The following is a 144,179-nucleotide window of genomic DNA, read 5'->3' on the forward strand; positions in this document are numbered from 1 at the left end:
AATAGGCTAATATATGGAGTAAGGATAAATGTTAGAGGGTAAGGATTTGCTGAATTTAATATTTGAATTGGAATACAAAATGGGAGGTGTGAGGAGGTCAAGAAACTAGTGAAGGAAATATAAGATTTGAAAATATTAATCTATTTTCTGTTTTGATTTTTGGTTTTTCTCTTTGTTTTTATTTTTTATTTTTTCCTTTTTCTTCTGTTAACTGTTTTTTATTGTGCATTTTTTATGTGTTCTGTTTTTGTAGTTTAATTTTTGGAATTTGTTTTTATTGTTTGTGAAACATTAATAAATATTATTATAAAAAAAACAAAAAACTAGCAGCTCCAGTTACAGGACAATGGAGGTAACCATGAGTTGTCCTATCTTTACTTGTCCAGCTATTTTCTGTCATTTTAATTATTTGTTTTATTTTTCAAGCAAAATGGACCCATGAATACACTGATGAAGGGGACTTAGTCACCAGGAAGTTTGTACATGTGGCAGCAGAAGCATATTGCTATGCATTGTCTCTGAACTTGGCCTAGCCTGCCATTTCCATTCTGACCACCACTCAGAGCTGGCTCTACAATTAGGCAAAGTGACTTGGCCACCTCAGGCAGCAGATGCTGACAACAACAACCCCTGACCATTCCCCTCTATTAGAGGTCAGAGCTATTTGTGTTACATGGCATGTCCTACCCACCCTTAAACTAGCCTGCTGCCTCGGGTGCTGTGGGAAATGCCACCGTATTACCAGTGGAATAGGGAAGGGATACCATCATCCTTCACCTCAAGTAGCAAAATGTCTTAAGCCAGCCCTGGCTCACTTTGGTAGCACTGTGGTAGTGTTAAGCCAAAGAGGGGTGTCTCCACACCATCGTTCTGCCCGGACACTGAGGTCCAGCGCCGAGGGCCTTCTGGTGGTTCCCTCGCTGTGAGAAGCCAAGTTATAGGGAACCAGGCAGAGGGCCTTCTTGATAGTGGCACCCGCCCCGTGGAACACCCTCCCACCAGATGTCAACGAGAAAAACAACTACCGGACTTTTAGAAGACATCTGAAGGCAGCCCTCTTTAGGGAAGCTTTTAATGTTTGACAGACTATTGTATTTTAATATTTTGTTGGAAGCCGCCCAGAGTGGCTGGAGAAACCCAGCCAGGTGGGCGGGGTATACATAATTTTAAAAATTATTATTATTATTATTATTATTATTATTATTATTATTATTAAAGACATCTTCCTGGGCTCTGTACTGAAGCATAGATTCTGAACAGGTCGGTACAAGCTGGTCATGGGGTCACTGCCCAGTAATGTGGATCATTGAAGTTATTGATATAAAATCTCTATTGTGACAAATGTTTGATTCTCCCCACCCCTCTTTTCTTTCTTGAGCTACTCCTTGGGCTGGAGAATGTCAGTCTTTCCCTAGAGAATATCCACTGTGGATCCAACCCAAAATATTTTAGTACTGTTTAAGGAATCAATGGGCTTAGTCTCTATTCCAGTCTCTTAGCCTTTATTTTCCTTCAACACCAATATGAACTAACAACAGAATTTCATTTAGCATAAAGTATGCTGAAATTTCTCCAAAGACGGGAAAAAAATGTTGGAGAATTTTACTTTCCCCTTTCAGAATATGCAGGAACATGCCCCCTACCCCCACAATTTCACCACATACAAATAATGGGGAGACTTTTGAGGGGTCATTTTCATTATGTCTTACCTGCCTTACCAGGCTCTCTGCAAAGCTAGAAGGGCAGCCAGTATAGAGTAGAATTTGGTGGTGGTCTGTCATCAGGACCTGGGACAGCTCACTGTGGTTGCTAGAGGCAACACCTAGAGATCATTCAACATTTAGTATGTGTGATGCAGCAGCACTAGCATATTTTATAATCACAGGTAGTGGTGGTGGGATGACAATTATTTGGGTCACAGCAGTCGGGAAAGGGAAATTAGCTTTTCCCTCCCCAGCTGTGGTCCTGATGAACATGGTTTCTTTGAAGCTTTCTCAAAGTAGCGTTTCTTTTGCTCTGTTGCTAAGGAAGATTGTCACCAAGTGGGAATGTTGGCAGTAGAAGCTGGTCTGTTGGGGTGAATGGGGCACTGCCCCACCAATCTCAGTCTTACAACCAGTCAATGGGTGGCTGTGCCTCTCGTTGGCTCTGGCTCCACCTACTGGTGGTCTCCTCGCCTTCCTCACCAGTCCCAAGGGTCACCAGTTACCACTGGTTGCTGAGCTTGCTGGGCACCACTGGGAATGACAATCAGTGAAGCAATACTTCTTTATTCTTTTCAATCCTCCACTTGTTCTCCAGTCCAGGCAATGAAATGAAGTCATAAGAGGTCTTCAGAGAACTCTAAGCAGGACAGAGAAGAAATAGCCCAGTCACCTACCTATAAACTCTTCTGAAGCATCCCTTGTTCTGGACCTAAGAAAAAGGACGAGAAAGAAATTCTGAGTGGAAGCAGAGTGAGTGTGTGCATTCATTCTTCCTGACATCTCCCAAAATTTGAAAAACAGGATCAGGAATGCATTTCCTTTCATTCTTCAATGGACAAACCCACCCCACAAGTCATTTTTTCCCCTTTCGTCTTCCAAATGGACTCTCTTGCTATTTCATAGCATCCTTTTTACATTTCCTGTTTTAGCCCTCTTTGCTCTTTTGCTAAAAATAAAATGAATTATGTTGGTGTTGCTGTAGTCATTTAGCAATATCCATTAATTGACTAACTCCTTCCCTCCTTCCCACTCTCCCGCTCCTGCTCCCTCTCTCCCTTTCTACAGGAACCTTTTTATCCTTCTAACAAACTCATGAGACACCTGAACTCAATACATTGCTAGTTGGCACTCTCACAATGCTTGCTTTGAATACTCACTTGTCCCAAAGTTCTAGCCTGGTCTAATTAAATAATAGCAATTATATTAATGATATGAGTTCTGAGCAAGATTTGATTTATTCTTTGTTCTTTCACTGCTGTTGACACAGTATGATTATCATCCAAGATTCACCTGTACCAGCTTTCCTTGCAATCAGACATTCCATATAATATACTAATCATGGGACCTTTCCACTCAGGATGCACCAATCTATTAGTTTCCTTTTCTAGCAATCTCTCATGTTTCTGGTCTTAAGGTATGTTTACCACATTTCTGCATCAGTTGGAGATTTTTTTCTTTCTTTCTAAAAAACCCCATGAAAGTTTGCCAGGATTCTAGTGCACATTTCTGTATGTAATGTGCCCTAATATGTTTGCAAGCAATTTTCCCTTCAATAATGCAATAATGCATTTTTACATATAATTTCTCCTTAATATATGTATTACTGTATGCATTTTATGGTTGGCGAACTGCATCACAAAATTTGGAGTACAGATTTTGCAGGATAGATGTGTTTCAGTCCATGTATTGGTTTGGGGAAGTGGAAATTAGGTTGGTTAAAATGCAACTGAATTGAATTTATCCCTATTCCGACTTTCTACTCACTGGTTGATGGCATATATTAAAGGATAAAGCTTTTGCAAATGTGAAGGTGTGTGTGTTTTCAGCAGCTAGGATCTGACACCCTACCACATCCACGGGCATAGGTGCCAACTCCCTGTGGCCCTGGTCACCTGAGCACCTACAAAATTCCCCATAAAGGGGCTGGGCACCCACAAATTTCAGTGCCAGGGCCATGCACGCTGAATGGCACCCATTGCCCTGGGCACCCATGGTCACAGGGCCAATTTGGCACTCCTGTCGACAGCTGCATTTCTATAATACACCTTGCAGACTGTCCATCAAGGATGACACATAGTCTGCAAGACAAGCTAACTTGTCCACTGACCACTTTGAACCAGTCTGGCTCAACAGAGCCTTAGAATAGCCCAGCTACATCTTCAGCCTAACACTTCTCATTGGAAAGGACCCTTCCTGGAGCAGACTATTCCATTTCCACAGTGGCCAGCTAGATGCCTGCTGTTTTCCTCCCTCCCTCCACATTGTTTGATAGACCCTGACAGACCCTGACAGTTGCAAATGTGATCCTTTCCTTATATTTTCACTTTACAGCAATCATGTTAAACCTTTCTTCAGGTGCCCATCAAAAATCTCACACCCTAATGTGCCACTGGTCAGGTAGATAAGCTTCCATGAGGATTCGGCTGAGTCTAGAACCAAATCGGGTTGATTCAGAAGAATCCAGGCATCAGTTGGGCTGAGGCAGCCACAGATTGCAATGGGTCAGGTTGCATGATCCAGGGCTGTTGAGGAGTGGAGTATAGGAAGGAGAGACAGGTGTGTGCAGGAAAAAGAGTAAAACATGGGTAGTGTCACCTCTTTTATTACACTCTCACCCATACTCTCTCACTTTGTGCCACCCTTTCTTTCTTTCTTTCTTTCTTTCTTTCTTTCTTTCTTTCTTTCTCTCTCTCTCTCTCTCTCTCTCTCTCTCTCTCTCTCTCTCTCTCCTCTGTTCTGTTAACAAGTCCTTAACTTAAGGATTATTTCTCATGAGAAACGGCAGCCGCCTATGACTGAGTACCAGTTTAATCTTTCGTGGTTGGCTGTCGCTTAACAATGATGTTACCAGAATGTCACAAACTCTTTTTTTAGTCACAGTTTTGTTGCACTTTGCATATTAACTGATTAAATATAGTTTTGCTTCACAATATGAATTTGTACATGCCAGAACTATATCTGTCATAAAACAGACAAAGCAGCTGAGAAACTGCAAATGGGTGGCAGCAGACAGGGGTGGCAAAAGCTGGCTTTCATTTTTCTGTATATCCACATTTTTGTTTTTGTTTTTCATGGTTGGTGTTGGGTCCTTTATGTTTTCAAATATTTATACAGGAAAAGATTATATTGTAAAACATCTTGTCCTTCTAGAAAGTTGGTGCCTATTATTGGAATGATTATATAAATGGATAAATATTGTGCATTATTCCTCCTCCCTTTTTCTGCATGGATGTGAAATATCTATGTTATGTTGTTGAACTGTGTCAGAAGAAAACCTTGGCTGCCTTCTGTTGGAGAAACCCCCTCAAATGCCTTTGAAGTGACAACTAAACTGGGAAATATAACTGAACTCACAGCCTTTAAGCGATCAAGAAGTGATCAAAGCTGTAACTCTGGAACTCAAAAAGAAAAACCCCAATGTACATGCTTAGGGAAATGAGCAAAGCTTACTGCCAGCTGATATTCAAGGAAACAGAGAACAGGAATTGTAATTATTATGGAACACATCTTTTTATGCAGTGGTCATAAAAGAAGGTGAACAACAGCCTCTCTCCCAACTTTTGTTTGGCAAAAACCACCATCAGATTCCATTCCCTGAATCACAAAATAGCTATGACTGTAGAACATCATTTGGGCAACCTTAATTTGTGATTAGCTTTTCTACACAGAGTGCACCACTCTGGTCTTGTGCGATTGGTGCTTTCTCTGCAAACCTACACAGAGAATTATGTTTAGATGATCCTGGACTTAATGGAAAACATGGATGGCAAACAGCATTGTCACAGTCACTGCGATGATTGATCTTTTCCAGATGTTGGTGAATTACTGAGCTGATGCTAAACAAAGACAGGAAACTGTCTCATGTTCAAATTCTAAAAAAGCAATTTTTCTATCATTAGACAATCCACTGCAGCTACATCCACAACCCATTCCAAATATTCATCTTCCTAATGTTTTGGAAGAACCATTGCTACAACTGCTGCTTTCTGATGCTATTATGCTTTTGTGCAAGTGGTTATTGTAATCATAGCTGATATTCGTAATATTGCTCTTACTGCGCATATTGAAAAATATAGATGGGACACCCGCACCACCTCTTTCTCTTATGTCCTTCAGCATATTGACCACAGCTGACATTTCCTAAGAATTAAATCCTTCCTCAATAATGAGCTGAATATGTCGCTTTGAAGTGGTGCTTACTAGACCAGTACTGTGCCATATTGTGCCAGAAAAGTAGCTGTGTATCTTCCAGAAAAGTTCACATTGCCCTGATGGTCACAATAACTCTATGCAAAAGCTCCTTGCTTTCAATGCAAGCTCAGAGGAATTAGCTTTGAACTGGTTTTCAACTGCAGACCTAAACTCTAGAATATGTGCAATAATAACTGAAGAGAGTGCTTCTGAGTATCTGCAGAGTGGCCTTTCCCTCGTACCACTAGGTAACTTCAACCATATTCCCACATTCACATTTGAGTTTTCAGGGTATGAAGTTCTAGGCCAGCATCACATCCTCCACAAACACACACTCTCACTCTGGAAGAAACAAAGCAGTGCTTAGGCTCAAAGTGCGCTCACACTAATCTTATGCGTGTACATGACATAGCACAAACCACTTTAGAAAGGGTTTTGTATGCAAAATTGCAGCTTGTCCTGATGATGAACCACACATATAAAGTGGTCACCCTACTCCCCCTCCCACCCTTACTTCTTACAAGGATGTTGTACTTTAAAGAGCTACGTGGCAGGTAATGAATTGGCAGGAATGGCTTTTGTCAGCATGGAGATGGTAGTGATAGTAAAAGTGACTTGTTGCAGGTTAAATTTCTCTTTAGCTGTTAAAAACAAAAGGCTGGGGTGGACGTTTTTAGCCCGGATTTAAGGCAACGGATTTGCCAGGGTTCTTCCTGAAGGCAGGTATGCACTGGCTTCTCCCCTGACAAATTAAATGTTTTATTGATGCTACAGGAGGATAAACCAGCAATATATTTATGGTCAGTGTTTTAGACACACACACAAACAAACACCCAAGATGATGCAAATGCAATCCTTATTATAACTTTGGTATCACACTCTAAGTTTTTAACACTCTTTCATTATGGGAAAAGCATACACGCGATAGCAAAGGAGAAGTGCACATTATTAAGGGAAGGAAGGATGAGCTTTACTGACAGACATCAACTTGCTATCTGCCACGGATATATACTACAGCATTAAAGTAAAAAGGCTTCAGGGCAGCAAAAGGATTTATCTAATCATGTGTTTTCTAGCGCTGTGCATTCTTTTTGCCAACATCGACTCTTGTGTACAGCCTAAGGGCCTAATCCTGTTCTCCTTGAAGTCAATAAGAAATTTGCTATTCACACTGATGAGTGAAGCAGCAGGCCCTGAAATACTGCTAACAGGCTGCATTCTTTCAACAGTGATCCAGGTTTGCTTGTATGATGAGGTTTTTCTTTAACCTACAATTAGCTCAGGTTATTTCCTATAGTATTAAATATATAAAAAGCACATGCACACAGTCTATGTTTCTCTTTATTGTTTAGTCCAAAAATATATGCCTTTTCAGCCTCTATAGGGAGCTGAGTAATGAGGAAAATCAGGGTGATTTGGTGGTTCCCCCCCTCCCCAAGTCAAAGCACACTCCTTCCACTCTCTTTTTCTGTCCTTTAAATACCAAATAGCTAACTTTTCTTAATCTCTGTGTTTCTCTGGGTCCACGGGCTTTAAAGAGAGACTGTACAATATGTTGTCTGTAAAGCACTGAAGAGCTCTGTTTTTTGTTGTTGTTAAGCAAAGTCTCACTTCTTTACTTAGCCACTGTCCGGCAGTGGCATATCTCTCCTCCCTTGAATGAATATATCATCCTAGCAGCTACAACCAAAATTCACCCCAGGCCCCAAACATTTTCCCATCATTTATCCAGCCTGTCACACAGCTATGCTCCAAGTCTATCCACATGAAGTTTCTGTAGTCAGCTGACCACCAGGCTGAGTCACATGATACTCCAGGTGTTCACCTAATAAAATGACAATCAAAACATAGCCTATTGTTTAAAAAAAATAAAATCTGATTTTAAGCAATCTTTTTATTTTTATTTTTTAAAAAATCTCTTACCAAATTGTATATACATCTACAACTATATATAGAACCAGACCTTTGAGTCTTGTGACATTTATGGAACTAGTAGAAAACTTATAATGCTTTTGTGAGCAGAACTATAAGATCATGCAAAAGAAAAACATGGGGGGGTATGAGCAATATTCATATAAGCAGGACCACATCTAGACAAGTATAAGCCACCGCAACATCAGAAGCAGAAACTGAACAGAAAAGAAGAGTAACGACCTATAATAAAGAACATCATAAAATCCTTTTATGATCACCACTATTCCCCTCTTTAAAAAGCAAGCAACAGTAAAACATATTTTCATATATGAAAGTATATATATTATTCTCTCTGTGTTAAGTGCCATGTTCCATTAATTCAGTAGCAGGTGCAACTCAGAATCATTCTGAATATCAATCAAAACTAATGCCCATGTGATCAGTGAGAAGTAAGTACCATCTGATTCTGAAGCTAAAACATTTGAATCTTTCTCTTAAAGTTATAAAAGAAATGTTATAACTGGGGGTTTTCTCCTCCCCCTCCCCACCCTACCCATCAGGGTTCCTGCAAATCCAGGTATTTCAAAGTGACAAGTAAACTGGAGTTATTTTACTATTTAATTTATGCTGTGAAAGACTTGCATTCATGGGGATACAAGTCCCATTTTATAAGCATCTGAAGGTTATGGGTCAGTGAGCATTCTTGGGCTGTGCTGTTTCTCAGATGAAGTTTCAAGACAACCCCTATCTCTAATGATGGGTCAGGAGCAGGGAGGGGAGGAGGGGAGAGAATATTCCAAGGTTGTCCTGGATTCATGCCAGAAAGAAAAGAAAGGGGCCTTTGTGAATGGACATCTCAAGGCCAGGGGTAAACATGTTAGCTGATACTTAACACCCAAAGCCACTGCCAAAACCGTTAGACACTGAGTAATCCATGCCAGTTCCTCTGGCCTTCAACTGCCCATGACAATAGGGACAATCTCCTCCCTCCACCTATGACACGCATTTCTCCAAAAACATCATCCCAGGAACTCCCAAATTAGCAGCTGCCTCAGAGTATAGAGACTCTGTTTTCATCAACAAAGGTGAACCGTTCAGCCTTTTCCTGCAGACAAGTTGTATCTTTTTGTTGTTGTTCACCTTTACAAGACTATTTATTCGTTTTTGATCATTTGCTTGTATCTATCGCTCCTTCAGGAATTTAGCAAAGGAAGACAATACAAACCCGTACAATTCTAAAGAAAACTTGGCAGCTTGGCTTTCGCATGAAGCACATCTAATTTATGTCATGCATTTTGATGTGGCTTTCCCTCTTCCCTCCTGATTCTCTTCCCTGCTGTCCTCACCTGCTTTCTTCTCCTCAGCTTTGAAAAGAGACATATGCGCCTGGAGCAACATCCACACAGGGCATGTGTGTAGTAATGCCAATCCAGGCTTCCCTACGGTGGAGTGCAGCAACGTGTCTGCTGCTTCAGCAGTACTCACTCACTTATAATGTCCCCTAGGAGTTGACTTACCCCAGGGTCCTATCTAATCACATACCTTCAGCCTCATCTTGGACTCTTCTTGCTACCTTACTAGACAGTCCTTCCCGTTATATGCATTCTGCATGGACAAGCAGGTATTTTTCACTCTACCTAGGGATTTTATTTTATTTTATTTTCCTGCAGGGTCAAGACTAAGGTTATTATATCCCAAACCAGTGAGACACACACACACACACACTGATAGCTGTTATGAGAATGGGTAAAGGCCATTCAACTGCATAAAGTTAATGACTTGGGCAAATTGGAATGACAATTTTATACCAGCTATGACAATCCTAGCCACATTACATTACGAGGATGGAGATGTATTCCAGTGTTTTGACGTAATGTCTATAACTGCCAGCATAAGTCCTGTTTCTCAGAAACACCGCTTTTGGGTTTTGTACCTGCGTTGTGAGGTTTGTGTGGCATTCACAGGAGAGGCCTACTCAGCCCTTATTTGCTGCGTTTCACTCAAAGAGTTGCCGCGAATCTTGTTAATTTCCATCACATTCTTGTAGAGATCATATCCTGGCATCCTCTTTCTAAGCTAACCAGGACTAATTCCTTTAATCACTGCTCATCAGTTTCCTAGTCCTGTTTTTGTTCTATTTGCTCATTGAATTCATTAATCCCCAATGTGCTGACGAAAATAGGTATTCCATATATGCAATAGGTATTCCATATAAACAATAGGTATTCCATGGGTCATGGTACCACCAAAACCCTGAGGCTCCATGTAGAGGAACAGCAGAGGGGGACCCCCTTCAGAGGGTCATCTGCCTCCAATATGCTGTCACATTTCAGTCAATTTGTGATTATTTCTCTGAAGTCCCTAACATTCCCACTGGTTCTACACACTTAATCCATCAAGGGAGATCCACCCATATAAGCAGACAGTTTCATATATATTGGGAAAGGGCCCAGCTCACTTAAAATATAATACTGGTGCCTTTGGCATGCATTGGCAACTTAGGTGTGCATCTGGATGCTGTAAAACAGGCAACTGCTTATTTAAAAAAAGGTGTGTCTCTTTGAGTTGTGTGGAATAAATTATGCTATGAAGTATTTAAAAAGTAACCAGAGCAAAAGCTCTTAATATACGGGCATTTATCCACAATCTAATTGTGAATGTATCCAAGAGCAGGCCTTGAACTCTATATACATCTCATGTCTCCTACTGAAGTAAATGGGATGTGAAAGCACTCGGCTCCCTTTGGATCATGCCTAGTATCTGCAGAGTTGAAAATTGGTTTCAGGGAAAGCCCTGAGAGAAACCTGCATAGCAAGTTTACTGGATGTATTTGTTGTACCTTCCTGTTTCTGAAAAACTGGCATAGAGAGAGAGGAAACGGAGAAGTAGTTCTAAACTCAGCTGGTGAGTGCCAACAGGATTTGGAGCTATAGCAGAGCTACTAAGAGACAAAAATAAGGTAGTAGCCTGCTCATGGGAACCCTGATGTTTGAAATACAAAAAACAAAACGTACAAAGAAAACCTAAAGCAGCATTCCCTACAGAAAAAATATAGCTCAGAATAAGAAAATATGAAGAGCTCTGTTAGATCAGACCAAAGAACTATCTATTTTTTTTTTATAAAATTTTTATTGGTTTTACAAAATTTTTAAAGAACAAACAAACAAACACTTAAAAAGACAAACATACACATATAATTTCATAACATATTTTCATAAACCTCTTTTCTTGGACTTCCCCATACCCCCCCTTTCTGCATCCCAATGTCCATAATTTTATAGCAACTCCCAATTATTACTTTCCAACCTCTGTCATCTTAGTCCTCTTTATATTCTGACCTTATATCACTGTATCCCTTTGTTTCTAAAAACCAACACTTTAACATTCATTAAGTTTATAATAGTCCTTAAGATAACTTTTAAATTTTCTCCATTCTTCTTCCACCGTCTCTTTTCGTTGGTCACGGATTCTGCCTGTCATCTCGGCCAATGTCATATAGTCCATCACTTTCATCTGCCATTCTTCCAGAGTGGGTAGATCTTGTGTCTTCCAATACTTCGCGATAAGTATTCTTGCTGCTGTTGTAGCATACATAAAAAAAGTTCTATCCCTTTTTAACACCAATTGGCCGACAATGCCCAAGAGAAAGGCCTCTGGCTTTTTAGAAAAAGTACATTTAAGTACCTTTTTCATTTCATTATAGATCATTTCCCAGAAAGCCTTAATCTTCGGGCACGTCCACCAAAGGTGGTAGAAGGTACCTTCAGTCTCTCTACATTTCCAACATTTGTTATCGGGCAAATGATAAATTTTTGCCAGCTTGACTGGGGTCATGTACCACCTGTAAACCATTTTCATAATATTTTCCTTTAAGGCATTACATGCCGTAAATTTAATACCAGTGTTCCATAACCATTCCCAGTCAGCTGACATGATGTTATGCCCAACATCCTGTGCCCACTTAATCATAGCCGATTTGACTGTTTCATCCTGTGTACTCCATTTCAGCAACAAGTTATACATTCTAGATAAATTCTTAGTATTGGGTTCTAACAATTCAGTTTCTAGTTTTGATTTTTCCACCTGGAAGCCAATTTTCCTGTCCTGTTTGAAAAACTCCATTATTTGACGATATTGAAACCAATTTTGTACTTTATGTTTCAATTTCTCATGACTTTGTAATTTGAACTTATCTCCATCCTGTTCCAAAATTTCCCAATACTTCGGCCATCCGACCTCCATATTGAGTTTCTTCACTGCTTTAGCCTCCACTGGTGACACCCATCTAGGGGTTTTATTTTCCAACAGATCTTTATATCTTATCCAAACATTAAATAGTGCTTTTCTAACAATGTGGTTTTTGAAGGCACTATTAGCTTTGTCATACCATAGATATGCATGCCAACCAAAAGCATTGTTAAAACCTTCCAGATCCAAAATGTCTGTGTTCTCGAGGAGCATCCATTCTTTCAGCCAGCAAAAAGCTGCTGCCTCATAGTACAATTTTAAGTCCGGCAGGGCAAAAACCCCTCTTTCTTTAGCGTCTGTCAATATTTTAAATTTAATTCTGGGCTTTTTGCCCTGCCAGACAAATTTCGAAATGTCTTTCTGCCACCTCTTAAAACATTCCATCTTGTCAAGAATCTGCAAGGTCTGAAACAAAAATAACATTCTAGGCAATACATTCATTTTGATCACAGCAATTCGGCCTAACATTGACAATTTCAAATTTGACCATATTTCTAGATCTTTTTTAATTTCTAACCAACATTTTTCATAATTGTCCTTGTACAAATTCACATTTTTAGATGTCAAATAAACCCCTAGGTATTTCACCTTCTTGACCACTGTCAACCCTGTCTCCTCTTGGAATTTCTCCTTTTCCATATCTGTTAAATTTTTTCCTAAAACTTTGGTTTTTTGTTTATTCAACTTAAATCCAGCTACCTGGCCAAACTGTTGTATTATTTCTAAAACCTTTTTCGTACTAGTGTTTGGCTCTTGCAAAGTCAATACTAGGTCATCTGCAAACGCTCTTAGCTTGTAATGTTTAGCTCCGACCTGCACTCCTTTAACCTGCTGGTCATTCCTAATCATATTCAGCAACACCTCCAGAACCGAAATGAAGAGTAATGGGGAAATTGGGCACCCCTGTCGTGTTCCTTTTTCTATCTTAAGATCCTCAGTTACTACATTATTTACAATCAATTTAGCTTTTTGTTCAGAATATATTGCAGCCATATCATTCTCAAAACCTTGGCCTACCCCCATCCCATGAAGATTCTTTATCATAAAGCTCCAAGAAATATTGTCAAAGGCTTTCTCCGCGTCCACAAAAATCAGTACTGCTTTAGTGTTTATATTCACCTCTAGCTTTTCCAGAATGTCTATTATATTCCTTACATTGTCTGCTAGGTGTCTTTTGGGGAGAAAGCCTGCTTGGTTCCTATGAATCTTTTCCATCAGCACTCTTTTGAATCTTTTTGCCAAGATGTCTGCAAAAATTTTGTAATCCACATTGAGTAGTGATATTGGGCGGTAGTTTTTCAGTTGAGTCTTTTCAGTCTCTGTCTTTGGTATGAGTGAAATATATGCTTCTTTCCACGATTCAGGTGCCTTTTTTCCCTCAAGGATCTCATTACAAACTTCTTTTAGTGGTTGAATCAACCATTCCTTCAGCGATTTGTAGTATCTGGAAGTCAGTCCATCTGGTCCTGGAGATTTGCCCAGTTGCATATTCTGAATGGCAGCCTCTATCTCTTGTTCTGTTATTCTCTGGTTCAGATCCATCTTACTTTGATGAGAGATTTTTTGTAATCCATATTTATCAAGGAATTTGTCTATATCTTCTTCATTTTGCGGGCCTTGAGTATAAAGCTTTTTAAAATAACTCAAAAAGCAATTTCTAATTTCATTGGGTTTAGATATATTCTTTCCATCCACTTCTAGGCTTGTAACCGTATTTAATTTCTGCCTTTTCTTCAATTGCCATGCCAGAAGTTTGCCACATTTATTTGCTGATTCAAATGTCTTTTGTTTCATTTGCTTTATCTTCCATTCAATCTCTTGGTTCATCAATTCCATATATTGTGTTTGATATAACTTAATCTCTCTTAAGATCTCCTGGGACTTTGGTTTTGTTCTTAATTTTTTCTCTCCTTCCTTTATCTTTTCCAAAATCTTTTCTTTTTTCTCATTTTGTTTTTTCCTCTTTATTGAGTTTTGTTGAATCAAAAAGCCTCTCATCACCGCTTTGCTTGCGTCCCAGATCACTCTTTTCTCCACATCGGCCCTCAAATTTATTTCGAAGTAGTCTTTTAAAGTTTTTTGGGCCTTCATAAGGATCTCCTTATCTCGAAAGAGGGTGTCATTCATTCTCCATCTAAATTGACCAGTTGTTGTAAGTTTCATCTCCATCCTCACGGCATTATGGTCGGAGCAAGTTTTTGGGCAGATTTCCACCTTCTTAATCTTTGGAGCCATACCACTAGTAATCCAAATTTGGTCGATTCTGGTCCAGGTCATCATTGCTTGAGAGAAAAAGGTTCCCTCTCTCTCCAGAGGGTCAGACCAAAGAACTATCTAGTCCAGCACTCTTTCTTTACAGTGGCCAACTTGTCACACTGGGATAATATAGGCATCATGGCAAGCAGCCACAGAAAGCCTTATCCTCCATGAATCTGTCTAATCACCTTTCAAAGATGTCCAAATTGGCAGCCATCACTGCATCTCATGGTAGTGAACTCTAGCTATACATTTTGTGAAAAAGTAATTCCTTTGTCTGTCCACAATCTCCCACTATTCAGTTTCTCCGAGTGACCCTAGATTCTAGTATTATGCATAATTTTATATATCTCTATCACATCCCCCTTACTTGTCTAGAAAAAGCCCCCTGCTTCAGAGCCTACTTGTATTTCTGATGACTGAACAAAATCATGCAGCACTTGAAATTTGGACAGCGTAGAACTCAAACAAATGGGATCAAGACTGAATCACAAGAAATTAACTGCCTATAACCCAGCTGTCATGAACAACTGAATACGTATTGTACATACCGTAATATGTACATAAGTAAATATTGGCCCTATCTCCAAGAACATTTACTCCTAGGCACTGGCGGAGGAAGAGGAGTGCGGGGGGGAGCGCACCACCCCTGGCAGCGCGATCCCGGTAGGGTGCCATCACAGCTACCCCCCCCGGCTGGGCGCCATGCCCCAGGATGCATGCCACGCCCCTGCGGGCGCCATGCCACCCCCCACCCCCAGTGCCAGAGCATGAAGCTCCACCACTGCTCCTAGGTAAAGACTTCTTACATCAATGGCATTTTCTTTCCAGCAAATGTCCTGCTAATTGGGTTATCAGCATAGCTGTCAACTTTTTCCTTTTCTTGTGAGGAATCCTATTCAGAATAAGGGAATTTCCCTTAAAAAGGGGGAAACGTTGACAGCTATGGTTATCAGGCAACAGTAGAGATTGTATGTACATCTTTTGCCAAATTAGTACTCAAATGAGAATTGTCTTGATAGGTCACTGATAAAAAATCAGGCCAGCTAGAAGTGATACAGTCCAAACAGGTCAGTTAGAAAATAAATTACTTAAGGTTTGTATCAAGGGTAGAAACAACCTTGGGTGTACAATAGGCGTCTAGAGTCATTTCAGTGATTTTCAGATAGCTATTCATAGTGATTCTGCACTACTTAGAGCAGAATTACTGTGGGAAAAGTGACTTTCACAGAAGAAGATTACACTAGCATAATAGTAGCAATTCAGACCAAGAAGTTTATTCACTCTTGTAATTGTAGTTGGAATGTTTATGAAGGCACTCACTTTCAGAAGAAATAAAGCAATTCTGTTTCACTAAAAAAAATTACAAGTAGTGTTTAATTTATTTTAAAAGAGAAAGGGGGTTGGGGCTAAGGCATCGCATCATCTGTCCTATAAGCCAAGCTTTCTGGGTCTACAGAGTATGGTTACTCAGTGGTGATTGACTGACCCTACACAAGGTCTTCCTGGTTTGAGTAATTATTTTACATTTTCCATGGCTGAACTCAGCCATTAAAGTCTTGTGGCTGAACCCCAGTATACTGTCTCAGGGCTGAGCTCTTCCTAAAACAACCTAAACATAACTGATGCAAGCAGTCGCATATGATTTTATAGTACACTCCCCATTGTGTGCACATCGTTTCATTGTCTGATACATGACAGTGTGATATATACTCTGAGTTAAATCAGGTCTTGGATAGGCGTGACCGATAAATGAACAGCATGCTCAGCCCACATAAGATCACAAACATTAAACAGTGGCAGAATGCTGTCCCCAATTGTCACTCTTTTCTGCTGCTACTATTATTGTTTGTTTGTTTGTTTGTTTGTCTGTCTGTCTGTCTGTTTTTACGAAACCACAACTTATTTATTGATTTTATAAATGTATGTGCTGCCTTTTAGGGCAAGAAACCCTCCCAAGGTGGCTTACAACAATTTTAAAAGCAAAGCAATCATTTAAATACCATTAAAATCAATCAAAATATTCAATTAAAATAATATCAAGAAGGCAGAGTAAGGGCAGAAAGCAATACCTTCTGTGGCAATCACACAGGGTCACTGTCTATTGATCCCTGTGCCACCACTTTATTTCTCGCTGCCACCACCCAGGCCCTACATGGTACAATACTGAGTCCAGTCAGGGTTGAATTGGAACATAAACTTTTGTTTATTTATGGCAGTTTAACAAGTGTGTGGTTTCATAAACGGTATTGGTCAGTTACAATCATGGGGTGCCTATCCAGACCTATAACTTCTGCTACCTGCTCTTACTCACTAAACCACCTCTCAGATATTTACTTGTCTTCCTAGCCCCTAACTATTCCTGACTCAGCTTATTTCGCTACACTAACTCAGCCTACCCACAAACTCTATCCCAGTTCACTCCCACTCCAACCAACTACCCAACTGCCACCCAACTCAATGAACTCCTCCCTTTGCCCCTCCCAGAGCTGGTTTTATAGTCCCTCTGACTCCACCCCCTGGGTCCTGATTGGGTAACCTGTTTAACTATTTCACCTCCAGCACTCTCATATGTTAACGTCGCACCTTCACTCTGATTTTGCTTTAGATGTCATCATGTATTGCTGGGCTATTATTCCTGTCGCTCCTAACCATTGGCTAAGCTCCTAACCATTGGGAGGTGTAGTCCAAAAACATATGGAGAGTGAAGACTGACGAACACCGATGGGTATACTCAGAAGTGTAACTAATGATTCCAAAACAGAATAATTGAATATCTGTTCAGGATGTAGAGGAAAAGTTTATAATCTCTGGCTTTTATGCTTAATGATAGCAGTAGGCCAATTAGAATGGCATCGCAACAGAGTCTCCATAGTTCAAGGCCTTCATCCTAATTCAATAAACCTCATACAACATAGTGCTGAAGCTACCAGCAGGACTTCATACACATACACACACCAGCCTGTTTGAGCAGCGAGGACTTGCAATTGCAGCTGAAGTACTTTTAGGCCCACAATCATTTTTCACTTTATCCTAGCAATTCTCAGACAGAAGGGAGAAAGAGAAGCATAAAACTGGGAGTCTGCCATGCCTATAAAACTAATTAGTCATAGCTATTTTGTGGGATGCCAAAAGCAGGATAGTGCATCAGTGACTGTGATAACTGTTTCCCACCCTCCCAATTTCCTGACCACCTAGACCCAGTGTCCATGGAGGTCTGCCTTTGCTCTCTTCATTTCAGTCTACCAAAAAACCCCAACTCTGGATACTCTTAAACTTAAAGCTTCAAAACTGGTTCCATTTTTATGTAAATCAAACACCAGTAAATATGGAGCATCCATTCTGAATTCAAAGTTTGCAAGGTGGGCAAAAACATATGCAGAGGACACCTAACTCTGCCTTTATAATTATACCCTATATCTATATCTATATCTATATCTATATCTATATCTATATCTATATCCTTCATTTTCATGTTGTTTACTGTATGAAAAGAACTGCAAAATGACAGGCTTTTTGTTTGGAATCACCCACAATTATTGTAAAGGTGAAAGCAGATACTGCACATTTAACAAGGCTTTCCGTGTGAACTAATCACATTAGAATACATTAGTAAGAGTACACATTGTAGGTTTTCCGTTCCCCTGGAAAGGTCATCGTAGATTCTGGTTACATAGCTAAAGAGAGGAAATCATATTAGCAGAGTTATCCGGTGAGCAATTGCATGATAAGTTTCCTTTGATTTGCATTATCTGATTGTAACAGTCATTCTCCTTTTGCTAAATGGGTAGGAAAAGACCTCCAGTGACAATAGAAGGAAGTTCAAAGCCTTTGAGTTTTATTACAATGCACTCATTTTCTACAACTAGGCTAACGACTGTACAGTCCTGATGGGATGCTGGCATGCTTTCTATAAAATACTGAACACTCAGTGAAAGTTTCTCTTATTTTTGGCAAAAGTCAACAGGGTTTCTGCTTCTTCAAAGATATATCAACCCCCTGATGTGCCACAAAAAGAATGAGCTCACTTTCTCTATCCTCTCTCTGGAAATGATTCCTAACTGGAAGCCGCAATTGTAAGTTGTGTTTTCCTGTATAAAGAGGCGACTGGCCTATATCAGAGACTCAAAGAAATGCATTATGCCAGCCAAAAAATCCAGTCTTTTTTAAAGATAGATTTTCAGTGAATTTTAATATATATCATATAATAACTTCCCTTTAAAAAAAAAATCCATTCGCAACTCTCTGGCTTGTCATCCTTTCCTTGGTGGCGAATCCCATGCCAAGGATCTGTGGACAAAATGATCCAAAACTCACTGGTCAGTAAGGTGTCAATCAGTTCCTCCACACAGAGTGTCTTATGACTCGGGGCATATATATTCCAGTCATATTTATCAAGTAGTCATTATTCCTGTGCAAAGCAGTCCAGGGAACTGTGGTTCTCAGAGAGGCAAGAGATACCTAACAGACAATCTTCAGCATGCCCAAATTACAATACTCTGGATTCATTAGAAGAAACCATGATGGTTGCAATGCTATAAAACCAACCCAGATTTAAAACGAGGGTGCTAATCTGTAGCTAAGGAAGGGGGAGAAACTCAATACAGATCTCATTTTGAGGGGAACCTAATTTCTGAAACAACACAAAAACCAAACCATATCCATATCCATGTTCCAAATGTCATACTTCTCCAAGTTTTGCAAAGCAATTCCCAGCCAAGTCATATGTACAAAAATGCATATACTGGGGTAAACATCATCCCCAAAAGAATCATATATCATGCATTATTTTAGGGGACATTGCTTTGTACAAATGTGTTTTTTTAGGCAATACTGCATACAAACATATGTATAGGATAAAGCTGCACTAACATGTTGATGAGTTTTCATGGGGAATTTTTAAAATTAAAAATTTCACTTAGCTGTGGCCCTCCAGACCTTGTGAGACTTCATCAGCCCCAGTCAGCATGGATAAGGGTCAAGGATTATTGGAGCTATGGTCCAATAACATATGGATGGCCACAAATTAGCCATCTCACCTTAAAGGGAGACCAGTGTGAACATTTCAGTTTATAAAAATGGATGTTGGATAGAGTGTGCAAATTACAGATCAAACAACACAGAATATTGATATATTTATAAAGCATTTCTATTCAAATTAACTTATCATTGAGCCTCAACATTCTCTCTCTCTCTCTCTCTCTCACACACACACACACACACACAGAGAGAGAGAGAGAGAGAGAGAGAGAGAGAGAGAGAGACCATTTCAAAGTTATAGGCTGACAGTTTTCAGGACTAGCAATAACCATGTATTTTAAAAATCCTTTATGGGGTTCAACTTAATAAAATTACTGTCAGGCTTATTTTATGCTCAGCTGTAAATCTTGAACACTGAGACAAAATCAGAATTATCCACACATAGCAATAGTTTCCCCTTTCCTGCTAATTCCACATAAAACTAATTACTGCCACTTTCTGCTATTACTCTGGCGCAGTTCAACACCTCCTTTAATAAAGAATAGCCCTTCAACTGAACTTATAACATACACATAGAATATAATCAGACTTATTTCACCAGAGTTGTAAGTAAGGCAGTCTAAAGCAAAGGTTCCCAAACTTGGATCTGCAGACCACAAATGATCCAAGACCTTCCTTCAGGTGGGCCACGGTGTGTCCACATTAAAGATTCACGTTGTTTTTTAAATTGCAAATTTAATTGTTTCTTTTATTTCTTATATTGTATTTTATTGCATTGCAATTTGAATTCTAAGGTGAGGGTCCAGTTTTAATTGTTTCTTTTATTTCTTATATTGTATTTTATTGCATTGCAATTTGAATTCTAAGGTTAGGGTCCACCAGAATTCCAGTATTTCCAAAACCTCAGAAGTTTTCCCAAGAGATGATGATAACTATGATTTTCATTATTGAAGGATTGTCTTGTCACCTTGTAGGACAAAGGCTTTGTGCTTTAGCCAGCTGTATAAGGAGAGGGGGAAAGGCTGGAGTTTGTGAAATCATTCTATTTCATTTGTTATTTGCAGGGCTTTTCTTCATCCAGAACTCACCAGAACTCAGTTCCAGCACCTCTTGAGTGGGTGCCATTGCTATTCTAAGAGAGGGAGGGAAGTGTTCATGGTGAATTCCGGCACCTCTTTTCATAGAAAAATAGCACTGGTTATTTGTATATCCCACCTACTCTCCAAGGAGCTTGAAGAAGTATACAGTATTATTTCACCACCCATTGCTATCTGTTTTAGCCTCACAATAATCCTGTGAAGTTCAGGTTCAGGTTCCTGAATCCTGTTCAGGTTCAGTTGAGAAATAATGACTGAGCCAGGGTCACCCAGTGAGCTGCATGGCTATGTGGGGTTTTGAAACAGTCTCCCTGGTCCTAGCATAACGCTCTAACCATCACACAATATTGCACTATAACTATACGTCTGTGCCAGGAAAATGTCTCCAGTCATTCAATCTGTTCGACTAACTTTAGGAGAGACAACAATATCCTGGTAGTGTATTACATATATGAGCTTCCTGGGGGTGCTCTTTGACCTGCAATGGTAAACACACACACAAATTGACCTGCAATGCTTTTTTTAAAAAAAACCATTAAAAAAATAAATATCATAAAAATAAACAGTGGAGATTGTAAGTTCTGGCACTGTTGCCTCCCTTTGTCAATATTTTTAAGCAGGGGTGTAGAATCTGCAGTCCTCCAGATGTTGTTGGACACCAACTCCTATCACCTCCGTCAGTTTGGTCAATGGAACTGATGACTGGAACTGTAGTCCAGCAACATCTGGAGATCCACAAGGTCCCTGTCTCTGTAAGAATATATGACTGGTTTATATGACTTTTCTGCATGCCCACAGGCCCATGTGGCAACCATCGTGTTTAACAACTGCTCAAATGTAGGAAGAGCTTCATTTGACCATAGGAAGAGTACCACACCATCAGCAGATGGACAGAAGTACGCGTTACATGTAGTTTTGTGGTTCTTTTTGCAAACTTATTTTGTCTTTTACATTCCACAGCTGTTGAGGCTTCAACTTTACAGGGAAGAAGTCATGGGGCTTCTTAACCTTTTCCCTTCGCACCAATTTTCCACCCCAAATCCCCCCTCTCAGCTCGAGTTCCAAGTCTGTGGAGAAAAAAACCGACAAGGAGCCAAGTGCAGGGGCTTAAGGAGAAGGATTAAGTGCTAATGCAATGTTTCCTGCTTTCTGCTTTGTAAGCTGCCTAGAGAATTTTATTGATAGGCGGCTATATATATGTATAAAATTCCTCTGAAATTGAAGCATTCTCCTGTAATACAATAGTGTAGTCTTGATGACAATCAGTGCACTACACATCAGATTGGAATTTCATCCATGCATATTATTGTGTCCCTCTCATTCCTTCATTGGAAGCTGCCTTATGCAGAATCAGACTTTTGGTCTATTTAGTACAGTATTGTCTACAATGACTGACAGCATCTCTTATGGGCTTTTAGGCTGATGTTTTTCCCAACCCTACCTGAACATGCAAGGAATTCAACCTAGGACCTTCTACATGCCAACCATATGCTCAGCCATGGAGCTATAGGTCCCTTCCCGTTAAACAGGAAGTTCAGGGCAGTGTTCTAGTCTCATGACAACCCTGTTGAGAGTGACTTACTGTGTCTTGAGAGAGAATTTGAATGTGGGTTTCCCATCCACACACAACATTCTTGAAAGAGGGAGATTTAAGGAGCAGGTCACGGGAGCCAGTGTGGTATAGCAATCAGACTATGAAGCTATGGTTAGGGAGGCCTGCACACAAAAGCCCTCTCAGCCTAAGCAGACGAAGCTCACTTGGTGCTCTTGGGGCAATCCCTATCTCTCTGCCTTACCTACCTCACTGGGTACTACATCACTGGAATAAAAACAGGGTCAGCTCCTTCAGTTGCTTGGAGGAAGGGAAGAATACAAGCCTAATAAACAAACAAACAAACAAACAAACAAACAAACAAACTTGATTCCGAGATGAGCAAGTCCAGACGGGAGAAAAAGGAAAATAGAGGAAACATAATTATCATACCCTCCAACATTTCTCCGATGAAAATAGGAATGTCCTAATGGAAAGTGGGACATTCCAGGATCAAATCAGAAACCAGGATGGCACCTGGAAAACAGGGGCACTTGGAAGGTCTGTACTATTACACTTACACCTGTCATATTAGATGGCCATTCTGTTTAAATAAATAAAAAGTTCCACTTAATCTAACTCTACATTGTTAGAGTATATTCAATGGACCCAAAGAATGCTGAATAACTCAAGAAGAATGAATGCTTTAACTGGTGCTTGCAGCATATCATAAGGGGCCAGAACCAACAAAGCAAATAAAAGAACCCTTGCATTTAATATTGTTTTAAATGTCATTATATGTGTGGCAGTCTCCCTGTTCTGTGACTTCCAACAGCTTGAAACATTTTGACTGACACTATGAAAATAGTTTTCATTTCAGTATCATGTCAGGAGATAATGAAAATATTTTGCCATACTGATAATATACTGATTGCTATCTAATATCAAGCTAATGGAATTAGCTTTATTGATACAGAAGTATTGATTTGTTAAAATCTTACACGAGTGCATTTTCAAGACTGAAGCAGTATGGCAACTGAAGTGTTGGAGATAAATGGCTGGATGGCGGCTTTCATCAGATGAAGGATGCAAAACTGAATCCTTAGAGGAGATGTCTAAATCTGGGTAAATTGATAGATATTTAACTATGTTTCCATGTTACATATATTTGTTATAGCTGATTTGGCATGATTTATGTGATATGACACGTGTCACTGTCACAATACAGTCATACCTTGGGTTACAGACGCTTTGGCTTGCGCGATTTCGGGTTGCGTGCAGGGGTTCCAGAACGGGTTACTTCTGGGTTTCGGCACTTGTGCATGCGCAGAAGCACCGAATCGCAACCCACGCATGCACAGACGCAGCGCTGCAAGTTGCGAACGCTGCAGGTTGCGAACGCTGCAGGTTGCGAACGTGCTTCCCACATGGATCACATTCGCAACCTGAGCATCCACTGTACACTTTTGGTTAATTATCAGCTCTAAAATGAATTGCAGTCAAATGTTCTATATACTCTGCCAGTCTTGAACCAAAGACAAAGAATGGACCAGGATTTGAAGAAGCAAGGTAGATCTTCATTTCTGTTTGCCTGTATTAGTGTCATTGGCTCTCGCTTTCCAAACTATTTTTCTGCCGACTGGTCTTCTACCTGAGGATAGGTAGGTATTAATATAAGTCTACTAATAGACTTCTGGATGAGTTGCAGTACATCTGCAAAGATTTCTGACTCCCCTTTAACAACGAGAAGATTCTATATTAAACTGTTGAAACAAAGAAAGTGGAAGAGAGGCAGGAATCAGGAGTTGTTTCTTTGTGAACTCAGTTCTGCCACTGAAAGCATTGTTATAGTACAATCTCTAATCTGTAGTAACTCAATTTGTCTGTGTGCGCAGGTTATCCCAGCTCATGGGGTGCAGTGAGTTCTTGACTCTGTCTCCCAAGTCACTGTTTTGCATCTGGTTCCAATGGGTAGACCTTGTGGTTCCAGGAAAAAAATTCTCACAAGTCTAAAGTCTGTCTACCCCTCCTCTAAGCAGACAGAAATGTGCTGCTTCATGTTTTGCCCTCCTGCCATATTTTATCAACTTGCTTTCTTCCCTCCATTCTGCTTTGCAGCCTTGGCTGGTGTCTAGACTCTGACCCCATACTTCCCATTCCTTGCCTGCTATTGATCTGCTCATACTCCTGCAGAGAAAGCTAATATTTTGCCTGTGATCATTTTATTGCAGTGAACTCCTTAGGTGATTATTATGGATAGAGCCTTTTGGATGATGCCTTGACAGAACTCAAATGATGTCCACCATTTATGTTAAAAGAAAGGAAGGTATTTGCACCACATTGTTGCAAGGAACAGACACTTCGGGAGTTGTTATCTACTGATGGATTTGTGAATCTACTGGCAGACACATTGAGGCTGCTTCCAGGTGACCCATTTATTGAAGATTCATCCTGACTTGTTTGCACAAAATTGGTGGAGAGGTTAGACATCTTTAGCTATTTACTGAGCATGCATCCTGATTCATTTCCAGGGAAGTTAATCAACAAGCACATGCTGTCCTACACATTCCTGTGCATTTCCCCACCACTTTTCTTACTGCAAAAAGCCCAGCTTGGGGAAGGAAGTAGGTTTGTCACACAAGAGCTCCAAATCATCTTTAACTGCATGATTGCAAACTGAATTTGCCAGTATGTGATTGAATCCAACCCCCAAACAGCAACCCCCAAAAAGCATTTGTGTCTTCCAGGCCTTTTCATTATCAGGGTACTTTCTTCTCCATCACAGCCTTCTCACTAGCAACTCAAGTTCCTTCCCAAAAAATATGCTGCAAACTTGCTTCACTGAAGCACCCTGGGCTGCAGCAAAATATTCCTACATCTATACGATTTGTCATTTTGCATTCTCTATTCCAGTGGCAAAACCTTAATATTCCTGTTTCAGAACTTCTTCTTTTTTTAAAGCTCAAAATTCTGAAACCTTGGTAGTAACAGTCATTTTAAAATCACCATACATTTTGTTATTCTATGTCACGTTTTCATCACTCTGAAATAATAGGAAATTCCTCAGTGCTGTATTTTGCTAAACCAGTGTGAATATAAGAATCTTCCAGTGCTTTCAGTGTTAATGATGTATGCTCCAGTCATAAAGGGCAACTGAAATGCTGGTGGAAGAGATGAATTTCCTTCCTCTAGACAGACATTTCAAGCAGCGAACCCCCCCCCCCCCACTGTGATGCAGAAATATCCATGCAAAAGAACAGGCTGGCTTACGAGAGCATGATTACTATTCATCTTTATCCTGATTAGTTTTATATCAAAGGGTTGATTTAAAATCAAGAAAAGCAAGCTCAAATGTGGGGTTAATAATGAACATCTATTTCACGGTTTCAGTTATATGCAGAGATTTCAAATGGTTAAAAAGTTCCACTCAAATATGGAAATGCCATTTTGAACATAAAAGGGGGTGGTTAATATAAAAACAAACTGAAACCAGTGGAGAGGAAGTGTCACAAACACCCACCTTGCTAGCACTTCAGATAATATGCTGATTAATGGCCCTGATGGTATTAAGCCAAACCTCCTGCCATATTGTCTATAAAATAAGCTCAAGACAAAACTACAGATGCAAGCAGCCATCAGCAGCTGGTGCCTACTAGATGGGGGTGGGCGCTACTAAGATGTCACGAGTGTGTGGCCAAGTTTTCTCTCAGTCCTCCTCCTTTGCACTTAAGCACTTAAGCACTGGGCTTTTGGACACTTAAGCACTTGGCTTTTGCAAACTTCACCTAACTAAACTTAATAACGTCTTGCTTTGGTTCACAAGGGGTCATTGATGTCACAATTGCTCCTCCACTGAGAGAAAAATTGTGTGGCTTCCACCGGCAGCTGCTGAAACTAATAACCACTCCATTCTTCCCTTCTGCTGTCTGCCTGCAAAGAGTGTGCTTTGGTCTGTTTGGAGATATGGTCTTAAAAGGAAAGAACTCTGAGCATGCTCAGAACAGCTCCCGGGTCTTATCCAAAAGGCATTAGACCAGTTAGCATTAGATACATTTCGCTGCATTGAGATATTGACAACAGGAGGGAAGGAAAAGAGTGACGGGAGAGCATCTAAGACTCTTTCTACACTGAAAGGGATTGTGGAAGGATATGTGGACAGAAAATAGTGCAGCTTTAAGGTTTTAAGTCCCACTCATTTCAGTGGAAGAGATTACTGTGCAACCTATATATGTGTATTCAGGAGTAAGCCCCATTGGGTTTAATGGGGCTTACTCCAAGGTAAGCATGTAAGATTGCAGCCATGACTCACCCTTCAAATTGATGAGACTTAAAAATGCTTAAGTGCGGCTGTTTCATGTCCTATATTTTCAGAGAGTCGAGTTGAATTTTTGGAGTTAAACCAAATAAATATATGTGTGCATTATGGTTATTTTTACCACATGCATATCTTTATGCTAATTAACACTGCATTTCATCTGTCAATTTTTGCCCTCTTGCCTAGCATTCTAGAATCCTTCTGTAGTTTTAACACTCCATTATAGACTTGGCAATATGGGATTGTTTTATATAATCGACACTAACAAATAGGATTTAATGGGCAATTTTAATCATCTTAAATTTTGTATTTTTTAAAAAAATAAGGCCTAGAGAAATAAATAATTCACTTGCAAGAATGAAATATTGCCCTTAGTTAATGCAACCTATACCACACTTCATCTATTGGACTTACTGGCAGTAACACTATTCCATGTAAGAGATGGATAATGTAAGCCAGGGAGAGCCAATGTGGTATCTTCCAGATGTTGTGGACAACTCCCATCAGCCTCAACCAGCATGACTTGTAGTCCAAAACATCTGAGGCTCCATGTTGGCTACCCCTGATGTAAGCAGTAGCCTGGAACTCCAAGCACACAGATGTGCATAGTTGTGAAGTCATGCATAATGACTTGCTCTGATGCAGCTCTGGGCCTGTCGCAACCTTGGCAAGTAGACAAAAATCTGTCCATGTAGGCTGTACTGCTTGACATGACTTTTGCAAAGCCATTTAAATGGATTATTACTACATAGCATGCTCATATTATTGTGCCAGTGGAAAGGGTTTGGCTGGCCAGAATACTTCATGCTTCATCTAGTACTTGTCCCACCTTATTCCACATTCTGGCTGGAGCTAATAAGGAGTTGTAGATCAAAACACCTGGTGAAAGAGGTTAACAACGCCAAACCAGAGTGCCAGGGTGGTGCATGCTCTAGTTATCTCCCGCTTGGGCTACTGCAATGCGTTCTACGTGGGGCTACCTTTGAAGGTGACTCAGAAACTGCAATTAATCCAGAATGTGGCAGCTACACTGGTGACTGGGAGTGGCTGCCGAGACCATATAACACCGGTCCTGAAAGATCTTCATTGGCTCCCAGTACATTTCTGAGCACAATTCAAAGTGTTGGTGCTGACCTTTGAAGCCCTAAATGGCCTCAGCCCAGTATACCTGAAGAAGCATCTCCACCCCCATCGTTCAGCCTCCCGGACACTGAGGTCCAGTGCCAAAGGCCTTTTGGTGGTTCCCTCACTGTGAGAAGTGAGGTTACAGGGAACCAGGCAGAGGGCCTTCTCGGTAGTAGCGCCTGCCCTGTGGAATGCCCTCCCAGCAGATGTCAAGGCAATAAGCAACTATTTTACTTTTAAAAGACAACTGAAGGTGGCCCTGTTTAGGGAAGCTTTTAATGTTTGATTTTATATATATATATATATATATATATATATATATATATATATATATCCATCACTTTACTTCCCTACCCTATTTATTTGGGCACATTGTCCAATAACAACTTAGTTTTCAACAGGATTTTATTCTTAATGGTTGTGTTTTGCTTTTGTATGCTGCCTAGAAGGCTTGATAGTAAAAGTAGGAAAATAAATATTTTAAATTTTAAAAAAATGTATTTTGTTAAACTTGTGCTTTTAAAAAAATCACATGATGTGGCTCAAAAATAACACATGCAAACAACACAAGGATAAAAAATGGCAATTATCCAGATTTCCTCTCTTGGGGAAAGATTTCACAAACATGAATTGAAAGACAAAGTTTGTATGTACAATTTTTCTCTTCAGAATCCACCTGGGAGTAGATGGTAGCTCCAGAAGCGTGAAGTTTATCAGAAGACTTATAAAAGATCCCATGCTCGGTAATACTCAAAGAAAAGAGAGTCCAAGGTGGATGGGAGTTTCATAAAGGTGAAATATTAAAGGCACAAATGCAGACAATTCCAGCAAGAAAGGAAAGTGGGAGGCATCTAAAGAAACCAGTGTGGCTGCATAGGGAGCTTACAGGTGAGCTGAGATTTTAAAAGGACATTTATAAGGGAAAAAAAAGAAAGGGGAAATCATGAAGGAAGAGTATACACAAGTAGCCAACGATTGCAGGGAGAAGGTCAGGTGGACCAAAGCTCAGAATAAATTCAGGCTTTCAAAAGAAGTTAAAAATACAGTAGTACCTCGGGTTACAGACACTTCAGGTTACAGACTCCGCTAACCCAGAAATAGTACCTCAGGTTAAGAACTTTACCTCAGGATGAGAACAGAAATCGTGCACCAATGGCGTGGTGGCAGAGGGAGGCCCCATTAGCTAAAATGGTACCTCAGGTTAAGAACAGTTTCAGGTTAAGAATAGACCTCCAGAACGAATTAAGTTCTTAACCCGAGGTACCACTGTAATTTTTAAAAGGTTTATTTGACTATATTTGAAGCAAGAAGAAGAACAAGCAAGTAGTAGGTCCTCTGCATGCAGAAGACGGAGAAATGCTATTGGGTGACAGAGGAGGTGGAACTACTCAACTCCTACTTTGCCTCCGTCTTCACCCAACAGGAGTGTAGGACTTGAACAAATGGCTTCAAGTTACAATAAAGGAGATTCCAGCTAAACATCAGTAGACCTTCCTGACGGTAAGAGCTGTTCAACTGTGGAACGGATTCCCTCAGATGGTGGTGGGCTCTTCTTCACTGGAGGTTTTTAACCAAGGTTTGGATGACCATCTGTCATGAATGCGTTAGTTGAGATTCCTGCATTGCAGAGGGTTGGACTTGATGGCCCTCAGGGCCTCTCCCAACTCTACAGTTCTATGATTCTATTAAAAAGGATATATAGAGATATCAGGTATATACAACATAGAAGAATATAAAGGAGTGGAACTAAACAACGTAAGCCTTCTAAGTTTACACTTACTTGGGAGAAAGAACCACTGGACTCAACAGGGCTTACTTCTGAGAGGACATGCCTAAGTTTCTACAGTGTGCCTTATTTGGCATCATATTCTCTGTAGTCTGCTTTGGTCATTAAAAACATGATGCCATTTTGTTTTTAAGGGGCTTGGCAAACCCAGTATATATGCTCCTTTCCAATTCTAGTCCTTTTTAACATGTAGGAAAGTTCAACTGACTTTAGAAGAATTACATCCAAGGAACTGTGCTTAGGATCACAACCTAATACTCAGACACAGAAGGTTGGCAGGTCAGGTCCCTGAACTGCTATGATGCAAAAACTAGCCCTGTGATAGATTTTCAGTAATGTGCCTGTTAAGTTTTAAGCTGATTCTCACTGTATTTATATGCTTTTTCCCTTGAGTATGATAAACAGGTTAGCAATTAACTTTAGCTTTATGACCTCTAACAGGATAACTAGTTTTCTAATTGTATTTAGTGACAGTGGATATTAGAGGGTAATGTGGTATGGAAATTATAATCACTACAGATTACTCTAGCCTTATAGAAAACCAGATGCTTTCTGCAGAAACTTAAGCAGCAAGTATCTCCAACTACTGTGATTTTTGTTCCTTATACAGATGGCTTTCAGTATCTCTTGCCACTCTAGATTATGTTTATTCAAGCAACTTGCTACTGTAGGATGAACAAAGAGAGACTATAACAGGAGACCTCAGCAAACCAAAGTTGTGGTCCTTTTTCTATTTATATATGATCCAAATATGTTGCCCATACAACTTGCTAACAGATGATCTCATGAGTTTTCAGACAGATGTAGCTCTTGGGTGTATATGCAAGGTGCATGGACAGCTATTTAAAAATATGTATTTTCACATGTATGATCAAACACTCCAAGACCAATATATTGTTACAAAATATTATATTAAAAAATCCAGGTGTCTGGGGTCCTGGTAAGCTATGGCAACAAAAATCCCCTGACTCCATAAAAGCAAATCCTTTTTTATTGTGGCAACGTATCAGAAAATGCATGAAAGCTGTGGATGTAGGCATCAGAAATACAGAAAAAGAACAGCAATGTTAAAGAAAAGAGATCAAAATTACAATAGAAATGATGGTGGAACCACAGAGGTATTAGACTATTATTGAAGAAAAGGATTATTTGGAATAGATTTAAAGTTGGGCTGTGCACCGACAACAAGATTTTGTTTGGAACCTAATCTGGAGATTTATATAATAGCCAGTTCTTTTCAGACCAATTCACAGGCTTTCAGTTCAGCACAGGGGTCCAAGTCAGCTTCATTTCTCCATGTTCATTCATTACTAACAAATAAAAAATGACTATATCTTTCCTTTTAACAAAAGTGGATGAAATTTGCAGGCATAATAAACCCTCCAGAGAGGATAAAACCTGCCTAATTACAGGCAAATAACTGTAAGGGCTTTGTGTTAGATACCATTCCTACTACTACTACTACTACTACTACTACTACTACTACTATTGAATTGCCTTTTTTAGATTTTTGACTGGAATTGGATAAATTGTTCAGTTGAAAGCTGTTTTCCTGCAAGATTTTGGGAGGGGTGAAAAAGGAATAATGTAATTGCTCCTAATGCAGGGTGTGTGGGCAATTGGTCTTGAAATTGCACACAATGAAGAGTCACCCCTGGTCTGTACAAATAGGTCTAAGGGCTTTGGGCTATCCATCTTTAAAGTTGCTGTTGCGGTGGGAAGAGAGACCTAAAAGGTGTTTACTTTCTGAGTAAAAGCATTCCTTATTATTGCAGAACTACTCCTTCTGAAAAGAGCTGGTGAAATAATTCCCTCTGATTACAAGCTAGACCAATCAATCGCAACAGTCCCTCTCCCCACTCTGAAGTTTGCTCTCCTTTCACCACCATCCTATTCTGAATTTATAGTGATATGGTAAGCTTAGAGGCATTACTTTCACTTTCAGCGGATGCTGTCTGCAGCATTTTTTGATATCTGAATCACTAAGGTTGCTACAAAGTATTTAACTTTGTATTCAACTCGTGCCACATATTAGAAACCCCACTTCACCTCTGACAAACCAAAATACCTCTGAGAACTCCTGATTTGCTTTGGGATTCAGGACTTGTCTGACTCTGATGTATACCTCTAAAGTAAAGCTCATTCAACTAGATCTTCTTTGTTGTCCACAGCAAATAAATTAAGAATCTGGCCCAACATTTGTCGCAATTCTGATTCACAAAATTTGACATTACATGAATATTACAAAGGGGTTCAGTAGATGGCTCTTCAGAAAGATAAATAACAGAAATGCTCCTTGTTAATAGATAGCAGGTTGGATTCCCATACTCCCTAAACTGCTTCTTCAGAGGCCTGGAGGTGGGTGGACTTCTGAACAATGTGTGATGTAGCACAGAGGGGCTCTCAAGGAATTCTTAAGAATCACTCGTGAGCTTCCATCAATTGACTTCTCATAAGATACATGTCACTGATTTCAGTTAGACCCAAGCACAACTAACTTCCAGCATGAATCCAACGCTATGTGTTCTACTCAAGCATAAGATGAATTATTACACCATTACTGGACCCATAAATGACTCCTGGTTCTTAGGGGGTGCTGGGGCAACAGCTGTCCACAGTTTCCTTCTTCCTCATTCAAGCTACTTCAATATTTATAATATATTCAGCCTTTCTTGGCGCAATATTAATTGTTGCCTTGCTACAGAGTTTTGTTTAGTTTTGTTTTTGCTTTTGAAAATGCAGGGTATATAGAGCCCAGAAAAAGTATAGAGAAATGTGGGTCTGTGGTGTTTAGCCCTTAGCCATGTGGAAACTTTTTCTTTCTCAAGAAGAAAACACATATGACAATTTATTATCTCCTGAAAAAGTAAAATGTAATGAAAATCCGAATGATATGAGCACTGGTCTCCTACAGGTTTTAAAGAGTTTAAGGTAGTGCCTTCTTTATGTCCTGCATCTGGGGATACTGACATGTCAATGCATGGCAGCCTGATAATGGGTTCCATCCAGTTTGTGAATAATCCACAAAACCTTGCTGTTGTTTCCGTCCCACCTGAGCTAATTTGTAGCATGGTACATCTTGGTTGGCCTACCTCAAATGGAAGTCAAGCGTGTCATGCACTTTTCACTTCACTTCACCAACATAATTGCAAGAAATTTGCCACTATCTACTTTTTACTTTTGCGACCTGAATTATTTAAGCCAAGTGGAGCAAGACACTGTTGAAAAGAGATAACCTCCACGTCATACCATAATTCCTTCTTGGTGGTTGTCCTAACTGGAACAGTGTGTGTGTGTGTGTGTGTGTGTGTGTGTTCTGGGACAGCTTTTTTCCTACCATTATCTACGAAATGTGAAAATCTGATCTTACCGGTTTTAGTGATAAGATTGGTATGATGATGCTTTGTTATTTTTTTATGTTATTTATTGTAAACCCCTCAGATAACTATGCTAATGAGCAGCCCATAAATTGAATGAATAAGAGCTCCAAATTTCCACTGGCTTCATAATGAGAAATATCATTTCCTTGCCACTGAAAGACATTGTTCCTGCTATTTCCTGAAATGCTGATTTTTTGATTAATTTTGAGCATAGGAACGATGGTTTTATACAACTGTGTATTTGATGCTTTGCATACTTTGTATGCCTTGCATACAATTTATAACACTGTACACTGCATTCTTCCAAACCACCGAAATAACTGGAAATTTAACAAATGTATATTTCTTTGAATGAATTGGAGCACGTTCAAATAATGACATGCCAAGCAATCTAGAGTCAGAGAGCCTTCTGCATAACTGGAATGCAGAGGTGCTCTATTCATGCTTCCCCCACCCCCACCAGCACACACAAACACTGTGGTCCTCATGGAGTGAAACAGCTGTTTCAGTTGCTTTACATCATCTAGATCAGATTCCATTATACCACAGAATCTCAGAGTAATTTTTGTAGAACCACGTTGCAGTTAAGTTGCATTTAATGGATCTGGGTAGTTAAGTTGCATTTAATGGATCTGGGTAGATCTGTGACAGCTTCACCATGCAACCAGCTTGCAATTCTACCCCACACTACTTTACAGCACTGTTGTAAATGTGAGTGGCAATCTGAGCTGGACACATGGTGAAGCAACCACACAGCTGCTCTCATCACAATGACGAACTCTGGGCCAGGAACAAAAGAGTGGCTGGAAGAGACCAACATGCTTAAAAGTGTTCCCAAGCATATTTTTAAGTAATAGGGTGCCTATCATACACACCAACTCTAGGGTGCTGAGGAGTACCGGTAATTAATTAGCAGAAATCTAAGGGTCTGAAGGACAGAAGGAGCCAGCTTGGTGTTAAAGAGGAATCATGTGCTGATTTGAAACTTAACCCCCAGGCATACATAAACAATGTGTTGTTTATTGCAGAAATTGGAGGATTTCTAATTGATTTCTACCGCCCTACTCACATGCACGTAGTTCCAGTGCTATAAATGGGGAGAGGTGATTAATTTATCAAAATCAGCACTTTCACAAAGGACGCAAATATCCTCAACAACATCTTTGAATGAATGCTATTTAGAGCTATTTTATTCACTTTTGTATTTTGGATGCTTTGCTTTAGCAATTTCCATTTTATGGACCAACAAAAGCAGAGGACAAAGGCAGGATTCCACAGCATAACTCCTATGAGTCTCATGGACCTCAGTGACAAACTTCTTAGTAAATATGGTCAGGATTTCTGTGTATATTCTGTTATCTACGGTGTGTGGTCCCAAATACTACTTGGAACTAAAGATCCACTGAAGTCAATAGGGTTGAACCCCAATCTAAAACTGGAAACCTGGAAATTTTAAAGGGGAACCAGCTCATCCCTGTGAATGAGAGTTTCCCTAATGCCCTCTGTTAATTTCATTAATTTTCTTGCCCTGCAGGAACTGCTTATACATTACATTATAGCTGCTCCTGCTCTGTGCTTGATCCTGACTGGATGGTGGGTCTCGTTTTAGCAGACCGTAAAAAGACACATGACCCTTCTTACAACAATGCTTCCTTGACTGAGGTACTTTAATATCCTGATGTCCCACAATGGACGATCACTGCCTCTCACCTTAGCTTTCAATGTTAAAATAGCCCTCTGTGGTATTAAGAATCCATTCCTTTTGTATTTTTTACTTGGGAATAAGCCTGACAGAACAAAATTGAATTTCTCCTGCATAATGATGCATAGGGTTATACTTGAAACAAATGCCTTGAGCATGCAGTTTTATATGTGGCAAGGAGTTCAATGCACACCAAAAGAAAAAGAAAAAAACAAGGACTTTGCCATGGTTGGTGTTTTACACTTGAAGTCAAGGGCTGTTTTTCTAGACTAAGGCAGAAGTTGGATATTAACAGTGCAACCTTGTGCATGGTTACTCAGAACTATGTTAATAAGGCGTACTTCCCAGCAAGAGTCCATAGAACTGCAGCCAAAGGTTGGGCAGGTAGGTAGAGTTAAATTTTAGTATTGATATAAGAGAACTTTATGGGATATAGTTATCATGCCTATTTGCTTAGTGGTAGTTTATCCATACCTGCTTACCTTCTGAACAGCTTCTTCCTTACATAAAGACCACTACAGCAGTGTGTTGTTAGATATAAAGGGAAGAAGTAGCAGGCAGTTTTGAGAAATCAATGGAAAGTGCAGTTCATAACACTCACAGCTCAGTCCTCTATGTGTCTGCTCAGAAGTACCACCCTCTGAGCTCAATGGGGCTCATTCGCAGTTGAGCGGGTATACAATTGCAGCCTGGTTGAGTGACAGCAGGGGTTGGAAAGCTGTGGCCATCCAGATAGTTTGCAACCCCCATCAGCCCTAGCGAGCAGAGTCAATATTCAGGGGTGATGGGAGCTGTAGTCCATCAACATGTAGAGGGTCACACGTTTCCTATCCATGAACTACAGCTCCAGAACTGAGCCTGGTCTTCTTTGCTCCAGAGGAATCTTAGTAGTAGTAGTAGTGGGACTGCCTTGAAGTAAGAGGATTGTGAGTAATATGCTCTACCTCTGGGACTCATTTTGAGACATGAGGTCTCAAATGGGGTACAGCAGGGACCTGTGGCCCTCCAGATGTTTCTGGAGTCCAGTCCCCATCAACATAGTCAACAGGATAATGAGAGCTGGAGCAACAGCATGGCAGGAGCATAAGTTTCCCACCCCTGAAGACAGTGTACATGGAGTGAGACTAGGTGTTCCTTTAAACATGTGGCAGTGCTCATGTCTCAAAGATGGCTTGTGCAATAGCATCATGCTAATGCGCTTGCTTATTTCATATTTTCAACTACAATATTCCAGAGTTTCTGTACAAATGGAAACTGAAGAGGAACCAACCAATCCTACAAAATGTTATTCACCTGAGAAATCCCTACCCTCCTGGGAGCGCTTTTCACCTTCGAGGCAAATTACTCCAGCGAGCATCAAACCAAAAGGCTGGAGAGTTATCAATGCAGATCAGATGAAACCTAAGACGTGGCAGAAATACCAGCAAGTGTTATATGCGTCTTTGAAAATAAATTATAGTGAAGATTTATGGGTGGAATCAGGTGATTGGAGAATGGCACTTTAGAAGGGGGGGGGGGAGACACACAGCTGTCCTTCACATGCGATGATGAGCTTTACCTTAGCAGTTATTTTGTCTAAGGGACATCCAAACCTTTGTTGATTACCTAACAATGTGATCCTATGGACTCTTACCTGGGACAAAGCCCTATTGAATACAATGGGTTATCATTTCCAATAAATTTGCATAGGATTGCACGGTCTGCGTGGTTAGTGTTTTATGAATAGGATACTTTCGGTACAATGCTCAGCATAACTACAGTGGTACCTCGGGTTACATATGCTTCAGGTTACATACGCGTCAGGTTACACACTCCACTAACCCAGAAATAGTGCTTCAGATTAAGAACTTTGCTTCAGGATAAGAACAGAAATCGGGCTCCGGCGGTGTGGCAGCAGCAGGAGGCCCCATTAGCTAAAGTGGTGCTTCAGGTTAAGAACAGTTTCAGGTTAAGTACGGACCTCTGGAACGAATTACGTTCTTAACCCGAGGTACCACTGTACTAGGAAGTCAGGCCCACAATGGTGCTTACTCCCAGGAAAATGGGTACAAGATTGCACTCTCGTTGTCAGTAAGCGACGTAAAGATCGATATATGAAGAGTCTCTGACGCGGACTGGGGGAGGGGAATGGGGGCGGGGCAGTCTACCTTATGCGTGAAAGCAGTTATCTGCCTCCCCGCCCCTCCATGATGCCTATAGCTAAAGCTGCGGTCCTGTATCTCACCATGAACACACTAACTGGCATTTACTCCAGAGAAAGCATTTCTAAGATCGGGCTTAACCGCCGGCGAAAAGTTTGGTTTCTCGTTTGCATTTCGATGCTCAAACCACAAGTACGACAGGGAAGTAAACTTTACAGCGGATGCGCACAGGAAACGCGCTCTTAAGCCTCGAGTGTCTCCGACTTCACGGCAAGGTTCCCTGTAATAAATCAAAGCAGCAGCGCTAGCTAGCGGGAGGCGCCATAACCCGCTGCACACAATGGGTGCCTGCCTCGCCTGGGAAGACGAGCTGAACCGCGCAGGCAGAAGAGGAGAAATGGCCTCTTGGAAACCCGGGGTGCCCTTGTGCATCTCCATTCTACGCGCGCCTAGACATCAGCAAGTTATGACCGTGCGCGACGCACTTAATTGACCAGCAGCGCAGAGTCTGCGCAGCGCCCGAAGCCACGTGGGTGAAGAAAACGACGACCCGCCCAGAGAAGCTGCTTTCGAGGAAGCCTGAAGTCCATTGGCTGGAAGGGCACATGGCGCGGGGGCGTCCAAATGGAGCTGCCGTAGGAACTCCTTCCTGTGGCGATCAAACCTCGGCAGTGTCCGCAAACTAGGCAGCCGCGTCTCCAACATGCGCCCTGCTGCCTGTGCTTTCTATGCAGCACCTCGCGCTCTGTAACGTAGGTCGCCTAGGCCACTTTTGGGATGGGGGGTGGGAATGGACCGCACCACTGTTTACTCCGAGTGGAGGAAGGAATCACATTTTTGAATGTTCTCCTAGTTGAGACCCCAGCCAGGAAAGGACTAGGCTAGAATCTTTCCTCCTGATAAGGCTATGCTGTTACTTCCAGGGCGCTTATTTTTCCACCTGAGAGGTGTTCAAAAGTGTGGTTTCCCACCTGCTGTCCACTTCACCTATCTGCTGCACGTGTAGACCCAACCTCAAATGTTTTCTAAGCCGCTGACTTAGCCTTCCTTGTTTTGGGGCTCCCCCGCCCACCGTGCCAGTAGGTCTTAGTGAAGAAGACAGCTACAGCCAAATTCATTCAGAGGGCATCTTTTTGTACCAGACTGTCCCATGCTTGGAAAAGTTCACGCCATCATTAACAGCACAGTCCTTGCCCTCGCTTCCTCAAAAGTAAACTCCTCTGAAGGAGGGGTTCCTAGGCAAATACCTAGCGGGTTGCGCTGTTTAACTTTCTTTTTTAGACAAAACGTGGTTGCCCATTCTCCGGAAGTCTTAAAAGCTAGGGAAAAAAACCTATGCAGTCTTTCTTGTGAGTAAGTCCCGTGGTTTAAATGCGTGTTGAACAGCAAGGAATAAGTAGGTTTTCCTAAGGAGGAATGCCACTTAAATCACAGCTTTTCCGGAGAGACCAGCTTGGACTGATTTATGCTTGCAGTGCAGATCTACGACGGTGGCAACATACTCCGTGTTTCCCAGCAAGCATTGCAGCTACACTGTTGTTTCTCGAGCTTCCTTCTGCTTTCCCCAGCATCTGCCTAGTACCGGTATCTCTGTGCACGTGTGTCCTTAGGTCCTGACCTGAGTCCACCTCACTCCTTTTCTCTGTTTCTCATTGTTATCACCCAAAGTACATGCTGAAACTATTCACTTCGTCCACACACTCATGCCCCCCGCCCCGCATTTATGATCTTTTAATTATTTTTATTTGTTATTTGTTTCATATCTTGCTGCTGCTGCAGGAATCAAATTCTCACGAAGGAGGCATAACAAAATATTTTCAATAAAATGCTCTTCCCCTGCAAACATTGCTCTCTCATCACGCCTTTCCCTTCACATCCATTGCATAGCCTGGAAGTATTCGATCTTTGTGTGGTGGTAAATCCCAGTTGGAGTCCCCAGAGGGAAGAGAGGCAAGTCCTTCCTCAGCCAAGTAGCTGACCACCTGCCCACTCCACTCCACATGCTGGACCCTTGTCCACTTTTTTGAAAAAGTGCTTTTCAGAGAGGTTGTCCTCCAAGAAATACACTTTGTCGCCCCCCAATATTTTTGTGCTGCCCCCACTGAGACCCACAGACTTCAGTTATGCTTACACCAGCCCAAATTATGCATGTATAGGATGATCATCTCTTACTCTGTCTACCTATTCACCGAGGAATTCAAACAGCGAAATACTCATGCATAGTAACTGTATATGTTGCCCTGTGCATTGTAAAAACCTGTAACTGTGATGCTTACCACAATCTGGTGTTCTCCATATGTTTTTTGGCTACAACATGTTTCAGGCCCAGGCAGTTTGGCCAAAGATCAGGAATGGTGACCCAAACCATCTGGTGGGTACCAGGTTAGGTAAGGCACCATTACCCTGTTTACAACTAGTTTAGCTATCACAACCGATTCCTCCAAGAAATCCTGGAATCTGTTGTGTGACCAGAGTGCAAAACTCTAGACATCTCATGGACAGAAGACCTTCACAGAAGAAGAGTGGGAAACCTTTAGCAGTGTATATGCATAGGGCAAAGTCCAGACATCAAGCACATCCAGGTACCCCCAAGTGTTGGAATGTGAATAGATGCTAGCAGGTGATACATTTATTAGATATTATCCTTCCTTTCCCACATTTGTGACTTCAACAGAGTGCCACCCATTTGCAACTTAAAAGGAAGCTCAGATAGGCTAGTTTTAACCTTTTCATTTAAGTAATCCAGGATGCTTTAAGGTAGACTGGATTCTCCTAGTATTTCCCCCCTTTCTCCCCCTTAAAACAACAATTACACAAACAGTCATATAAAAGGTACAAATGACATTTACCCACTAAGAATACTTGTTGAAGAGTAACAGATACAGCAGGTTTGCTGTATTTTGTTACAAAGACATACTTAGGTCTAGCTTAACAGGAAGTTTGAGCGTGGGAGCTCAGACTTAGCAAATGTTCTCACATTGCTGGCAGAGTGAAAGAGATGGGAAGAGGAAGAGAGTGTGCCCAGGCAGGTAGGAGAATTTATATGGCTACTCCCTCCCCTGTCAAAGTACAGTGGGAATGTCTCTTAGAGAGTTCTCTCTTTACAGGAAAGCTGTGAGCTTCAGCTCCTATCATGTGCCTACCTAGCAAAATTGTTGGTTTGACTGCACTTTATTTTCCCATACGAAGTAGAGGGGGGCCGGCTGAAACAAACCAAAGGCCAACCAGATGTCCCCACAGGCAGGGCAAGAAGACAACAGCCCTGTGCCCTTGTTGCTCCCCAATAACTGGCGTCATTCAGTAGCATACCACCTCTGAACCTGGATGGTATTTTTGTTTTATTGCATTTCTATTCCGCCTCTCCTCCAAGCAGCGCAAGGTGGTCTTCCTCCCCGTGTTGTTTTCCTCACAACAACCTTGTGGGGTAGGTTAGGCTGAGAGACTGCGACTGGCCCAAGGTCACCCAAGTGAGTTTCACCGCAGAAGTGGGGGTTTCAACCCTGGCCGGGTCCTAATCCAGCACTCTATATAATCCAGCACCCTATAACCACAATGGCTCCCGCGATTAAGAGCAAGTGGTAGGCTTCTTCTCCATGGATTTACTGAGCCTCTTTTCAAGCCGTCTGAACTCGTGGCCATATTCACGGCATTTCCCGCCCGCCCGCCCCCCCAAAAAAACGGTGTGGAGAGAGGGAACGTGGAATCGGAGAAGGGGCTGAGGTATAAACTTCCGACCAGCCCCTATCACTCAGCTAAGCTACCCTAGGCAGGTTGTTGTGGAAATAATACGACGGGGCTAAATTAAGCTCCTGTTCCTTGCGCTCTCTGGAGGCGCAGTCACTGGGAAGCGGGGCTGACTCTGGCCTGCGCAAACCCCTCTTCGCTGTCCGCGGAGCCCACGTGGCAGGGCAGCCCCCCCCCCCCAGCAACGACGCCCTGGGAAACTCCGCACCTGTTGTCCTGCGCGAGCGCGCGAACCCACGTGGTCTTTCCCGCCTTCCCTGAGGACGAGGCTGCTGTCCAAAGCTGAAGGCAGTCACAGCGCGGTCCCTAAAACTCGTCAATGACAGCCTGCGTGCCGAAGCTTTGTTAGAAAGGTTTGGGTTAAAAAACATGTATAAGTAGCATATAATGCTCTCAGGACGTAGCCTGAAGGAGCGTTAGGCAGCAACCTCGCTAAAGGCGAGAGATAGATATAAAGTATGTTTTCTAGAGGAGAACTGGGTCAAAGGGTCAAATATCGGTCCATTGAACGCTGAGTGTGGAGTAACCCGAACGAAAGTCTTGCTGCGTTTTCCCCGGAGTTACCCTGGTGTTGTTTCGTCTGGAGTGAAGGAGTCACGAACTTAGGAGAGCGGGCTGGGCCATGAGGACTAGAAACCTTCACCCGAACTGAAGGAGTTAAAAACACAAGAGGGCGAGTCGCTTTGAGTTGGGTGTGTGTGAGAGAGTCCCGTCATTCAATCCCCCCCCCCACAAGCGCCTTCTCCTTCCTGCCCCCAAATCTTTGTCTCCCCAAAGTTGAGGGCATCGCCATTCAAAGAGTGCGCGCGCGCTTTGTCACGTGATCGATTATGCGGGGCGGGGCTTATCTCCCCACCACCACCACCAATATTTTATTCAATATTCCCAATATAATCGCGTCGCCACAGCGCTTGGCAAAATCAGTGGTCGCCTGTGCCTCCGAGACTTTGGCGACTGACTGGAGGGGAAACTCCCGTCTGGAGGAGCTGAGAGTTCTGCGCGCGTTGTTCAAACCGCCTGAGGGCAGAGAGAGAGAGAGAGATGGGCCGAGGCTCCTCTAGCAGGCGGGGCGGTGCAGGGCAAGGAGCGTGTCTCAATCGCCACCGCTGCGAAAGGCCGGCGGGTTTTATGAGCGGGCTGGCAGAGGGGTGGTCGCCGTCCTGCCAGATTCTTTGAAGTGTCATTGTAAATAAACTGTTTGCCGAGCAGCCCGGGAGGGATGGGGTTTGCTCCGCGTCTCTGCCCCCGTAGACAGTTTGTGTGTCCCTGAGGAGTAGAATGGAGCTGAGGAGGGGAGGGAAAGAGGAGGAGGGCCCGAGATATTCGGCTGCCCGGTAAGCCTGAACCTGACAACTTGCTCCCTGCGAGAGCCGTTTCTTAAAGAAGGGGAGAGACTCTCGGCACCTAGTGGAGTGATTTGGTACTGGGAAGAGAGCCTTCTGCGTTTTGATTATTACCTTGGGCTGGCAGCTTGCATCTGCTAATTTGCCAGGCACTTGCAGTGGAATTGCTTAAAGAAATCCAGCTGTAGGAACAGGTTGACCCGAGAGTATTCCCTGGACTCCCGTTCCCTGCCGCGCGCCCACTCCCCGCCCCCACCGCCCACCACCACAAACTCCGGAAGAAGCAAAGGAAGGCAGCCTGGGGACTGCTAGATCTTGCCAAGGCTCAGAGGAAAGAACAGCATGCCCACACCCCTCCCTGATTCATTCTGCCTGCTTGTTTCTTTTGGGTGGGGTGTCTTTTTTCCCTAACACCAAAATCTGGGAAAGGAAATTGTTTGATGTACTAGAAGATGTTATCTAATTAGGGCGTAAGAAATTTAATCTTTCCAGCAAGCAGGTCATATAATTAATGTTAATTTAACGCTCAGATTCTCAGTCATTAATTTTTATTCTCTTAAATGTAGTTTGGCAAGGCCCCCTGATCCATAGCAATGGATTTTACTGGATGTAAGAGCACAACTTGGTCTTTGGAGTGTATTACCGCAGACCTCCCTATCCCAATAACAAGATCACATCATGTATGCATTATTAAGCCATGTAATTGAATGGTCCATAGTTTGCATATCAGACTATTAAAATAATGTGCTTTGCTTTTCTCCCAACACGTAATGATACAGCCTCTGCGAATATTGGGTGATTCTGATAATTATCACCAAATTACTACAAATGTTCTCTTCATTAAGATGATTTCTTTCAAGCGTTTTTATTAAAATGTGAATAATGCATTAAATGACGGCCTGTAAAAATCCCCCCCCCCTCTGTACCAATAACATTCGTCAACTGCCGTTGGAAAACTACACAGACTAGATGCATGCGCGCGCCCGCATACACGTGTACACACACACACACCGCATTGGATAAGATAATGACTGTCCAGTATAATTAATTAAGAGTTCTTTATTTCTCGTTTCAAGTGCTTCGGGTTTCTAGCTATAAAGTTTCACATCTACAGAATTCTAAACCTTGTCGGGTTTAGATCACACAGAGCAGATGAAGGGGAGGGGGGAGCAAGTTATGACAGACCCATCCTCCTTTTTCGGGGGAGGATAGACAGACAGACAGATAGATCCATTTGAAAACATACTGACCTCTTTTCTTTAATTCTCCTGGGGAGGGGGTGACATATAGGGAGAGGGAAGCTACCAAAACAAAAAACGCACGCCATTAAAACAAACTGCTGGAAGGACCAGAACAGATTCTCAGTGAACTAATTCCCAATTAACTAAGTAACTAACTTTCTTGTCACCTCGAACCACGCGCTTCACTAAAAAATCTTGAGCCAAGAACCTTCATTATATTGCCTTCTCCCTCCTCGCTATTTTTCGAAGCTGAATAGCAAGGCAAGAACTACAGAAAGGGAAAAAGGAAAGAAAAGAACCCACCTCTGCAAAATAAGAGTCTCTTATTTAAAAAAAAAAACTGTAAAGAGCTCTGCTGCTCTCCCGCTCTCATCCTTACCCCAGAAGAAAAGGATTGCTGGGTTGTGTTATTGTTGTTTTCCTTAATTAGATAATAAAAAGACAAAGAGGTATGCCTCTGGAACAGAGACAGTACAAGTTCGGGAGAGGAAGAGGAAGTTTCTATGGCATCTACTGTTGTCTGCCCAGAAGTAGCGCTCTCTACCTTGCATCTGGCAACACAATCCCTAGTATGTTTTCAAAGAAGTAAGTCTCGCTGAGTTCCACGGAACTCAGAAAGGATCGATATAGTAATATTGCTTCCAAGTAGACAGTTAATAGTGCGTTTCGTTTGGTGGCTTGGAGTAAGAATGAAGGTTGAAACAAGGCTTTATTTATTTGTTGCAGAGGACAACGCTAGTCCACTTTGATATATATTTGACGCAAAGCGGATGATAGCCTCGACCTCTAAAACTAGTCGGTGGTGATGCTGCAATCCTATGCCCATTTTATTGGGAATAAGCCCCCTGGGTCTTCCTTCTGAGTTGACATGCATAGGATTGCGTTGGCGTGACCAGCTTTAACCAGGTTGTGGGTTTATTTAGCCGGTTTAGACTGAAAACATCTTGGGAGGGTGACTTATCCTCCCCGCTGGCCGGGTTCCTGCTTCTCCCTAAATCCTGACCTGCGCCCTCTCCTCCATCTCTAGTTTGAGGACACGGACCCCTCTTGGGTCAGTGCTGGCGCTTTTATTTTGGTTGGGACTATGTTGTGGGGGGCGGGTGGACTCCCTCTCACAGAAGCTGGGGAGAGCTGAGCGAGGCGAACTGTGTGTGCTCTTCTGTTTGGTTTTGCGTCCTCACTATAGCAACCAACAGTGGGCTGACAAAAATGCACCCTCTCTGGACAATGGGCCGGCCTCCGTGTTTGCCTCCCTTCCCTTCGTCGGCGTCCTCCTCCTCCTCCTCTTCCAAATCCTAGCAAAGAAGAAACACACTCCCCCCCCCCCGCCTCCGCTCAGTCCCCAAGCCATTTTAACAATCTTCACAGCGCTCCTGAAACAGAGCAGGGGAGGAAGGGGGGTGTTCCTAATTTAACAGGCTGTCTCTCTCTCTCATCATCATCTTCAACACACCCACTACCTGAGATGCACACCCGTGGCAAAGTACCCGCGAGTAACACACTCAGGCAATGTACAGTTGGCTTTTGCGGCGATTTGCAACCTCGACCCTTCGTTACATTGAACGGGCTCCAAACGTGCTTAAGGCTGCAATCCTAATCAGTACTGAAAAGTAACTTCGAGAAGCCACGCTTAGAATCGCAGTGCGCAGACCAGATGAGGCTGGTTCCTCCTGTAATACCAGCAGGGTAAAGTCAGTTTAACCGGTTCTAGTTAGCTGTACTTGACAACTTTGTGCATCTCTCCCAGTCTTCTACGTGCACAATATGACTTCAAGTAGGCCACTGGCCCAGTCACTGAGTTTTGCGTTTATATGGAAAGCACAAGGGCCGCAGTCCTGTTTGCATTTAAAAACTTGGGCGCTGCAAGAGGCTCAGAGCCGTCCCCTCCTTTTAACGTGACATGATTTACGCATCGGTCTCTGTTTTGTTTGGTTCACAAAGGAGATCGAGGGGGCACATGCCATAAAAAAAAGCCAGAGAAAGCGCGAGAGGAGAAATAAATGACGCCCACCACCGAGTTCATTGGAACTGTCTTCGCCGTGAGCGTGTTTAGGGCTGTCTGGGCTGCCACTGTCCACTAAAAGCTTTGAGTGAGGTAGTCCTGTCTTGGCTTTTGCATTTAACTTCTGCTGCACTATCACAGTAGTGCGGTGGGTTGCATTTCTGTTCAAGATTTTGCCCCACTCCCAAGAAAAGAGTAGCCAGCATCTTCTTTTTGAATTCCTAACATCATCATTATCGTTATTATACGGCCAAATACAGTATGCTTATTATACGGCCAAATATGTGTAAGTTTCAGTGTCGCTGGCTTTGGGCCTTCCTCGTCCTTCCCCTTCCAAGCATAACCTGACCAAGCCCCGGTTCTTTTCTGGGGAGGAATCCTATCACCACTAGCATGGAATCCACTGCTTTTTCCTTTCCCCTTGGATAAAGTGAAGCACAGGAAGACAGAACAAGTCACTTGAGTGCTGCTTTATTTTGTCTCTCTGTGCGTCTTCGTCCTTCCCCCAACTCGCCATTCACAGAAACATAAGAACATGTAACCTGTTCGAGGAAGAATAATTTCCCTGAGTCATGCAGAATAAGAAAGAAATCCTTTCTGAGCTGCATGTATTCCTCCCCCTCCTCCTTTAATCCTCTCTTAGGAAAATAACAACTTCTTTAGTTGTCAGGGGGAAGCCGGCATGATGGAATAGTCTCCCCCACACCCACCCACCCACACCACCACACATCGCACACGATCAGGAGTGGAAAGGAGGATGTCCTAAATACAATACATAAAGTTTTTATACTATAACCTTTTAAAAGTGCATGTGCAGCGGGGTAGATTTCACAAATGCCTTGGGTAGACTCTGCTAATGGCAGAATATACTGAGATCTGCTTTGGTCAGAAGTATTTGGGATACATCCAGTAATTTTAGGGACAGACGCAATCTATAACATTCCAAATTTTAGGGAAAGTTTCCACGGGTAATTTAAGGGCCACAGGTAATTTGAAATAAGATTCATGAAACCCGAAGATGGATGTGTGAGGCATACATCTTCAAACAGTCTGTTAAAAAAGAATAAGGTTTCTCGTGAAAATCTTCCTACACCAGCTTAAACAGAAGCTTTGAGTGATCCTTGCAGTCCCTCTATAGCTTATTCACCTACTTGCCTGCCAAAAGAAATCCCCTTTAACTCACATTGTTAAAGGGGAGAGGGAAGAGTCACTTTAACAACAAAGCCTTTGGAAACGACATCGCATACAAATAAACTCTTCTCCACCAATAAATAGCATCTTGTCTTCTGTCTGAAATTTCAGTACAAACAAGCGACATTAGTTCTGAGTAAAGGATTCGCCTCCCAGCCTGATGGAAATTGTCCCCCTTTATTTCCCCCCTTCCCTTCGCTCCCCCCCCCCCAAGGCCTCATATTCACCACTCCAAATTTAGCAGCATTCCTTTGATAAATTACTCAAAGTAATCCCTGAAACAGCTAAAGTCTGACTGGTTGACGTTCTGTTAGAAGTGTTCGTAGTGGTATCTGCCTATAAAATATTCACTTGCGGACTACAAAGGGTGGATCATTTTTAATGACAAGATTCAGAACCGGAGGATGAAGCAGGGATGGGGTGAGGAGGGTGGGGAAAAGAGACTAATATCCTGGAATTCAAATCACTAATTTCGAGTACTGAACGCAGAACATTCTATCCTGCTTGTTTGAAACAGCGAGGCAGATAAAATTTGGCAGTCAGCTTAGGAGTTGTCAGCGGAATACTAGTTGGAGGAGGGAAAGTGATAAATCTTCAGCGTTCCCCCTCTCAAACTTTTCATGGGCTGGGTGGGAGGGGAAGAATCCTTCTCTTTTCTGTCTTATGGGGATATCGATACTGTGGCAAGTAAGTTGGCCTTTTTGTCTGAGGGAGGGAGAAGCCTGTTCAAATGGTGAGCGTGGGAAGTGTGACCGCGCGCAATCAGAGTTATCAATTTCTGTCCATTCTGTTTAGGCTTCTTAGTTAAATCATGTGTTTGTTACAGCCACCCGAAGGAGCCCCGACTTGAAAGTGTAGCTTTTCAGTCATCTTATAAATGCATCCCTGAGGCTGCAGCTCTTGCGGCTTGAAGGCAGATTTCATTAAAACAGCCCAGCTGCCTCTTTGTGCCAGATCGGATTCTTCAAGCGATCACTTGTGAAGCCCCGGCTTCGGAGAGGGGCGCTTTTTTCCCCCTTCCCCCTTCCTTCCTCCTCTTCACCCCCCCTCCGCCCCCCGCGTTTCTTTTTCTGGTCCTTCTGCGTAGGCCCTTAAAAGTTGAAGTTTCATTCATGTGTTGTTGGGGTCTCTCGCTCTCCACTAAATCAGGCTCATTCGAGCCCCAGTGGAAAAAGCTCCGCCAAAGCGCAGGATTGAATGGTTCCTCGTATCGAAAGGTTAAAAGGGAACAAGATCAAAACAGCCCAGGCTCACAATAGTTACATTAAATGTGTCCTAGGCTAGCACATGTGCGTGCACACATCTCTAGGCTCGGCCTTTGAATTGGAGGGGGGAGGGGAGAAGGGAGGGGAGAGAAGGGAGGAGCAGCAGCAGCAGTGCCTGTGTGCGTCCATCCGTACTGGGCTGTATTACAGCTTCTTCACACCTTAAGCCCATGGTATGGGTGCTATGTCCATGTATTTTAGGATCAAGGGGTAAAAGCGGCAGGACAAGGGGCGTGGGAGAGTGGGGAGGTCGCACGATCCTATGCAGGTTCGAATGGGCGCTAGTCCTACGGAGTTCAGTGGGGCTTAGTCGCCAAGCAAGTAGGCACAGAATTTCATACATTTCCCCCTAAGAGGCATGTGTCAGCTGCAAAGTTTTCATTTCTATGCATTAGTGGAAGGAAAGGGCTGTGAGAAGGGGGGAAGGGTTGAGGGGGCAGCCTGCCTCAATATGGAAGACTTTTTAAGATGGTAAGGTCTAAATGGATCAATTCAATCTGTGTGTTGCTTAGGAAATTGCACTGCCTGAACCCAAGTGGATTGCTGTTTTTGTTTTCTGTTAGTCCAGAAGTACAATTAAAGTTTTCATGGCATTTATCTGTGACCAGCAGATGAATCGATAAAGCTTAACAAACTCATTGTCGGTGTCCTGTTGGGATGGTTGACAAGTGAGCAGGGGAACCGTGTTGGATCCCAATCTGTTCGTGGGTGCCTATACCACCACAAAATCTTGCTCGAAATGTCTCGAGTGTTTTCTGTTTGTTTGTTTGTTTGTTTGTTTGGTAGGTTGGTTGGTTGTTTTAAATCATTTTGTATCCTGTGTCTTCCTTCTCCCTGCAAGAGAAATCTAGGGTTTGCTGTGAGAGATTCAGTGTTTGCCCACTTAACCAATGGGAGATTTCACAGCCCCAGCTGACAACAGGAGCCTGAAATCCACACAAGGTCCACCTCTGGAACTGCTTTGATTTTGATCCTGCGCTCCCGGTAGGATCAGCCCCTGGAGCCCACCTTTGAACGGGACCTTCTACGCGCGCAGACACACACATAGCATTCGACGTCGTCCCCCTCTCTATCTTTCTGTGTATATCCTTTTTTCCCCCTCCTATGGAGAATATTCTCAGGGAGCTATACTGGAATGAAGGAGATATCAAGGAGGCCTGTCAGTTCAAAGCTTTTTAAGGTTTGTTTGAAAATCCTCTTCCCGACAAAGTAAGCAGCCCTAGTATTTGAACAGCTGCTTTGAACAGTGATGGGCGGGAAGGAGAAGAAGGACTGAGCTGAATGAAGAAAGAAAGAAAGAGAGAGAGAAAGAAAGAGGGGGGAAAGGGAGAGAGACAGAGAGAGAGAGAGAAACCCATTGCAGCGTCTCTGCCCAAGACATCGCCTCACCTTCAACCTGCTTTTCTGTGGGCAGAGAAAAGGAAAGAAAGGCTCCGGGGACCTCTAATCCATCCAGGGTCAGCGCAGAGACAAAAGGGACAGGCACGTGAATATCTCTTTCACACTCCCAGCGCGTGGACCCAAACTGCTTCCAAGGACCCGCTTGGCCCGTTCCGAACTGAACGACGGAGTCTCCGGTTCTTGAAACCGCCCCCTCCCCGCCTGCCCGCCGCCCGCGCTCTGTGCTCCCTCGGCTGCTGCGCCCTCCCCCGCCCTGCAGTCAGACAACCGAAGCTCCTTTGCTGCTTCCAGCGGCGGCGGCGGCTTCTTCCTCCGCGGACACAGAGAGAGGGAGGGAGGGAGAGGAAGAAGCGAGAGAAGGATGCTTATAAGAAACAATATTCATGACCGGGATAAGCAGAATGATGGAGACGGGGAGGCGGGACTTCTGCTTCTGGCGCCTCCCGAATTTCACCCACTTGCGCTCTGAGCACTTCCCCGCTGGGGAAATTCATAGAAGATGTTGATTTCGTCGGTGTACTGTAGGGTGGGGGGAGGCAGGAAGGGGCTAAGAGGGGATAACGATGCATGAAGGAAAAGGAAACTAACCTTTTTGTTCCCCCGCCCCCTTTTTTTAGGGCAACATACTCTTGTTTTATTTATTTATTTTTACCATTCCGTGTTAAGCTGCTCTTTCTAACGTGTGTATGTGTGTGTGTGGCACGCAGTGGCCTCGTCCAAGGATTTGCAGCACCTGCGCTGTTCCAGGAGCGGGGGGGGGGGGAGTTAAGCCTGACAATTTAGTCATCCTGTCCTGGGACGAAAACAGGATCCTGTTGCCTGGGCATCCCAGCTTGCCCGGCTTCCTAACAGCAACAGCTGCCTCTTTGCTTCCAACGCAGACAAATGTGCACACGCACGCACACGACTGACTTCCCTCCTCCTCAGCGGGAAGAGGAGGACTAATTTCACGTGGCTAGTTAAAGTGTTGACCGGGAATAGAGGGGGGAAAGGAGGGGTGCCGCTGGCCGCTTTCCACTAATGCCAGGGGTGGGTTGGCCTGTTGGGAGATCTCTCTATTCAAGTAGACTGTCAGAGAACTCGGTGGGAGATGCGCCTAATAAGAGGCCATGGAAGGAGAAACTCACCCCCCACACCTTCTTGGCTTTCAACCCTGAAAGAAATCCTTGCAAACACCAGGAAGAACTGAGAAGAGTGCTTCCCTATTCCAAAACTCCTTTAATTGTGCAAACACCCTTTGCTTGTTTCCACTGACTTTCAGTGGTTCAAGACTGCACATCGTGTTCACTTAAAAGCACTTCAGTATGGTGTTTGGGAGGGATACTAGCCCAATTGCATTGTTCTTGTATGTTGTTCACAGCGTCCAGCTGCTTTGGGCTGATGAGAAACAGTACATAAGTGTTAACAAAGTAAACTGGGGCGAGCTGTGGGAGGGGGAGAACTTCGGTGTATTCTTGTTAAACCCCCCTAAACTATACGGTCAAATTCTACCGCAGCTCCGAACTATTGCTCCTGAAACAGCAAGGAGCGTTAAGGTTGCCTAAAAGGCTATGGCATAAACTTTCCTGTGCTAGATTCCACTTCATCAGATGCATAGAGTACAACCCTAAATTGGCAGGCAGCTATACACACACTGGAGTGGGGCGAGATATGCCCCCGATCCAGGATGAAAGTGGTCCAGGAAACCTTATGCTATAATAAATCTGCTGCAGCGTAATCCTATACATGTCCAGTCTGAATGCCCTTCAGTTCAGTTGGACTTAATCTCAGGTGAGCGTGTAGAGGACAGCAGCCTAGTTAATCTGGTTGTTGATGTAACACAGACTGCTATTCTGTGGAAAGGCTGCGGTGAAAGTTATGGCATTGTATAGATATGATTGTATTAAATTTGTTCGAAGAAAACCAAACGTTTGCAATCCTGAAAAGTCTCGAGTAAAGACTTTCCCCCATATAACTTGCATATAAAGACGCCAACCTTCGTAAGTTCTTTTCCTCCCCTTTCTTAGAATCTAGCAAAGTGGCCAGGCCAGGCCACAGCCGCGATGTGCACCCCTTACAACATGGGTAGGCAGACTAAGGCCCGGGGGGCAGATCCGGTCCAATCGCCTACTAAATCCGGCCCGCAGACGGTCCGGGAATCAGCATGAGTAGAATGAGTAGAATCAACATGAGTAGTATTTAAAATGCATCTCTGGGTTATTTGTGGGGCCTGCCTGGTGTTACATGAGTAGAATGTGTGCTTTTATTTAAAATGCATTTCTGGGTTATTTGTGGGGCATAGGAATTCGTTCATTTCCCCCCAAAAAATATAGTCCGCCCCCCCACAAGGTCTGAGGGACAGTGGACTGGCCCCCTGCTGAAAAAGTTTGCTCACTCCTGCAACAAGCTAACCCCTTGAGTAATTTATGTACGTTGACTTGTATAAGGTGACTTACCTAAGACATACATAAATTGAAGGAGACTTGCACACTTCCTCGATAGTGTGAGACGTTCCACAGTGGAACAGACTCTCAGGAGAGGTGGCGGGCTCTCCTTCCTTGAAGGTTTTTAAGCAAAGGTTGGATGGCCATCCCGTCATTTATGTTCAAGCTGAGATTCTTGCATTAAAGGAGGTTGGACTAGATGACACTTGGGGTCCCTTCCCACTCTACAATTTTATGATTCAATGTGCCATTGACACAAAGTATGACTGACTGGCTTCCAAGTGAACTGGCAGCTAGTTGGTCTGAAAGTACTGAAGCCTTCCTACAACCCTTGCTGTGTCCAGAACCTCTCTCTTCCTGTCCGTGTGCATCCTGTTTGTGGAACCTCTTGCTTGCGTGTGCAGACGCCTCTCTCACGCAGAGAAATGTTTCCAGCCAAAGAGCCTTCGCTAGGATAATGAATCATGAAAAGAAAAACCTTATGAGAAAAGCTACTTCTCGCTAGTGATGCTAGTAAATCTCCTCCCCTTCCTGCCCTGGTGTGGTATTTCGGGTAAGAGTGTACATTGAGTCCATTCTCTGACCTGGCTGAGTTTGGTCGTAGCACAGCAAAGCTCTGGCTTCTCAAATTGGGGCTCTAACTTGGAGTTCCAGCGAAGTCTGGTGCCAAGTGCCCCTTATTTTAAGGAGAAACCCAGCGTGGTCACAGAACACCACGTATGGTTCTGTCCTTGCTAAACATTCCGGCCCCTTAGACCTCAGCTCAGAAGCAGCAGCATAGCTTTAGCAAAATGCTTTTGCAAATGTTGGCAAGGATGTTATTTACTCTTAAGAGAACCACACTGGAGGATGGGCCAATCAGCATCACGGTGCATCTAAAGTTGTGGGGCGACACATGGGCTTAAGACCTACATCGATGGACTTATGGGATTTTGTTTTGTTTCCATAAATGTGCTTAACTGGGGAGGGGGCGGTAGCGGGGCGGGGGTTGTCCCATTCCCTCTCGCCTTTTCGTAAGCTCCTGCCCGAACAACAGAAAGAAAGAAAGGAAAGAGAAAAGTTGCAGGTCTGTAAACATACTGCTGATCCCCAGGGAGTGAGAGCCTCGGCGATTCTGCGAACAATAGCAGTTGGCCTTGCCTCCGCGATTTGCAAAGTGTTAAGCCTTGAAATTCTTAGCGAATCCTAGTTTTGTTCTCAGGCAGCACCTGCTACTGGGACAGTTTGGGGACTTGACAGAGCCTCTCTCCCGAGGAGGAAGCAGCAGCAGCATACAGCCCTCCCCTCCTCGCCCCTTTCGCCATGCAGTCATCTTTCTTTTCCAGCCATTGTGGAGAAGGGAGCAGCAGGTTTATCTCGGATTACTGAGCGCAAACACAAGGAGAAGCGCAAGCGGGGCGGGGGGGAGAGAGAGACACGTTTGGGAGAGAAGAGATATTGAAAACTTGAAGCCCCTTCACTGGCTGCAATTCTATAAATGCACTTCTTTAGGACCAGGTCCCACTGATACCAGTGGGGCTTACTGTAAACATGTAAACATGCGCGCATGGAGGGAGCGAGGCCGTCCCTCTCCTTCTGATGATGTAGACTGAGTAACTGGAAAGCAAGAGTCCCTGCAAAGTTGGCAGGCTGATATTTTCAAGTTTAATATATAAAGTTGCCCTTTCCTGCTAAACAGTATCTGGGAAATGTTGGGAGTCGGTCTACGGACGTGACGAAGCGGTGCGTACGCGCGTGTGTGTGGATGCACCCGGTCCGCCTGCCAGCCAAGTCAAGGAAGGCATTGGACGGGAGTTTACAGGGGAGGCTCCCGCAACGAAGCCTGTGATTCTGGCAGGGCGTGATTCGGCCGATCCCGTCCAGTCTGCTGCTTGCCGCTTCCTTCAAAGAATACCTTCCCCTGAAAGGACGAGTCCTCCTTTGTAGCCTGGCAGACGGGGGCGGAGTGAGGGGGAAGGGAGGGCGCGGGTTGGGATGCGGAACGAAAGAGCGAAGCCGTCCTGCGCCTGAAAAGAACCCAACCAAGTTTCGGAAACAATGCGAGCAACAGGAGAGCATCCCCACCAGTAGCCTTAACCACGGCGCGCCTAGGGTCAGTTTGTGACCTACTTGCTTTTCCAGTAAACATAGACAAAGGTGGTTTTCCTATGTGTCTTCTTCTTGTTGCAGTTGTTCTTGCTGTTTTACAGAGGAGGTGAGCATCATCGGGTCTCACATACAGCCCCCGTTATCCGGACTCAGCCCATGTGGCTACAAGCAGAGGAGCTACACTTTTCATCATCATCATCATCATCATTATTATTCCCTTTCTTCCGTGTGTGTGTTTGTGTCTCTTCCCCGCCCCCGCCGCCACTTCTTTTCTGTTCCTTCCCCCTTCCTTCTTTCCCTCTCTCCCTGCTCCGAGTTTGATTACAAAGCGAGCGAGAGGGAGGCTGTGCGGGGGGCGTGGTGTCAGCGCCAGGGCCGGGGCCAATGGGAGGCTCCCCCTGCGCCGGTTGCTAGAGGTCTCCACGTAAATCAAAGCGCAGGGAGCCAATGGGGGCCGGAGGGAGGGAGGAGCGGGGACGCGTGCCTTTGCAGTGGGCTCTGCCAAGCGGACTTGCGGGGGAAGCGAGCGGCGAGAGGAGCCCGAGGCGAAAAAGTAGCTGTCAAATGCGCGGCTCCTTTAAGCGGAGCCCTCAGTCCGGCTCGGAGAGTCATGGCGACCACAGCGTCTAACCACTACAGCCTGCTCACCTCCAGCTCGCCCATGGTGCACGCCGAGCCGCCGGGGAGCATGCAGCCGGGCGCCGGCTACAGGGACGCCCAGGCGCTGGTGCAGGCGGACTACGCGCTGCAGAGCAACGGGCACCCGCTCAGCCACGCTCACCAGTGGATCACGGCGCTGTCCCACGGCGGCGGCGGAGGGGGAGGCGGCGGAGGAGGAGGCGGCGGCGGTGGCGGCGGCGGAGGGGACTCGCCCTGGTCCACCAGCCCGCTGGGCCAGCAGGACATCAAGCCCTCGGTGGTGCAGGCCAGCGGCCGGGGGGACGAGCTGCAGCAGCAGCATCACCAGCAGCAGCAGCAGCAGCAGCAAGGCAGACCGCCGCACCTGGTGCACCACGCCGGGAGCCACCACGCCGCCGTGGCCGCGGCCGTGGCGTGGAGGACTGGCGGCGCGGCTCACCTGCCGCCCGGCATGGCCGCGTCCAACGGCGGCGGCCAGGGCGGGCTCCTGTACTCGCAGCCGCCGGGCTTCACGGTCAACGGCATGCTGGGCTCCGGGCAGCCGGGCATGCACCACCACGGCCTGCGGGACGCCCACGAGGAGCCGCCGCCGCAGCAGCAGCAGCCCCCTCACCATCCCGACCACCTCTCCCAGCAGCAGCCGCAGCAGCAGCACCCGCACGGGCAGCAGCAGCAACAGCAGCACCACCACCCGCACCACCACCACGAGGCGCACTCGGACGAGGACACGCCGACCTCGGACGACCTGGAGCAGTTCGCCAAGCAGTTCAAGCAGCGGCGGATCAAACTGGGATTTACCCAAGCGGACGTGGGCTTGGCCTTGGGCACGCTCTACGGCAACGTCTTCTCGCAGACGACGATCTGCAGGTTCGAGGCCCTGCAGCTGAGCTTCAAGAACATGTGCAAGTTGAAGCCTTTGTTGAACAAGTGGCTGGAGGAGGCGGACTCGTCGTCGGGCAGCCCCACCAGCATAGACAAGATCGCGGCGCAGGGGCGCAAGCGGAAAAAGCGCACCTCCATCGAGGTGAGCGTCAAGGGCGCCCTCGAGAGCCATTTCCTCAAGTGCCCCAAGCCTTCCGCCCAGGAGATCACCTCGCTGGCGGACAGCCTCCAGCTCGAGAAAGAGGTGGTCCGCGTGTGGTTTTGTAACAGGAGACAGAAAGAGAAACGCATGACTCCCCCGGGAGGGACTCTGCCGGGAGCCGAGGACGTGTATGGGGCCAGCAGGGACACGCCGCCGCCACACCACGGGGTACAGACTCCTGTGCAGTGAACTCCGCCGTCGGCGGGGGAGGAGGAGCAGGGGGGAACTGGGGGGGCCGAGCCTGGCCCCTTCCCTCGAACCCCTTACTCCTCCAACTCTTTCGATTGTTTTCTCCCTATTCCCCTTTAAAAAAAAAGCAGACAAAACAAAAAAAGGAAGGAAGGCGAATGCACTGAACTATCCTTGAAACGGTAGCAAAGTGTGTAATGAATGGTGTGTTTCTGACCTTTACAGGCGAATAACCAGGCAATGAAGTGCAGTGAGTATATGGATGTGTGTGTCAGAGAAGCGAGTGCATGTTTGCCCCTTCCACCTCTCCCCCGCTCTCTCTTTCTCTCTCTCTCTCTCTTCCTTGCATCCAGGCGCAGGCAGATAAGAGAGACGCCCCATTGCAAATGTCAAGGCGCTGCACAAAACCTTCCCCCCTCTGGGTATAGGCGAAAGCCGGCCGGCCTTTTGTAGCAGGGGGCCTTGCCCGTTAAATACTTGGTGGGGTCTTCGCCAAAGGCGCCTAGAAGGAAAGCAGGGAAGATGATGCTTCGATGCTCTGCAGCGCGCTTTAGGTTGGGTTGCTTTGGCTGGGGGTGGGGGGCGCGGATACAAAGGCAAATGTGGTAGGCAGGTGTCATTAGAAGGGTTATGCCGTTCTTGTAAAGAGAGAGAGAGAGAGAGAGGAAACCGTCTGAATTTGCACTGCAAGGAAACAGAAGTTTACAGATCTCTCCCTTTCCTGCCTCTGTCTGGAGGTGACTTGCATTTTGCTCTCTGTGTGTATGTGTTTGCTGGCCAGCGGTGGGACAATGTACAAAAATCCGTGTAAGCCTTTGCCTTTCCTCTTTGTGTTGTTGGACGCGAAGTTTTGGAGTCAGCCTTCGGCGGAGGTCATGTTTAATTTGCTTTTTCTGCCATCATTAACCTCCGGAGTGGGGGACGCTGGGCTCTCCTTAGGGTTAAGTAGATCTTGAGGGGAAGCGTTAAGAAAAGGACAGAGACGAGAAGGAGGTGGGGGAAGAAACAACTGCCACTTCCCACACAGAGAAATGTGGCTGTGGGTATGTATCCCACCCCCACCCCCCCAGCTGCAAGGCAAGGTAGGTGTTTGTGTGAATGAGTGAGTGAAACGGAGAAGGGGGCAGGACTGGGGGAAGGGACGTGAAGAATTAGAAACTCGCAGAAATAAGATTATAAGTGTGTGTGTGTGTGTGAGAGAGAGAGAGAGAGAGAGAGAGAGAGAGAGAGAGAGAGAGAGAGGGGGGGACCCATTCTTGCTTTTCCAGCAGAAAGTGGCACTTTGAAAGAAACTAACAAGTTTTTTTTGGGGGGGTGGAGTGTCAGATGGGAGAAAGAGAGAGAAAGAGAGACTAATGCTTAGCTTCACAGATCCTGTACAGAAAGTTCTCTGTATGTCTTGTCCAGCGCTGCTCTGCCCTATGCTGACATCTGCTTTTAAATTTGGGATGGGGTGGGGGTAGAAATTCAGCTCAAGAACATTCATTCTGATCCTTAAGATCGTCACTTGGAAGTAAGTTCCACTGATCTAAGAAAGGTGCTCAAGGTTGCAGCTCTGGGCTGTGATCTTGAGATGCATCATTTCCATTTGGGAGAAGATAACACTCAGTTCCAAGAGTGACACCCACTTTAGGTGGGACTTGCTTTCACATCATGTGCTGAAAAAAATCAGGATTGAATGTAAGCGGTCTAAGAACTGCAGTCCCATTCATCTCAATGGGAGGTTTCCAACTTACTTCAGCAAAGATGTGGGATTGTATGAAGTACGCTCTGGACAAGAGAGTGGAGGAATTTTAAGCAATGATTAAACCCATTGAAATCAGTGAGGTTAAGACTAAGAAGGTAGCCAGGATTTCCCCCATTGTAATCAATGGGACTTATTTCCAAGTAAATGTTTCTATGGGGATTGCTTTAAAAATCCAAGTACTGTACTTGGTTTTCAGTGGTCAGTATGTGGGAGTTGTGGCCACATGCAGCTGGGTGAATTTCTCTTTAAGGTTTATTCTCACATTTTAGATGCATCCCACGTCCTTTCTTGAGACTTCAGCATAACATGTGGCATGAAAAGGACCGGTTTAACTTTGTCGGCCTTTTCTCTTTTCTCCAAAGGGAGCCAAATGAAGGGAAAACAAAGCAACCAAAATGCCATTTTTCAATTTGTCTTTTTCCTGTCCCCTTTGTGTTAGTCATTTAATAGCTGCATTTTGCTTGGTAGAAAATGGTTAACTTTCCAAAAAGCAAAAGGCTCTAGAGAGGGAAGACAGGAAGGGGAAGTTGAAATTGTATATTATATTCTATATTGGGGCAAAGGGGGAGGGGGTAACCCATGAAACTGTGAGAGTGACATATTCATATTTTGAAACATCTACTCAGCACAAAAAGGGGGTGGTCTGTATAACTTTTTAAAAAATAATATTTACAAAGTTTGCCTAGTGGAGTGTTTGAGAATTCTGAGGCCAATGAAATATTCTCTCAGAGAAACTTGCAGATAAACATTGGAGGAAGTAGGTGGGATTTAATAATACTATATTCTTCAACTGTTTTTCTAAGCGCCAGTGTCTGGCATCAGATTTTTTGCCCCTCCCCACTTCCCCTTGAGAAGACAAATACAGCTTTCTGAGAAGCCTATTCATTGGGCCTTTATTCTATTTTTGCAACAGTGCCCCCCCCTTTAAAAAACTATATGGACACTGGTTTCTCTTTAATGGTATTGAGCTGCTGTCGATTACTGTATGGGGACAAACTTCTTTAAAAATATTCAGGTTGGGGCAGTGGAAGTGGCAAAATGGGGGGGGGCAGTGACACTTATTAATATTTGGGTAAGGTCAAAAGAAGCAGATCCTCTAAACCCTCCAATAAGTTTACTTAAAATTTTAAAACAAAGTTACCACACAAACCTTACCACTCTGTATATATGTTTAATATTTGTCCTTTGAAATGCAGAAATAGTTTAAATGTTTTCTTTGTCTATTTTTCTTTTTTCTTTTTTTTAATGCTACCCAGGGAAATATTTTCATATCATTTTTAAGTGGGCTGCCTCAATGTATATTTATTTCTTTTAAAGCAAACAGGTTCTGGAAACTGTTTTTTCTGTAGCTTTAAATGAGTAGGTGAACAAACAAACAAAATCTATATGGGATGTAATATTTTTTTTTTTGGTTCAGTCTCTTTAAAGAAATACTTTGTTTTTTGGTACATTTGGATGTGCTTGTGGGGAAAAATAAAAGCGCAGAGATCCTTATATATTTATGTTAAAGTAATATTTTATTATCTACATAAAACAGAAATACACAAGACCTTTATAGTTTGTTCGAGTTATTGGCATATCTTTTATTTCCCTTTTTTAAAAAAAACAAAAAAGAAATAGTACTGAGAGTGGCGACATAGTTCTTTGGAAATGGGAAATATGTGGGAAGAAATAGAATCTAGCCTTTCTATTGCCTTGCATTCTCTGTCCTTCCTTCTTACTCCATGACATTTTGGAATAAAATGTATGCCTAATCTATTGACAGATTTCGCTGGTATAATTCCGGCAGCTGGTAGAGTGCAGGAGGAATGTGGGCCGGGAAGGAACACTGTTAGGTAGGCACAATTGTCTTTCCAAGGTTCGGCCTTTAATGCTGGAAGCCACCGCAGTGTGTATATTTTGATGCTCTGGGAACCAGTTTCTATTGGAACGCGTGTGCGAAGACGTATATAGCTGGTTGGAGGCTACACAAAATCTAAGCATCTACATGTTCTCATTGTCAGTCGCTGGGCTGGGGTTTTCGATGTAGCGTGTGCCGCTTTGGGCTGCGATCATAAGCTCTCACACTTACTTGGCAGTAAAAAGTTCCATTCAAACCACCAAGACTATATTAAGTTGAAGGGCAAACCACTTTCTCTAGAGTAGGCTCGTTGATATCCCATTGCAGTCCATGGGATTCACTGCAGCACTATCGCCACGGGATAACCGGTGGATGGATAACTGTAGCCCAAACGCCTAAGTGTTTTGTTTTTAAAGGAACAGGGCATTATTACTATTTTTAATCAAGCTCTTTTAACGCTAAACATGCGGTTGTTTATCTTGGACTTCCTTAGTCAGTCTTGCTTAGCCATGTGCATTTTGTCTCCTTCCAAATCAAAGTTTTGTCAGGTAGATTGCCAGTTCTTCTTTAGACATTTGAAAGGCTTCCGTGGGCTATGCGACGCTTTCGTTCTTTCAAGTAACAAATAAACTATTCTTTGGAGTAATTTCTACGCTGCAGTGTAGGTTCTACAATAGAGATGCAGCCAGATCCCCAACTGAGGAACAGCTCAGCTGAAGTACTATAATCTAACTGGACCCGCGGCCCTAAAGGTTGTCTCTTGGAGGTGAGTTCCTTTGAAATCAATGGAACTTTACCCTCAGGAAAGCGAATACAGGAACTGGAAGTTTAGTTCCAATGGAACCTGGGCTTTCCAACTAAGACTGGATAGACTGCACGCCAGCTCAGATCAAATTGCTTTCGCCCAAGCTGGGTGTGGTTCAGATTGCTAATGTGTGTGCACACGAACAACATTATAGGGGGCGGCTATAATCCCGCTATACATTTCTGTGGAGCTTCTGTTTAGGTCCTTGTGGACATGACTAGGTTATTGGGTGCTATGCCCGTCAATAGCCCATTTCCTATTTTTCCCATAGATGTGGGGTGGCATCTTCAGCGTTAGCATGTTTTGGATACTAACACCTTCTTGCCTAGTTTCTTGGCTTTTTAGAAGAAAACTCCACCAACGCCACAGCCACTCCGCCCTAAGTCTTCCCACCACCGCCTTTCCCCTTTTAACGATAGTTTCCAGGCTTATTAGATTTAATCATCTTTTCTAACTCCTAGTCAATATTACACGCGTCCCAAACAGATTCAGCTAAATGATCTTATCAATAGTCTGGAAACGAAGTGACAGAAAGAAGGAGTGTTCTGTGACCGCAGATATGCTGATGGGTAAAATGTTTAAGCTGGGTATAGATTGAATGTCCCTTGGTCAATAGCTCGCTGAATTGTCTGTATTTTTTTTTAATAGTGGAGGGGGGTGGGTTGTTTGAGGAGTGGAAAGCTGGGCAGCATCTGCCCTCTGCAGGACATTTCAATGGTCTTGGAAATGGAATCTTTTGCTTCTTCCCCCTGCGCGCGCGCGCGCGCCACCCGAGTTGGTGTGTGCGTTTGGAGTGGTGGTGGGATCACGTGCGCGACGCTTGGTTGGGCCAGGTGAGATTTTTAGTTGAGCGCCTGGCTTTCATATCTGAAAGGATTAGTTTGGAAAGAAGCCTTTCCCTTCCTCCCCCGCTAAAGAATTTGAGCCTCCTGCCTATATTGATAGAACTGCTGGGTGATGGTTACAGCGTTGGGACAGAGAGAAACTACTTTGGGAGAGGAGCTCACCCAGGGCGCTTCAACCAAGGATTTAGCATTAGGGATATTGAGGAGCATATCTTTAATCGAGGAGGAGGAAACTGGTCAGGTACCGTCGAGGTTCCCTTTCACCGTCACCTTGTATTAACTGTCAACAAGGGAAGTCCTGTTGTTCCTTTCTGCTTTTGTGCTCCCCCCTCCCCTCTTAAAAGACTGTCACCAAGGTTTTGTGGAAAGAGGAGCTGGTGTCCCAATAATAGCAAGAAATACCAGGAGAGCGGTGGGAAGTATTGGGTGCTAGTCAAGGTGTGAGCGACGCTTCTGAACAGCTTCTGAGCGTCTCTAGACAATAGCAAAATAAGGGCATGCCCTCATCTCTTGCAGGAATTGACAGAGATGCGAGGAAGTTAGATCTGGTATCAAACTGTGGACGAGAAGGCCCAGTGCTTGGGATTGAAATCCTAATTTCAAAAGTGGCTTGAGAGAGAGGAAGAGAGTTTATCTGAATAAAGAGAGGCATGGGGAAGTTGCAGTGATAACAATCTTTTCTACAAACAATAATAGTTGGAAATCGATTCATTCTTCGACGGAGCTTCAGTTTGGCTTCAATGCCTTGCCTAATAAGGAGGTACTAGGAGTAGAGGCGAACAGGAGATGTATTTACAGTATATTTTGCTTTCTTTTCTTTTGGATAGCAGAAAAGAGGGGATGTTTTCCCAGTGTTTCTTTTATTCTAGTGTTTTTAGTTGTTCAAATCAGAAACTTTTCCGTCAGGATGGTCTTTCTTTCTTTTCTTTCCTTCTTTCTTTCCTTCTTTCCTTTTCTCTTTCTCTAAGTTCCACGGTTGATGTTTACATTTTCTGGCCCATGTGATAAATGCATATGTAAACGTTGCTGATTTTAATTTTTTTTAAAAAAGAGGTTTTTTCCCACGAGGCCTTTGTATGGAGGCAGCCTGTTTCTGACTACTGACCACCTCGATCCACAAACTAATTAAGTCAATTTCCTTGCTTGTCATTCCATGCGGATTTCAGCTTCCTTGCCGTCAAAAATACTCCCACTTCATTTGCTTGCGATCCGGAGTCGAAAGCAACGCTGGCGCTTACCGCTGCTTGCCTCCTGCCCCCTCTCCCATTTGCTGGTTCTGACTTACCTATAAATCCTGGAAGGCAAGAATATTGGCAATAATTTGGCACAACTTGAGAATAATAATAATAATAATAATAATAATACCAACAAAAAAGGCTCACCGTTTCTAAACTTCCTAGCCTGACTTGAATTTTTCAACTAAATCCTATTGGATTTGCTCTGACCTCTCTGAATGTACAAGAGAACAGAAAGGCCGTCTCACAGACAAATAGAAACCCGCCTCTTTTCTTAAACTTTACTCAGTGTCTTTCAATACAATGCCCCACCCCGCTCGGATCTTAGACTTGCTTCTTTGGAAGTACGAGCCACAGAGCTCCAGGGTTTTACTTCCTGGTAGGTATGCTTAGGATTTCAGCCTTTTACCCACCTGGTAAAAGTAGAAAGGTTACGCGGTATAGATACGGATCTTGAAACTGGGAAAGATTGCAGGAAGTGAACGAGGGGATTTTGGAGCGAGGGTGTAACTTTCACTTGTCAAATGTGGCAGACACCAAAGCGTTAACGAAAGTGATAACTGAGAGTTAGCAGGTGTGTATGCTACATTATGTGTACCATACAACAGTAAGTTAACTGCATATTACTGGAGAAAACAACTTCCTTGTAAAATATCCTTTATGAATACAGAATTTTATATTTTTATTTTAAAGTTTTAAACAGGATACTGTAATTATGTCTCAAGCGATGGCAAATCACCCAGGCAAGGAGAATGCCATGGCATTTCAGTATAAAGGCTGCAGTCAAATCCATATTTTTCTGGATATAAGTCCCATTGAGATCAATAGGTCCTACTTTGTGTGAAGCGCCCTGAGATCTTGGATGAAGGGCGGTATATAAATCTAATAATTAAATAAAAAATAAAACCCTTAGGATTGCCCTGAAATGAACATAATTTGCAATTAAATGCAGGCTTGAGGAAGATAGAGGCTTCCCATTCCTGGGCAGGTAACAATGGCCGCATTTTAGTTTGTTTCTCAATCCCTAGATTGTGTTCGAATTTTTAAGACTACACTCCTTACTTGAGTGTAAGCCCCATTGAACGCAGTAGGGCTTTACTTCTAGGGAAAATGCATAGTATCGGGCAGAAATACTACAACCACATGCAAATTCTATGAAATTCAGGTTTAAGATGCAGGATTTAAAATCCCATGAATGAAATAAATCTCACTGAACTCAGTAGGAGTCATTTACAAATAAACATGCGTAGGATCGTGCTGCAAAGCACATTTTTATTGGAAACAAAGTTCTGTGGTGAGAGTTGATACAGTTGAGAGAATAATATGCTTCAGACAGAATTAAGCAGCTGGATCAAACGCCAGCAGAATAGCACTCGGCTGCTTGTGAACCAGCTTGAAGGTCGAATACACACACACATACACACACACGTGTGCAGATGTTTATGTTTAAAAACCCACAATCACCCTGTCTGTAGCACACTTTAAAAAAAATACTTTAGCTTGACAGCTTATTCTTTATATGATTTTTAAAAATATGCTTGATACTTAAGTATCAAGAAACCGTTAAAAAAATTAAATTCCTATTAATGTAACTGGCGATTCAACCCACTTTTTCAGGGAAAATCCCATTACAGTAAACAGGGCTTGGATCGAAGCCACAGCTGGAAAAGAAAGGGTTTTTTAAATCATTGGAATTTCTGTCTAATTTAGAACTGGAATATTAGTGTAAATAACATTAAAGTCTATTGGCCGTTTATTTGTTATGTTACATTCCAGCTCAGTGCTGGCTCGGCCACAAATCAGCAAACCATGGTGATTTCCATACACTCTGGGTATCTTAGAACGATAAAGGTCGATTTGCAACAGCTTCTTTTGCTTATATTGGCATCCTTGCAGGATTCACCTATCCTTACGGAACTCCTAGGTCTTTCAGAATGGTTATATTTTATCATCTGACACCCTGTTCTCCACTTGCAATGGGGGGGGGGGGAAGCAACAACAAACCATTGAATTGCAAAGGGAATTTCTTTCAGCAAATGCGTGTCTGATATCTGGAGTTTTAGCTAGCTTCATATGGTGCCACAATTGAGTAATGTGTTTCGCCAAAGCGAAAAGCTGAAACATAAAACCATAGGGAGAAATAAGTGAGCAAAGAAATTATGCTTTAAAAAAAGAAAAGAAAAGCGGAATAGCTGAAAGGACCGTGAAGGAGATCTCTAAAGGGGACCTCTTAAAATGTCATGGCCTCCTTTCTTTCTCCCGAGTGGGAATAGTTTTTGAACACTGTCTCTAAACTAGTTCCTCATCGTAGGCTAACTAGCAGTTCTGAACAGGGAAGACGTTGTTGAGCTCCCAACGAGTTTATTAATGGCATCGCCAACAAACAAAACACCTCTGCTCTTGTGTATGACACCACCATAGGCACCTTAATGTCTCTAGTTAGTAGTACTATGCAAACATATTTCGAATTTAACTTGAATGTCAGTCAATGAAGACTTGACGAGTGGAAATGGGTCTTTCAAAAAGACTTTCAGAACACTTTTCTGCAAAGCTGTTAAAACTCAAGAGCGGGCATTCAGACAACTGACGACCCATAAACTTACTGGGAAGTAAAATTATTAACGTAATAAACGTATTGCTCTAATATGGGATTTGGAATTCTACTAGAAAGCGAGTCTCGTGGATTCTTACGGACATGACTGCTAAGTAAATACTCTTTGAATTGCTACTCCTCTGAATCCATTTTTGGGTGGTAGACATCCAAATATTTTGCCTTGACTGCTGGATTTAGCAGGATACCAGCAAAAGGGGTGGGAGTTATAGGTCCTCCCACAGATCTCGGTAGGTGAATACAGAGGACCAACTTAAAAATCACGCCATGTTTTAATTTTGGCGTTTTGGACCCCTGGTCCTTACTGTCGAGTAGGCATGCTTAGGACTGCAGTCTTGAGCGCCAAGAATGTGCACGATAACCGTGTTGTCGTCCTTATCACTGCTTTTGCGCCAACCCCGAGGAACTGGCTAGATCTAAAACTGCACTGAATCATGCGAAGGATGGTTGCCAGGATCTAGGACCAAGGGAGAGACAAGTGTAGGCATCGCTGGGCTTTTGTTGCCGGAAAGAAATTGTCTCCTAAATTCCTAATGCAACGTCCGCCTGCCAGGGACTCGACGATCGAGTCTGGTCTTGTTGCCAGTTTACTGCGAAGCCAGTCCCATGTTATTCAGTGGCATTTACTCCCCAGAAAGTGTGCACCCGATTGCAGATCTTTCTTTTATCCCCCTCGCGCCCCTGCCAAGAGAACAGACCCATTCTGGCCCAGCCTCTCCCCACCCTCCAGGCTTGGTTTCCAAGTCTAGCCGGCCCAAGGAACTTCTAAGCGAAAGTTTTCGGCAGCCCGTCTCATTCATTAATTGCCCGTCCCTGCTCGCTTCATTCATGGCTCCTCCAGTCATTCATTGCCAAGTCCACGGAGGCACCAGCTCCTTGGTCAGTAGGGGAGACGCACAAACAAGGATGGTGCTATTTATTTCCCTCCGCCTGTGGATTTCGAAGACATTCAAGCAGGCACAATCATTAAACTAATTTGTATTTGATTGTTTGGGCGGACGAGGGTGAGTTTTATTACACTAAAGCATTCAAGCACGCACGCACCGCTGATTAGCAGTATACATTAAATAAAGTTGTTTGTACACATTGTCTTACCACATATAGGCAGCCTTATTATTCTAATTACTCTAATTAGGGCATTGCAATGGTTTCGATTTGATTTGAGGAGGCATGGATTCGTGCTAGTCCTTTTGGAAAAAAGGAAAACGCTCTCTGTGAGCAGGTTCTCTCACTACTTCCATTCACGCCTTCAAAATGCATCACATTATGGGCCAAATTCATAAAGAACCTTGGGAGACATCAGAATACAGTAGAATGTTTAAGGATACGGAGTCTAGACTCAAGAGAGATAGTATGTGCGTGTCCCATCCCTCTGTATTATTATTATTATTATTATTATTATTATTATTATTATTATTATTATTATTATTTCAACCAACCTCCAGACCAACAATCTGCAGCTTCTCCTACCTGCTCCCCTCCCCAAGGTCTCTCCTCTCCTCTCAGCTATTGTAACGCTCACTTTAGAAAGAGCTATCTTAAGTATATATATTTCTGGAAATCTGTTTCATAAGCTTGAAATGAATGTGATTATTATCTGATATCAGTTCATCAAACGTGTTACATCTATAGGGGACTTATAATTAATTTCTTAATCCTGTTTGAGACTTCTCCCTGCCCATGCATGCATCTCTCTCTCCCTCCCCCCCCCCCCACAAAAAAAAGCCAACAGCCGAGTCTGGGGAAGAGATTTTACATTTTTTAAATATATTTCTTCTTTCCCTGTTTTTCGTTTTTTAAATGAGCAGCGTTGAAAAATGTCTTTGCGGAAGAGGCATGAATTTGTTGTCTAACTAACCAGCCGAATACAGGGTTCTCTTAAAACAGGACTGTTGCGAAGCTTATACTTCTCATTCAGCAGAAACATTCTTTCCTTCTGTGTTCGTCTGTCTTTTTCCCTGGGAAATCCGGCTGATTCTTACATCCACCTCCACCTTGGGGGAACTTGACTGAAAGAAGCGCTTGCGGTTAGGCGAGTAAAACTGTTCTCCTTAGCTCGCCTGTGCTTCCAACAGCTCTTAAAACTGTGGATTTGGAAGGATCCTGTAGATGTGTTTTTCATACCCAGACTTTAGCTAACTCTCTGTCCCTTAATACATCGCCTCTCTACAGTGGAGCAAAGGGAGAGAGTTCCTGATTGACTTTTGCAGATCACCCAGTTGCTCATGTGTCTTACAAGCGGGCCCACCCCCCTCACCCCCATCCCTTCTTCCATCAGCTAGGAAGCCTAATGAAAAACTGACACCCCCCCCCCCACTTTCGCTGATTGTACCTAAAGGTGAGGGATAAACGGCCGTGAGTGTGAGTGTGTGTGTTTAATGCACACCAGGAAAAACCACCCTCCTAAGCTCCTTTGTGAGGCTTTGGCTGAGGAGGAGAAGGCGTGTGGAGGCGGCTGGAGGCTTGAGTTCTCTGAGAACTCCCTTTCAAGCTTGCTCGGGCCTGCTCTGGGTTTACTCTGCAGCTCTTGGTTGCTTTGAAAACCAGGTGGACCCTCCACGGTTTGAGAAGCTCAAGCCACATGCTCTCAGCTTCTCGTCCACCCCCCACCCTCCCCATTCATCCCACCGGGCCCACAAAGAGGGAGCGGAGGGAGACAGAGGGGAGGGTTTGAGCTGAAAGGGATCCAGAGGCTTCCAGCGCCAGGAAAAAAAGGAGTGGGGGGCGGGATGGCCTTGTAGAAGTCGCTGCAGCCCAGCCGAGGGGAAGAGGACGGCCAAGGCGAGGCCCCGGGTTGCAGGGAAGGGAGAATTCGGCTGGGGTGGCTTGCCCGTCTGGCGGCTACTTTCCAGAGGAGATCAAATATTCCTCCAGCAGACTCGCGAGCGGGAGAGCGCCTGGAAAGGATGAGGGCGGGAGGAAGGGGCGGGTGGGAGGCTTTGAGCCAGCCAAATGCCCCTCTCTGCCATAACCATTCTCTGCGTCCCTGGATTTATCCTTCCCTGGGGAGTTCATTGTACAACACAGCCCGCCTGCCCTTCTCGCATGAATCTGTTTTGTAACAAAGTCTCCCCAGCGAGTGTATTAGAGAATAAAGCCTCTCTTCCCTCCCCCCCACCACCCCGTCCCTGCCCTCTTTCTCCCCACCCCCCTCCCCATCCTTTTGATTCACGCCCCCCTCCCCTCTTTCCCTTCACTACAGCATCTGTTCTGGGAGCGCTCTTCTAGTCCTTAACTGCAGGGAAATAAAAGAGTGGAACTCGGGCGCCCCACAGCGGACACGAGCGTAACTTGCTGTAACAAACAGAGGCAGCGGCCGAGAGGGCGGGGGGAGAGAATATATACAGTATATATAAAAAAAATCTAGGCGTCTAACCTCCCGCGCCTTGTCCAGTTCGGAAATAAACTTGCCGATTAGGATATGTCGGTTTGAATAATCGCTTTTCAAGACAAACCCGCTCATGTCTGAAGCCAGCCTGTAGCAGAAAGGTTAAAAGGAGAAGAAACATGAGGTGGTTTTAAAAAAGAAGAGGGGGGGGGGAGGGGGAGAGCGTCTCCCTCCCGTCATCACCTCCTCTTGTTTATTTCTTGCTTCTCTCCACAGATCTGGAACAGATCAGGGATTTCTGTTGTTGTTTTAAGGCCATATGCATCCTCCATAGTTCACATTGCAACGGGGCAGGATATTGGTTCAGTCCCCTGGTTTCATTTGAATTGCCTATAAATCTGGTATAATTTTAAAATACAGCCAGCAAGGTCAAAGGTTGCTTTTGTTTTGTTTTTAAGTCCAGATTCAAAATGCTTTCATAGATGTAGTAGTTCTTAGCTTCTTTTTGTTTTCGACTTTGCATTCCCACACATTTGTAATTCAAAATCGTGACACTGGCTGGAAGGTATATTCATTTTCAAAACAGATCTCTTCTGATTTTCATCCCTATAGCTTTCTGCAGTGGGTGTTAGAATCTGGGCCAAAGTCTTTCAGTGGAAGCCTTCGCAATGCAGTGCCTTTTCCTTCTTCTTTCTTTCAAACTGGGTCTCATTTGTATCTAGAAATACTCTCAAATCTGAAAGCTCCCCGCCCCCTTAACAACAAGAGAAAAACCTGTGCTGGATTGGACCAAGGATTCAGCACGGCAAGCATCCTCTTTGCAGCATGGATCAGACAGATACTTCCAGAATTGCCATCCCCCCACCACCACCCCAAAACCTAAACTATTACTGTTGCTGGGTGCCTGTAAATGGTATTATTCAGCGGTATACTGGCTCCAAACAGGAATGTTCTCTTTACTTATCCTAACTAATAGCTGTTGAAACTGTTGACAGTCTTATCCTGGATAGGAAAGCTACCTAAGCCAGAGGTCATCACTACATATTGTGACAGCAGATTCCATAAGTTAATTATGCATTTGTTCAAGGTAGATATAGAAATTGTCTGCAGTTATTCAGTGGTGAGGGCAATGTACCTCAACTCATATTCTGGATCACTTTTATACACTTTTTATTTTATTTTATTTTATTTTATTTTATTACTTAATATGTCCCAGCATCGAGCCCTGCCACACATTGGTGGGCCGTGCAATGTATTTGTGCCTGCAACAGAAAACAATCATTTCCCCAACAGCTGTTAAGGTTTCAATCCTACATATGCTGACCATTTAATACAACAGGACTTGTTTTGAAATAATTTATTATAGACCACTTAGAGTTTTCACCTACAGTCAAGCGGTAGATCAATTTTGTTAAATACAACATACCAAAAACCAAAAACAGAGTAAGGATAGATAAGATTGCCCAGCTCTTTGTTTAATGGCTGCATGTGTTAATGACTCAAGACAACCTTTGTCAGCTGGGCTCTTTCCAGATGTTTTGGACCACGAATCCAATCAGTCCCTGCCAGCATAGTCATGCTGGCAGGGGCTGGTGGAAGTTGTATAAAACATTTGGAGGGCACCAGACTGGCTACTTTAAGAGGCAATATAGGAAAATGTGCAAAAGCCTTTATAGTAATGTTCAGGCTTTCATGGGACCATTTTACACATCACCAAATGCCCACATAGAAGTCTAATTCAGATCCTATTTCTGAAGTATGATGCATGATCCTATGTGCCCTAAGGAGCCATAGCTGGCAGTCAGTTGTGCTTCAGCTTGTACACACAATGCCTGCATGCAGTTATTTCTACATGTGCTATGATTCACCTATCAGGGTTGTACAATTTCCTGTATGGATGCTGATTCCATGTAGGGATTTTGTAGTTTACTTAAATAATTTATATCCCATTTTTTTAATGCTGAAGTTTAACCAAGGCAGCTATGTCTGAACCTGACAGCAGATATGCCCTACGAAAGCACAATGTGCTCACAATGTAAGGCAGAAACATACACAGCAGATGTGTGTCTATTTCTAAAGAGAGCGCACTTGCAGATAGCTTTTTTACAGGTAGTCAGACAGACCAACCCTTGAAATCACACATACATTAAGCACCGAAAGCTGTGCGGTGCAGGCAGGTGTGGGAATTCTCCTATGCCTTGTGTTACCTGTTAGGCAGTTTGTCCCAATCTTCTAAACCAGCAGTGGGAGAAGTTACTATTCATCCAAGTTTGCATATCACATAGTGTGCACAGTAGATAGGTGAGTTTGCTGTTCCACTGTCTGCAGCGGAGTCAGGAAGAGTATTGGTGTTGGGTCATTCCGCAATCAGTGTTCCTGATGCATGAATCAGAGCTCAAGCCACTTTCCCAGCATGTGTTTCCCATTCTTCTTAGCCTCTGCATACCTCCACAAAGCAGCTTCTGGTATTCTAGCCGCCACAGCCTCACTCACCTGCTCTGCAATGATAAAAAAGGTAAAGGGACCCCTGACCATTAAGTCCAGTTGCCGATGACTCTGGGGTTGCAGCGCTCATCTCGCTTTACAGGCCGAGGGAGCCGGCGTTTGTCCGCTTCCGCAAACAGTTTTTCCGGGTCATGTGGCCAGCATGACTAAGCCGCTTCTGGCACAATGGAGCACAGACACCAGAGCAGTGCACAGAAATGCCGTTTACCTTCCTGCCAGAGCGGTACCTATTAATCTACTTGCACTTTTGGCATGCTTTCAAACTGCTAGGTTGGCAGGAGCTGGGACCGAGCAACGGGAGCTCACCATGTCGCGGAGATTTGAACCGCCGACCTTTTGATCTGCAGGCCCAAGGCTCAGTGGTATAGACCACAGCACCACCCGCATCTCTGCAATGATACCTGTCCACAAAGTTGATACCTGGGGATCAGCAGAGGCTGAAACAATCAAGTCCCCAAAATAGGAGCTGTGTGTGCCTGTCCCACAGTAGCTATTTCTATCATTTTACAGCTCCCAAAAATCCTGCCCTGATCCTCATCCAGCAAAAGAACTGTTGTAGTGACTTTCCAGTTGGTGTAGCTTAAAAGGAATATTGTAGCCTTTGAGATATGTTGATGCTCCTTTGGCATATGAGACTGAGTTGTCGCCTTAGGGAGGTTGATGTAGTATATGAACAGCAGCAGTCTAGGTTTCAACTTAAATAAGAATTTTCAAGTGGCATGTCCCTATGTTGATATTTATAGTCTAATCTATTTTTTAAATCCAAGTTTGCTCTCATTTCCATGATGAGGCATTTGCTGCACTGATATTCACTTATCTTGGATCGTGCATGCTTTGTTCCACTACTTCTTTTCGGAGGGATATTCTAATTCCACCATCCTTGAAAATTGCTACAATCTCTATCAAGATTCAGTACAGTTCAAATGAGAGCTGTAGTAATCAGAATCCAAGGCTGCAATCCTGCGCACACTTACTTTAAAGAAAACCCCACTAGACATACTGGAACTTTCTTCAGAATAAATATGCCTAGGATTGCACAGCAAGCCTCCCAGATTCAACAAAGATCACAAATGGTTGCATCAGAAACAGCTCCAGGTTCTTGAAAAAGACTTCACACATAAATTGTGTGTGTTCTCCATATCACTGATGATTTTCCTGTTCTCCATATCACTGATGATGACTTCACTGTGTTATGCAATCTGTGTTTAGAAATACATTAAGAATGGAAGAGTTCACAGGATGAAAAGGTGGGGATGTTACCCAGATAATTTAGGATTCAGAATTGGCGTGAAACAGATTTTCTAAGCACAGAAACACCCGTTTCAAGTTGTGATGCTTATCCTTCTTGTCTTGATAATCAGGAATGTGCCCAGAAATGTTGTCTTTGTTTTCAGGACTGGCAAAATGTAGCTCTTTTATCACCTATGCTGTCTTCTTCATATGCGTATGAACACGCTCAGACACAAACTTGGGGCCAGGAGAAATCTTTTTTTAAAAAAACAAACAAAAAACAGTGTTTTTTACACAATGTCTGTTATATCTGAGATACAGTACGACAGCAGTAGATTGGAACCCTACCCAGCTCACCAAATAGCACACACTATGTGTATGTCTGTCTGCACCCTTCAAAGTAATGGGCACGTTCTTCACCTGTGCCATTTTTTTCTTTAGAGAATCTTTACGGAAACCATATATGGTCTAAGGAGAACCAAGCCTTTTCTGACTTTAGCCATTTTCTCTGGGTAGTTCCCATTTTATCCCAGTAATGTACACATTATGCACATATTGGATGTTACTTATTCACATTCATCTAGCAGCTGCAGCATGATGGATAAGAGCATAAACGATAAGCAAAGATGCCTTCTGTTCAAGACACAGCTTCAGAGTTGTCTTAGGCAAATTGCTGTGATTCAGACTCAGCTCGCCATCAGTAAAACAGAGATGAAAATGCTGGCCCGAGTATTTTCATCTTATGGTGGCGATTATTTAAATAATTTATCTTTTATTATTTTTATTTTTATTAATAAATTATATCCCGCTCTACACTTTTTTCAACACGGCTTACACAACACAATATGAAGTACATTCAGCATTTTGGGTATAAGCATAGAAGTATAATGCATGTGTGTATCAGTGTGCACACACATATACACACACACAAGTGTTTCCAATACAGGCACATGCTCAAATCTACATGACTAAACATGCACCTAATTGCTGCTGTTCTTATATCATTCGTCCTAGGCTAGGAATGGGCTCACGGATTTCAGAGGGATACTTTGGTGTAAGTGGTTTGATGATTGCGTACCTAGCCAGCCAGTATGTCTGTCTTTCTCTTGATGGGGTACATGTTTTGGTTTTCTTTTAAAAAAACAAACCTCTCACAAACATGCTCTTTGTTGGAAATCTTTGGCAGCATATGAAGGTTCAGAGGCAGCCTGTGTTTCTTCCTTCTTGTTACAGGAAGAAGACTGGGGAGATGCTCTTCCCCTCCCTTCCAACCACCCCCTGACAACGTTGCTTCAAAGCTGCCTTTAATTACGGAACAACTTGCTTGATAGTCGGATAGAAGAATGCGGCCTTCCCTTCACAAGGCATCCAAATTCCACATGCTCCCCTATCTATTCAACTAGCCCTAATGGGCTTTAGCTTTCTCATAATATTATTATTATTATTATTATTATCTCTGGGGTGGTTCTGGATTATGTGGGGTTTTTGCTCACCACATCATGTCTTTATCTCTCTCTCTCTCTTTCTCTTTCATTGTTGTTACTGCTGGTAGTGGTGGTGTACAGTTTTCTCCATGGAGTGAATCATTCCTGTTTAAGACACAGTAGGGGGAAATGCTGCTCATAAAGCAGGATCGCTATCATTTCTGGCTCCTCTTTCCTAAAGCTCTTATAACAAGAACTTGGCAGGAATGCACTTTCAGCTAAGAACTATTAAACAGTTAAGCAGCCAACACCTAACGAAATCTTCCACAAAGAAGACAAACTACCAGCAGACATCTAAACAATTTTTAATACTTTAAAATACATTTCCTTGAACAATCGCAAGTTGGTGACACCTAGAAAACACATGGGCTCCTCCAATCCAAGAATCCAATTGAATTATGTGGAGCTGCCCTAAAGTAATTGCTCAAAGGGCTATGACCCATTCAATTCTCAAAGTGTTTCCTATGTTCACTGAGCTTATGTGTACAAATCACCTTCTCTTTTCTTTTTTTGCCTGGTTGCTGCAGAAAGAGGCAAGGGCACATCTGCCACCATGTAGCTGCAAGCCTGTTTCTAAAGCAGGGTCAGTAGGCAAAGGTGATTCGCTAGAGGCTAACTGTGGCCGGCCTCTGAAGTTGGGGACAACTTTTTTGAGATAATAAATTTCCATGGAAATGTATGGTGTGCTCTGAAACTGCTCTGGATTAACCAGTATAAGTGTTCAAGGTGATGCCATCTGTCCTGAAGGAGGCATCGGGAAATGTGAAATGTATAATGGCCAAAAAGATGCCGACTCTTCTTCTTCTTTTTAATGGGACCCTCTTGAACTTCAGAAATTTGTCCAATAAAAAGATATCACCTTTCTTTATGGTATCACTTATTCTTGATATGGATCAACATGCTATCTTACACACACATGAAAGACTGTTCTAGAATCCATATAAGCCTTGGGTGGCAAAGAAATGTTACAGGCGGGCCTAATCATGTGCTAAGACCAGCGCAAATATTAACATCAACTGCGCCATATGGAAGAGTTTGATGATTGCTTCACCGTAGGGTAAGTAGAGTCCTTAGGTTTGTACTACACAGCAATTTACATCTCAGTTTAGTTGTGCCAAATGTTTCTATAACACATTTAGCCTTAATCCTCCCACAAAGGGGAGGACATGCAAACTAGGTAGATGAAACAACCACCTTTCAGTTAGCGAACATTGTCCCTCGACCTGTTAGGAATGTTCCTCCTGAAATGTAGTTCTTCTATCCATTGTCAACAGCAGGTATGTTCACCCTTTTCAGACCTCGAACCCACTTTCAACCAGGACATGTATTTAGGAACCCATTTCTTAATCTTTTACCACATACTTGCATGACAATACCCTTCCTGCTGCTGTGACCCACCAGTTGAAGACCAGTGCTCTACGGCATCCTATGATATGAGCTGTAATAGTGCTATATTAGTTACACTCTCTCTTTTCCCTTAACAACATGAGAAACTGACACTTGAAGTAACCAATGACCTAATTGATGTCTAGGTTCTTTTACATCACTCCTATAATCAAGCAAGCAGTTTCTGCCCCAAGTGCAGTACGACTACAGCTACAGCATCTCCTAGCATTCCACCTAGGAGGTGGAAACAGATTTGTCTCATATCCCCACTATGGTCTTTGTTTCCCAGCAAGGACTTAGTCTTTCGGAAGCACCTAAGGATGTGTGTGTGTGTGTGCGCACACACAAGTCAATAAAAAGTTAAATGCCAAGTGTTGTGTACTTACTATTAGACACAGTACATTCACACTCGCAAAGGGGGAAGATACAAATTTCTGCATTAAGGATAGTCAACTTCAGAGTACTGTAATAATAAATTGTGGTCATTAGGAAAATGCACAGATACAGTATTCTTTTTTTTTCCTTTTTTTTTTTTTTTTTGCTTACGTTGTTCTGTAAGAGGCCATGTACTTGAATTGTACGATACAAATAATATTTTTTGACATCTCTGATATTTAAAACCTTCAAACTCTGCAACCAGAAACTGAAATGATAAATCATGATTAATTGCACTGATCACATCATTATTATTTGGTGGTATTCAACCAAGTTTTACTCAGAGCAGATGCTCTCCTGTGGTACACACCCACTGAAACATCACTGTGGTGGGGAACTATCCCTGCAAGAATGTAATATTCACACCTTTCATTTGTGCAAATTTATTCAGTTTTAAGATACTTTTTTGCATCAAAAGAGGCTTGTGGAAAATATAGATTAACTAATTGAAAGAAACAGTACGCCTGAATCAGGGCTGACATTGTATGTACAATGCTAAAACAAACAAACAAATAAACAAATAAACAAACAAAAACAGCACATGGAGCACACTGAACACACACTAAACTGTAGTGTGTACACAAATGATGCCATGGACATATACATAGATTGCTAGGTTCCCTTCATTTTTGTGGGCTAGATTCAATCACCCTGTACTTGGGTATTTTCTAACTATAATCAATGTAACTGCATCAGTTTAAATGACTTTTGTTCCTGCTATTCATGCAGTATTAAACACTGGACAGAAATGTTTTATTCTTCTCAGTTCCATTTGTATCTTTCCCTTTTGGCAGAATCATACCCACACCCCAAAAAACCCCATAGTAAATATAAATTTGTTTTCTTCCCAACACAGAAAAGGAACATACAAATATACCTCCAAATATTCCCCCCCCCCCAAGATACAATTCATTATATTGTATAATTTGCATTGCAGAAACACTAATTGTCCTTACCATTCTACTATGATTTTAAGGACATGATCTTGCCTGAGTAACACACTCAGAGACATAGGTTGATATTGCATAAAAACTACCCCCATTGGAAACAATAGAAACAGGACAATACATTTTAGATGATCTTTGAAAAGATGTTGGCCTGAGGCCAAATACTGAGAAAAAAGCACACAAGCCAAGCTCAACATGATTGTAGCACATTAGCAATTAAAATTTTGTTTTAAAATGCCTCCTTTGAGATAAAACAAAACAATGCAAAGCTTAACTTTAAACTGCTCTTGAAATTCTTTGAATAACTAATGGAAGCAGGTGCATTAAGGTGCATTAAGTCTTATTGTGGACTTGCAAGCTATGATGGATTCACCATTTCTTTCTAGTTAATAAGTAACTTGGTTTGTTTTGCTGTCTGGGAAAGTGCATAAGAAACTGACTGTTAACCACAGGTTGAATGCAAGTGTCTGGCTACCTAGGTAAAAGTATGCACCAACTATAAGATTTGGTTCAGATCCAGATTTGATGCTTTGTAAAACCACCTGATTTGGCCCAGAACAAATCAGAGGCTCCTCAGTTTCCCCTAGGTGTCCAAGTCCGTTTCATCCACGTTTTTTGTTTCTTTATTTTTTCTTTATTTGTTTTAGCATTGTACATACAATGTCAGCCCTGATTCAGACGTACTGTTTCTTTCAATTAGTTAATCTATATTTTTCACAAGCCTCTTTTGATGCAAAAGAGTATCTTAAAACTGAATAACGTCCATGCCGATGCTGCTCCCTCTTCACAGGCTCTGGACCTAGTGACTTCCATGGCAACACTAGGGCTCTCCCAGTTTGTTTTGGGCCCCACTCATCAAGCAGGCCACACGCTGGATCTGATCTTTGGGGCTGGCATAGATGTGATCATGCTCCCCCCTGTGGAAGTGCCATGGTCTGATCACTACGCTCTGAAAGCCAAGATTGACTTCCCGCTCCTCCCCTGCTCGGGTGGCGAACCTATTTGGGCTCGTCCGCAAAAACAGATGGATCCTGATAGATTCCGACAAGTCTTGCGGGACCCTGCTCCTCCTGGCGACTCATTAGATGACCTTGTTGAGGACTGGAATAACCGGCTCTTGGCAGCCATTGATGAGATCGCGCCTAAGCGCCCTCTGCAACCCCATCGAAACCGGGCCCCTTGGGTTACTGAGGAGCTCCGGAAAATGAAGCGGGATCTCAGACAGCTAGAGCGAGTATGGCGACGGACTCACGACGGAGCCTCAAGAACATCTTATAGGACGCTTATGAAAGCCTATGAGATGGCTATGAAAGCTGCTAAGAAATCTTACTTTGCAGCTTCCATTGCATCCGCTAGCTCTCGCCCGGCACAACTTTTTAGAATAATTAGGTCAATAACGTCCTTAGGAGGACAACCAAATTTAAGCACAAATTCGACCCACAGCTGTGAGGCATTCGCGAGCTTTTTTGCGGAGAAAGTCCTGTTGCTCCGCCGTGACCTCCCTGCCAATTTAGATACAGTGTCTGAACTGGAGGCCCCTCGACTGACATCAGGTCCAGTGTTGGACCATTTTGATCGGATACTCCCTGCTGATGTGGATAGATTCCTCCAAGTTAGTAGGCCCACCACCTGTCTCCTTGATCCATGCCCATCTTGGCTGATTAGGGAGTGTCCAGATGTTGCGCGGACCCCCCTGGTTGAAATTTTCAATTTGTCCCTTGACACAGGGACATTTCCAGGGGAACGGAAGGAAGCAGTAGTGTGTCCACTCTTAAAGAAAACTTCATTAGATCCCTTAGACCTATCCAATTACCGCCCAGTTTCAAATCTTCCATATCTGGGTAAGGTAATTGAGAGAGCGGTTGCTGAACAGCTTGGTAGGTTTCTGGAGGAAACATCGGCTTTAGATCCATTTCAGTCCGGTTTCCGTCCTGGTTTTGGGGCCGAGACGGCTCTGGTTGCCCTAACAGATGATCTCCGTAGACAACTGGATCGAGGCGGGTCAGGACTGCTGATCCTTTCAGATTTGTCAGCAGCCTTTGACATGGTTGATCATGATCTTCTGGACCACTGCCTCACAGACGTGGGGATACAGGGCATAGCCCGTAACTGGCTGTGCTCTTTTATCTCTGGTCGGGGACAGAGGGTGGCACTAGGGAGGGAAATGTCGTCGTGCCATTCCTTGGTGTGTGGAGTACCACAGGGCGCAATTCTCTCCCCGATGCTTTTTAACATCTTTATGCGCTCCCTTGCCCAGATTATCCGGAGCTTTGGGCTGGGCTGTCACCAATATGCTGATGACACTCAGCTCTGTCTGCTGATGGATGGCCACACCGACTCGGCCCTGAACACACTGACCAGATGCTTGGAAGCTGTGGCTGGATGGTTTCGTGGGAGCCGATTGAAACTAAATCCTTCGAAGACAGAGGTCCTATGGCTGGGTCGGGATGGCATGGGGATGAGGGACCAACTCCCTTCTCTTGCGGGGGCCCAATTAGTGCCATTGCCTTCCGTTAAGAGTTTGGGTGTAATCCTTGACGCCTCCCTTTCCATGGAGGCGCAAGCTACTGCAACAGCCAAGGCGACATTTTCCCACCTTTGCCGCATCAAGCAGTTGGTCCCTTACCTTTCCCGCCCCAACCTGGCCACAGTGATCCATGCAACGGTCATCTCCAGGCTTGACTACTGTAATTCGCTCTACGCGGAGCTGCCCTTGAAGCTGACCCAGAAACTCCAGAGAGTGCAGAATGCTGCAGCGAGGCTCCTCACGGGGTCTCTGCCATGGGAGCATATTCACCCAGTGCTTTTCAAACTGCACTGGCTCCCGGTAGCGTACAGGGTCAGATTTAAGGTGCTGCTTTTGACCTTTAAAGCCCTTCACAGCCTAGCACCCTCGTACCTACGGGACCGCCTCTCCCAGTATGCCCCATGGAAAGCCTCAATGTCCATAAATAGCAACACCCTAGTGGTCCTACTGGTGTTTGCTTGCCCTTCTCCCATCAACCCCCCCCCCGCCTTGTCCAGTAGTGTTATGGCCAGATTAGAGATACTCTCTTTGCTTTCAGAATACACTTGTATTCTGCATTAAATAAAATGCCTGAATTGCCAAGGGGTCCTGAAATACTTCAGGGGTCCCTACTTCAATTCAGTACATACCTAATTTTCTCACAAAGCATCTGACTTTTTAATTTTTTAAAAAGAAAGCCTTAGTTCAATATTTCATTTTCTTCTCTCATACCCAGCAAATCACCCAGGGGTAGAAAAGGTATTACCAATGGATATAAGAGTCTTGGACAGGCTCTTTGCATAGGGAGAGAGGGCTGTGTTGAGCATCACTCTAGAGACCTCATTTCCAGGCCTCCCTCATTGTTAGGATATGACCTAACAATAATAATAAAATGGAGTTGTTTGAGTTTTCTCATCATCTTTAACAAAATAAAATTGCCTACCCCCTTAATTTTTTAAAGAATATATTAGTAATAATGATTTTATAGGCTGTGTGCAAACTACAACAGCCATTACATCTAACTTTTGCAAGTACTTCACCACTGGCTTTTTCTTCAAAGGAATCCTTAAGCTATCTTGGCTATTTCCATATTCTGCTTCACAAACTCTCTTTGAAGGAGTGTGTGTGCGTGTGTGTGTGTGTGCGCGCGCGCATAACACAAACCAGCAACTAATAAAAAGGCATTATGTAATAGCAATTAAGTTCAAACCATTCTGTAATCACAATTCTACACCACAGTTTGGCTTTATTAAGTGTTTCTAAAAACATGTAAGAGGGGCTAGTGAACAGAGGCACACCATTTATTCTGATCTGCACACTAAGTACTTCACAATAAATCCAGTCAAAGAGAAAGATGAATTAATTTAGCAAAAAAAACCCACCCCAAACCAGCCAGTCAGAATAATATTTCAATAGCTATCTTATACAAGCAGCAGAGAGACCAAAATGGTGAAACAATTAGTAATGAAACTGAAACATTTACAATATTATCTGAGATACCTATAATTTCCTAGGGAATATGAAAAAAAAATGTTCTTAGTGCTGCATTTACAGGCACTTTCCCATGTTACTTATCTCAATAAAAAAAATGGAAACCCACAATCAAATAAAAATATAGATTTTAATCATTTCCCCCCAAGCTGGTCAGCAGGCAGGAAAACTAATACTGCTTTAAAACTTGAACACTGAAATACATTCTTGCTTAGAAACTATTCCAAAATAAATTTTATTTTCTTCAGTCTTTCCATAAAAATGACCACATCCCAACTCAGAAGTAAACATATTTTAAGCCTCTCAAATTAAACGGCTCAAGAGTGCTTAACTTTGAATTTAATTGTGGCTATCAATTGCATGAAACAAAATTTCAGTTCAATTTCACTTTTCCACTCATTGATATCAACTCTGCTTTTTAGCCCTTAAATGTGCACTTAACATGTTTTTTGTTATTACTGTTCTTTTGTGTTTTATGTAATACAAGCCCTTGCAATGCTAATGATTCTGATGATAGTTTTAACATTTTCCAGCTTCTAATATGCAAAAAAATTGCCACAAATAGAATCATACAACATAAAGAACCCAACCTTTACCTGAAGAACAAATACTCTATCCAAACTTTTGTTGTTGTTGAAAACTCCTTTGTTGCTCTCTCCCCCAAACTTCAGTAATGACCAAAGGTCCTAGGAAAGTGATGCAGAAACCCACACTTTAAGATTGAAGACACATTGGAATGAGTTCACAGGAGAGCAGCAAGATGGTACCAGTGTTTCTGTTAAGCGCACTTCAAAACAAAGTGTGCTCCAACATTGCCATTTTTATTTTGAAGGAAAAGCTGCCAATTAATAGCTGCTGCTGGTGAGTTGTGATCACGCAGTAAGCCATAAATAGTAATTTCTCTGCCTTTCTCCTGCCTTGCAGCTGAGGCTGGAAAAGTGGGTGGCAGAGGGACACCCAAGCTGCATGGCAGTTAATTCCATTTTCATGATATTTCCCTGTTAATTTCTGCATTGTATTTGATCTTTCTTTCTCTCCCATCTCCCATCCATCTTGGGATATACGCCTCTTCAAGTTCTCTCCATTGCTTTCTGTTGTGTTAGTTTGAGCTTCCACATGATATAAAAGTCACTTCCGGAACTATAGTGAGCTTTAGTGGGCCTGTAGTGAAATACAGCACAAGTTTAGCACTCATTTCAATTATTATTTGCAAACGGATTTGTTTTTTGTTTTCTGGAAGCAAAGAACACAAAAATGAGCACTAAACATCCACTGTTCCAGAAGTAGCTTTCACATCACATGTGAAAGCTCATACAGTGGTACTTCGGGTTAAGTACTTAATTCGTTCTGGAGGTCCGTTCTTAACCTGAAACTGTTCTTAACCTGAAGCACCAGTTTAGCTAATGGGGCCGCGTGATTTCTGTTCTCATCCTGAAGCAAAGTTCTTAACCTGAGGTACTATTTCTGGGTTAGTGGAGTCTGTAACCTGAAGCATATGTAACCCAAGGTACCACTGTATATAATGCATAACTTAACAGCTAGAGAAAAGTTGTGAAAATGGAATAAACAGTCATGTGAGTGCAGCCTCAGTCAAGAAGCCTAACCTCCTTCCGAGGCATATCGTCTGAGGTCTACCATTTCTGGTGATGGGGGATAGAGAATCATGTAAGCAAGAAAAAGACAGTAGCTGCTCCTACGTCCTGTCCCTTATTCATGGAATGCCTTTCCCTTGTGTCTGTGGCATTTGGGCTTCCTCAAAACAGGGATGAAGAACTTCTGATCCAGGGGCCAAATGCAGTCTTCAGACTTCTCCCGTCCCCTCTCCAAGCCATGTCTCTCACTAGCCCTTCTCCAGTCCCTCACGGAGTGCTTTCGCCCAGGAGAACTGTGTTCCTGAACCATAAATAATGCCTCTTGCTTGCATGGATAGAGAAGTGAAAAATGTGTGGGTAGAAACTTCTGACTTACTGTAGACTACATTTCCGCCACATATAACTACGGTAAGAGTCACTTCCATTGTTCCACACACTTTCACTCCTGACTCTGTCCACCACTAGTATGTGGTTCCTGAAAGGTTCTTTGAAGGCAATGTGGCCATCCAGCTGAAGAATGTTCCCCATCCGGCTTTAGAGACATTTGTCCTTTTTAGGAAGAGGTTCAAGGCCAAGCGCACCGCTTAAGCCCCAAAGGACTCATCTAACTTTTGGGGATAATAAATGGTGTATACTAATAAAGCTGTTCCCTGCTATGTACTGTATGTCATAAAACGTTTTAAAAATATATATTTTTATGAAGGTTTTCTCCATTTGGTGAAAATAGGTGAAGATCTGCAATGGGCATTCTCATCTAAAAACATATTGCTGTGTGGGAAATGGATATAACATGAGGATTTGGGGAAGGATCCAGGAAAAATATATGCTGTGGTAGCACTCTGTCTAAACCTTTAGTTTTCAGACCAGTAAAAAGATAACTCAATTATTTTTTCTTCAATTCTTGCGGTTCTTATTCCATATTGGTGTGGTTGTACTTCTTTCAAAAATTACCAATTTTGTATTTCTGTAAGCATTAGAGTGTTCAAATTTACAGGAAAAAAATCTTCTTTACAAACACCATATTTTACTTTAAGACCTAATGTTTTTTCATTTCAAAAAATCCATCTAAAGCACTAGATCTTTTATATGGGATAGGACCAAACTGAAAATACACAAACACTCCACCACCACTATCTACTCTCCAACACTCTGAAGCAAAACATTATCCTCAATGGATGCAGAATACTTTTTCCTTTCTTTTTAGAGTTAGAAGAATATGGACAAATTAGTCTTTGAAAAAACCTAAGAGGGATGCTGCCTAATAATCAATCAATCAATCAACCAACCAACAGTTCAACTGTGTTGTAAAATTCCTCTAGGCCATGCTTATAAATGTTATCTTAGGTGGATGGCTTCCATGGGTGTAGCCAGGATTTCTGTGCTAGCAATTGGAGTTGTAAAAACCTACACTTAGAAGAGCACAGATGTGAAAGCCAATGTAGGATCTAATTTGAACCTCAAGTCACCTCCAGACAACCTGTTTATTCATCCTAGTTTGCTTGCACAAAGTTTATGCAGAGGTTAGACTGAATCTAGTCTTTGCTGTGAAATCATTCTGATTTGTTTGAGGAGCAGTTATGTGACAAGCATCATCATACACTTTCATTGCATTTCCTTGTCACTTTTCAAGCTACAAAATGTCAGATTATTATTATTTTTTACAGTGGATAAATTGCACTACGGCAACAGAGCCTTTTAATCCACTTTAGCTTCACAAAGTTCCCTTGAGCAAAATGGTGGCAGTCTGGTGGCACCCTTAGTCTTCTCTGAACATTCCAGTCAATGCCAGTCTACGAATCATTTGAACGGTACCAGTGAATATTATCTGACAAGGCTGCGGAAGTCTGAATAGTTTAATTTGTTCTTGGACAAGTCTTGCGTTCCTAGCCTAATTTTCATGAAGAAAATAATCCAATGTCTTTAGACATATTACTGATTGTAAAAACAGAAGGCACACGTCTTAAACACTATAGTGATAACAATATTTAAACAAAACTGTGTTTGTCTAACTGCAAAGAAAACATAAACATGCATATCCTGAACTACATAAAACAAGGCTTATTTTAGAAGGTTAACATCTGCAAATATACAGAGTCCAAAGAAGCACTCTTCTGTCACAGGTATGTACATATATAATTCTTAATTACACTGGATATAATTTATAAAGTTACATTTTTAAAAATGCAAAATAAAAAATATCTTTACAGAACAACTTTAGGATAGCTATCGGTCAGCAAAGTACAATCTTTTAAAGCCTGGTTCACACATGCATGGCGTATTTATTGTATCCACGTGTGACTATATATGTTGGTAAACCAACACATGAAGGAACTTTAATGTGAGCTGCATAGCACGTAAAGCAGCCAGCGGCGATTTCCATGACTGTGGCAACAAATTATCCAGCTACCATGATCACAAAGAATGCTGTAGTTATCTCTATATACCTCTTGGATATCAGTAACATTCCTCTATAGGCATGATTGTGTACACACATACTTGACCTCACAACGGGGTTGGGGGAAGAGACACAACCAAGGATTTCATCAGCTAAGCAATCCTGCTATCTCCATTTCCCTTAAAGAAATGGTGATCTCTGTGTAGGAGTGCAGACCAACACACACTTAGCATTTTCTGCAGGCTTGTAGAAAAGTTTCAGGAAAAGTGGTAGAAATGAACAAAGTGGTTCCACCTGCCCATTTTTAGTAAAAATAGTTGAGTAAAAATATGAGCCTTAATGTATGACTGAACTGACAGTTGAGATTTATTTCTGGTTGAAATCATGTCCTTCTCCAAGAGTCCCTCCTTTTTCAGCTTAAATTTCAGTGGGTTTTTGGGTACTATTCACTGCTGCGGAAGACTTCTTGGAATAGAAATCCTGTTGTCTTATTTCTATAAGAAGCAACATCAGCAGAATAAGCATGCAATCCAGAGAAACTTACACATGCTAAAGACTCATTAAAATAAAAGATACACAACTATTTTATACCACCTCACACTTACTGATTTCAGTTCTGGTTTAAATCATTGTTTTAACTGTGTAGTATGTTTTACAAATTTTGTTTTTTTCTAATGGCTTCAGCTACACTAATAAATCATATTCATATGCTTCCAAAAGTTGGCTTACTCCAACAGAATAATCCTACCAAGGAAGGAACCTTTGCTTCCAATCACATGGGACTCTATAACATGAAGTGCCCCCCCCCACTTTGCAATAAATCCAAATGAGATGCGCTTGCTGGATGCATAAAACATGCAGAAACTGAAAAAACCCGAGGTTGAATCTGGGCACGGGGTTTCTCCTTTGTCTCCTCTTAAATTGTAATCTTTTATTATCATTGTTTCAATCATCATCTATCAGATTAATACTTGTGTTTTTAAACTTGGAAGTCTTTGTCTAATTGAAAGGGATTCTTATATAGCTACAGATATAGTTTAATTGTACATCTGAAAATCAGATATGTAAATGTAGGATTGACAATTAGTGATGGGTCAACTTCTCCTGGCTTGCTCTGTATCTACTTTGTCTTTCAAAGTCTTTTCTTCTGCACCCTCACTGGTTCCCCCATCCTTAGGCTCAACCTAGTAGCGTAAGTAGAGAGAGAAACCATCAAAGAGGAAGGCTGGCAACAGCCCGATGCTTATGTTGCTAGGATTCCTAAAAGCAAGAGACACCCATAGAACTTGTATCATGTAATGCAGGGTCTTTAGTGTCTGTCAGCTCTTTGATTGACTAAGAAGGTCAGAGATTTTTATGTGTAACTAAAAGTTTAGTTTATTAGGGTGCAATCCTACAGTCCCTGGGGACCATAGAACTTTCTTGTAGCAAGAATGAAGGTAGAAGCAATGAGAGACAACTTAAAAGACTAATGCTAAAACTTAAAAATTGAGGTCTCTCTTTTATTTCTTGCTTAGTTTTTGCTACAAGCTTATTTCACTGTTAAAATCCAAGCAGTCTTGAATGATCCATAATATGCATTTAAATGTATGCCACCTTATATTCACATGATTCTTTCTAGTTCAAATATGGAGGTCCACTTGTGAAGTACAGTAACTGGAAACTGTACACGGAATAATGGCTTATCACATTTTAAATCTTTGATTTGACGTTTAACCTTCATGTCAAGAAGAGTTAACTTTTCCCCATTATTCACAGAATATTTTTCTTTGAAAAAAGTCAGCACAAATTCACAGGAAACGGAATTGTCAAATCAATTCCATATAGCAGCATATGAAGTGAGTCACTGAGTGAAACTCTTCTTGATGAGCACATTAGGAAAATTGGCATTCAGTTCTAGGACAACTCTATTATCAATTTGTGAACAGAAGGACACGTCAAGTAAGGAAAGATCTTTGCAAGACTCCAGCAATTTTCTTAAAGAAGCAGGGCTCACCATTCTTGTGCCTAGAAAAGAAAGGGAGGGGACAAAAAGGAAAAGAAACCAGTTGAAAGTTACATAAATAAACAAACAGAGTACAATGTGCTATTGGGAAGGTGAGGAAGTACAATGTTTATTGTCAGTAAAAAGATTTCATTTGAATGGGGCTTTCCCTTATCCAAATCAAGAGTATAAACTGAAGCCTCTCTGACATCCAAACACAGGCTTAAAGGGCAGTGTGGCATAGTGAACCCAGAAGACTTTGTTCACCCCTGAAACTCACTGGATGGTCTCTATAAGGTTGCTGTAATGATAAAAGGGCTACTCATCTTCTTTGAGAAAGGTAGAATAAAATATGTGATGGTGGGGAATTAGCAGAAAGTCATATAATAGTCATTAGTTTCACACTAACTGCCTCCTTTCCTATTATCCTCTCTGACACATACTGGAAAACCAGTTCTATGTACCGTACTCGCTAAGTCTTCTATCAGTAAAATGGCCCAGTTGAGACTAGCCCAAAGCACTAACTACAGAAATCAAAACACGCTCTGCACAATCTTTGCAGTGTGCAGAAATGTGGTTTAATTAAAACAAAAGCCTGCCTTGTCAATCTGTGTTCCATCCTCAACTCCCCAGATGCACCCGCTGTGTTCTTGTGAATATTTAGAGAGGGACATCACTTAGAAAACAGGTCAGAAGAAATCATACATCATATACTTTCCTCCAAGCTTCATGGCATTAACCATCAAAAGGTATTAATATAACATTTCACAGGGCTCATTCTGAATTTTTGATAGTTGCTGTCATTGGGATACCCACTCACAATTAGTTTTAAATAATCACAGATAAAAACAGTCAATTTTTTCTTTGTACAAATTATTTGATACAGGCATGCTAAGGTGTGCTTAAGACCACCTTGTTGCCAACAAGCAGAATTTCATTCCTTTGCTTTATTTACCATGTGTATATCTATTCAAAAATCTGAACAGTGGGTTGTATTTGGCTAAGTCCTATTCAGAGTAGACCCACAGAAATGAATAAACCTTAGTCATGCCCATTAACTTCCAATAGGTTTACACAGGAGTAGGACTAGAGTTGTTTACTACCCGGTGGGGAAAGAAGTTAGAACAAGTACGGTATCTTCAGATTGTTCTCTAAAATGTTCTTGGAATCCGACAGCTCCCAAGACAGGGAATACTGCATTGAAATGGTGGTGGAAGGGTTAAAGAGTGGCCTGGGAGTTCTGTGGAGACCTTTGGAAGGGAAGCTCTTAGAAATTCAGGCGCAAGATGCCTTTCTGGAGAGGGGACTATGTTTTTAATGTGCTGCTTATTTCTGTACAGAAACTGAGTAACTGCATTTTGAAACTGTCAAGGAAAGCTGATGATTTTGACAGCCATGAAGGGGACAGTTGGAGCTTTTGGCATTCTAGGAAGATGTGGGAGGTTTTTTTTTGGGGGGGGGGTTTACAGCATGTATGAGGTAGTGAAATATTCTTGTACAAGGGGGAAACGCATTGTTATTCCTCCTTTCATGCCCGGGTGGTTTTACATATTTGAAAATAGAGCTTTTAAATTTGTGTGAACTTACCTAGAATTACAGATTTTAATTCAACGAGTTTGGATAGCAACTGATGTATTGTGCATACAGATGGCTTAAACCCACCACATTCTTCTAAGCTGTACTTTATGCTGCCTGGCTGCAGTCAAAATATCAAAAGGGAGTTTGTTTTTCTGGAGCATGTTCTTTGCCCTTATTTAAGCATAATCCACACATATGCTGCAGTTTATGTGATCACACAATGGCACTGCATATGGTGCCCTGCAGGCAAGGAACAAAACTATGTATTCCACTTTCACATATTACCCATTTTCATACTTTAATCAGTCCACTAAACCTGGCATTTCTTCGTGGATCGAAGAAAAACAACATCATCCAACAGGTTGACCAAGTTGCCGACTTGCAAATACGTAAGTCCTTTTAGTTGTGCCTCTCAAATTCAGTAGCTGCGCTGATTCCTGAATCAAAATTTCTACAGTAGAGAAACTAAACATTTTGCTGTGACATCTTTCTCTGTTCTTAATTTTTTGTTATTAGTGCCAACAAGAGAGCTAGATGGGAAAGGGGGCAAAACTAACTTTCCAAAAGAAGGGATTAAAGTTCTCCCTATGGAAGAGATTGCAGAGATTTAGGCAGAGACTGAGCTCAAGAAGGAAGTACATACAGGTGCGGGAGATGGGAGTGCATTGAAGCAGTCAAAAGTAGTGAAGGCAAGTCTATCTGCATTTTTATGGATTCAGTTCTTGTTGTAAGACATCTTCAGCCTTGAAGAGTTTGGAATTTAAAATTTAAAAAATACTTCTATCCCATGCCTGCCTCCCAAGCACCTCAGTAGTAGTAGAAGCAGCTTGCAACAAACATTTTAAGATGAATAAAAATAATATGTTAAAGCATAAGATTTACCATGGGACACAGGTGGCACTGTGGGTTAAACCACAGAGCCTAGGGCTTGCTGATCAGAAGGTCGGCGGTTCAAATCCCCGCGATAGGGTGAGCTCCCGTTGCTTGGTCCCTGCTCGTTTCTGTGTGCTGCTCTGGTTCGCCAGAAGCGGCTTAGTCATGCTGGCCACATGACCCGGAAGCTGCATGCCGGCTTCCTCGGCCTGTAAAGTGAGATGATGGCCGCCGCAACCCCAGAGTCGGTCACGACTGGACCTAATGGTCAGGGGTCCCTTTACCTTTACCTAAGATTTACCACACAGCTTATGACCTTTACCAAAGCATCACTAATCCAACAAACCATATCTGTTCTAAAAAGTAAGGTCTTGACTGATCTCTTGAAATGTGCAAAAGAGTCCTTTCTTTGGAAACAAAATTTCAAATCCATATTCTACTGGAATACTAAACAGCATGACTAAATAGAAAAATGCCTCAGGCTTCGATCCTAAACACACACTTGAACACAATGGGACTTATTTCTGAGGAAACACAAAGAACTGGGGAGGCTTTATTAACCACTGCCATGGAAAAATTGGTGGAAGTGCATATTTTAACTTTATACAAGGGGTTTGGTGTATTGTTTTCTTTTGCTGTATGAAAGTTTGAGATCAATCCATCTGTATAGATGGGCTTCTGTAACACCAGCAAAGATGGAAGAATCCTGCTGTCTATGCAGTCACACAGCATGACACTTGTGTAAATGAACAACACCTTTCTTACCACATTACACTGGAGCAGCATTTTTTCTAGGCCTGGAATACCCAGAACTAGTGTTTTGATTTTATGTGTCAATGAATTAGCTTCTTTTGGCTTCCTCTTTACATGCCACAAACACAGGAACATTCATATGAACTATTTAGTATGGATATTTCAAGACTGTGTATCAGAACACAAAGCTTTCCATTATTATTGTACTTTTGGCTAAGATAGTTAACATGATGTGTAACCTGTAAAAACAACTCCTTTTTAACCTTCATGAAAAAGCTTTCATTTTGACTAGCAAAAGCTTTCTACGGTTTTAAGCTGTAGTTTAAGTTTTAAGCTTTTGGGGCTGGGGGGGGTGCGTAGACAGTCTCTTATACCAATTGCAATAGGAAATGAAAAATTATGCTGATTTCTTTTTCAAAAAATAAAAATTTGGTTTCTTTTTGAAGAAAGAAGCCCAACAGAGCACTCTATTATGTGCTCTGCAAGAAACTGTTTGATCATAAGGTTCACACTTTATAAATATATCCTGTCACACGCTATTCAAATTCCAAGAGCTTTTGAAAACCGGCAATTGCAGTTAAAACATTTTCAGGAAATCATCAGAAAACTAGTCCCTTTAGCAGCAAAGGATAAACGATTAAACAAATTTGCTGCCTGCTTCACAATCCAGTAAATCAAAGAATCTGGAATTAAACTGGTCTAACCCCATAATCCATTACACTTTGAACCCGTGAGAGCATTCTCACGGAAACTTTTTATATGTGAATCATGAACCCAGTATTTACTTTCAAGACCACATCTTCTTTTATACAACACATACAGTTTATCTTCTGCTGTTGATACAACCGATCGATTTAAAGAAGATCCAAGTGTTTTTATGGCTACTCACCCAAAATATCAAGCTGCCGGAGATTAGTACAATTTGCAGCAAGTTCATCTATGTCAGAGTCACACACAGACCTGTTGGCTGTCAGAAAGAGCTTTTGCAAGTTTGGGAGTTTACGCGCAAGGTGCGCAAAGCAGCCGGTGCTGCTCTGAAGGGTTGGGCACCAGCCAAGATCCAGCTCCTCCAACAGTGGACAGCCGGAAGCTAGCTCTGCTATTCCATTTTCAGTAATGTTTTTACATCGCCATAAATCCAGCGTACGAAGTTTTTTGCACTTGGCTCCCATCATGCTAGCTATTGTGTCATAGTCTTCAATCTGTGAAGAAATAACACTCATTTGGAGGATACTGGTATTTATACCCTCAATCTTGCATTTAAAATTATGAACCTGTTCGTTGCAGGTTGGACACAAGTACCACAAATTTCAAGCGTGTTTATAAGCAAATTGTCTTTAATACCGATATGCAGCCTGCAAACATTATTCTGTGCAACATCACACACTTCAGGTCTCCTAAATAGGGATGGCCAGTTTGCCAAGAGGTCATGGGTGGCCCCCAGGGACCCCCTCACCTTCATTTTGTGACTATTTGGGATACACCATGTGGTAAATTCTGTATTGAAGCAATTCCATATACTCAAGGAACACAATGTTTAAAAACTCTGTTTCATGGCAGAGTATATGGGTGGCAACCATCTTGATAATGTCACTTAGGCTATGAGTCAGTCATGAGTGGCACCATGAATATTCTTCAACTATAGAGGATTATTACTCAAATGAAACTATCTGTTTTATTACTCTGCCACAAAATTAAGCATGCTCCTATTTTTAAACTGCTTTGCTTTAAGTGCTATGCTTTTTAATGGGTTTGTTTTTTATATATAATATTTTAATGGGATATATATATATATATATATATTGCATTTTTAATGTTTTGACAGAATTGTTTTATTGTGTATTTGAATTAAGTGTAGACACTTTATAATTGATTTTATACTTGCAAACTGCTTAGAAGCCATTTTGGCATGGAAGTGGTATATAAATCAATGAATAGTAGTAATGATACAATGTCTGTTCTGCAGAAGAATTGTGATACATAGGAGCAGGGAAGCTGCAGATCACGGACCAATCACCGATAACACTGTATAGTTATTTCCTATACTTTTTTTGGGGGGTGGGGAGTACTTGCAAAACGCAGCCATGGCTGCTGCAATCTGGCTGTGTGTGACACTGGAAAGCAGAGGGCGAAACAGGGTTGGGATGTAAACTATATAATGTCCACTCCACTCCACACACAAAATGGTTTTCCATGGCAGATTTCGGCTTCTGCAGTAGAATCTGATGAATAATTATAATTTGAGCTTGGGGGGGGGGAATATACAACTCAAAAACATATGCAGTCCAGCTCATAATCCTAAAGGTGCATAAGTAGAAGGAAATGAACGTTTAAAAATCTGGAAGCTATATATTTGAATATACACATGCACGTGACAAGCGACATCATCGTATGGGAAACACCACAACAGGGATTTCCATGACTTGAACTAAATACATAAATTAATTCTACCCACCTATGACTATACACAGGAGGATTTCTGCAATTCCTACAAAGTAGCCCAAGTGATGAAATAGAAGCTTGGCAGATGGACAGATGTAAATTCAAGCAAACATTTATTTTATCTTTTTATAAGAAGTGCATAGGTATTAGATGAAAGGATGAAAACAGGCGGTTAGATTTTTCTGCAAGTGAGCTGGGAAGTCTAAATTCTGATAACATACACTGAGCCTGGACTTTTAAAACTTACCATTACACAGCTACCCAGGCTGAGGTGCTGAAGATCTGAACAGAAGTTCAGAATGCTGAGCAGTGCTGTTTGCTGCCATTGGGGAACACATCAGAAGCAAATATAGAAAGCAAACACAAAGAGAAAGGGTCAATTAGACATTAAAGGCTGTCACCACTTTCCCTGAAATTCAGCTCAAAACCTAGGTAACAGACACCACAAATGCCATTTAATGAGTCCCCAGATGCTCTAACCATTGATTGGCTTAGAGTCAAGGTAATCATTACAAGCCTTTATATAATAAGTCACTCTGGATGTGGTTTTGCATGCCCTGAAGACACCTTTATTCCCATGACCTATCAGTTCCTTTCCCTTAGGAAAGCTCTTAGAAGTCTGGCAAATTCAAACAACAAGCAAGGCCACACCAAAAACACAGAGGGCTGGTGACATCCCAGAAAAGTACAGCATCTCTGACATTCACTGATCGGCTGCAGCCTGATGGAACTGCCAATAGAGTCACACAGCATCAGGACCGAGCTGGTGACTTTAATGTCACAGGATGCTCTTGCTGACAAGGGTACTGACAATCATCGAGCTCCTGTCACTAGCAACATACAGATGGAAACAAATACAACGTGCACTTTACAGTCATGTTGCTGCTATTTTAAACATACTTATGGTGAGGTGCCATATCATTAAAATACAGCAAGAGGGACTCCACCAGAATATCAGATGCACCTTGCGAAATGGCAATTTTTGGGGGGGTTGCAGTAAGCATTACAACTTTAGGCATATAATACACATCTCACACAAAATAATCACAAACACATATTCTAAATTAGTAGTCCAAGTTGTCCTGAGACGTAGTTTTCTGTATTTCGTATCTTAGTCTGAAGTGTGATATTTAGTTTAGAAATAGGCGTCACAGGAAAATAAACTGGGGACCAACATAATTAAATAAAAATTCTGAATGATTTACTTCTACTAGAGTAAAAACATTAAAAATGTTATATTTTAATGTAACATAATAAGTTTGGTGTATTTCTTTGAGGCTTGAAAAAGACTTTTTCAGGATTTTTACTGAAGGGAAAAAAATGCATAAATACATATCACAGTTAAGCATTGATGAATAGTGAGCAAGTCTTATCTAATCACTAATTATCTGCCTGCAATGTCAGATTAATGTAACAATTGGCAATATTGTGCAAAAGTTAGTTACTATTAAAATGTAACCGCCACAGTGGTTGATACGTTTAATGTTAGTAAACTGCTAAATAACTTTTAATATTTCTGTAAGCAAATACTGATTTTCAGTATTCAAACATATGTTTGATAACCTCTTTAGTACTGTAGTCTTTTTTTTTTGCAAAAATTTTATTAGTTTTTACAATATCAACGACAAAGAATAACACAAAACAAACAAAACATAACAAACATAAATCATACCCTTATTGAAAATAACAGTTATTTACTTTGTAAAATGACTTCCTCGTTTCCCCTTAGTTGAATTTCATTGCATAGCCTTATAACGGTTTTCCAAATTAGTACTGTAGTCTTTATGGACAATTGATTATTATCAATTATTAAAGGCACAGATGAGTTCTAATCAGGCTTACTTTAATATACAGACATGATGACTCAATAGGTTTAGTCTTCAAAGGAATATTTCTACAACATAAGGGTAGATGGAGAAAAGAATAGAAAGGGCAAAGTGCAGCTTTCACAATGCTGCACAACTCCATTTATTTAATGGTGAAAGAAAATGAAAGCTAGACTAATCAAATATAGTTGGACATGCCTTATTCTACTGAAGTATTTATCAAGCTTTTGTAACACACGCCCCCTTAGCCAACATAAAAAAAAATCCCATGTTCCTCCTCAAACCTGGCTCCTGTAATTATTTTATTTGAATTTTCAAATGGAGTGATATGTTGTGACTTTCACATTTTTACTTATATTGTGCGTATTGTTTGAAAACACTCACGCCCCCCTCCTGCCCCGCCCCCCGATCTAGTGGTGATATATTGGGATTATCATAAATATAGCTTTTTGCACTTCAGGATGTTTGCTTATTGCTTGCATGTGTTTTACAGTATTTATTTTAATATTGTACGCTCTGCCTTGGTTAGGCTTCAAATATATTTCCATTCTTTGTTTTGCCTACCTCATAGCAACTGTCACAACTGCGTTGGGCATTGGGGCAATCCTTTGTCTTGGATGGAGGGGAGGTCGTAGTCTCTGCCTGCCCCTCCAAACATATCCTGTTAAAGTGATCCAGGGAGAGTGGTCATGTCCACGTGCCCTGGTGTGGCCAGGGCCAAGGAAATTCCCCCCCGATGGCGGTCCCCGCAGGCGTCACCCTATTTGATATAATTCTTAGGAAGCCCCTGCCTGGAGTGACCTACGTGCCAAACCTCTTTCATCGGCGTTAAATACAGTTGTGGCCTGTTTCGATCCAAACCAGTCTATGTGGTCCTTTATTTGTCTGCGGGTTGGGGACTGGGGAGCACAATGCCTGGACATGCAATTGAAATGAAAATAAACAAGTTGTATGATTCTATTTAAACAGGGCCACTTTAAGACATATTTAGAAGTGAGTTTTTTTGGTGCAAATTAGGACAAAATGTACTGTGCTTTTGGGGGGGGGGAATTACATGTATGTTCGGAAAACTGAAAGAAGTATTTTGTTGCTTCAGGCAACTTTTATACTACAGGGGATATACAGTGGTACCTCGGGTTACATATGCTTCAGGTTACAGACTCTGCTAACCCAGAAATAGTGCTTCAGGTTAAGAACTTTGCTTCAGGATGAGAACAGAAATCGTGCTCTGGCGGCGGGGCAGCAGGAGGCCCCATTAGCTAAAGTGGTGCTTCAGATTAAGAACAGTTTCAGGTTAAGTACGGACCTCCGGAACGAATTAAGTACTTAACCTGAGGTACCACTGTACCACCTTTTTTGGGTGCAGCAAGAAGGACTTTAAAGGTGGCAGGGAGAAAATGATTATGTACCCAGATTCCAGATTCCTTAAGATACTAGATTGCAAATAGATTGCAAATCTATTCCCCATTAAACACTGTTCAATGCCAGTTCTAAGATGTTACCATGTTGTACAAAATATATTGTTATACAAACATAGGTTTGCAACAAGTTCTAAATTATAATTCCTATTATGTACATTCAAATGCAACAACAGCATAAAAAAGTTTGAAATGGTCGGGTCGTTAGTTACACAACATATGAATTGATACTTTATTTTTAAAAACATGACATTCTGATGCTTTTGAATGTAAAAGCACTAGAATCATAGATTTGATAGGTTCATCAAGATATCATGTTGGCTCCAACACAGAAGTGGAAACAGAAAATCAAGATAAGAATCAAATCAAGATAACATACATATACAAGCCAAAATAATGATGTGTATTGTCAAGTTACTATGAACAAAGTACTTTTATTGTCCATTGTGCACCTCAAATGCATCAATGCCAACAAATTCTGGAAGTATGCTGTGAATGCATATTCAATGAATAAAGGATTAAAGAGTCAGCAAATACTAAGACCACCAGCACAAAACTCTTTTGAGTATAACTGCAGTCTTAATTTAGTATAACTTAAAGATTACTTAGATGACTGAAGCAAAATTATAACTTGTAATAAGTGCTTCCAAAAAGTAAGAATATTTAAGTTGTAATTATTTATAATTAGAAAATTTATTACATCTTGGTTTTGTACACAGTGGGTTGCATTTCATGAAGGGAAACTACTGCTGGATTGTTTAAGCAGAAGGCTAGGTCTCTTCTAAAAGGCATTTTCAAATGGTAAAATTGTTCCACTATTGGCCCAACACAGAGATAACTAGCCATGTGCATTGAATAAACATGGGGTGACGTAGGTTTGCAATAAAACTGGCTGCAATTGCAGCCAATAATTTGAGCCTGAAAATGAAACATGTGTACGTGTGAATCTTCTGTCTGCACATACTTTAATAACCCATAGACTACAACAGGTGTATTTTCCATTGGCAGCAAGGAAGGTCTTTACGCTTGCAGAACGCAATCTGTCATTACATCTGTGTGTAAGTAACTCCCAAAACAGATCAGGAAAAAATTATTTTACTAACCTTAAATTTACTAACCTTTGGTTAGTAACAGAAAGATGTGCTATTGCTGAAGTTGAAACTTTGAACAAAATTATTGTGACTGATGCTTTGGCAGTCACTGACTCAGGGTGGAGGAAACTTACGGCATTCCCTCCCCCCCCCCCCCGACTTTCGCTTAGATGACTCTCAGGACATCATAGTAGCAATCAGCATTCCAGGAGAGAGCAAGTTAAGTTACACATGATAGAATGGATGGTATTGAATTCCCACCAGACACATTAAAAATCCTGAGGGATTAGGGAGCAGAGAAATGCAGTAAACTAGCAATATATCTATACTAGCAGATGCAAGCTGTATTTATTAGCTACAGTCTTAAGTACGAAATCCAGTGATGGCTGTCAACCAACAGAACTGACACTGTTGATAGAACAAATTTCGCTTTGTGTTCCCTCAAAATCTGCTCTGGAGCATTGAGGAATCCTTGGGACAGATCTGGGAGGGAGGAGGGGAAATCCTATGTGTGATACTGGATTGCTGGATACTGCCCTAAAATATATTTTTTTCCTGAATTTTTCAAACATGAGTACTTCACAGAAGTTACACTCTATTCTGTTTCTGAGGCTTAAGTCTTATCATCACTGATAAAAGAAGAAAAACTTTACCTCTACTTTCGTTCGGTAGAGAATTAGACGTGTAAGGTTGCACAATTTGGCAATGTGATTGAAAGCCTGAGGTGGTAGCTTATCACAGGAGGAGAGATTTAATTCTTGAAGATTCAGACACGTCTCAGCAATGACCTCCAAGCAAGCCTCATTGAGGAAATGACCACAAGACAACTCCAGGCGCACTAGTTCTGAACCACAAACCTTCAAGAATCTGTAAAAAGCACATTGTCATGTGGGTTAATTCAACAAGAAAAGAAGCGTCTTTTCTTACAGTAGTTTAATTGGGGGGGGACCGGGACCACCTGGATAAAACCCAGTTATTTCTCTTGCCATGTCTTAGAAGCTCGAGAACAATGCTATGCATGCCTAATAAGAAGCCTTATTAGTACAGTGGTACCTCAGGTTACATACACTTCAGGTTACATACGCTTCAGGTTACAGACTCCGCTAACCCAGAAATAGTACCTTGGGTTAAGAACTTTGCTTCAGGATGAGAACAGAAATTGTGCTCCAGCGGTGCAGTGACAGCGGGATGCCCCATTAGCTAAAGTGATACTTCAGGTTAAGAACAGTTTCAGGTTAAGTACGGACCTCCGGAACAAATTAAGTACTTAACCCAAGGTACCACTGTAAAGCAACCGCTTAAACACAGAACTGAGGGGGGAGCATAATCAACACCAGGGACCAAGAGAAAGCACTTTAACCAGCCAAGAGAAGTTTCCTCACAGCTACAAAAAGGAAAATTCTACCATGGAAGCATCATGATACACCTAAACCAGAAAGCTAGAGCCCATTTTGTAAATTACAAAATTGGTTCTCAGAAATGCTGCAATGTGTGCATACTGTGGGAATTCAATTGTAGCTTCTGATGTACGTAGACAAGCCTCGGTTCTCAAATGGCTCCGTTTTCAAATGTTTCGGCTCCTGAATGCTGAAAACCCGGAAGTAAATGCTCCGGTTTTCGAACGTCTTTTGGAACCCAAACGTCCGACGTGGCTTCCGCGTGAGTACAAGAAAGTCTTGCAACCAATCAGAAGCCGCGCTTCGGTTGTCAAACGTTTTGGAAGTCGAACGGTCTTCCTGAACGGATTACGTTCGACAGCCGAGGTTTGACGACTGTATATGCAAATAACCACACAGACATGTAATCATCACACATTACAGGTCACTGGGTTCATGCTTGGGATTTAAGTTAATTTCTACACCGAAATGTCTCTTCTGAAAGCATTTTGTAACTTGTGAAGCAGTTATTTGTGTTCCAAAGGTTTCCCATATATCCTCACAGCATAGCATGTGCCCTAAGCCTAAATGCACATCAAGCCTTAGAATTTTGGTATCACATTATTTCATACACATTTTACATACATAAGAAGCATACTGTGGAGGCTAATTTTTGTAACATTATTGTACTGTGAAATTTAAGACCATAAGACACCAAGCCAACTTTATTCAAGTAATGTGAACATCCTAGACAAATTCTTACATAAGCATTCCTTTAATTTTCACTCCCCCCAAAAAACCCCAACACAGAATAAATGTAAATAAATTTGTTTCATTGTCTTCACGATTTACAATGTTCCATGCAATAAAGCGATTGAAATCGCAACTTTTAAAGTATAATTTCTTTAAAATATAATTTCTTGCTCCCAAAACACTCAAATATTTTGCAGCAGCACAAACTTTATCCTGCTACAATTGACATTAGCAAGCAGTGTTAAAAACTCTACTGCTCTTCTGATGCCAAGTCAGAATTATCCGTATGTAATATGATTATGCACACCATTTTCTCAATTCACATGCCATTCTTTCACTGACAGAGCAATATAAAATTATTCAAATATATATTACTAAATTTGATTTATTGTCCCAATCAGTATTTCCCAAACTCCCTTTCTAGCTCAAGCACAGAAGTTTAGCAAACTTAGTAATTCTCAAAAGTAAAACATGATGGCATTCTTATATAGCCCTAAGGAGATGGACATTATCAATAAGTTAAATTACCTTCAGCTTTGCCTCAGGATGTTCACATGCCTGAAGCATTCTGTCCTCTCATGGTAATATATCCTTTGCTTGTCAGATTTCTTAGATCACTATTCTAATTTGTTCTATTTCCTTGGAGTTAATACATATTCTACCGATACTCAACATTTTCAGAAATATAAACAAATAGCTAGCTACCTATAACTTTAAAGGACTATAAACATAATCTAAAGTTTGGCCCCCAAAGGATAGAGATACTAGGCAAAGCTACCTCTTGGGTTTTTTCTACCTAAAAACTAAAATCCTAGACAACTTACTCATGGGTCCACAAGCATCAATATACTGTAATAGGATGGGCTGAGGATTGCAGCCTAACAGTGTTCAAGCAATGGGCTGGATCTAGGCTAACCACAAGAGGAACTCTGCCCATATAGGACCCTGAAGGACCAGGTGCGTAGCCTGGGAGTCACTTTGGACTCACAGCTGTCCATGGAGGCACAGGTCAAATCCGTATCCAGGGCAGCTGTTTACCAGCTCCATCTGGTACGCAGGCTGAGACCCTATCTGCCTGCGGACTGCCTTGCCAGTGGCGCATGCTCTGGTTATCTCCTGCTTGGACTACTGCAAAGCGCTCTACGTGGGGCTACCTTTGAAGGTGAGCCGGAAACTACAACTAATCCAGAACGCGGCAGCCAGACTGGTGATTGGGAGCGGCCGCCGAGACCATATAACACCGGTCTTGAAAGACCTACATTGGCTCCCAGTACGTTTCTGAGCACAATTCAAAGTGTTGGTGCTGACCTTTAAAGCCCTAAACGGCCTCGGTCCAGTATATCTGAAGGAGCGTCTCCACCCCTTTCATTCTACCCGGACACTGAGGTCCAGCACCAAGGGCCTTCTGGCGGTTCCCCCACTGCGAGAAACGGCAGAGGGCCTTCTCGGTAGTGGCGCCCTCCCTGTGGAACGCCCTCCCACCAGATGTCAAAGAGAACAACAACTACCAGACTTTTAGAAGACATCTGAAGGCAGCCCTGTTTAGGGAAGCTTTTAATGTTTGATGTATTACAGTATTTTAATATTTTTTTTCGAAGCTGCCCAGAGTGGCTGGGGAAGCCCAGCCAGATGGGCGGGGTATAAATAATAAATAATAATAATAATAATAATAATAATAATAATAATAATAATAATATATAGCCCTTGAAAACCTGGACCAGCAGGCTGAGGGACCTTCAGAAACCATATGGGAGGTGATGTGGGGAACTGCAGGGGAAAGGGAGAGGGAATTGCTTCTGCTCCCTTCTCCCACTGAGTCCTTCCACGTGTCTTTCATTTGCAAAAGGTAGGTCTACATCTAGCCCAATAACTTCTCGATGGACAATTACTTTTTTTAAAAAAATATAATGTCTGACATAAAATTTGCTAATATTAAAAAATTTGGTTAAAAATAGCAAACCACACTTTTAAATCAGTACCATACAAACAATTGTAGCCCAGTCTTTCATGAGTTCCAGAATTTCCATTCTCCACTAAGCATCAAATAATATTTTTCTGCTCTGTCTATAAGCATCTCGGGTCATCATAATTCCTTAACCTGACTTCCCAATCTAGTAGAGAATCTCCACGGGCGCGAGGTTACTACTATCATTGAACTGACCATGAGGACGTTGTATAAATGAGGTTGAATATCTGTAAATAAAGCGAGTAATAAAGTATATGATCAAAACTAATACGAAAGCCAGTATTTCGCTTGACTGGGTTAAAGGTTGGGAACTCAAGTTCTGCTGTCCTGGCTAGTTTGCATATCACAAAATCGAAAGGCTGAGCCAGATCAAAACCCACCCAAACCCTGGCACTAATATGTGGAACTGCAACATCCTGGAACTCTTCTCGTTAGCTTCTCTGTTACTGCTAACCTTACAGAAATGACATTATGTTCCCAATTCTTCAGTGAAGCCTACCTTCTCTGACCCAATAAACATTCCTCATTTCTCTCAGATAGGTCATTATTGCCATGATATAGGGATCCATAAACACAGCAGTGGCAAGTCACAGGCCTCGCTGCTTCAGTTATGGGTCCACTTACATCTCTACCATTGTCAAATACGGCTTTAGTGGCCAACTGTTTGACAGGTGGAAGGGAAATGGTATGGGATAAAATGGCAAGACTGCAGAGAATTAGGCTGAACTTACCCTCAACCTTCACTCCAAGAAGAGAGCAACACTGCCTCTGACACACACAAAAGCCAGTTGTTAGAAATGTAGTTATGTGTCAAATTCCATTCCCTTCTGCCGCTGCAAATCCATGTGTGGAAACCCATACCTGAGTTTGAATTACTGTTGCTGGATTAGGGCAATGTGAAAAAGAAACAAGAGAACGTTTCTGTCCTACCTGAAAGGGGTGGGAAGCAGGGGTATGGGGATGATTCTCAAATATTTAGTACATCATGGTTCAGAGCACTGACCTGCTAAAAGCAGATAGAGAAATGGTTCCTCTGTTTCCAGTCCAAGATAAATTCAGCCACTGGACAAGGATACAGCGAGACTGTAGGTATTCTAGAGCTGTGTCGTTTATTCTTGCCCAATAAGGTTGCAAACTGAGGTGAATGTACTGCAGAGGATCACAGCAGTGCTGATAAAGTAGCTTACATGTCTGCGATAGTCTACACAGATCTGGGACTGCAAGGTGACTCAAAATCAACTGGATAAGCTGAATTGAAAACATAGAAAAGAACATCACACCACTGTCCTTAAAATTATAATTTCCACTGAATTTGATAATATATCCCATTAGTTCACTGATTTTTAAAAACTGAATACACTTAAGGAGAAAAACATTTTCTGTTCCTAGTCATTTTTCTATTTAGTGCTTCTTTTGTTCCTCTCTACCTTGCTTTTTAAAATACTTTACATAATTAAACATTTTAAAAAAACACCTGCTTTTCTCTCTTTAAGGATTTTTAAAATCATGCATTAACATAACAGAAGGTATTTCTGCTTTCAAGATTAAAAAACAACATCAGTTGAGTCTCTCTCTCTCTCTCTCTCTCACACACACACACATACACACACACACACAGCTTGCCCAACACAAACATACAAAATCAGCTATTTCATTATTTGGCATGATTATGTTCTTTTTAAGTTCCATTAATTTCTATCAGAGAGTGAAGCACATTATTAACTCCCTTCCATTGAACTTAATGGGGCTTGATTGTGTCCACCAAAAATGCAAATGCCCTGAGATCTTTGGGTGAAGGGTGGAATATAAAATAAATAAAATAAAATAAAAGTTAGATCTCTTGAGACCCTATAAATTAAGATACATGGGATATAAATATTAAAAATATTCGACCAGTTATTCAGAATTTAGCCACATGACCTATATGTTGTCACATAGCCAAAACAAGAGTCAACTATAACAACTCAAGTTCATATGAACAGAAAAATCAAGTTTGACATTCATATAAAAAAACCAAAATCCATACTGAACTGTTTGCCTCCAAATGCTATCAGAGATACATGATGGTTTTGGTTTTATTGTAAGCAAAACAGAAATATAGGGTTTTCAGAATTGCAGACTGACTTATTTTACAATGACACCACCATACCAATAGCTGTGCTGGTGATGGAGTAGGAATCAAGTCAGTCCTGTGCAAGAGGCAAGTTTTCTTCCATACTATGTGTTATTGTGGTTCATGTAAATTGCACTGTTAGTATTTTTTGTTTGTTACAAAAATAGGATGAGGCTGAAATGCTTTGTATGCTGTTATTTGTGAGCCCACACATCAGCTAGTCAAAGAAGTACAAAGTGAATTTCCAGACTGTTAACTTGACGACATTCCTTGCCATTGCAGTGAAAATTGTAAAGGAAGGTTTAAAAGGAAAATAGTGTTCTTTTAAAGAGAACAAAATTATGCTTCTCATATTTCTCTACTATAACATGGTTAATAAGGATATGAAAAACTCAATAATGTCCCCTTAACTAATTTCATTTTTAATGTATCTGATAATCTACACATCACTAACTCTGCATTAGAGATAAAAAAATCTTTTAACATGTCAGTATCAACACCAGAAAAGTTAATCCCACTTTAGACTAAAATTACACTTCATGATACCTGAAATGAAAAGGGTATAATGAAATGTCAGTAAGATTATGACATTAAGATGTAACTGAAGTACTTTTTTTGCTTTTGATTAAACAAAGATAACAGCTTCCAAGCCTACAGGCTAATAGCCATTAATCATTACTACTTTAGAGTCTGGTGTCTTGTCAGAAATTTGCTGTGTGTGTGTATGTGAGAGTGTGTGCGTGTGCGCGCGCACGCCCTAGCATAAAGCACAATTTGATACTATAATGAATAAGTGAGGAGACATGATGTGTTCAGAACGACTCCCAGAATGCTGTTGAATATCCGCTTTTAAAAACTAATCCTATAACATGCAGAGTCTCTTTCAAACCACTGTGGTTATTATGCATTACTGAAGAAAAATGGCAGCTGTTTGTTTCTGACAGCTTTTCGTTAAAAAGTCAGTTTACATAAAAGAAAAGAACTGTGGAGGAAATTTTGAAATATTTCTAAGACTTGTTTAAAAAAAGGAAGAAATTGAAGAGGAATAATAGTTCCCAAAGTGAGACTGGTGTTATAGCCTTAACAAATGGAAGGATTTAGAGCAGGGGTCAGCAACCTAAGGCCCGTGGGCCACAAGCGGCCCAAGGGGGTCATTTAACTGGCCCACAAGCTGCCCCCGAACCGAGTCGCTCGTTGGCGAGCCCCCGCCGCTATGCTAAACCAGAAATCACATCTGCACATGTGCAGGCGCCGAAAACGAGTCTGCGCGCAATCCGGCCATGGAGGGATCTCTGTTGGAGTGAACCGGCCCAGGCAAGGTAAGCCTCGGTGACACCTGATTTAGAGAGACTACCTTTTCTCTTTACAAGAGGGGAAAATATACATCCCCTTGATTTGGTTTAGTATGAATATCTATCAATCAGTTTCCTCCATAATCAATACTATACAACAAACATTGTATACAACAAACATTGTATTTGAATAATTTCAAAAATTATTTTGCACAGTATAACCAGCAATGATAAACTATGCTTGCAAAGGTTATTTTCCGTAACAGATCAAAAGAAGAAAGCTATTTTCATGGGGAGGGGGGGAGTTCCATTAAAAACAGAATTTCAGCTAGCTTTTCGTTGGATTTTGGTATTTTTACGAAATATTATTTGGATTTGTTTAATACCACTTTGAGAAGAACTCGTGGTTTATTTAAAACACATCAAGAAAATGGGATTTTGTTTTTAAAAAGCATGGGCAGATTCCAAAGGACTGTGAGTGAAGCCGTTACTAATCATGGATATGAACCTATCTTGAACCCTTGTATCCTAATTGGTTATGGCAATTCTGCTTTAAAGTAAGAATCCCCACTCCTTTACCTCATAAGGCAATTTATCAAAGTATCCATTAGTTGTCCATTCCTTGAAGGCAGCCGCACTAAACTGCTTATTAAGGATGTCCATGCTGCAGCTGTCTTGCTCTCCATCTTCACCATCATCATCATCATCATCCAGATCATTCATATCAATCAATGAAGTATTAAGAGAAAGCACAGGCCTCTCTCTCAAACCATGTAGTACTACTGCATCCAACTCGGTGTAGTAATCCAGTAGAGAACTATTCACTTCTAGACGAATTAGGTTGGTAGGAAAGTTTATCCGTTTGATACTAGGTGCAAACCGACGTGCCTGAGGTGAATTTACCTTGGTGGGTGGCTCTGACCAAAGGATTTCCCATCTACAAAAATTAAAGTATACATGTAACACCATTATTAAGACAAAAAAAATTTTTTTTAGTATTGGTAATGAAATTAAGTTCAAGTTGATAAAAAATACAGCATGAAGAACACTAAAAGGGGGCTGATATAAAATACTTAACTCTTCTATCTCATAAAACTTAATAAATATCTCACAAAATAAAAAGGTTAGATAATATACTAACATTATTCACTGACTCCGATGTTGATTTCTTCTTAATATAGCACAATTTACACAGGTTTAGGAGGGAAAACTGAGAATGCACAGTGAACATGCATTTCAGTAAGTGAACAATTAAAGGGGCTATTAAAAAAAAATGCAGGTAATTGCAGATGAAGTGATAACCAACATATGTGTTTATGTGAGTATTTTTCCAGACAGTGGCTGTACAGACAGCACACATTTTATGGCAGAAGATTTTTCTGAGCCTTGATGGGGAAGAAATGGTCTCCTTGGGATGCCGACTAGTACATGCCCAGTTTATGCAATCCAATATTTTGGAAATAAAACTTTAAAGATATTGTGGTGTTGTTGTCGAAATAGCTCAAAAAGATGGAATTCTGAATCCATTTCAAGAGCTATTTTGTCCAAGGACTGGCTTTATAGTGAAGAAGCCATTGGTATTCCACTATGGTAACACACAAATGCCCACCATTACGTTGAGAAGATTACGTTGAATTCCAAAGTTCTTCTGCCTTGAGATCTATGGATGAAGGATGGTGTTCAAATTTAATAAATAATGATGAATAATAACATGTGATGCAATTTTGTCATTCTTAAGTGCTACTGTTCAGCTCCTTGTCAGCTATAGCAGCAGAGACGTTTTTACAGCACAACAACTATAGGTCACATGCTGAATATATTGAGATGCCACCTAAGACAGAAGATTACAGGGCTGCCATTGCCCAATTCTACCCTGGCCCCAAAAGCTATTTGGGATAATGGCTATATGGAAGCTCCACGTTCAGATATGGTATGGCACACTGAATATCATTTGCTGGAAAAGTTTATTGCCTTAAAGACCTGATGGTGGGCTTTATGGAGGAAACTGGTTAGTCACTGGGGAAATACAGAAGAGGGAGTAGGTGGATCTTCCTACAGAGTTCTTCTTATAATCTTCAGGACCTGCTGAAGACCAGCCAAGGAAGGGTTTGCATCCTCTGTGCCTCCAACCCCACACCTTGTTGGCGGGTCTCAGCATCATTGGGCCCTGTATGAAACATGTCTACATACATATTGCTTTAAAAAAACAACCCTTCAAAGAATGGTGACTAAACAACAACTTTGTCTGGATACCCATTCGGACATTTGGAGGGCATATGTTGCACTGTATGTGTAAATTAAGATTGATGTACTGATGTTTATTGTATTGTGAATATGAGCTGATTGTTTTCTTTTCTTCCCCCACTCTCTTTGTGTTGTGTTCCCCCCACTCTTTCATTAATAAATTTGCATATACAGTGGTACCTCGGGTTAAGAACTTAATTCGTTCTGGAGGTCCGTTCTTAACCTGAAACTGTTCTTAACCTGAAACACCACTTTAGCTAATGGTGCCTCCCGCTGCTGCCACACCACTGGAGCATGATTTCTGTTCTCATCCTGAAACAAAGTTATTAACCCAAGGTACTATTTCTGGGTTAGCGGAGTCTGTAACCTGAAGCGTCTGTAACCTGAAGCATCTGTAAGCCGAGGTACCACTGTGTGTGTGTGTGTGTGTGTGTGTGTGTCACATCTGATATCAAGGAAATGAAAAGTAAATTAATAAGATGAATTACCTTACTTCAGCAGGCAGCGTTTGGGAATAAGGACTTGCAGAACATGCCAAAATCCTAACGACAGCACCAGGGTGATAGGTTTCCAGGACATGTATTGCTGTGGGATAAACTGGTTCATCAAAAGCAAGCTCTACATAGTCGTGACTATGGAAATTGGGTGGTGTCCTTGTGAAAGGTGACCGTGCGCTAGGACAGACTTCCCACCATGTTCCATAAGTTCGAAATACAGCAGTCTGCGTGAAGTCACCAGAGCTAGGGTACACATTAGGAGTTCCAGCCAAATTCCACATGGTGTATGACATGCTGTTTTCACTACCATAATGGGAACTGAAATCCAACACTTCTTTGGCATATTGGACCACTTCGACATTGATAGGTAAGGCTCTGTTTGATTCAATAGCTCTCCGATTGTTCATAGGTTCGCCCCTTGTAGCTGTCCTGGCTCGGCGTCGAAGGCAAATGTAGTAAAACATGCTCAGAACTGTTAACATGGGAAATGCTGGTGATATCCAGATAGCTATTATCAAGTTGCTAAAGGTCAGGGATCCTCAAGAGACATGCATTGCTTCTTTGTGGGACGTTTGGAAAAACCAACAGGCACCTAAATCAAAACAAAAACAAAGCACAGTTAATACGAAAACTATTCAAGAAACACAATTGATTTTACTAGTTTTAGTTGGCTAGCCTTAAGTTGCCACTGCAACATTTGAGAAAAACAAGTTAGTAAAAGTTTCATTAAAATATTATTGTCTAACAAAATGTCTCTTATTGCCGTAAAAACAAAGCTTGCAGACAAATCTTAGTTTTCACTTCATTTTTTGCAGTAGTAATAGTGAAAAGGCATCCAATTAATTTCAGAATCATAACCTTGGACGCTGTACTCAAAATAACATCATTTTGCATGAAAAGGCAGCATCACCGAACATGGACAGGTTATATAGATATGCTGCCCTGCAATCTCACACCTCATTCACCATATGGAGTAGCAGATCACTGTGGTCCAAATGACAGTAGGCTACATTGATCAAATCTGCCAAAAGGATGAATAAAATCCCCAAAATTAGAGAGACGCTATAATTGTTGCAGTAAATGCTAACAGGCTTCATGGCAAGCTACATCTGCTGAAATCCCCCTTCTATGTAACTATTAAAAGGTACAGAAACCCCGTCCTCTTCTTATTTATGTCTGACTCTAGAAATAACTATTCTCCACACATTATTGAATTAAAGCAAGCAAGTCTATTGTTCCGCATGAATCTCTTTGCTAATGTAAATGTCTTATATTAGAAATCAGCATCTTTTGAGGTAAGAATAATGCAGCTGACCAAATACACACTACTGATGGCATTAGTTAACATACTCTGCAAGAGTTCCTTTCAAGGGTAACTTTAATTTTGAAAGCATCTTCTGTGCTAACCAGATCTTGCAGTGCATCCCCAATGTCACACACCGTGTTTTGACACACGAGGTGTACATTTTTAGGATTCACCTTAATTTTGTAATTGTCAGTTTTTAAAAGCTGTTTTCAATATTGTGTTTTCATATTGTAGTCCACCTTGGGACCTTAGGGTGAAGTGTGGGCTATTAGAAGAAGCAGAAGGAGGAGGAGAAGAATTTGCATCTGAAAGCAGGCAAAGTATATAAATATGAGATGCACAGAATGGAGGCCATACTGAACAAATATATCAAGTTGTCACACATTTCAAACACCCAATAGAGTCACACTTAGTAAATCAAAACCTAGAAAAAATTTAAAAACACTTTATAAATTCAATATACAATAAATTTAATTAAAATTTTGTACCCCAAAATAAAAGTATAAAAGATAAATGAATAAAAATTGCTTTGCCATTGCCCAGAAATATTAACTTAAAGCAATGTTAATATAATTGAAGCACTTAAAAAAGATAATTTATACATAATATTAGTTTCAAATACATAATTACTACATTAACATAAGGAGGGAATGATGCTACATTTTAATAAAAAGAACAAAAAGTTATGTGTTCAAAGTGCCTTAGTAATCCCAGAATTGTATTAACCTTGACAAATATACTTATGTACAGACTTATGAGCCAAGATGACCCCCAAATTAATCTTCTTGTCTCTGCTCTTAGCTGTTTATCTTCAGCGGCAAAGAGAAGTGCCTATAACCTGTTGAATCTGCAACAGGGATGATGAAATACTTCTTAAAATAGATGCAGTATTTGTGTAACAGACATTTACTCGAACATGCACAACACAAACCTAAGTGTTGCCTGCATTTCAAAGGCAAACTATTTATTTTGCTGCAAAACAAAGCCAAGAAGGTAAAGATAGCTTAATTCATTTCAACGCTATAAATTTTTAAAAGATATTTAATCTATCTTCTCAGAGAGAACTTTTTTTGTTTTGACAGCTCCAGAATGACGAGTAAAACTCCACTGTTCTACAGATTTATCTGTTCATGCTCAAGAACATAAGATAGAGCCCACTGCACCCAAAACCTCTGTAGTTCAGGGTATTTTCTGTTTTCACAGTAGCCAAGCAAAACCCCGGTGCAAACTTCACAATCCAGACATGAGTGCAAGAGAACTCTCCCATCCGATATCCAGCAACTGGGATGCTTGCACTCCATTCAGTAGCTGAGCAGAGATTTCACCAGTGCCAACAGTCTACTCCATCATCTTCTGCTTCAAACTAGATGCTTTATTTATTTTACGTAACGTGCATCATGCAAAACAGTACACTTGCCAGCAACCCACTCTGCTGGAGGGCCACTTCTACTAGGAAATGTCAAAGCCTCCAAAATGACTCCCACAAATGTCTCTTATTTACACCTTGTTTTCCCCTCCGGAACATGCTATAGAGAAAGTGAGTTGGACATCGCCCAAGAGTTCAGATTCAACCCAGTGGATGTTATTTGATTACTTGTAATAAGGTATGGCATAGTGGTTAAGGTGTCAGACTGTAACCTGTGATACTCGAGTTCAAAACCACAATTCAATTATAAAACTCAGTGGCTGACTTTGGGACAGTCACTGTCTCTCAGCCGAACCAACTTGACGGGGTTGTTGCGAGGATCAAATAAGAAGAGCCTGAACTTCCCGTTTCCCTTTATAAATTCCCCTATCAATCTAAATTAAAGGCTACTAAATCCTCACTATATCTGTTCCCCCCGTCCTGAGACATTAGTTTCTTCTCAATTTTAACAATTCAAAACATTCCTGTATGTTCAGGTCCTGTAGAATTGTCCCTAACATGTGTCATTTGCACAACTTCAACCTCTTCTTCATAGACCATTTACCATGTCTTTGTTCTCCACGCCATACAAAATAACTGCTGAAATTATCTTCCTCCCACCACTGTGTCACTGCCTTTTCCACTTCTCTCCATTGGTATCCTCTCACTCCCTGCATTCATTCCAAACCTCAGCAAATTCAAGGCTTTGCACAACCATCTCACTCACGCTACTGCAGGGTGGGGCAGGTTTTCAGGCTTCTTGGATCTACAGTAGTTTGGGATTGTTGGTTGTTGTTGTTTACTAGAAATTCAACCAGTAAAGTGCAAATGGCACACCATTAGAATTAAAGAACAGAGTGTCTTTTGAGCACATCTGGAAACTAAGGGTTCATTTACAGTATCAGAATTGAATAAAGCGAACAGTCCTTTTAACACAAAGTCCACTCCTGGCTACCTTATGTTTTCTTCACTACAGAAGCCTAATGAAAACCTTCCTGCTGTTGCCAAATGTCAAGTAGGTAACCTTTGGTGATCTACTATAAATCACCACCCCTAAACGCTGCGTGTAGATCCCGACCTGCTTCTCACCACTCCTACTCTATTGCTTTCCCGGAAGCCTGTTTTATTACTAGCCTAAGCTCTCTCCCTCTCACACACACTTGCAGCTCAATAATAATAATAAAGCACTGCCACATCATTTAAAGTAAACGCAGGAATGACCTCCAATAGGGAAAAACTACACGCAATTTTTAAATCATGAGGACTCAAGGGTAGGCCTTATTGAAAACCTAATCACAAGGTAGTTTTGGAGACACGTGTTAACAATCACAAATAACTTATTCCTTCGCCAAGATCTTGTCCGCTGTGGAATTAAAAAGAGCTCCTTCGCAAAAGGGATTTATTCCGCCAAGGGAAAAACACTGCATTATTTGCAAAAGAAAGGGGGGGAGGGGGACTCTGCCATCCGTTGGCCTTTTCTCAAGTCTTCTGATGCGGCCAGAGATAAGACAACTAGTGGCCTCGAAGCCCTCGCCCCTGGCTTCCAAAACCCCCATGCAAGCTACCAGGGCAGACCTCTGAGCAACAGGGGGCGGCCGCCAGGTGCTGGCTCCAGCATCGCCCTCGGCCAGAAAGAAAAAGGCTGCCCACCCATTTTCATGCTTACTGTTCAGATAATCTTCGCTCCGCTGCCCGAGCCAGCTCTGGGCAGCGGGACGCGTTCGCGACCGGCGCCGAAGCTACCGCCGCCATCTTTGAAGCTGGCGGGCGCAGCTCACGCGACGCGCCATGACGCCGGGAGGGGCTCCAGGGGGGCGGGGCTTTGCTCGCTCGCTCCTCCTTCCTGCTCAGTTTGTCTGCTGATAGCGAGAGGCCGGCTGGGTTTCGTTTGCAGCGCTCTCCCAAACAGCTTTCTTAAACGTTTTGTGACTGGTCTTGCCGTGGCAATGCCCACCCACCCTTTTCTAGGAGATTTAAGCTTTTCGCTTGGGCTTTTATCGCCTTTTCTGGGCTGCTTTCGGGATAGTTTGCCCTTGCTCTCCAATCCTGCACAATCCAAATATTGGATTTCATAACTACATTAAGCGGCCATTCAACTATTTCCTCAGCTACGCTTCGTGTTGCATTGCCACTGCAATTTATTTTGAAATCCACATTTTGTGCGATCTTCGGTTCTGTGCCTCCAGGCCTCAGAAGGCATCCTGCTCTTTTTGACTGCCCATCCCCAGAGCCTTGATTCATCCTTAGCTGTGGATAATGTTGATATCAGCAACGGCGCAACCGTAAAAAAGGATTGAATTATCTAAAGCAACCTGACACAAAACAGAGGCCAAACGGGCCTAGCATTTAGAGAGGGAAAATAGGCACTATTTCTGACTGGCAAGGGACGCTGCCCACGTGCCAACGGCCTGACAACATTTGCAGCTTGACACAAGGCTTTATGCCAGGTACAAAACTAGTGGTAGATAAGCAGAGAGAAGAAGATGCCTTTATCAAGTTCAGTTTAATGGCTAAATGTCTAATGGGGAGGGTGTCATGGCCATCTGTCAGGCAGACAGCTGCAGGATATGGCCACGCTTGACTAATGACAACTCAGCTTTTTGGTGGCAGGTACGCAGTCCTCCAAGGGACGCGGGTGGCGCTGTGGGTTAAACCACAGAGCCTAGGACTTGCTGATCAGAAGGTCGGCGGTTCGAATCCCCGCAATGGGGTGAGCTCCCGTTGTTCGGTCCCTGCTCCTGCCCAACCTAGCAGTTCGAAAGCACATCAAAGTGCAAGTAGATAGGTACCGCTCCGGCGGGAAGGTAAACGGCGTTTCCGTGCGCTGCTCTGGTTTGCCAGAAGCGGCTTAGTCATGCTGGCCACATGACCCGGAAGCTGTACACCAGCTCCCTCGGCCAATAAAGCAAGATGAGCGCCACAACCCCAGAGTCGGTCACGACTGGACCTAATGGTCAGAGGTCCCTTTACCTTTACCTTTATGCAGTCCTACTGCAGACCAGCAACAGGCGTTCATTCTGCTCCAGTGCCTCCAGGAGACTGGTAGTTGCAAGGAACAGCCGCCACTGAAACCAATAGTTTGCTTATTCTCTGGAAGGTGTGGTAAAAGGCATTCAGGCTGCATGCAGCCCAGAGGGAGAGCACAGGAGTAGAACAAAGAACAAGAAGTAGCCTGCACAGCTATCCTTTGAGGAATTAAATACCTGGAATTTCCTACAGTCAAAGGGGGAAGTGCAGAAGTCTGGGCAAAATTCCCAGCCATTGGCTCGATTCATTATTATTGGACCTAGTCACTGAATTACTGTGTCAGTTTCCCCCCAATTATATTCTTATTATGAAGGGGTATCCTGAATTATTCATTTTAAGTTCAATTCTTATTTCAGTTCAGCCTAGAACTTCAGATCAGTTTCTGTTCCAATTTTTGAGAGGGCGGGGACATAAAGGTTCAGACTGAGTTTACATGTCCTATTCTAATTCAGATTGACTCCCTGGTTCTGTCTTACTTAACATGAGTCATAATAATAATATGTTCCAATTAGTAGTTGTTAACTTCTCTTTGTAACAGAACTATGGAAGGCCTTAGGCGGAATCAGGGGTGCCAACTTGAATAAAATATTGTGGGAGCCCAGGGAAGCCCCACCCCCCATAACTGATCACATGACAGAGGGCACACATACCATTTGAATGGAAATGCCCATCAACTTTGTGGGAGTCCAGCCCCCTCAAATATTTTATTGGGGGGGGCTGAAGCCCCCGCAGCCCCTGGAAGTTGGCTCCTATGGAAAGAATGTACACATCCACTCATACCCTATAAATATCAGGAAAATTAAAACAAACCTTCTCAAAACATAAGTATATGGAATGTTTTCCCTGAGGCAGATGATTGTTATACCCCATCTACAAAATTACCATTTCTATGAAACCTGAAGATACTGATGTGTTCAGAACGAGTTAAGCATGATTGAATTATGCACCATTAAGTCTGCATGTTCTGTGATTTTATCATTTGTGGATTGATTCCTGGTATGCTAATGAAGACGTATGTATAGTTTTCTTGATTAACTCATGGCTTAGAACTTGTTACTTTGAGTACTAAACAAGATTTAAGGGGTGGTTTTTTTGTTTTGTTTTTGAGGTGTTGCGTCTGATATCTCAATTATTCATCCCAGGAATTAATGTACAATTAGCATGAATTCCAGCTACCATAGAAATAAATGGCTATGTAAATTTGGGTGCTGTTCCTGGAACATTTTAGAATAATAAAAAGTCTGGCATTAATATCTTCACGTTGACTACAGTTTTAGATTGTTTAAGGTAGTCTTCCCAGGTTTTAGATGTTTTGGACTACCATGTTAGCCAGGGCTGGTGAGACTTGTAATCTAAAACATCTAAATGATGCATGGATGGGGAGCTTGACTCGAGGAATTAGTCTGAGGGGTATTTGAAGATTTCTCCTTTCTACTTAATTGTCCCTTCTGTTTCAGGTGATTGAAGAATAAGAAAATCAAAGTCCATATAAAAATAGCATTTATTTATTATTTATTAAATTTGTATGCCACCCTTTATTTGAAGATCTCGGGGCGGCTCACTGCATAAAAATACAAGATAAAAACACAAATCACACAATACCCCCCCCCCCTGCAAATACTGTGAGTAAAGCTAGCATGGTCCACTGATTTAAATGTTGGTTTGGGATCAATTAGGCCTAAATCCAGAATTCCTACTCACCTGTGAATCTTCCTGAATGGGTTTGTACAGGTAACTGTCTCAAAGTCTAATCTACCTCACAGGAATTTTAGGAAGAAAAAAGCGATAAGAACTATACAACAGCTTTGAGCCATGATGGCTATATTCTGCATCCACTGCCAGAAGCATTATGTCTCTGAATACCAGTTGCTGGGAATTAGAGGTGGGCAGCGTGTTGTTGCACTAATGTCCAGCTTCCAGGCTTCCCATGGGCATCTGGTTGGCCACCAGGATGCTGGACTGGATGGACCAATGGCCTGATCCAGCAGGCTCATCTTTGTATTTCACTTTGTTCAGTGACACACTTCATTCTCCTGGGCTCTATGAGAGAGACTTTCATATTTACCTTTTGCTTCATAGCAGTGGGCATATCATTAGTTGGTGATAATTCAAAGGCAGCCTTTATGACTAGAGAGTTGTTTTTGCTGAATCTTGTGGATGCATGGCACAATCAAGGTGTATCTATGCACACCAGATACAGTGGTACCTTGGGTTAAGTACTTAATTTGTTCCGGAGGTCTGTTCTTAACCTGAAACTGTTCTTAACTTGAAGCACCACTTTAGCTAATGGGGCCTCCTCCTGCTGCTGCTGCTGCTGCTGCTGCTGCTGCACCACCGGAGCATGATTTCTGTGCTCATCCTGAAGCAAAGTTCTTAACCCAAGGTACTATTTCTGGGTTAGCGGAGTCTGTAACCTGAAGCCTATGTAACCTGAAGTGTATGTAACCCGAGGTACCACTGTATGTCAAAATATGTTGACAAAAATAGTAATTGTGGGGTGCCCACACCAATATACCGTATTTTTTGCACCATAACACTCACTTTTTTCCTCCTAGAAAGTAAGGGGAAATGTCTGTGCGTGTTATGGAGGAAATGCCTATGGGTGGCATGCCTACGGATTTTCCTCCTCTAAAAGCTACGTGCGTGTTATGGTCGGGTGCGTGTTATAGAGCGAAAAATACGGTATATCAGGACCACAGCAAATCATGCACTCAAACAAAGGGGGCAGTGTCCTCTGTGAGATGCCACTGGATCTTGTCTAGCACAGATGTTAATTTTGAGTAAGTAACATTACCATTGGGATCAAATATCTTCTGATCATAAAGATACATGAGATATGGCACCCCAACAATTAGTTTAGGATTTGGGGACATATAAACTTCTGAGTTCATGGATACATGAACTTTCTCTCTTAGGGTTTGGAACTTCTGAGCAGTACAGAACTGGAAACTAGTAACCAACTTCAGCATCGTTATAGATTCCTGTTTGATTGAGTTTAACTTTTATCCCAATCAAATCATTATAAACCCATTAACTAAGAGACCGAGTTATTAATCTTGTCTGGAGTAATAGGTCTTTAAATGTTCATTTCTTCTTGTCACTGGTTTTGATTTGGTATATACTAATGAACTGCAATTAGGGCTATTAATAACGCTTATTACTTAGCCTTACTTGGTTCTTAGTCCAAGATTAAGCAGCTGCCTTCGTAAAACCATTAAACGTGTTCTGTCCTTATACAATATATATCCCCCCCACCTTCCTTTCAAAAGCGTAATACTGAAGGAGCAAGAAAAGCAACTTAGCTCCCCTATAGCTTTTTGGTCTGGTTAGGTGCTGCGCTCTGGATGCTGCTTGGGAAATGAGCCTTTTGCTCATCTTCCCTTCCTCCCCTAGAGGAGTCATTAGAGCTATGGGATGATGTAGGCAGCCACTCGCTCACATCTCCCACTTCTGGCTTCTCCAGCTTTGTTGAAGCAACATCCCAGAAGGGGTCTGGCACTCAGATGCTCTGGGCTCTGAAGCCATCACCGGCCAAGCACATCTTCTACCCTTCTTCTCAACCCCCATGGAGGAGCATCAATGGCAGACAGCTTGGCCAGCTTGCTTGCATCTTCCTTCACCACTCAGGGAGCTCAGGTTCCCTGAGAGATATGGAGCTGAAGGAGAAAGCCAAAGTGTGACTGGGCTATCTTAGCTGTGGTAATAGTTGGTGTGTGCAGAAACGTTAACAGCACAAGATCCAGAATTAGAATTATAAGATTTCTGGACATTTGGAAGCTGTGGTTGCTGGTGTTGGTGCAGGGAGGGAGGGAACCTTAGGCCTCTCCCCAGGTTACAGGTGTTTTTGCCTGGCTGGAATGTGTCCTTTTCACTTTTCAGTACAGTGGTACCTCAGGTTAAGTACTTAATTTGTTCCGGAGGTCCGTTCTTAACCTGAAACTGTACTTAACCTGAAGCACCACTTTAGCTAATGGGGCCTCCTGCTGCCGCCGCGCCGCCGGAGCCCGATTTCTGTTCTTATCCTTAAGCAAAGTTCTTAACCTGAAGCACTATTTCTGGGTTAGCAGAGTGTGTAACCTGAAGCGTATGTAACCCGAGGTACCACTGTACACACTTTTGGGTATGCAGAAGCTCTTGTTATCTGGGTACAGCCAGGAAAAAGGCTGTGACGAGGGGACTGAAGGCAGGCAAGCTTTCATAGGTTCTCCTCAGTTCCACATGGTAGGATTCACAACACCTTTCACATGAGCTCCGTCAGGAAGATTTTGGGCATCACATGGCAGGACAGAGTCTCAGACAAAGATGTGCTCTCATTCCCAGCATGTTTGCACTCCTGTTTCAGTGACATCCACACTGGCCTGGTCATGTGCACAGAATGGAAGATGGCAGGATCCCCAAGGATGTGCTCTGTGGGGAGCTAGATTCAGGCACCAGACCCACTGGCAGACCAACTCTGCATTACAAAGAAGAAACATGATATGAAGGCTGGCAACATTAACTCCACCGTATGAGAATCCCTTGCAGACGCCCGCAGTCAGGTTGTGTATCCACCACAGTGACCAGAGGAGGAGATAGCTGGGTGCTGTTGCTGAAAGGCTATCCGTACAGTTTTCAGCAGCAGCGTCCAACCCTCCCCTACCCATCTTTTTCACTCTATTTTCTGTCTCCTTGAAAGCAGAAGCAGATCTGTGTCTTCACTCACTTTGCTCTCCAGGGGTAGCCATAGAATTGTTCCTCTTGGTCAGTGGATCCCAGAAGCTCTAATTTTTCAGAGTTTCAGGAGATGGCAACACTAGCTTCTCATACAATACAAATATTTATTATTTATTTATGGATTGTAAAAATTAACTTATACAATTAAGTAATATCACTGTGCAGGTCCTGACTGTTTTTCTTTCTTTCTTGGGCCTTGATAGAAATAACAGTTCCCCACCTCTGCATTAACCCATCAGCTAAATATTTTGATGTAATAAGTGCAGCCTCACTAGCTTCATGGCAATTCCGTATTTTTTCAGCTTTGTTTCCTTCATAAGGCAGGCAAAAAGAGGTCCAGGCTCTTATCTGCTGTGTCACATTTCCTAAAATGGTTCGTGTTACTTAGCGTTGAAAATTGCCAAGTCTGACATGGCAAAGAGCTATTTTAAGCTGCAAGACACACAAGCATTGACGTATACAACTGAAGCATAACTCTACACCCTATGTCCTTCTGTCAGGTCTCATCAGAGGAAAGGTTTCAGGGCTGAGACTGCGTAGAGCAGGCTGTCTGAGAGGAACAGAGGCAGAAATATAATGCAAAAGATGCAGGGGTCGGGTTCCAGAGCAGCAAACAAGGCTTAGAGGGGTCAGATCAGGGAGTCAGAACCAGGCATACACCAAGATCCTAGGCAGCAGTCAAGAAAAAGGAAGCAGAGGCTTAGCGTCATCATTCTAGAGACAATGTACTCAGACAGGAGCAAGTTTTACAGTTAGAGCTTAGTGGACAAGAAGGTCATCTGACAATGGTCCAGGAGAACTGTAGCCTAAGTAGCATCCTTGAACTGCAGATGCTATCCCACTCTATTGGATAGGCTTGCAGAAAAACCAGAGCTCTGTTGGTACCAGGAGGTAAAGTGCTATAACATGATTACTGGAAGATGTGATTTGAATCACACATGACATCCACACCCTCCAAATCTTTCCCTTTTAGGAAAGAAAAAAAAAGCTAGCCTCAGTGAGCTACAATGGCCAATAAGAAGCCATAGCAGGAGGCAGGACGGGATTTACCGTTTTTCATAGCGATGGTATGCCAAGCAAGGGCTGGGAAGACACACAAGAGCAGTGACACAAACGGCATCTGTTTTGGCAATGTCTTTGACAAGGGAGTCAGCCACATGTAACATGGCACCAGCAGAGGGGCTTTTAGGCCAAATCCTGTATGCTTCATAAATGAAGTGCTGAACTGGCTGCAAGGGCCTTAATCTTCACAGATGGGAGCCTTAGCCTTGCTTGAAAAAGCAATTTCACCTTGAGATAATACGAGTTGCATTAGACTTTAATTTGAATGTTTATTTTTATTCTATTTCTTTCCCACCCTTTCTCCCAAAGGAGCATATTTTTATTCTGACTTTATCAGTTCTTTACTAGTTAGCTCTTCCACCATTAAATAGCAACATCACAGCGAGTAGGTCACTCGGAGCCACTGGGAGAGAAAAAAATCCAATATTTTGCACTGTGGTTTGTGTGATGTGTGTGTGCACGCGCTGTGATAAAAACATTTTGTCCTTCCTGTCACTTGATGTACAATATATTTTTAGTTCCTTAGGAGTGGAGTTGTTTGCGTCTATTTTGATTGTAACTCCCTACTTTGTAGGCCCCACTTTGGCATTAGATCCTCCTGCAAGGGGTTAAGTTCTGGCTCAGAAATGTGGGCTGTTTGATATGAAAACCATCATTGTTTGATATGTCAAATAAAACATTTGTCAATCAAGAGTCTTTAAGCACTGGGCTATGTGACATTTACTCTTTTATACACCGACAAAGTCCCTGGTGGCCTGCCTTTTTTCCTCTCATTTAAATAGTAGTAGGAGAACAAATCATACTTCAGGGCAAGTTGATAACTGCCAGTCACGATTCCTGCCTTGTTTACTATAATGAGGAGGGTAATAAATGCATCTGACCATTTCAGCTGGCATTTGCATAGATGAATGATTTGTCCAGTCAGTTGCTCTCTTGTGATTTGGGCCTCTTTGTCAGCACAAAGAGCATTCAGTCTCTTTGGAATTTGCAGCCGCCAAGCTCTCATTAGTAAACATCCTTTGCCATGAATGATTCAAATAATTACCCCTGAAATAATAAACTGTTTCACAAAAAACATTTTATTTGATGGCTCCAAAACATCAACTTTTCTGAATTGTTGACATTCAAATCAGCCAGAAAGCTTTATTGTTTGGCAACAATGACCCACTTGTAAAAGGCTGGCCATTGTTTTACCACCAGTAGACCTTTCAACTTGGCCCACTATCAAATGGGGTCCTTCAGTCCACCAGCCAAACACTCTGGGTAATCAGAGGGCATGCACCAGATGGAGCTGCAGTAAACTGTGTGCTCGGGCTCCAAACAAATTTTCGTGCAATTTGCTTCTGATGTTGTAAGCACCAAAATGCCAAGCTAATTAGCAGCAGCAACAACTTCTTGTCTGTTTACACCTCGAATATGGGCCTTTGTTTACACTGAGCAACCGCTGCGTATGCTGCCTTCTGTAATGGTATTCGATGGGTATAATTAGATGCCATTTGATATAGTTTGCTTGAGTTCAAACAAATGAGCAAGCAACAATTATACCTTGTTATAATCTTTGCTAGTCCATGGCAATGGTATAATAGCAGCACACTATCAGTTCCTGTTACCATCTTTTTAACATCCACTCTGCCGCACGTAATTTTGAAAGTGTTATTAAGCTGAAGCTTCTTTAGGTGGCGAGAGAGTATTCATGAACTTGCCTAACCCTTCATTATTGTGTGTAAATGTAAGTGTGAAAATACCTGAAATGTACCAGAAGGACTGCTTAATCAGGACAAAACAGGATGGTGTTAATTTAAGTCTTCCGCAGCTGTGAGGAAAAGCATTAAGCAAAGAAAGGGCAAGGATTTCTCTGTCACGTCGTACATTTCCTCTTTGCTTTGCACCCACTTTGAAATCTGGCTGTATTCAATGTGTGAGCAATTACAAGAGCGATTACTCTTTTTAAAAAACTTAAATTTATAACATGGCCTTCACCAAAAAGTTCCAGAGCAGAAATACAAAGCAAAAATTTAGAAATCATATAGTAAAACCAAAACATTATAAAATTCCAGCACAAACAAATGGCAATGGGAGTAGATTACTAAAGCAACCAATATATCGAAACTTCATTGATCTACTCAGGTATGCTGATTTTTACATATTACTGTTATTATTAAACAGAAATTATTGTGCAAATGGAGAACAAGATAAAGAAAGAAGAGCAGGGCCAGTCCTACCATTAGGCAGAAAGTGATGGCTGATTAGGAAGCTGATGGTTTTGGATGTCATGAAAGCTCAGCAAATCCATACCTTCCATTTATTGTTGCATTTTTACTTCCATGGAGTAAAAATGTTAAAAGGTACCTGTAACATTTTCTACCTCAGATGGCAAAATGACTTGTTCAGCTTTGGGTGCACCAGAGCTAGATCTGATATGGGCATAACCACAAAATACTGAGAGTCATGTTTGCTCAGTGAAAAAAATATTGTAAGTCCTGGAAAATAAGAGATACTACATTGTAAAAAATACATATGTCGATCCCATAGAGCAATGGCAGGGGCACTGTGAATTTACAATGATCTCACAAATGACATTATTGGTATTGTGGGCCAAGCTACATATTGCCCTGAGAAATCCAGGACTTATCTTCAAATGGGTTCCCCCCCCCCCCCACAAAAATTGCAGCCTTGGGAAAGGGATGCTAATTTAATCTGGAAAGCAGCAACCAACACTATATTTCCAATCTATATTTCTTCAACACCTATTTGCTCCATGATCAAGTCCCTGTGTTACATACACACACAAATAAACACACAGCAAATAGCAGCTCGTTGGGGATAATTTAGGTCAGGAAAATTGTGCAGGGGAAAACTGGTTTAATGCCACTCACCCCTGCACCACTTTCCTGATCAAATTATCAGACTTGTCTTTCTCACAGCTGAGACTCCGAAGGAAAGTATCGGTTGCAGAGCTCTAGGTGTAACATGCAGTATGAGTGAGGGAACTGTTCAAAACAACCATAGCAAAAGTGATAATCAATCCCAGTAAAGGGTGGGGAAATGCAATATCAATACTTTCCCCCTACAGTCAAAGGAATAAAGCTCAATCTAATATCTTCCCTTTAACTCTTAAAAAAAAACCACCAAAAAACATTGTCTTTTCTAACTCTTTGTCAGTGCCAAGTCTATTTTTCATTTAATTCTTTGGCTTGTCAAGACCAACATCAGGAGGAGATGAAAAATCCCATTAATAGTTCAGATTTGGCAGATATATATTTTAAATGTCTCATCCAATTTGGTGTTTGTGAAATTATGTGACAAATAGAACTGGCTGCGCCTCTCAGTGCTCAGACTATACAACTGACGGCGAGCCTCAAAATATGCAAGGCTTTTCATATGAACAAATGTGACAGTCCAGGGACACTTTGTGAGGACAGGTTGGACTTCAGAAAGTCAATGAGCAAGCAAGATGGCATGGTCCAATGGAGTCCAGCGCAGAAGTGGACTAACAAAGGAAACTGGGAAGATGGTTTATTCACTTGTTGTTGTTTAGTCGTTTAGTCGTGTTCGACTCTTCGTGACCCCATGGACCAGAGCACGCCAGGCACTTCTGTCTTCCACTGCCTCCCGCAGTTTGGTCAGACTCATGTTTGTAGCTTCGAGAACACCGTCCAACCATCTCGTCCTCTGTCGTCCCCTTCTCCTTGTGCCTTCCATCTTTCCCAACATCAGGGTCTTTTCCAGGGAGTCTTCTCTTCTCAAGAGGTGGCCAAAGTATTGAAGTCTCAGCTTCAGGATCTGTCCTTCCAGTGAGCACTCAGGGCTGATTTCCTGAAGAATGGATACGTTTTATCTTCTTGCAGTCCATGGGACTCTCAAGAGTCTCCTCCAGCACCATAATTCAAAAGCGTCAATTCTTCGGCAATCAGCCTTCTTTATGGTCCAGCTCTCACTTCCATACATCACTACTGGGAAAACCATGGCTTTAACTATACAGACCTTTGTTGGCAAGGTGATGTCTCTGCTTTTTAAGATACTGTCTAGGTTTGCCATCGCCTTTCTTCCAAGGAGCAGGCGTCTCTTAATATATATATATTTTTATTCACTTACTATCAACCTAACAATAGATGAATCTTCATAGTACATGTGATGTGATTTAGGAAGAATGGTTTGACATGCATGTGAAGACAAGGGGCATGTGGTCTCCATGCAGACAATCAGACACAGGAGTAGGTATGCAGTACTGCCAATACCTGCACCCACCCTCCCCAACACACTGCCATCACATTCTATACTGTAGAAGGGAACCTTTTATGCAACCAGCCATCAAGACCACATGAGCTCAGGCAGACACACAGCGTGACCATGAGGAGGGTCCACCTGGAGCAAAACTGATGTACAGGGAGCACTGTGAAGATGGACGTCCTCTGGGGAGATCTATGCTGGGTATGCATATCAATGTGGGTTGTCAAAATAAAAAAATTCCTTCCAGTAGCACCTTAAAGACCAACTAAGTTAGTTCTTGGTATGAGCTTTCGTGTGCATGCACACTTCTTCAGATACACAATGTGGGTTGTGTACATGTTCCAGTGGCTGGGTAATCTGCAGCATAGGGAGCTGCTAGGTTCTGAAATGCTGTGCTTGTTGTGAGATGGGATTGGTCAATGTGCCTTCCAGCCCTTAAGGCTTGCCCTTGTGAAAGAACCTCAGTAACAGCTGTGGAACTCCACACATTTAGAGATACCTTGGAATGCCAAAGGTTATGCTGGGGTTTGGGGGCCTGGAGCGCAGCTGCACATTTCTACTTCAGAGCCCCTGCAAAGAGGGATGGATATTCACCGCAATTTAAACGTAAGCTGGGTTTTTGTTGCTAAGACTAGAATGGAGAGTCAAAGCCAATAATCCTCCACCAAATGTTATCCTGGCAAATTATTATATATGTCAGGCAATGTACTTGTGAACCAAAGTTGGTGTACCCCCAAAGTGGAATTAAGCAGTGCAAAAGTTCTACATGCTGACACTTGAAAGAAATAACTACACAGCATGTCTCTGTGCAAGCAACACAACTTTTACATCATGGCCCATAGCATCTTGATCTTCACACAATACCTTTAAGGAATGACTTTGCAGCATTTCTGGGCAGGAGGGATGGAGAGAGAAGAGTACAGTCATGAAGATGGCAGATGCCAAACTGCAGGTGTCAGTCAAGGCAAATAAAATATACATACCAGCAGTGATGCTTTGGGTGTAAACAATATTGCCCCCAAACTGATCTGTCAGGAGGCCAATCTTTGCAATTCAAAGATTTTGAGACAGGGACTGCCTTTGAACAGGAGGTAGCATTTCTTAACCATGTACCATTGCTGCCTCCACTGCAGAATAAAATGGAATTCTCCTCACACAGCTCAGGTGTCATCTTCCTCCTTGTACTTTTGAAGGGCCACTGTTGCTTTACTGCATTTTTAGTAGCCTTCCCCCAAACACAAACCGTGACCCAAAGCGACTTACAAGACCTTACAGACATTAAAGCCAGCTATAAAAAAAAACAAACCAAGATCAAAAACCTAAAAACACATCCATAGTATATATATAAAAAGGAGAGTCTACAACAACAAACCGCCACGAAAGATGGGCCAAAAGCTTGCGTAAAAAGAAAAGCTCCTGCCTAAAAATTTTTGATTTGGCACCAGGCATGCCTCCATGAGTAGGGTATTCTACAAGTGGGGATCCACCAATGAAAAGGCCCATTCTTGTGCTGAAACCCTTCGCACTCCCTCAGAGGGGGCACACAGAGGACGGTGTCAGGTGAGAAGTTCCAGGTTCATGTTGGCTCATGTGGGGAAAGGTGGTCCTTGAGTTATTTGGATCCTGAACCACATAAGGCTGTATAGTGCAAAACCAGCAAAATCAGGTGCTGTGCTCTTATGCAAGTGAAAGTGTTTTGCACTAGTGCAAAGCTGGTATCTTTCGTGAATTTCTGTCACTGAATTTCATTTGAAACTATCCGTCTTGTTGGAACAGTGGTAGGCTATTCTCTAAAATCCACTCCAAAAAGTTGATATAGACCAACTTCTTCAGTTACTGGGCCAATTAAGATCACGATCAAACTTTATATTTACTTTATGTATCCTGTGCCAAGATTTTATTTTATTTTACAATAATTTTTATTAGTTTCCAATTACAAAAATCCAAAATACACCTCATTATATCCATATGAAATCATAATACAAAATCAAATATCAGTTAATCAAATATCCAATGTGCCAAGCTTTTTAACACATGACTTACCTTAAGGCAACAGTTTTCAGTCAGTGCTTCTTATATGTAGGGGTAATATTTGCAATACAAACAGTTAATTAATATATACTAATTAACTGCATTAACTAAACCACAGAGCCTAGGGCTTGCCGATCAGAAGGTTGGCGGTTCGAATCCCCGCGACGGGGTGAACTCCCGTTGCTCAGTCCCAGCTCCTGCCAACCTAGCAGTTCGAAAGCACGTCAAAGTGCAAGTAGATAAATAGGTACCGCCCCAGCGGGAAGGTAAACGGCGTTTCTGTGTGCTGCTCTGGTTCACCAGAAGTGGCTTAGTCATGCTGGCTACATGACCCGGAAGCTGTACGCTGGCTCCCTCATCCAATAAAGCAAGATGCGTGCCACAACCCCAGAGTCGTCCGCAACTGGACCTAACGGTCAGGGGTCCCTTTACCTTTACCTAATATATATATAATTATAAAACCACAGCTAACATTTACAAAAAGTGGGATGCAATGATATCCTCTGCAGTATCTGATATTCATATTTTCTGTCTGCATTGATTGTATATGTTCAGTAGCCCTCCCAGCCTATCCCCATCTTGTCCCATGTCTAGTTAATATGCAATGTTAGGGCAATACATGACACATCAGATTAGTAAAATGTGAGCAAGTCTATGTGTTTGCCTAGTGTCGGTGGCAATTTAAATTTGTATTTCTTTTTTTCCTTTTTTCTCTTGCTGGGGGTGGGTGGGTGTAATGGATATTTGGTTGGGGATTAATTTTAGTGTAATTGTTCTGTTTTTGTTTTCTGTTGTTTTATTGGTTCTGTATAGTTTGTGTTTTGTTTTTAAGGGGTGGGATCAGGGCTGCCTGGGAGTGAGGCCCCAGCCAACACGATGGCTGGGACAAGTTCCACAGGGGGGGAAGCACTGGGACATCCGATCTCGGTGATCATGGGCAGGAGGCGGAGTTACGCTAAGACCAGACCATGTCATTACCGAGGAGGCAGGTTTAGTCGTTGTTTGAAGACTATCCCTGCCTCCGGGTCTGGCCTTGACCAGATGGATACTGGAATCAACAGGGGAAACCCACATAACCTGAAGGTGTTGCTGTGTAATGCCAGGTCAATGGTGAATAAAACCACTGCCATCCACGACCTGATTGTGGATGGAGGATTTGACCTGGCTTGTGTGACAGAGACCTGGTTGAATGAGACAGATGGGCCCGTCCTTGCTGCCGCTTGCCCACCAGGTTTCTCTTACGCACAGCAACCCAGGTCATGTGGGCGGGGAGGGGGGGTTGCAGTGATTTTTAGGAAGTCATTAGTCTGCACCAGGCATCCTACTGGGAAGACCCAGTTTTCTGAGTGCATGTTCTGGAAGTTGGGCAATAGGGGCAGTACAGGATTCCTTTTGGTGTACCGACCTCCCCGCTGCACCAAGGATTCCCTGTCCGAGCTGCTTCAGGTCGTGGCGGATGTTCTCCTGGAGACACCTAGTTTGGTTGTCCTAGGGGATTTTAACATCCACGCCGACACGACCTTACAAGGGGCCGCTCGGAACTTCGTGGAAAGCATGGCCTCCATGGGGCTGTCCCTGAATAAGTTGGGCCCAACTCATAGTCATGGACATGCCTTAGACCTGGTATTCACCTCTAGCAACGTGGGTGATCTGACACTAAGTAAAAATGAAACCAAAGAAGTGCCATGGTCAGATCACTTCCTGGTGCAACTGGACTTCTCCGCGACCCTTCCCCTCTGCAGGGAGGTGGGACCAATTCGGATGGTCCGCCCCCACCACTTAATGGATCCAAATGGTTTCCAGAGAGTGGTAGGGGATGCTTTATCCCATGTTGATGGCCTTTCAGCTGATTCCCTGGTGGCCCGCTGGAATGCGGAGTTAACCAGGGCTATCGACTGTCTGGCTCCGAAGCGCCCTCTCCGATTGCATGGAGCCCGGACAGCCCCGTGGTTTTCTTCGGAGCTGAGGGCGATGAAACAATCGCTGAGACGGCTAGAGCGTCGGTGGCAGAAAACTCACTCCGAATCTGACCGGACACAGGTTAGAGCTCAACGTCGAGCCTACCAAGTGGCGATAGCGACGGCGAAGAAGACTTTCTTCACCGCCTCTATTGCATCTGCAGAAAATAGTAGCAGGAGACTCTTTCAGGTGGTCCGCAATTTAACGGAACCACCTTTACCATCGGGGCCTTGTAAAGACCCCAAGATCTCCTGCAACGATTTTGCAAAGTTTTTTGCAGATAAAATCACTCATATTCGGAAGGAGCTAGACACCACCGTGGGAGCAGGGCTGGGGCGGGAGAGTGCTAGAGCCCTGTCTGGTCAAGTTGCATGGAATCAATTTCAATCCGTTACCCCCGAGGATGTGGACAGGCTGCTTGGACGAGTGAAACCAACCACCTGTCTCCTTGATCCTTGCCCATCCTGGCTTATAAAAGCTAGCCGGGAAGGGCTGGGCGATGGGCTCTGCGGGGTGGTGAATGCTTCCCTCTGTGAGGGAACATTCCCAGATCCGCTGAAAGAGGCGGTCATTAAACCGCTTCTTAAAAAACCATCTTTAGACCCGGCCAGTATGGCCAACTATCGCCCAGTCTCAAATCTTCCATTCTTGGGCAAGGTGATTGAGCGTGTGGTTGCTGAACAACTCCAGGCACGCCTGGAGGATGCGGACCATTTGGATCCCTTCCAATCAGGGTTCAGGCCTCATCATGGGACTGAAACTGCCTTGGTCGCACTGGTTGATGATCTCCGGCGAGCTAGGGACAAAGGTGAGAGTTGTTTCCTAGTTCTGCTGGATCTCTCAGCGGCCTTTGATACAATCGACCATAACATCCTTCTGGACTGTCTAGAGGGGTTGGGAGCTGGGGGCACTGTTATACAGTGGTTTCGCTCCTTTCTCCTGGGCCGTGTTCAGAAAGTGGTGGTGGGGGATGAGTGTTCAGACCCTTGGGCCCTCACTTGTGGGGTGCCTCAGGGTTCCGTCCTCTCCCCCATGCTTTTTAACATCTATATGAAGCCACTGGGAGAGATCATCAGGGGGTTTGGACTGGGTGTCCATCAATATGCAGATGATACCCAGCTCTACCTTTCTTTCAAATCAGAACCAGTGAAGGAGGTGAAGGTCCTGTGTGAGTGCCTGGAGGCGGTTGGAGGATGGATGGCGGCTAATGGATTGAAGTTGAATCCTGACAAGACAGAAGTACTGTTTTTGGGGGACAGGGGGCGGGCTGGTGTGGAGGACTCCCTGGTCCTGAATGGGGTAACTGTGCCCCTGAAGGACCAGGTGCGTAGCCTGGGAGTCATTTTGGACTCACAGCTGTCCATGGAGGCACAGGTCAATTCTGTATCCAGGGCAGCTGTCTACCAACTCCACCTGGTACGCAGGCTGAGACCCTACCTGCCCGCTGACTGTCTGGCCAGAGTGGTGCATGCTCTAGTTATCTCCCGCTTGGACTACTGCAATGCGCTCTACGTGGGGCTACCTTTGAAGGTGACTCGGAAACTACAACTAATCCAGAATGCGGCAGCTAGACTGGTGACTGGGGGCGGCCGCCGAGACCACATAACACCGGTCTTGAAAGACCTACATTGGCTCCCAGTACGTTTCCGAGCACAATTCAAAGTGTTGGTGTTGACCTTTAAAGCCCTAAACGGCTTCGGCCCAGTATACCTGAAGGAGCGTCTCCACCCCCATCGTTCTGCCCGGACACTGAGGTCCAGCGCCGAGGGCCTTCTGGCGGTTCCCTCATTGCGAGAAGCGAAGCTACAGGGAACCAGGCAGAGGGCCTTTTCGGTGGTGGCGCCCGCCCTGTGGAATGCCCTCCCATCGGATGTCAAGGTGATGGACAACTACCTGACATTCAGAAAACATCTTAAGGCGGCCCTATTCAGGGAAGCTTTTAATGTATGATATTTTAGTGTTTTTTGGTTTCTGTGGAAGCCGCCCAGAGTGGCTGGGGAAACCCAGCCAGATGGGCGGGGTACAAATAATAAATTATTATTATTATTATTATTATTATTATTATTATTATTATTATTATAGTGTTTAATAACTTACACCTAGTGTAATAACTTAAACTCTAAAGTTACCATTGAATCGTTGACATCCAGTGCTTAGTTGTTCAGTCATTCAAAATATGGCTCCACCATCTTCCATGGTTTTCTGGACATGCTTCCTTCTATTCAGTAGGAAAATGGGTTAAATGGGATATTTCAAAAAGCAAAATAGAGCAACAGGACATTACTCCTACATATTCCAGACTTTCAGATGCCTCTCATATTTTCATGAATGAAAGGCCTTTTGGTTATTTGTCATTATGGAAAAAAATTCTTCTGAGAAGTTTAAAGGCCACAAAGGAAGTACAGATAACAGTCAACACTGGATGTACAATAAAATAAGTTTTTTTGTTATTAGGACACTGTGCAAAATATCTAAACAGTGCTCATGTATATTTGCAGAACTTATATTGCCTGTTCTTAGCCATGTCAAGGCTTACTTGACATTTTGTCCAAGACAAAATTGTTTACATTGAATTACAGTTCCCTCTCAATAAAAAATGAATTTGAGGTGCATGTGATCTAAGCTGAATCTTCTACATAGCCCCTCAAAGGTATTAGACAGTAATAAACAATTATATGCAGTGTCCAAAATGAGCTGGGGAAGGAAGTAATTGGGGTAGTTTTGAAAGAAGTGGAATGGTTTCAAGGTGGGAAGAAAGAAGGCAGATAGTTAGGTCAGACACAGCTATCTAGGCTTGAAAAGAAGTCGGACGGTTATAGATTCACCTAAGAAGCAGCTGTATGGCATACCACCCCATACTGAACACTGCTTAAATGAATATACAGAAAAAGCATTATTATTAGCAACAACTTCTATTTCAATGTGGTGCATGGCACCCAGAAGAACCCAAGATCCTATTGTTTTATTTCCCCTACTGTCCTTCCCTACAACATCCCCACATCTGCTCCAGATGGTTGGGGGGATACCCAGAACAAGTGTAGGGTTGCACAGGTGGAGGAGGAGAATGTTTCACTGCACAAGGAGAAACCCTTGCACTGATGGAACATTCACCTTGAATACAACTCTTCATAGTTACTGTAACTGGGGAAGGGCTGTAGCTCAGTGGTAGAACACCTGCCTTTGCATGCAGAAGTTCCCAGGTTCAATCCCCGGTAGCTCCAGGAAGGTGTGGGAGAGAATCCTACCTGAAATTCTGGCCTTCTTTCTTCCCACCTTGAAACCATTCCACTTCTTTCAAAACCACCCTCTGATGCTAATAGTTCATCTCTTATAGTGTGAAAAATAGCTGGTAGGAAAATACTCTAAATCTTATCCTTAGCATGTTTCTTTGGAAGTAAGTGTCACTGAGCTCACACAAGTCTTCTGGGGAATGCCATTCTGGTTGAAGAAAGACAAAGGTGCCGTTAAGCCCAAGGGTTAGCATGATATTACCCAAATCTTTCTTCAACAGTACAGATTATTTTGTCATGAGTTTAGCCATCTTGATTTATATGGCCAGGCCCATCACTCTGATGATATGCCTAAAGTGGTACCTCACAGTAGTTAGAGACAAAGTAATATTAGGGGCAAATCATGCCCTGCTTGTGGGCTTCACATAGATATCTGGTTGGCCAATGTGGAAAACATGATACTGGATGAGATAAGGTTTTTGTCTAATACAGTGGGGATCTTGATATTCTCCTAGCCTGGTCTACTCAGAAGAAAGTCCCATGGAGCTACCTCCTAGGTAAATGGCATTAGGATTGCAGCCTTACTTGAGTGTAAGCCTCATGGATCTCACCAGAACTTACTTCCAAGCCAATATGCATAGGATTGTGCTGTAAAATACCAGCAGGGCCCTGCAAGGGGTTTGTGAGGATACTGTTTGGATTTAAAAAGAATGTCGGTTTAGCTGGAATCTGCTGAAACTAGGATGTATTCAAGTGTGTTCAGCTGCCTAAATTTCTTTGCTTGTATTTAATGCTCACTCAAGGTGAAATCCATCTTTAAGCAAAAAACCAACATGAGCTGTATGCTGTGGCTTTATTTATTTATGTTCCACTTAAGACCATTTACTGCCTTGTAGTTATGCAGTTCAATTCTGCCACAATATGTTAAAGTCCACTTCTTTGTTTCAAGGGCTTCTAAGTAGATTTTGGACCTCTGAATGCATCTCCATTATTTCAAATGCTTAGAAAGAGAACGTTGTCCACTTACATGTAAATAGAATGCTAAATGACCAAAAAGTCTTCTTGCTAATATTTATCCAACCCCGACCAATATCTAAATGCTCTTTAACATAATTTGTAGATATCAACCATTATCTTGCACACCACCCCAATCTTTGAGCAGTGTCAGATTCCAGGGGCTCCAGGAGCTTATCCAAGGTTTGCGTTTGGAAGGAGGGACAGGAGACTGTGATGGCTTTATGGTTTGCTTACACATATCTACAACCCGAGCCTGCAATGAATAGATTCACAGCATTGGCACCCCCAAAAGTGTCTTATTTCTCCCATAGCTGCAGTCTTGGATTCAAACAGAAACCAAACATTCCTTTCAAATGTTGCTCTGACTCTCTCTCCAACTTGCTGCCCCACCTCTAGGTCACAACACTCCCCCAAACCTTCTACTCTAAACTCTGGCTTTATCTGTGGAGGGAAGGGGCCCCACCCATTTGCCATCCAGCACTGAGCCCCTTAATCCCCATTAAGTTATCACCTCACCAGAAAGCTAGCCTGGCTATTCCAAGAATTAGAAGCCTTGATTTAATTCTGACACTTGCTGGATCCAGGGTTTAGAAGGGTCTGGTACCCAGCTTAAAAACCCAAACTTATAGCACTAAATTCACTAGGAAGTTAGGTAAATAAGTACAGTGGTACCTCAGGTTACATACGCTTCAGGTTACATACGCTTCAGATTACAGACTCCGCTAACCCAGAAATAGTGCTTCAGGTTAAGAACTTTGCTTCAGGATGAGAACAGAAATTGCGCTCTGGCGGCGTGGCGGCAATGGGAGGCCCCATTAGCTAAAGTGGTGCTTCAGGTTAAGAACAGTTTCAGGTTAAGTACGGACCTCCGGAATGAATTAAGTACTTAACCCGAGGTACCACTGTAGGTTATATTTTCTTCTCCCACCTTTCTTTGGTTAAGTAGCACTCAAGTTTGCTGATGTGCTATTTTACAGTCCATAATATATACATGCTCTGTTGTGGCTAATGCATAGAACACTTAAAAATTCATAGTAGATCAAGTACTATAGTGAGAACGAACAACATAATATTAATGTGGGAGGATGTTCAGACAATAAACTGTATGATCTCACTGTCTGGAGCAGACATGGAGGCAGGCCAACTTTATGAACTGGAACAAAGATTCAAGGATTTGTGCAAATGTCTCTTTTGAACCCACCATTGCCAAAGTCAGTAGGAACTGCATCACTTTACCTTGTTCTTGAATGATGGAACACTATTATACGAACAACATTTTGAGATCATTAAGACCAAATTGTTACAAAAACCTCAAGTTGCATTCAATATTTTGAATGCAATTCAGGGCACAATATTGGGGGGGGGATATCCCTAAGAATGATGGGGAAATTGGCAGTATTTACTTTGCCTGCCACTTGATTCATATAAAACACAATAGTATATTCCCTGTTAGGTTTTAAATGGATTTGAAGTTTCAGTCCAATAACTGAAGCCTAGAGGAGAAATTGTATTTAATTATTTCAATTATGTATAGCCCACTTTTCCATTGTAGGAACAATGCACTGAGGGCAGATCCACACCATACATTTAAAGCACATCCAAGCATATTTAAAGCACATGACTATTCCCAAAGAATCCAGGGAACTGTAGTTTGTTCAGGGTGCTGGGAATTGTGGAGAGAAATGATTGTCCCCAGGATTCTTAAGGGGAAGCCATGTGTGTTAATTGTGCTTTAAATGTTTCGTGTGAAAGTGACAGTGAAATGTAAGCATTGGTTTTTCAGGCATTGGCTAGTCTGAGGGCATGCCCCTTCTCCAACAGCCCCCCCAGATCTTCTGGGCACCTCCTACCCTGTCCTACCAGTAGGCTAAATACAGGAATCTCCCAGCCCTGGGGAAATTGTTCAGTCCCTGTGCTTATAGCATTCAGACAAGTGGCTAAACTCATCATCCATGGGGCTTACTTCTCTACCTCCCGCTCTGTCCCACTAGCCAAGTCTTGAGGGTTATTATATGCAAATGACTACTGAGATGTAGAAATGTTAGGTCCAATAAGGGTGAAAAACGTGCCTATTCTCCGGTTACTCAGGAGGATGTGAAAGAAATCCAAGAGAGCAATGAGCCTCAGTCTTGGGTTACCATATGTTGTTGGTAGAACACAGATCACACTGCTCACCAGTGCAGAAAAAGGCTACAAATCTGACACACCGCCATGCAATGGCTAGAAATCCCAGCCTCTTACTAAGAGGCTTTGCCCACAAGTCCAGCAATGTCCAAGAAGCTCTCTAGGAGCACAGGACCCTGAGGCAGTGGAAAGTGCTGCCTTCCCTTCCAACCACTGCAGCCATTCCCTTTACCTCACAGACAGCATCACAATTGGCGGTTCCCTTTATCTACCACTGAGCTTTGACCCCAGCGCTACATGTAGCAGCGAATGGCATCAGTGCAAACACTTGCAGCAGGTGAAAGGTCTGATTATGGGAGCTGATCAGATCTGTGCCCTCCTTGAATTGGGTAAGAAGTCCCTGTAGCTGTTGCTGCACAAATCCATACAGCAGGCTGCCTATGTATTTTGGTTTGTTGCTATACAAAACTATACAACATTCAAAAGAACGAAACTCTTTTTTTGGCTGCTTCTTCTACTGTTTGCCTCAGTTCGCTTCATGATACATGGCGCTGCGAGGCACAGATTTATTTCAGTCTCTGTAATCTGAAGGATCAGGAAGGGAGCAAAGGCCAGAGCGCTAGTATTGGGTGAAAAATGCATAACTCTATTAAAGTTACTGGAGCATCACACATAACATGAGCAGAAAATCTGGGCAGGATATTCATTGAAATTCTCTTGATAAACCACATTACCAGTGAAGTTATTGAAATATATTAGGGTACACACTACGGGGGGGGAGGGGGGAACCGACTCAACACAGTGTTACATATTAAAAAGTTAGAACAACATTCTCAGTAGTCTTAGTGTTACTCAGAATAGGATTTTCTTAGGGAAAGATTGCCACCTGACTCAATCAGCATGTGTTGAAAATTCAAGATGACATTTTAAATTCAGCTGCAAACCAGGCAGAACATAAATATAAAGCTGTTACGTATAAATATGAGCCATTTAAAATAAGTCCAAGTGGAAAAACCCAAGTAGAATCTGACCATAAGAAACACACACAATCAGAATATCAACATTAGTCTATACCCCATGTGTTCCCTACATGGATATTTGTCTGCTCACCCTCATAAATATTTCATTGTGCCCGCGCATGAATTGGGATTCAGCTTCTTAACTTACATGGCAGAGTTTACAAATTGCATGCTCAGTGAGTGACCTTGATCAATTTTGTGTGTCTGTATGCAGGTAAGCGACTCACATGATTTATATAAAAACAAATCTTCCTTCCCCCTCTTTTTTTCTTTTTTCAAAATCTATTTAACTATATTGGCAGTTTTTCTGGTGTAGGACTCAAAACCCACCCACCCCATTTTGAGTCCGTGGGAGGAATTCACCCTGTATTATACTCATCACTAGGACCTGTAGCTGTGTTCTGATTTAGTTTCAGGAGGTCCTATTGAATGAAAGCAAAAGATTGGAGCAATATTTAGAACAGGTGTGTGTGTGTGTGTGTGTGTGTGTGTGTGTGTGTGTGTGATTCCTGCTTTACATTTGTAAACTGGGTACATTGACTAATTTCAACAAAGGCCCTGTGTCAAGTGAGACCGAACCCTATTTTGCCTCCCATTCTCATCCTAAACACATAGCATTGCTTCAGAAAAGCTGTGAGCACACCACTGTGCATTGAATGATCCTAGACCATTTACACCAATGGAACCCTACCTCTGATGTGTTCCTTTATGCTCTCAATTTGACATACAGGTCCACCAGAATATTTAAAGTAGAGACAGTTCACGTTTCTTGAACTTTAGGGCAAAAGGTGCCCAGGTTTAAAGGCAATATATGTACAAAATTGTGAATTATGTTTGCTTGTGTTCAGATAGGGGCACGGCTGAGCCAACAGCCTAAGCTGATGGAAGGCACTCCATGCCACCAAAGCCACCTGAGTCTCAAACAACAATAATGGACCCAGAAAGACCCCCAAGCTGCAGACCGCTTCTTCAAAGGGAGTGTAACCTCAGCGTGAGCAACTTAGGGAACCACCCACTAACTGTGTCTCAGTTTATCTGTATCGAGCTTCAGTTTATTGGCTCTCATCTAGTCCATTACCAAGAAAAGACAGTGGTCCAGTACATCCACTGCTACACCTGCAGATGTAAAGGAGCTGTGTGTCATCAGCATATTGCTGACATCATACTCCCAAACTCCAGATGACCCCACTCAGCAGTTTCATGTAGATGTTAAATAGTGTGGGGGATAAAATTGAACCCAGAGGAACCCCACATTGAAGGCTCCTAAGCACCACCCTCTGGAACTACCAACCAAATAGGACCAGAACCACCGCAAAATGGTGCCACCCACCCTCAACTCAGAAAGCCACTCCAGAAGGATACCATGGTTGATGGTATAGAAAGCCCTTGTATCTCTCCTAATAGAGGTCATCATACAGGTTGATCAAAACAGTTTCTGTGCCAAAACTGGATCTTAACCCCTATTGAAATGGATCTATAAAATTAGCTTCCTCCAAGAGCACCTGGATCTGGTCCACAACCGCCCACTCAAGAACCTTGCTCAAGAAAGGGAGGTTGGCCACTTGCTAGTAATTACTTAGATTTTCCGAATCCAGGGAGGGTTTTCTGAGGAGTGATGTTACCACTGCCTCCTTCAAGCAGGCAGGGACCAACCTACTGTTGCAAGGAGGCATTAATCACCTCTCTGGCCTAGCCAGCTGTCCCTTCCCTACTAGTTTCTATTACCCAAGAGGGGCAAGAGTTCAGAGCGCAAGTGTTCACCTTGACTGATCCAAGCACATCCACATCCTCAAGCCTTATTAACTGAAACTTATCCAACATAACAGGACTAGACAGTGCTCCAGACACCTCTTGAGATTCATCTGCTGTAACAGTAGCATCAAGGTCCCGGCAAATGCAAGTGATTTCATCCTCAAAATGCTTTGCAGACGTGCATTACGCTCTGTGCCAGTTGGGTCTGCATAAGCTCTACATCCCGTTTCTTATTGTTTCACACAGATCTCACATTCTCCATCAAGGCTACATTTGCACTGCAGGCATTTCACATCTTCAAATAAATCAAACTGCAACATTTTGTATAAAAAAATGCAAAGTTTCACCCAGATGGGGAAGCATTTGTTCCTCTCGTGACTACTTTGTGGAACATCATGGTGGAAGTGTCACTGGCATGTATTAGACTTTGCGACATCGTTAATGATGGCTGCCACAACTTCTCTGTACACAACTGCACTATTTTATGAACGGGAGGTTCTGTGAAGTCTCTGGAGTCTTCTACTCTAGAAGGCCAGTGTAAGAGCACTTCATACAGTAATATCTTTCTAAAATACCAAACACCAGAATAGCTACCCCTTTCCTATGGCTGTGACCTGCCTTTTTATGAACCTTAAAAAAAACAAAAAACTTTATTTTATATTTAGATGCAGTGTTTTCTTGGTAGCTCCTGCATGAGAGTACAAAGCTTGTCATTTTTTAAAAGGGGAGGGCAGCAGCATAGCTTCCCTTCTCTATCCATCTATTCCTTGTATGTGACTGATGGGAGATACTGGGACCGAACTGACACATTACGCTTAGTTGTACTAGTCAAACTGCATATTTAGAACTATGAAGGTTTTCTCCAGACTGGCAGGTAACACTAGAGAGGTTTGCAGTTTCATGAAGGAGGAAGGAGGTCAGCTTTTTCCTTCTCTTGCAAGTGATACACGAGTCAACAAACAGATGTGAACTTGCCAAGTTTAAGGTTATTTTATTAGGTTATAAAGTCCTAAACAACTCATGACCAGGATACATAAAAGACCACCTTTTTCACATTCAGTCACTGAAGTCAACAGAAGAAGACTTCTGCCAGGAACAGGTGCCAGGAGCAGGGCAGCAGGACATCACATGGCATCAGTGTAGTTAACTCTTTATTCAAGGAAAAAAGTTGACTCAGAAAGCCAGGCCTAGTGAGCACTGCAAATTGTCTCAGTAGAGCTTGCCCCTATGAAGCAGTTGTGGAGACTGAAGGACACCACCTTCCCACCATTGTCTAAGTCTCCTCCCCCAGGTTCTTCCCAAGCAATATGAGGCTCCGTCGCCGTGCGTGTCTTTGCTCCCTCCCACTTCATACCTCTTCTGTTTCTGGGTGACTGGGGGTGGGGAGGGGAGCTGGTCGCAGCAGTAGGAGAAGAAACCCTGGCTTCTTCAGCAGCCTGACTGATCTCAGCCTCTTGCCCCCCCCCCATCCTCCACTTCTGTCTCTGCTTCTGGACTACTCCCTGCCACAGACTCTTCCTGCTCACTAAAGCTTGTTACCTCTTCAGCTTCCAACTCCTCCTCCTCCCAGTCTGCTCCCTCTTCTCCCTCTGACCACTCATCATTGTCCTACCACCAATCCCAGGCTCTGAGCTTTCTTCCTTTGGGGCTCCTTGGCCTCCGGCCAGCTCATGAAACCTTCTTAGTAGTGGTGCATGCTTGTGGTCACATGGGTAGCAGCTTCAGGGTTATAGTGGTGTCTTTGTAAAATACTCATCCCCTAGGTATTAAACAGGCATTGACTGTTTCTGTTGTATTTTATGCTATTGTTATATTTCATCTATTGTATACCACAGTGATCTTTTTAAAAGAGAGAAAATAGTTTTATAAATTTCAGAAAGAAGAAATATTTTTATTTGGACAGGGATTTGACGAGGGCTGTTTTTCAAAAACCACCATGCTGTTACTTATCCCCTGAAGATATAATCCCAGTGCTGTGCACCAGGGCTAGATTTCAAAGCAACGTTGTTGTTTTTTACTCCCCCTTATATAAAAGAGCATCCGTTGTGGAAAGGGTTAAGGCTTTCCCTTCATTTTCCAAAGTGGAACAAAGTGACAAATGAAATCAAGGCTCACCTTACAAAATCTGGAGTGCTTATGAATTGCATTTCATTGTGAGTCCTTTCACAGCGACTCGTCGCTAAGTGGGTGTATTTAACATACTGCAGTGCATACCGGGATCCAGTGCTAAATGCAAATGCCTCAAAAATGGCATCCTTCTCCCTAAAGCAGGCCTTGAGAAAGGCAGATAAAGAAAAGCATATTCTGCAAATCAAGTTGGTTCACTTCCAGTGCAAAATGTGGACTTGACTGACTGCAAGTGGAGCTGTCAGCTTGTACAGACTTCACTGTCAAGGACTGTGTCATCTGTCAGTGTCTGTTCCAGCTCACTGTACCACATAGAGGCAATGCACTGTTGCCTCCCAATTGATAACACGCTGCCAGAAGCATGTTACTTTCTCATCTGTCTTCTTGTAGCTGTCAAAACTGCAATCCATTAATTAGTTTGTTCTTGTGAATTTTAGTTGTTCTGAAGACATGTAAATTTCAAAAGTACGGGAGAGAGAGAAACACGGGCACGTATACACAAACCCACCATGGTGCCAGTAGGGGCCCTGCAATGTCTAAGTGGCAGTTATTATGAACAGTGTAAGTGCTGGCTATCACAACTATCAGTCTGAGTGAACATAATGATGGTAGCTAGTTTCGTTGCATGGCTTTTAACGAGGCCAAGTTCATGAAAGAAGCGGAAATGCAGTGAATGACACAGCAAAGGAAGAAAGCACCAAACGGAGAGGTCAGTTAAGTTAAGAAGATACAAATTTTATGTATTGTTTATATATATTATCATTGTCCTTCCCCCCCCCCCCAAAAAAAAAAAATAGAGAGAGGGGTTTTTCTTCCCAGGTCTCATGTCTGCTAAAAAAGGGGGGGGTCATGAATAGAAAATTACTCTGATCTCACCCTTACCTGTGGTATTTTTTGTGTGAATGGACTCCACACCTTCAACCATATTCCTACCTCCTCCTCCTCCTCCTCCTCCTCCTTAAGTTTCTTGTGGATTCTGGTATTATCTAACTATATTCATACAGATAATTACACCAGATCTCACATGAATGTTTACTGATGATTTGCATTCTCAGTAATAATGAGAGAGGGGGGGTGGTGGGCAGGAAAAATTGAGACTGGATCCTGCCACTCTTGCCCAATTTATGCATGATTTGGTGCAGCATATTTGCTGCCATCTCTATGGTTGTTCCCATGTTGCTCCTGGTCTCCCTTTCCTGCCTGTGTAGATTGCTCAGTAAGAAAGCATAATCTGTTTCAGTCACATGGATGTAGATGATGTTGTTGGGAATGGTGTAGAACAGGCTTCCTCAATCTTGGCCCTCCAGATGTTTTGAGACTACAGTTCCCATCATCCCTGAGCACTGGTCCTTCTAGCTAGGGATCATGGGAGTTGTAGGCCAAAAACATCTATAGAGCCAAGGTTGAGGAAGCCTGGTGTAGAAGCAACAGAGTAGAGCCAACTGTCACACCCCTTCAAGTACATGTAAACAGGGCTTTGGTCTTAGCTGGGACATGAACACAGCAACCTAAAGCACTTGGCAAGCTGCATGTATGTATAGAAGAGCTTTGAAAGTGGAGTGGCAAAGAAGAAGAAGAAGAAGAAGAAGAAGAAGAAGAAGAAGAAGAAGAAGAAGACCTTTCTTTTCAGTGACACATTCACTGTGAACTTGTGTTACAGCCTTATGGACATTTTAAAAGAAATAGAGGATCCCACATCTAACTATTTCTTGCCATTTCCAACTTTCATTGTGTTAAGCTAGCAAACAGAATAAGCTTTTAAAAAGGAGAATCAGTTAGGACTGAGAATGACCATAACCCTCTCCAAAACCCTTCCTGAATATATGGTATACTCCAGCTAAGGATGGAAATAACTGTCAGTTTCTGATCTCCCCTGTTCCTCATTTGCCCACTCTTAAATTCTGTTCTCCATATTTCTGCAGCAATATTAAATTTTAAAAAATTCATCCACATGTTAGTGTGAATTTCTCCTAATGAACAAAATCTGTATGCCATTTTAACTAATCCACACATTTTTGCCAGCAATGTATTTTTGTATTTTCACTAATATATTAGTTTTAATGCACACTTTCCCCAAACATATATGTCAGGCGGTGAGGTGGTTGCTCATGAGTAACCAGGCAGGACTCCGACCTGTCTTTTTCAGGTTTTTATTTGTGCACACTATTTACAGTGCTGAACCACAAAGTTCATGTCCGTCTTAGTCACGTGCAGATTCTGGGAGTGGCCCCTTCCGGTTTCTCCCCTAACATAAGAACTTAGACACCCCAAATTTCCGTCTCCCCTCCTTACGTTTCACCCCTCTGCGTGCCTGTTTCCTGGCCAGCCGAGTTAGGTGAGGCGCTTGGGCTCTCAGTAGCATCTTCGAGCCCTCCCCTCGCTCGGCTTCCCTCCTCCTCCTCTGCTCCACTGGAGGTGTGGCTTTTCCCACCATTGGACGAGGAGCTGCTCCTCAGAAGCGCTGGAGGCTCTCTGTATCCCCTTGCCTCCCTCCCCTGTCCCGAGGGCAGTCCCCTGACAATATGTATTTTTGTACACATTGTTTGGTTGGAGAAAATTCAGAGAACTGCAAATTTTGAAGGCTGGCTGTGTTTCGGTTCTGGTATCGTTTCATTTCATTTCAATTTAGGTATGTTTACACCAAATGCAAACTGAATTTCTCCCTCATCCCTAAATCCAGCCTTTTTAGAATCTTACTGTTGTCAACAAGAGATTTAACCCCCATGTTCAGGGTCCGTATATCTCTGAATAGCAGGTGCTGATGACAAATAGCAGAGCGAGGAGAGCGGCTGCCTTCATCTCTTGCTTGCAGGCTTCCTGGAAGCAACTGACATGTCAATTTTGGGAGCAGGATATTGAACTAGAGGAACTCTGGTCTGATGCAGCAGGACTCTTCTGGTGTTATTGGATTTCTTAAAGCACCAGGTGAAAATTCATTATTCTGTTTCTCTCTTGGATTAATCCATCTTTCTTGGGGAGAAAAAAGGAAAATGATAGCACTCATCTAATGGGTCAAAATAGTCTTATTCATTTAGAATGTATACCCAGTGGTCATTGAACCATGTCCTCTTCTAACTTAAATAATCCCTTAGCTAAAGTAAACCAATCTGAACATGTATACTATGATACCACATATTTCCCACGATTCCTTAATTATGAAGTCCTTTAGGAAGCCATTTACTTGTGACTCCTAGGAGATCTTTCCTGCATCTTCACAATGGATTGATATTCATACCTTTATCCAGACATTTTAAAGTTATGACCTTCAGCTATAAGAGCAATTTGCTTAGTTCATTCCATATGATTTTGTGTGATTTGCAAATCTAATTTTTATCTCCATGTCTAGCATTTGAAAAATCTTTTGCCTCCATATTAATTTAACATTATCTTTTACCCATTAAAGACAGCTCACAGTGACCTTTAAATTCACTTACAAATTAGAACCCATTGGCTAATCTGGACCAATTGGCCTCAGTTACACATTCAGTGACAAACCATTATTTCTGGCCCAGTTCTTTAATTGGCCGGAATGCTCTTTCCTATCAAATATATTCACTGTCAGAGTAGCTTGCTAGCCTTTTGCAGACTTCCTGGATATTGTCCAGGTCATTAAAGCTACATCTTCTGTTAAGTCTTCATTTATCCAGAGCCAAATCCCAAACTCCTCCTTGTTCTTAATTAATTGAACTTTGCAGAATTTTGGAATGGGTCATTCTGCAGGTGAGATTCTTGGAGTTGAAATATTGAAGCATTCATGTAAAGAATGACAGATCAGAAATGTTACTTCACCAGGCAAGTGTCGCAGCAAAAATAAAATATTTTTAGTATGGCTTTTTTAAATATACCACATTTATAAAACTTCTGGCAATTTTTTCAAAAGAAAAGCTACTGTCCCCCTTGAGAATAGCTTCTAGGTCAGTGGTTCTCAACCTTCCTATTGCCGCAACCCTTTAATACAGTTCCTCATGTTATGGTGACCCCCAACCATAAAATTATTTTCGTTGCTACTTCATAACTGTAATTTTGCTACTGTTAGGAATCGTAATGTAAATATCTGATATGCAGGATGTATTTTCATTGTTACAGATTGAACATAATTACAGCATAGTGATTAATCACAAAAACAATATGTAATTATATATTGTGAAATATTTATTTTTAATTACAAATAAATGAAATTTTTCTTTAGGCATGGTGTAGCATTATATATATAACAACAGTAAACTACATTGCTACATTTTGCGACAGTATGCGTAAAAAGCCAACGTCAGTGCGAAGGTTGAGATTGCTTCTTTCTCACCAGATCAGAAATTCTCGGGGCAGTCTTTGCAAGAGCACAATAAAGATCGTCTTCCGAAACAAGTCTATGTCTGTATTTAGACTTGATAACCAACAAGCTGGAAAACCCTGTTTCAAAAAGATATGTTGCTGGAAATGGAAGAAGAAGATGCAACACAGGCTCAGACAGAACAGGATATGACTGCAAACACTTGATCCAGAATTTTGTAATTGGCATTGTAGAGATTGTAATTGGCATCAGTTCTCGCTGCATCACTGTTAATAAGTTCAATGAACTCCTCTTGTGCTGTCTCAGGAACATTTATACCCCATCTTTTCATAGTAACAAACAAGGCAGCATACAATGCAGTCAAGAAAAACTCAAACAGATGATTATAATGAACAACCTTAACATGATTAAAACAGGCTTGGCAATCGGTCAATCAGGTACAGCAGTAAAAACATTCATCTAGCTTCACTGGGTGTGAATTGTAATTCGATTGTAATTGTACAACTGCAATTGTAAATAGGCACTGAACTACCTCTCAGGACTCTTACCTCACATCCAGAAAGTAAGCTGAGCACTAGGCAAACCTAACTCTCTCACCGACAGACATTTTTAGTGGCCTTGGATTTCAAATGTAGAGAATCCTCTGCATCTCAGAGTTTTCAGCTTAACGGTTTGGTTCCCCCCCCCACTTCCTCATTTTACTCAGTCTACATTGTTATAGAAACAAGTTTTCATGTAATATACCAAGCCTGAACTAGTGTTGCTCAGTTTTTACTCTGACTTCTCACAGTATGCGCTACCCAATGAGAAACTGCTTCAGCACTGCTTTCACAAATTCCTGACTCTGGACACATTGTTTAAGTCCCTGTTAGTATGATATCATAGATACTGTTCATCTCACATCTTGTGTGCACATACCAAACTGTCTGCTTTCACGGACTCATATAAATATAAATGAACTTGTGAAGGAAATGAGGTGTTAATTGAAGGTGCACATATTTCTCTTTGCAAATCTTGGCTGATAAGCTACTTTTTCCTTGTTTCTAAGGAAACTCTGTCTGCCTGAAAACCTAAGAGATGGATTTGCTGTAAAATTTAAAAGCAAATTCATTGCAATTAACTATTGCATGGGAATGCCATGGTATTTGAATATCCTGAAGAGAAACTTGGATTGTGACCCAGCAGAGGATTTGTGCTGCCATTCTCATCCTAGAGAAATTGTGCAAAGCCATTTACAGACTATCGTGACCAATTCTTTGCCAATGCCCCTCAAAGTAATCAATAGCAGTCCAATGACCTTTCGTACGAATGATTGTATGAAAAGTTGCCTTTGGCATTCTGGTTGAGTTCTTCTTTATGTGGCTATTGCCATCTTTTCCTTATAAAATGTGGGGATTTTATTTTATTTTTTCATTAAAGCCGCCATTGAAATAATCTACATTCATCCCACCCAAGTCTGCTGAGAAAGTTTTTTTTAAAGAACTGATAAAAAAAATTCAGCTTACGTTTGACTTGGCCATCTGCAAACTGGGTTACCAGTGACTAAGTGTGTTGCCTATGAAATGCCCTTGAACAAAATGGAGTTCTCTAATGAAGGAATGTGGCCCATTAGCTTTCCCGCAGTATTGTCCTGAATTGTGTCACTTTGTCTGTATTTGTGAGTACCTAAGTGTATTATAGGTAGCACAAAGTGTGCTTATAGGTAGCACAACATACTTCAGTTGCAAACTTCCAGTAAGCTTTTAGATGTCTAAGATGGTGTGTTATTTCTGCTTGAGAATACAATTACAATTTCCCCCCTTAGGGATTTAGAACTGTCCGGGCTATATCATAATTTCTGAGTCAATGCCAGGGTTACAAAAGCATGTGGCTAAACTTGCCTACTAGCTGGTGTACAACTTTTTTGTTATCAAATAACTCTCCATCACTCACCAACTGCTTTGCTAGAAATTACTGAACACATTTCCACTGCCATAAAATTGGCTAGGGCTATATTTCTGGATTCCAAGAAAGCTTTTGACAGCCAACTATGATACTTTATGTAAGAAGTTGTCAGCATACTGTGTATCACCTAAAGCTGTCACTTGGCTTAGGTAAGAACTGTCAAATTGCCTGCAAAATATTGTTACTGGGAGCACTAAATCTTTCAACCTATTTCTGTTGGGATTCATCAGCTGTAGTCCCTGCTCTTTCTTTTTAAATCCCATGTATAAATGATCTATCACGTGTATTTGGTAGAAAAGCAAACTTACATATACGTAACTGATGACATAGTCCAGTGTTAATAAGGAAAGCTTCCTTATTCCATTGGAGTTAGTAGCACGATTCACGTGCCTTCATGGTTATCAAAGTGTCATTAACCACCAAGAAAAATATGACTAAATATCTGCTTGGAGTCAATATTTATTTGTTTTAAATCATTTTACACCACCATTTTTGCACCGAAAAGGCTCCCAGAGTGGCTTACATAAGATCAATTAAAACAAGTCTCTGCCTGCAGTCAGAGAGATTGCAGGATTACAGGAAGAAGAAAAGGGGATGCAGAAAAACAAGTGTTCACAGTTATCAGTTCTTTAAAGTTCCAGCATCCTTGTAATGACCAGCTTCTATAGAAGCAATTCATGAGAAAAGGAACCAAAGAAAGCTGATCTATCAGTAGAGTTGATGGAGTGGGCCTGCTTCCCATATAACCCTCTGCTGCCACGTGACAGTTGAGGAAGAGGAGAGGCCAGCAGAACAGAGTTTAAGTAGCAGCCCTGCAGTCCTCTGTCTCTGCTGCATCCTGATGAAATGGTTAAACAAAATAACAAATGGTTAAAAATATAAGGAATATATGGTTTTATTACGGATCAATTATGTGTGTTTAAACAAGGAACAATTTTTTCAAGCAGCCTTCTAACAACGTGATTCAAGGTACAGTGTGCTTCAAAGCTGTCTCAGGAATACAAATATTCTTTCCCTTCTCCTGTATTCAACTGGAAGGAAGAAAACCGGGTGCCTAGAAACAGTCCATCAACTTTCCAAAGAGGCAGTTAACATAATCCGAGTTGAATGCAACGACTGTTGGTTCAGCATTATAACCTGTTCCAGGGAACGACGCCAGGTGCATCGTTCTAGGTTCTGGATGAGGTTCTCCCCCCCCCCCCAGTACATTTATATTTGCATGAAAGGCCTACTCCAAAGGACCATCTACACCCAGAATTCTCTCCATCCTCTCATCGCTTGAACTGGACTGTAGCTAACACAATCACTTGAGAACACCTGTGCCTTCTTAATCATTGCCTCGGCTTAGTATTTATTTTATTTTTAAATTTTCTAC

General features: G+C 42.4%; 2 protein-coding genes across 8 annotated transcripts; one reads left to right on the forward strand and one right to left on the reverse strand.

Moving 5' to 3' along the window:
- The first annotated feature begins 53,564 nt into the window (after positions 1 to 53,564).
- Positions 53,565 to 73,476, forward strand: POU3F2 (POU class 3 homeobox 2). 4 transcript variants are annotated; one of them, XR_014524727.1, is made up of 2 exons: positions 53,565 to 58,564; positions 72,362 to 73,476. XR_014524727.1 is itself a non-coding variant. In XM_083497697.1 (2 exons), exons 1-2 carry the CDS (start codon positions 53,681 to 53,683, stop codon positions 72,434 to 72,436), a joined length of 1,356 nt encoding a protein of 451 aa, XP_083353823.1. In that variant the 5' UTR covers positions 53,565 to 53,680; the 3' UTR covers positions 72,437 to 73,476. The 4 variants fall into 4 exon arrangements, 3 of the variants coding, with proteins under 3 accessions (XP_083353823.1, XP_083353824.1, XP_083353825.1); XM_083497697.1 differs by having other exon boundaries at positions 53,565 to 54,961; XM_083497698.1 differs by having other exon boundaries at positions 53,565 to 54,733.
- A 9,332-nt stretch (positions 73,477 to 82,808) lies between these two features.
- On the reverse strand, positions 82,809 to 110,078 carry FBXL4 (F-box and leucine rich repeat protein 4). Of its 4 annotated transcripts, none has more exons than XM_083497675.1 (8): positions 109,948 to 110,078; positions 105,562 to 106,162; positions 103,409 to 103,766; positions 100,428 to 100,672; positions 95,983 to 96,196; positions 91,242 to 91,313; positions 89,442 to 89,754; positions 82,809 to 85,371 (listed from the first exon to the last, which is right to left on the reverse strand). In XM_083497675.1, the coding sequence occupies exons 2-8, from the start codon at positions 106,050 to 106,052 to the stop codon at positions 85,208 to 85,210; spliced, it is 1,857 nt and encodes a 618-aa protein (XP_083353801.1). In that variant the 5' UTR covers positions 106,053 to 106,162; positions 109,948 to 110,078; the 3' UTR covers positions 82,809 to 85,207. The 4 variants fall into 4 exon arrangements, with proteins under 4 accessions (XP_083353801.1, XP_083353802.1, XP_083353804.1 ...); XM_083497676.1 differs by having other exon boundaries at positions 109,932 to 110,044; XM_083497678.1 differs by having other exon boundaries at positions 109,857 to 110,031.
- Positions 110,079 to 144,179: the final 34,101 nt, after the last annotated feature.

The sequence above is a fragment of the Podarcis liolepis genome, assembly GCF_965112155.1.
Source record: "Podarcis liolepis genome assembly, chromosome: 3".
Lineage (NCBI taxonomy): Eukaryota > Metazoa > Chordata > Lepidosauria > Squamata > Lacertidae > Podarcis > Podarcis liolepis.

What these genes read in the sequence shown, in the direction of transcription:
- POU3F2 (XM_083497697.1), top strand. Translation starts at nt 53,681, where the DNA reads ATGGCGACCACAGCGTCTAACCACTACAGCCTGCTCACCTCCAGCTCG. An exon ending in CGCCGCCGCCACACCACGGG is followed by an intron (nt 54,962 to 72,361) that starts GTACAGACTCCT and finishes TTCTTGTTACAG; the next exon opens with GAAGAAGACTGGGGAGATGC.
- FBXL4 (XM_083497675.1), bottom strand. Translation starts at nt 106,052, where the DNA reads ATGTTAACAGTTCTGAGCATGTTTTACTACATTTGCCTTCGACGCCGA. An exon ending in TTGATAAATTGCCTTATGAG is followed by an intron (nt 100,673 to 103,408) that starts GTAAAGGAGTGG and finishes TTTTCAATTCAG; the next exon opens with CTTATCCAGTTGATTTTGAG. An exon ending in CCGGCAGCTTGATATTTTGG is followed by an intron (nt 85,372 to 89,441) that starts GTGAGTAGCCAT and finishes TTTCTTTTCTAG; the next exon opens with GCACAAGAATGGTGAGCCCT.